The sequence below is a fragment of the Cryptomeria japonica genome, chromosome 11 (assembly GCF_030272615.1).
Source record: "Cryptomeria japonica chromosome 11, Sugi_1.0, whole genome shotgun sequence".
In the NCBI taxonomy this organism is placed as follows: Eukaryota; Viridiplantae; Streptophyta; class Pinopsida; order Cupressales; family Cupressaceae; genus Cryptomeria; species Cryptomeria japonica.
In genome coordinates, this window is record NC_081415.1 from 632,544,316 (window position 1) to 632,688,494 (window position 144,179).

Here is a 144,179-nt window from a genome sequence, read left to right on the forward strand (position 1 = left end):
CATGCATAGGGTAATAATGTCCAAATGGACATGTCAGAGCTAAGGATTTGTTATCACGATGAGTAGAATGAGAAATTGGCCATGCGACAATATTTGATTGAATGACACTAACGATTATTTTGCCAACCGAAAAAATGTTGCCTTAATAAAACCATAGGGAAAATTGAAAAACCGAGATAGGTTTTTGTAGGAACCCCTCTCATGGACCCATAGGTTCAAATGGATCATTCACAGATGCCACAAATTCTGAGTTAGGGCCTGTCAAAGTTTGACAATTTTTAGCACTTAGGGTGCTCAAGGGACGACACCGATAGGGTATGACCTCGAGCATTTGACTGAGTGAGGGGGAAAAATAGGAGCATGCATAGGGTAATAATACCTAACGAGACATGTCAGAGCCAATGGTTCATTATCATGACGAGAAGAACGAGAAATTGGCCATGTGAGAACATTCGATTGAATGAGATTGATGATTTTTTCGCCAACCAAAAAAATGCTTCCCTAATAAAACCGTAGGGAAAATTGAAAAATGGAGATAGGCTTAGACCCCTCTCCTAGACCCATAGGTTCAAACAAATCGTTCGCAGGTGCCACGAATTCTGAGATAGTTGAAAATTTTTAGCACTTAGGGTGCACGAGGGACCTTTCACAGGTGTTGGTAGGGTATGACTCCAGGCATTCAAATGAGTGGTGGGCCAAAATAGGAGCATGCTTAGGGTAATAATGAATTGTATCAATTATTTTTCATTAAATGAATTATATTGTATTGTTCATTAAATAAATTGTATTGTTCATGAATTTTATTATTCATTAAATGAATTGTATTGTTCATTATACAAACAACACTTACGATGAAATGAAATGAATTGTATTGTTCATTAAATAACCATTATTAACCATTGTTAATTATTGGAATGAAGATTAAATATTTCCATGATAACATTATGCACAAATGAGCAACAAATTATATGATCAAATATCAACTTATGTATATATGAAAATGTCAAATGATTACAAATGTATGTCCATACACAAATATGGCATAAACGCCAACTCAAAAAAAATGTATGTCTATATACGTGAATGTATGTCCATATACAAAATATGCATGCCAACTAGACATGTAAGCATCCCAAAACTATCTATAACATCCTAAGCTACTGATGGATCATCAAAATCGACCCTCTTCGCAATAGTGCTCAGCTCTGAAGGATCGTGCACAAGAAAAAAACAAACCACGATTAATATTATTTATACTATATAACTCACATTCAAAAAGTTAACATAAAAAAGAACTATAATTGAACTATTCTTGTTTACCTCATCTCCAAGTTTTCTCTTTAGCTTTGCAGGACTCTTGATGTATGTATTCAGTAGAGGAGGTATGTTTTCAATATTTTCATACACAACCTACATATGTTCACAAACATGACATTGATACAAGTTAGCATATAATTATCACTGATAATAACAAATTATATATACTAAACACAAAATAAAATAAACACACATGTACTTGAGGCATCTCTTCTTCTTCTTCATCTTCAAGTATACTGAGTGTAGTCAATAAGGATGTGAAGCCAATAATTCTCTATACATATACACAACAAGTATATGAAACTATCAATCTGTGTCTAGACATGTATAATCACTATAAGTTATTTAATCTATTCATTCAATCATATTTGAATTCAATTACCTTTCCCTTGTCTCCAACTGCACTACCAGATCCTAAATCACATTGCCCCGCACTTGTGCTGCTTGTGCCCTACAAGATTAAAATAAGATATACATGCAAGTTACCACATAATCTAATTAGTACCAATATAAATGATGAGCATGTATGTACAATAAAATACAAATGACTAGGTGCAATAATATATGTATCATCAAGCTATCAAGGCCAAAGGAAATGGCCGTCAAGGTGCCCTCCTTAATCTATGTCAACTCCTCCTCGGTCATCAACTATTAAATAGACCATGAAAATAAAAATTAGTACTTAATATTATCTAGATTATAAATATTCATTTAAATTATAGCATGAACTATGAAAATACAAATCTTACCACAACATCATCAATGTATGATGATGGTGCCTCCTCGCCTCTAGCATGCAAGGACTCCCCAAGGTATCCTCCAGTATATGTCATAGCATCTAGTGCATCGTGCATCTCATGCACCTCATAATTTGCACTGTCCGTAGGAGGATCAACAGGTTGTCCAATTGGACCCAAGCATACGTGCCCACACATGACACAACTATGAGACACACAAATGTGTGGAGCCAAGGATGATGTGTCAGCAACACCGAATGCACTACTACCATCAAAAGTAGGCTGAGCTACTAACCCATCCTGAGAAACAAAAGGGCTACTCAAAGAGTGAATAGTCGATATGGTTCGTGATGCCGACTCACAAATGATATATAGATGCTACATTGGAGGTGGGGGATCAATAGGATGAGGGGGGACATATGGGCCCTAGACTACTCTGACTGCCTCAAGTCTATTTTGGGGCATACCTAAACCCACACCCTAGAAAGGTTGGATGTCAAAGTAGTTCACATGTTTTTCTAAAACAAACTTAGCATACAATTTTTTTATGAAGTAGAAGGGGACATTAAGATTGTTGTTGGGTGGTTTGTCGAAAACCATCCACCAACGATCCCAAAAAAAGTTCACAATACCATCATTTGTGCACCATTTAATAGAAATTTTTTTGGGGGGGGGTCTACGGGTTGATCAGTGTGGGGATTCACAAACAATGAGGTGATATCAGCTTTGGATATCTCAAGATCCTTGATCTCCTTATATGACAAGCCATCCACATATTGTTCCCTCATAGAATCTCACCACAAAAGGGCGGCATTGTGCTCCTCAGTCATGGTTTCCATACTCACTATGATCGACGTGAGAGGATCAAACATTGGGTTTAGGTGAGGTATCCTACGATATACATCTGTAATCCCCCCTCAATTCATTCAAATTTTATGCAATTAAATCCTGAATTGAGGGGGGGTTTGGCAAAGGAGGGTTTGGTTGTTGCGGTTGTGGTTGATCAATGTTTTCACTGTTATCCCAAATTTTTAACCTAATTGAATGTAAACAATTGAATTTAGTTAACAAATTTAAACAATTTTTTATTTGATTTAAAAAAACCTAGTTTTCATGAAGAAAACCATATTTTCAATAAAAAACAAATAAACATTAAAAAATACAATAATTGAATGAAAATGATTGAAAACAATAAAAATCTTACCTTTCAATGTATTTTTTAGCAATTTTTGGGCGAAAAACTGGATATCGGATCCAACCGGCTCCAAGGATTAGAGTAAGGGCTTGGCTGGGGAGAATACCCCCAACAAAGAAATTAAGATAGCTGAGTGGAAGGAGGTGGGTCTGGAGGTGAACTTGGACCCTGTGGGAGATGAGGCTCAGGATGTCTCCCATTTGAACTTTGACCTTTGTATCAAAAATGAAATGGACTGCTTCAATAAGGTCTTCTTTTGGGTACAAAAGGAAATTAAAAACATAAAAGCTAAAGAGGTCCAGGAAGCTAGCAAACTTGAAGCTATGGAAACTATTGACACCGAAAAATTTAGCTCTCTACCTAACTACTTAAGTGAGTTGACTAAAGCTACCAATAATGCAGAGGAAATTATAAATGCCCAATGCAATAGCTTTAAAACCCAAGAAGATAGGGTAGGGGCAACTGAAAAGAATATTGAAGTGATTGAGAGGACCCTCAAAAATATTGGGGAGCAGAGTTACAAGATTTTAAAGACCACTTCTTATTTTATCAAGGTCCTTATTAGCAAACTCGAACAAGTCCAGAGGGATAAGGGCCTCGGGGACACTACTGAGGAGAAGGACAAAACCCCTAAAGATAAGGAAGCTGGTCCCAAAAAAAAGAACAAGAGCAAGTACCAGGAAGAAGCAAAACCAAAGAAAGGACATTGAAGATCTCAAGAGGACTACTGTGATAATGGAGCAATTGGACCTGGAAGCTGCCAAATTGCTAAGAACTTCACCTAGGCTTGGTTTTTTTCTTCTTACTCTGATGTTTGGTATTTAGTTTCTTTGTGTTCTTTCTTTTCTACTGCTGGATTTTTGTTTTCAGCCAGTTGTCCTTTCTGTGGTTGTTGTCTTTTATTTTTCTGGTGGACTCTAATGACTATCTTTTGAATCTTTGATGTAAAGGGTTTTAGGGGCCCTTCAAAACCTATTTTCCCTTAATAAAAAACATACAAGTAATGTATAACAAACATAAACACATTTAATTTCATGATCAATGTTTCCATTTACTGACATAGAAAGCCTATCACCTAAATATCACATCACTTGCATCAAGATTACCTCATAAATACATCATAGTTACATCACTTTTGCCTCATTTTCCATGTAGGCATGCCCATGCATTTTTACATCTGATAAACATAAGCACAACATGGTAACTGCACAAAATCTCCATCAAACTCACTTAGCTAACTAAATCCAAGAGTAACAATCTGGAACAAGAATGAAGCCATAACATATTAAATAACATCATAACATATCTCAAACATGAGGAATTTAATCATCAATAAGGAAGTCAAAATCACACATAAGATCCATTAGCATCTAACATAACTATCATAAGAGTGATTCATGGATTGGCGTTACAGTTTGTATTAGAAATCCTTTATCAATATATACAATCATAATGAAATATTGTGTTATTGGTAGGAGCACTCACATAAAAAATCATCGATCATGGTTTAGTGTAGGTTTGTATTAGCAATGTTTATTTATCTTTTCATCAATGTTTGCTAACCATTATAGCTAATCAACATGATATATATTATGAGTAGGATAGATTAACTTGTTTTATCTTGGTATTGTATGCTTGCATTCTATATTTATGCACTATCAAAATATGAGAAGCTTCTAATTCCCCTTATGGATATTAGAAGACTCATTTTATAGGATTCTTTTATTGAAAACTTTCTTTAAAAAATTTCAATTTTGATTTATTCATGGAAAATAAGTGTTTAGTATGATGGAAACCTTTGTGTGTGTGTGTGTGGAAATAAATAAAATTAAGATAAAATTACACTCATATTATTGAAATTTAAAATTAGAATGGTGAATTTGACTCTACAGTTAGATATGAAATATTTTGTGATTAATAATAATCCTTCATCTTTATATATTATTTTTATTATAAATCTAAGCTAGAATGAGATTATTTTTAATTAATGTTCAGAGGCATTCTACAATGATGGGAAGGACCCTTCTCAAAATGATAAGTTTTGAATAGACATATAAATTAAAAATTAAAAAATAGATGTTTAAAACAAAAATTCTACTATTTCATATTTACAATATGTAGCAAATATTTGTTTTAGAATTATAAGTATTGAATAACTAATTCAATAAAAATATATCTTTAATAAAAAATTTATTTTTTCTGATTCCTTTAATAATGATAGGAAGTTTAAAAATTAAAAACTTATATTAGGAAAAAATATAGTAGTTTTTGTTTTGTAGTGAAGATATTCTAAAGAATAATAAAATAATTTTAAGGTAAATACAATAGTTTCAATTGATAAATGTATTCAAGATATCTATACTACTTTTATAAAATGATTTGAGAATTTTTATGTAAGTTTTGATACAAAAATAATCATGAATTCCTAAACATAAATTGTAAAATTGTTTTAATATGTTTTCATAACTTTTTGGTGCATATTTCCTTTCCATTAATTTTTTGAGTAAGAGTTTATTTCATATGGTATAGATTTGTTTCTATATGTCTAAATTAAACTTTCATTTTGTTGAAGCAAGAACACCATTGAGTTTAATTTTTATTTTTCATGGGTATAGAATAGAGACCTTGATGTTTGGTGAAGAATCTATGTTCGCTAGAAAATAGAAAATAAATATAGTAGTTAAATAAAATATATTGAAAATAATACTTTTGGAGAACCTACTTGAGGTTATGATTCTACATATCATAATTTCTTGTTGATTTTATCTGCAGTTCAACCCAAGGTTTGACATAAAAGTTTCTAATTAGGAAGGTAGAGATTTTCATCAAAGGATCTTCAAATGAAACCTTCATTTGAGGTTATAAGAACCTTCATTCAAAAGGTACCTTCAAATGATAGTTCTTTTCATGTCAATTTTTTTGTTTGTAATATTAAAAAATTCAAAAGTTTTCAAATGAAGGTATATTTCTATTAGAAGGTATTTATGTAAACACCTTCAAGCAAAGTTATCTTGATTTGAAAATATGTCTTTCAATGAAAGTTTTTTTAAATTCTTTTTTCTTTAACAACACAAATTTTTAATATCCCGTAAATGAAATGCACTATTATAAATCTATTCTAATAATTTATCATTATTATATAATATTAAAAAATATGTAAAAAAAAATTAAAAACTTACATAACTTAGTCCTTAAAATATTTATATTGAAAACCCATGAAATACACTTCAATCTACAAATGATATTTTAAATCATAGTTTTAAAACTCTTTGACTCGCCTCGGACTCGCCACGGACTCGCGAGTCCTTTGGCGAGCCGAGTCGACTCGCCTAGGACTCGCGTGGCGAGTCCAGGCGAGTCCCTGTGAAAGACTCGCGAGTCTTTCGCAAAGACTCACGCGAGTCTTTCACTCGGACTCGCGAGTCTTTCACAGGGACTCGCGGGCCCAGAAAAAACGCGCCCGTGGGGCTTAAAACCAATTTTTTTTTCATTTTTTGACTTCAATTTGGGTTTTTTTTGGCTGGAGTAGGTTAGAAGGGTTTGGAGGAGTAGAGGGAAGAAGGAAAAATCAGCAAGAGAGATCTAGGTAAGGATTTTTCTCCTCCTTTTTTTTTTTCATTTGAATCATTTCATTGTTTTGAAACTGAAAAAAATCTTGAAAAACAAGGGGATATGCTGCCAAATTTTTTTCTATTTTCTTTCCTAAGTTATTTCCTCTTTTTTTTTTCTTGTTTTTGAATGCTATTTTTCCCAAATGATTCATTGTCATTTTTTTTGTTGATTTTCCATAAAACCCTGCTGATTTTTTTTTTTTCATGTTAAATCAGCAATGGCAAGTTCAACTCCAAGGGCAACCCCAAGGTCAGGAAGACAAAGAGATAAAGCTTGGAAATATGGGATTGCAGGAAGCAAAAAGGGGGAGGTCACTTGCACCGAATGCACAAGATGGATGACTGGTGGAATCAATAGATTAAAATACCACCTTGCACAAATACCTGGATATGGTGTGGAGGCATGCCCCAAATCAACTCCTGAAATTATTAGAGAGATGAAGGCCATTCTTGCTGAGAATGATATGCATAAGGAAGAAAGGCAAAAAACAAGAGAAGCCATAGCAGCTGCAATGAATCCCACATTGTCCACTTCGGGTCCCATTGGTCATAGTCGGGGTCGTCAGTCACTTTCATCTTTTGGTGACAATGAGGGTGAGGCTAGTGGCACTCCTGTTAGATCAGACCCTAATTTTTTTGTACCACGCAATGTTCCAGGTGCACAACCTTCACTTGAAGGTACAGGATGGAATAAAGAGAAGCATGAACAAGCACGGATAGCAGCTTCAAACTTTTGGTTTTACAATAATCTATCTTTCAATGCAGCAAACAATGTGTATTGGGAAAGTTTTGTTAATGCATGTACAGTGGCGGGTAAGGGGTTTAAGGCCCCAACAGGTTATGACTTCAGTGGGCCATTGCTAGAGAAAGCTGTGAAAAATACAAAAGGTGTGGTTGATGATCAGAAAAGGTATTGGAAGAGAAAAGGATGCAGCATTTTATCTGATGGATGGACAGATGGACGGAATAGGACTCTTCTCAACTTCTTGGTGGCTTCAAATGGTGCAATGGTATTCATAAAGTCTGTTGATGCCTCAAATGAAATAAAAAATGCAGAGACTTTGTGTAATCTGTTGGATGGTGTGGTTCGGGAAGTTGGAGTTGAGAATGTTGTCCAAATTATCACGGACAACGCAGCTGCATATGTATCTGCAGGTAGAATGCTTATGCAAAGGCATCCTTCGATTACATGGAGTCCTTGTGCTGCACATTGCTTGGACTTGGTGCTAGAGGACATTGGGAAGATTGGATGGGTGAAGAAGGTGGTTGAAGATGCAAAAAGTGTCACCAAATTCATCTACAACCATACTTGGGTGCTTGCTTTGATGAGAAAATACACAAATGGCAAGGACCTTGTGCGACCTGGAGTGACACGATTTGCTAGCCACTTCATCACTTTGCAGAGCATTCTTAGTGCCATTCCTCATCTTAAGCAGATGTTTGTGTCAGATGCTTGGTTGGGGTCTGCATACTCCAAAAGACCTGAAGCAGAGAAGATTGCGACCATTGTTTTTGATGATGGGTTCAATAAAAATGGAGAGGAGTTGACTGCGGTAAGTAACAAACACAAAAGTAAAGTTTATACAATCTTGTCTATTTGCTGATTTTATTTTTTAGGGGTTGATTTTGTATTAATTTAAAATTTGTTTTAATTTTTTTAGGTGACAGAACCTTTGGTGAGGGTTCTTCGTATGGTGGATGGAGAGGGCATGCCAATGGGTTTCATTTATGAGGCCATGGATAGGGCCAAAGAGGCCATTTCACATTACTATCGTGGAAATGCAAGAAAATGTGAAATCTTTTGGCGCACCATTGATCGTAGGTGGACAAACCAACTCCACCAACCGATACATGCCTTCGCCTACTTTTTGAACCCGAAATTCTACTTCTCTGATTCATTTAGGGCTGATGAGGAGGTCATGGCAGGTGTTATTACATGCATTGATAAGATGACACCTGATCCTGAGTTGAGAGACAAGGTTCTTGATGAGTTGGAGGTGAGATTTGACATTTGCAATTGCTCTATCTTTATTTATGAATTCGGAAATGTTCATTATTGAATTTGAGTTTGACACTTTGACTATCTAGTATCTATTTCTGAATTTGGAAATGTTCATTCCATTGTTCAAGATCTACAAAAGTGCAGAGGGGAGACTCTTCTCATCACAACTAGCAATTGATAGGAGAGGAAAACAACAACCAGGTAAAACATTTAGTAACTTAGTTCAACAGTGCAAGAAAAAACCTACAAACTTGATTGTTACATTTTTTTCTCAATTCTAATATTTCTAAATGTTTTTTGTAGATTTATGGTGGGAGAATTATGGTGCCGGCACGCCTAATCTTCAAAAGATAGCTATCCGTGTTTTGTCTCAGCCATGCAGTGCTTCTGGGTGTGAACGAAATTGGAGTGTCTTTGAAAGCATTCACACAAAGAAGAGAAATAGATTGTCACAAAAGCGGCTCAATGATCTAGTATTTGTTCGGTACAACCTTCGCCTTCGAGTTAGACAGGTGGAGGGTGTTTCACATGAGGCCATTGACTTGGATGAAATTGATCCATATGGTGATTGGACCATGAATGAACAAAATGATGGTGATGATGTCCTCCTTACCGAAGAAGAAATTGCAGAAATAGAGAGAGGAGCAGCACAAGATGCAGAAGGAGCAAGATTGGATGAAGATGAGGACGAAGATGAGGATGATGATGAGGACTATGACTTTGAAGAAGACTCATCTCACCATTTAGATACCACAACACCCACTGCTACTACTTCTAGCTCAAGGCCTGAAAAATTGAGCTATATTAGGAAAAATACAAAGAGGAAGATGTAGTCTTCTCTTTGGTTTGTTCATTCACATTGCTGTTTTTCACATTTGCAGTTGGACTTGGACATATCATTATATGTAATTTTGTGAACATTTATATACTTATGCTGCCATTATAGTATTATACATTTTAGAGTTGAAACTTGAAACTTGAATATGCTGCCATGAATGATGAAATTTCAAATATTGCGTGTTTGTACTTTGTAGATCATATGACATGTGTAATGTTTCAATTATGGCACTTATGTTCTCTAAATGCATTAATTTCTTTATGTTTTTTTGTAAAACTACGGTTTTTTTTTTTTGCCGAGTCTTTGCCGAGTCTTTCGCGAGTCTTTCACGAGTCCGAGTCCGAGTCCAAAATTTTGGTTTGCCGAGTCCGAGGCGAGTCCGAGATTTTCAACTATGTTTTAAATCAATAGAAAATGAAAAAATAAATATATCAATACATACATAGATGAAATCCAAAAAATAGACAATAATATAATTATTGATATAAAAAGCTAAAACAAATATCTGCAACTACAAATATTTATAATTCACACCAAAAACATATATATAAATAATTTCCACTATTCCATGCATAGGAAATGCTATGTGATGCCATGAGAAAAAACTAGTCCACATAGACTGGCCTTGTTGCACAGTCAGCCTATACATTACAGTGCCACATGGACTCGATTAATGGCAACACCTCAGTTTGTAATGGATATGTGTTATACATAATCACAAAAGAAAGAAAGAAAGAAAGAAAGGACAGCTTAAATTGCTGCTGTAAATGGTTCCTCGTAGCAACATGAAATTTGTGAGGAGGGGAAAATAGAGACCCTCCCGTTGGTGAGAACATTCGGAAGGTTAAAAGAAGATTACTGCAAGTTGCGAATCTCTTGTGCAATTTCATAATTTGAAGTCACCCTGTTGCTGAATTTGTTGAGAATCAAAACTCATACATTTCATAATTTCTTCCCATTCCCTTGATGTTGAAATTGCTGTGAAATATTATGAAGGACAACAGGAGAAGACTGATCCGGTTGTTGAAATTGTTGTGAATCACTCATGGAAAGACTATCAGCAGGTGAATCCTGCGAATTATTATCCAGATATTTCCAAAGATCGCGCCAATCCAATTCTGACTCGACAAGTTCGTCAAAGCTGGGAAAATTTGAATTATCCCCTTCTTGCTGAAATTGTTGTGAGGGATTCAAAACATTCTGAGTAGATTGGGAATTCTGATCCATTTGTTGAAATTGTCCTGCACCACGCCGAACAACACTTGGAAGACTCCTCGAAGAAGAACAATTCACCAAATTATGCTGCGAAAAACCCTTGAAGTTATCCGGAGAGGCAATAGCAGGGAAATGCAGGATATCATTATCTAATTGTTGTTCAAATTGCGGTGGATTATGATCGAAAATATATTGTGCTTGCGGCTGAAATTGTTGTGTGACAGCGCTGGAAACTAGAGGATAACATTTTGGTGCTCTGCAAAGACCCAAATTTTTCATGGCGGATCGCTGAGGCCGAGGCTGATGCGTATAAGCCCCTGGTCTTTGCCAATGGGAATGCTGAGAAGGAAAACGAAGAGGAGGTTGTAGGTTCGAAACACCATAGCCACGTCCTCCAACCTGCCTTTCATTTTGCGAGCGACTCGAAACATTCTGAGTAGATTGCGAATTCTGATCCATTTGTGGAAATTCCAACATTCTGTTCGAGTGGGATGCCATTTTCTTTCAAATTCACTCTCCTCACTTTCTGATTTGACGACAAAAAGAATTGTGATGGCGATTGACGATAAGAATGGCCGAGCAAGACTTATATAGACCTTCGATTTACTTGTACTACACTCCAATATCCCTAATTATAGTTTATTCTAATAATAGAACTAATTTTATTTTTTTATAATTGTAATAATAGAATTGATTTTAAATATTACATAAATCTTATGAAGATAATGTCCTAAGAAGAAGAGATCATCAAGGAATTACCTTCTTATTGTATGGACGGTGCTCTAAGTTACACTCCAAGAAGTAGCTCTAATTTTCATTAAACTTTAATTTTCTTTTTGCTGGTCAAATTTTATATATGAAAATAAATAAAATAATTCTTTTAAAAAATTTAGTTATATTTAATTCGATTTATAGAATTAAATCTAAATATTATATATAAATATTATTAAGATTGTTTTTTTCTAAATATTCATACGACCGTTAAAAATTATTTATTTATTTATTTTATTCTAATTTTAAATTTGATCTCATTTGAAATATTTATTTAAAATTATTAAATTGATATTTTTAATTAATTATGATCATATAAAAAATAAATCTAGTTATATTTAATTTTATTTAAAAATTAAATTTTAATATTATATAAAAATATTATTAAGATTACTTTTTTCTAAATATTCATACTACCGTTAAAAATTATTTATTTATTTATTTAATTATAATTTTAAATTTAATCTCATTTTTAAATTTTTATTTAAAATTATTAAATTGATATTTTTTAATTAATTATGACCATATAAAAATAAATCTAGTTATAAAAATTAAATTTAAATATTATATAAAAATATTATTAAGATTACTTTTTTCTAAATATTCATACTACTGTTAAAAATTATTTATTTATTTATTCTAATTTTAAATTGAATCTCATTTTAGATTTTTATTTAAATATTAAATTTATATTTTTAATTAATTATTACCATATAAAAATAAATCTAGTTGTGTTGTAAATGCAAAAATGCAAAAGGCAAACAAATTTTCTTCTGCTCTCGGAAGGGGGTTCTGTAAAACTATACTTCCCCCCTATCTTGCAAGAAGGGTAGACCATATCCCAATCACAAATCAAAATCCCTAATTAATGGGCATCAATAATGTTCATTGTCCACAATGGGTGTTTTAGAATGGCAGATGGGTAGATAAGGCGCCTATCCAAAATTCGACCCAAACCTCAAATCTGGATGGATGGTAACATGTTTTTTCAAAAAAGCATAAGCGAAGAATGAATAGGTTTCAGGAGCCATGGCAGAATGCTCGCAATGTTAAACCTCGATTCAACCCTAGATATGTCACGAAAAGGCAGGGAGGAGAAAACTCTCACTTCCATCAGCCCATACATCAAGTGCCTGCACCAAGGAATAAACAATTTATTAATAATCATAGGGCAACATCGAAATTGAAGGTCCAGCAAAATTCAGACAAAACAGATAGCAAGGGGAGTGGTAACGAAAAGAGCTTGATGGATAATCAAGCTAGAAGAAACCCTAATGCTATGACTTTCGTCATTAACAAGAAATAGAAGGAGGACCAAATCAACAAATGCCAAAGGTTTGGACTTTTGGCAAAATGGTTAGGGCACGGTCAAGTAATATCTAACATTGTATCCTGGTTTAAAGATACTTATTCGGGATAGGTAAGTATCTCTCTTCTTCCTAATAGTATCCTATTTATTTGTTGTTATGATGAGCATTTAAAAAAAGAATTACTATGTGGACATGCGGTTACATTTTAAGGGTATAACTTTGAATTTTTAGATTGGCAATTGAATTTCGATCCTTATTCTTTCAAACAAAAAGGAAACCCTAGATGGATTAATATTCCCTATTTTCCAGTAGAGCTCCTAAAATTTAAAATCATTTAAAAAATTGGCAATATTTTGGGTGACTTTATTGGTGTAGAGGAAAACTTCCTACATTAGACCAATGTTAAGATGTTAATAGATATGGACCCTACCTTGACAAAACTAGAGTCATTAGGATTAATCACAGCTCTACAAGCCTACAACATTCAAGCCAAATTTTTGGAGGGACATGTTCCTGGAAAGGTATTGACACACATAGGGGAAGAATCAGAGCCATTCTTCCCTCCATAGGAAGAGAGGAATCTAAAATTTTCATTAAATCAAACTCAAGGGGTTTATTATTTAGAATACAACAATCTACCTGAGAACACCTTGAATGAGGATAATCAACGGGAACAGATTGGTTCCCCTATTTTTTCTTCCTCTAAAGTACTTGGAGTCATGGAGATGGAGGAAGATGAGGTAATGGGAAATATGGGTGTTCAGTTCCCTCATGTAAAGGAGGAGGAATAGTTCCTAATCGGTTTTGATAAGGAAAATGACTCTAAGGAAGAGGAGAACGAGGAGAAAATGAAGCTTATCGAGATCATTTTGCAAATGGATGGTCAGGAGGCACCGGTGAGGCGAGAGGATGCAGAGTCTCCCTCCATGATTATGGAGGAGACTAAGGATCGGTTGGCGCTGGAACAAGATTGGCTCAATATAGAATCCTCAGAGTGTGGGAAAAGGGGAAGGGGCAGATGTAGGAATTCCTTGAAGGAGATGAGAGCTCAAGATGGGGATGTAGTACATCAAACAAAGATCACTCATATGATAAATGGTGGGAAGGGGAAGTGCCTTCCCACGGACAAATGAAGATCTCTTCATGGAGCATCAGGGGTCTGAATGCCCCTGACAAGCAAAGATTGCTCAAACACAATCTTGTAAGTTTGGAGTCTAAAATTATTATGCTATGTATAGGAAACTAAATTGAAGGAAGATGATTGGGAGTCTTAAAAAAAGATTGGGTGTTTGGAAGGTTGCTCCTGTATATGTCTTGGGAGCTGCTAGGGGTTTAGCAATACCATGGGATCTGAGGAAGATTAGGTATGAGGAAATATTATAGAAGGATAACTGGCAGGCGAGGTGTGTCAAGGGGCTACATAGCTCAATTAGCTTCATTTTGATTATTATCTATGGCCTAATCAGCACTATGGGTAAAAGAGAATCTTGGAAGGAAATTGAGGAATTCATTACAGGGTATGAGGAGGACTCTATTTCCTTGGAGGAGACTTCAATGTAATTAGGGTTGCCTCATAAAAGAGGGGAGGGGTTCAGATAGAGTATGTAGCTCAAAGAGAATTGAATTCATGGATATTTAGTTGCAGATTGATTGAGGTTAACATGTTGAATGGAAACTACACTTGGAGTAATATGAGGTTGGGAAGTAACAACATAGCAGAGAGATTGGACAAGTTCCTCTATAAAGGAGATTTGGCAAGTTTTGACTTTACTTTTAACTCAACTATAATATACACAACAGGATCAGACCACTACCCCATTACATTACATATTCTAGAAGATGAGAAACCTAAATGATGTCCAATAGAATTAAAACAATCTTGCCTAATATCATTGCTCAGAAACAAACAGGGTTTGTTCCTGGTAGATCTATACTAGATGGTGTCATCATAGCACAAGAGGTAGTCCACTTGGCTGAAAATAACAAAGTACCTAGTATGTTGGTTAAGCTAGATATCAGAAAGGCTTATGATAAGGTAGAATGGAGATTCCTATGTAAATGTTTGGAGTCATTTAAATTTGCTAAATTAGTCATTTACCTTATTTTTAGTTGTATATCTAGTCCAAGGATGTCAATTTTAGTTAATAGTTCCCCTAAAGGGTAGTTTGGGATGTCGAGAGGCTTAAGGAAAGGGGATCCTTTATCTCCTTTCTTATTTATAATAATGGCAGAAGCATTTGGTAGATCAGTATAGGATGCACTAAATGAAGGTTTGATCAAAGATATTAAAGTCACTAATGGACTTGAGAATGTGACTCACCAATAGTTTGCAGATGACACAATGTTATTTGGAAAAAGCTCTATAGCAGAAGAAAAACAATTCAAGGAGATTATGCTAGATTATACTAGGGTATTAGGACAAGAGGTCAATGTGCACAAATTAGAGATATACTTCATCAATACAGGTGAGGCAGAAGTAGAAAAGATATGCAAATTTAAGAAAAGGTTATTTCCCTCAAAGTATTTGAGTCCGCCGGTAGATAGAGGAGTAAGAGTTAATAGGCTTTGGGAACCGATCAAATAGAAAATTGAATGTAAGGTGAGCTCATGGAAAGAAAAATAGCTCTCAAATGCGGGTAGAGAAACTATGATCAAGGAAGTATTGAGAAGCATTCCAATTTGCCAACTTTCATGTTTACCGTTGGTTCAAGAAGAAAAAGACAAAATATAAAAGCTCTTAAAGAAATTTTATTGGCAGGGTCCAAATGATCAGAAGAAGCTAGTAACAATATGTTGGGACAAAATATGCAAACCTATAGAAATGGGTGGAGTAGGAATAAAAAATATGGAATGGCAAGGAAAGGCTTTAGGAGAAAAGATTGTACGGAGCTTATATCAAAACCCTGAGAACAAATGGGCTAGGATTATGCAACATAAGTATCTATCAAGTCAGGATTCAAGCTGTATCTTCAAGACCCCCTTCCCAACTCAGGGGTCGAGGCTCTGGAACATCATGATAAAGTGTAGACAACTCATTTTGGATAGATTAACTTGGGATGTTGCCAATGGAAACAAGGTGAGATTCTGGTGTGATTCTTGGGGAGGTTATGTAGCCTTAGACAAGTTAAATTTAATTCCTAGAATTAAGGAAGTATTGATAAACCTTTGGGGAACCCAAGTTAAAGATTATATCAATATTTCTAGTGAGGGACCAACTTGGGGATGGGAATGGAGAACACCATATGATACCCCCTTATCTACATATGAACAAAATGAGTTTTCTCAAGTAGTCTCTCATAGGAAGATCACGATTAGAGAAGGAGAAGATAGGCTAATTTGGGCAGGCTCCAACTCAGGATCATACAAGGTTAAGGAGGGTTATGCTAATATTATAGAATCACTCAATTGGTAAAAAATGCACATTCCTACTCATCTATGCTGGGGCAAAGCATGGTTGCCCAAAATTGGGATGTTTTTATGGGGAGCTTTACAGAAAAAGATTTTGTCAGTAGAATGGTTTCAGAAGATAGGGTTTAGCAGTCCATCTAGATGTTCCTTATGTGTAGCTAATGAGGAAGTTGTGGATCATTTACTACTTAGGTTTCCATATGCAGCTGAATGTTGGAAGGAATTAATAGGTAAGTTGCAATGAACTTTGGTTATAACTGATAACTTTTTCTCCCTTAATAAGGGATGGCCTACTATGTATAAGACAAGTTTGTTTAGAGATTTATGGAAGATATCCCTTTCAATCCTAGCTTGGGAACTGTGGAAGGAACACAATAGAAGAATTTTAAAAAATAAGAGGATGAATCCACATCAGTTAAACAATAAGATAGAAGCATGTATAGTGGAAGTCACAAACAATAGGTTGCGGAAGGATAATCTTAAAGGGAGAGAACTCACTATATGGGACAACAATATGAGGATTAATTGGTTTGTCTTAATTATCCTGGTCCAATTCGAAATTGGGGGTAACAATACCAAGGAATGTAGGGCTTAATGTAAATGGGAAAATCCTGAATATGGATGGTTTAAATTGAATTTTGATGGAGCATCCAGGAGAAACTTGGGTGTTGTTGGGATTGGATGTATTATTTGACATTGGAGTGGAGCAACATGCACTGAAATAGCTAAACCAATTGGAAAGACATCTAATAACATTGCAGAACTCTAAGCCCTAATAGAAGGTTTGATATTTAGCTTAGAATTAGGTATTAAGAAATTGGGCAAGTGCAAGGTAATGAGTCACAAATTTACGGAAGTCCACGCGTTGGAAAATGCACTCTTATAAACAGGGGCCCATTTTCAATAAACGGGGGCCCGTTTATGCTTCGGGCTCCCGAGCCAAAAGGTAATGGGGGTCCGAAGCAAAAAAAAAAAAAGGGGCCCCCATTTTGTTCTAAAATGGGGGCCGACTTTTAAACAAAATGGGGGCCCGTTTTTAAGAAATAGGGGCCCTTTTTTAGAAACATGGGCCCTTTTTTAAAAATGGGGGCCCGTTTCTAAAAAATGGGCCCCCGTTTCTAAATCACATTTTTCCTTTTTTTCCACAAGCCGCCCTTGTTTCAAAATGGGGGCCCGTTTTGTGGAAGTTGATTCCACAACCCGCCACTTGGCTTGGGATTAGGCCCAGGATAGGCCTGGGATGGCCACACCTGAGACATGGACTTGCAAATTCAAATCTCGATGAATGAAAGCACAAATATGAACTTCAAAAATAGTTTACACACTTCTAATCAAAGAATTTTTATACGAAATTAAAACCCATTTCAGATTATACTGTCTAGATTCTAAATATGTAAATTTATTTAAAAATTGATTATTTTAACTATTTTTCATTTAATTTATACTAAATCGGATCCATAAATTTGAAATATTAACTAATTTTGTTAATTTAATAACTTTTTTATTTTAAAGAATTTTGGAAAAAAAATTATATGTCATCAATCTACACAAAATTCTTTTGTATTTAAAAAAAAAAAAATCAAAAAATGTTAAGTTTACATCAAATTATGTTGGTCGTACACATCAAATTTTTAAAAAGATAATTACGGCCATTAAAAAATTAATTAAAAAAAATATTAGAAAAAAAAATATAGAAAAATATGCTCATCAATCTTCAGTGTGTTACAAACCATTTCCCAAAACGGTTTGAGAAAATAATTTTAATTGTGTCAAAAAGTGTGGGTCGTACACATGCATGGTATGGTCCTGAAACAGGCATTTTTAAAACATAGTTTTCAGAACTCCATTCAAAAAGTTATTTTTTATTCTGTGGGTATTAAAATAAATTACATATTTGGAAAGTAAACTCAGAGGGCTATCTTTTATATTACTGACTTTTTCCAAGATTCAATATCTAAGTGTTTCAAAATTTAAGCTCAAATGAGACAGAATCTGAAAATCAGGGAAAACACTTCCACTTTTTGACCAAAAAGTGGACTCATCTTCTTGCACTGACCCAACTCGAAACTGAAGGGGACTCACATATTATAATTAATTCCATAGAACATGGAATATAGTCAGTTGGTATCTTAAACCTCTTCTAGATAGATCACTTACACTAATAAGTAAATTTAAACATTATACGATCAATCATATTTATAGAGAGGGCAATTTTGATGTCGATTCTCTAGCTAATTTGGGTGTGGATGGTCACTGGATTGCCAAAATAGGAGATGGATAGCATGCAAATATATATTTATATTTGAATATATAAAGCTATATATATATATTTATTTATTTCTCAATTTTTAGGTGCATATTTTATATAGTGATGGTTTAGCTAAATTTAGCAGCGAATGTGATGGGTTAGTAGTGTCGAGGGAGTTCTTGTTGGCATTCTACACTCAATGAGAATGATTGATGTTGTAATTGATGGCAACCAACTGGTAACAGGTTATACAGGTTCATCGACATCATAGACATCATACATCGACACTGGCAGGGACATTCATCGGCATCAAGATTACACCAGTAATAAAGCATACCGACACTCAGACCGACATGAGATAATTTTTTGTTTATGTGAATTGTATTGTAATATAATTAATTATTTGTAAGCTGACATGACATATTGTAAAGATTCATATATGTATGACATCTAATAGGTCATTTTTGTAATAGCATAGAAGAATATTATGCAGAAGATAGCGAAAGGATTTTGTGATAAGGCAAATAGGTTATGTAAGTGAATTTCACTCACCAGCAAGGTTTTTGGTTAAGGTTTCTGACAAAGCTTAAACCAATACTAAATCAAGCATTGAATATGCTAATTTGAGCAGTACATTATCTTGGATTTAATTATCCATTTTGTATTTAGTGAAACTCTTCTAATGAGCAGTGAGCTCTAGGTTGTTGGCCTTCTTGCATGTGCATGCCCCTATTGTAAGTAATATTTATTCATATTGGCCAGTGAGTAAATATTGTGGCTCACAAATCCCACTGAGGTTTTTCCCTTTTAGGGTTTCCTCACCAAAACATCTTGTGTTATGGTGTGCATTTATGTTGTCTCTCTTATTTCTCTTTGCTGCACTATTGCTTATTTACCGGTACATTAATTTGAGTTACAAAGTTGTAAATAAGTTTAAATATTCCATTAACCGGTTAGACACTAATTCACTGCCCCCTCTCAGTGTCTTTGGGACTGTCATTACATCTAACAATTGGTATCAGAGTCTGGTCCTCTATTTGTAAAAGCCTAACAACTTGAGGAAGATTTTGAAACTGGTATAGATGGAGAGTTTGAGAAAATAGTTGGAAGGAGCTCATGAAGAATTTGATGCAGAAAAATTGAAGAATATCAAATTTGAAGATGATCTGAGGACTGCTAAGGAATTCATTAAAGTACTTTAGGAGAACCTAGTTATAGCACAAAACGAGAGGAAGGAACTTCATGAGCAAATGGAGAAACATGATGATGAAAAGAAAACTCTTACGGATATTGCAGAGAAGTTGAGACAAGAGAATAGCAATATGAGGAATGAAATGCAAGATCTGACCATGAGGCTATGTAAGGATATTGAAGACAGAAAGAAGAATGAAGAAGACTTGACTAGGAGACTTAATGATGGAGGTAACGAAAATCTGAGACTTTGTCATGAAACTAATATGCTAAAGACAAATCTAATTCACATGCAACATGATAAAGAGGAGCCTATAAGACAAGTTGGGATTCTAGAAAATGAGTTATCACTACAAATGAACACAAAGACTGATGAATACTAAGAGGGGGCGGTGAATTAGTATACCAATTAATACTGAACTTAAACACTTAAACAATTTAGCAGTAAACTAGTATAATAGTTTTACTAACAAACCAGTTAACACAAATGCAAACCAAATAGCAAATAAGGCATTCACCCATAGAAGAACAATCACCATAACACAAGAGATTTTGACATGGAAACCCAAATGGGAAAAGCCATGGTGAGATGAAACTCACAAGTAACTATCTGTAGAATAGTAACCAGACCAGTTAAGGTCATACAATGTTCTTTACCAGAACAGATCCTGTTAGGAATCTCAATATCTGTTAGGAGATAAGTTTGATTAAAGACTACCTTGTGAGAGGATTTCTGATCCATAGTTGTGAACCACCTTGTTAGAGGATTTACAAAGGCTTTGCCAGCCCTACCCGGTTAAGGGTTACAAACTTGTCGAAGATGTCAGTAATCAACAAGTGAGTGATCTAAACACTAGCACAGTATGCTTGGTTAGATCCTTGATAGCTCATTGTTAATGTATTCCAGCATTACTTCAGTCTTAAAAATCTTCACACTCTGTTTCTTCACATAGACCTAATATTCTTTTGTGGTCGCACATGCAAAAAATTCATCAACCACACAAAACCCTAACAACCTCTAAAACCCTAGACATGATGTCCTTATAAAGGAATCTAATTTCATGTCGGTCTAATAGGATTATATTGCAAGTTCCCAGGTTCAATGCATCTAGACACATTTGGTAACACGACATAGAACCACTGCCAAAGTGTTGGTGGATGATAACTCGTCACAAAAATAATATCGGTTGGTAACTCATCACAGAGTAATATCGATTCATACATTTACCTATTACCGGTTCACATAATTTACTGATTACCAGTTCACACATTTTACCAATTACTGGTTTGCCAAAATGAATACTGGGAAAAATGATAATAACCACTTTGTTTCTTTGTACTGCTTTGAGATCCTCTAACCGCTTGAGGTCTTCATACGACTTGGGTCTTCATACCACTTGGGATCAGTAAACACTTTCTGCAAAACACTGATAGTCTAAAGACTATAATACATAATACCAGTTGGAACAAATACTGGTTGGGCATAACTCATACATACAAAAAGTGATCTCAAAGCAAGTGTGTGTCCATCAATGACAATCACAAAAACATCATAAAAAATTCCAACAATCTCCCCCTTTGGTATTGATGGCAACACTAAGGAAAAAATTTGACATCTAAGTGTTTTTACAAGAAAAATATGCCATAATCAAAATTACTCTCCCTAAGCATATACACTATCCCTTTTGCAGAAAATACAATGTATACTACTCCCTTACAAAGATAAACATGAAAGTATACATAACATGCATCAAAAATTTAAATACCAAATACTACTCCCCCTTTGCCAACAATGACAAAGTACTACAGAATAACCCTAGTTTCTCATTAGCATTAAAATAATAAATGTTTATGACAATAATGAGTGAAACTTATCAAAAACCAATTTAAAATCCCGCATAAATGTCTTCATGGATATGGACCATGACTCAAGCAATGAGGTAGCAACCTCACTTTCCATTTGCATCTGGGATACCCGTTCCTCCATGGCATACAAGGTACTCATTTCTTGAGTGTCTGTTAAGGCATCCAGATTGAGATAGCACTTCTGAAGTATTTGGAGTCATGGTAGTAGAACCAGTTGAAGTTCCTGCAAATCTCTGGTCTGTTTGGTAATTTCCAACTGTATTCTGGCAATCTAGAGTTGAAACCGGTGAACGGTTTGCCCAAATGTGGTGAAGGAATCATTGGACGTCTTGAAGGTCCTTATATATGCCTGTAAGTCAGATTGGAGTTTGTCTTTCTGAGAAAGCACATCATCACATAATAGGTGGGGTTGGCTTATCTTACTAAGCAGTAATTTCCCCTCATCCATAGCATCTCTTATGTCTTTTTGTGCTTTCTGAAGTTATGAGTGGAGCTCATTTAATTTCTTCACTAAGGTAGTGTTCAGTGCCTTTTGATGCTTCTTTTGTGCATTGGCTTTAGCAACATCTTCCAGGAATTGCACTTGGTCCTCTACAACTGTACATAAAAGTTTCAGTTGGGCCAGAGAGGAATTGATACTGGGGAGGTTGGTACCAGGTATCAAACTGATAAGAGTTTCTATCACAGTTTGAATAACATCTTATTCCTTCTTCCTCCTTAGCACTTCCAGTCACTCTTGGGTAAGCTTAATGCTTTACAGCAGCTCCATTTCATTTGTAGATTGGAGGTCAATGGGACTAGTAATGTCAACCAGTTTGGCTTGACTACCAGTTGCCTTAGGGGTCTCCACTTGCGTGCTCTTTGTCGCTTCCTCCTTCTCTTTGGCTCTTTGCTTTTCCACTTCAACCTTCTTTTTCTCCTCTGCTTCTTTCTTTCTCTTTTCTTCTTCCTTCTTTCTATCTTCTTCTTTCTGCTTGTCTTCTTCTTTCTTCTTCTCCTCTTCCTGTTTCCTCTTCTCCTCCTCTTCCTTTTTCTTCTTCTCCTCTTCCTCTTTCTTCTTCTCCTCTTCCTTTTTCTTCTTCTCCTCTTCCTTTTGCTTCTTCTCCTCTTCCTTTTTCTTCTTCTTCTCTTCCTATTTATTCTTTTTCTCTTTCTCCTAATATTCTTTATAGTTCTTTGACAATGTGTCAAAGGTTTGTAAGAGGAAATGTCTATATTTACCAGTGTTGATGATGTTGGTTCATTGCTGGTTGTCTTTGTCTTCTTCCTTGTTTGCCTAGTCATTTTAGGCTCTACCTTGGGTTCTGTATCCTCTGAGTCTGGTGAGGTGTTCTTAGTTTCCCAGTTCCTTTCAAAGACCTTGGCAGGTGCAACTTCCAGTTTCTTCTTTGCCGGTGACTGCTTGGTTTCTTTAGGACTTGCTGAAGTAATCGGTGCCGATACAGATGGCACTGCCTTTCCCTTCTTTACTGAAGGTTCTTCAACTGATTTTACCATATTTTCTTCATCAGGAGAACTATTTTTAGTAAGCTTAATCAATTTCTCAGCATGCTCTCTTCTTTTTGCTAGAGAGGCTTTATATTTGACTTTGAGTTCATCAAAGGCTTTTTCAGTCTGAGTGAGATGATGAGTAAGTTCCCTCACACTGTATTCCCCCATATCTCCTTCCAAGTAGTTAGACTTATAGAAAGATTGACTCTGATACCAATTGTTGAATACTAAGAGGGGGGGTGAATTAGTATACCAATTAATACTAAACTTAAACACTTAAACAGTTTAGCAATAAACTGGTATAACAGTTTTACTAACAAACCGGTTAACACAAATGCAAAACAAACAACAAATAAGGCATTCACCCACAGAAGCACAACGATAATACAAGAGATTTTGACATGGAAACCCAAATGGGAAAAACCATGGTGAGATCAAACTCACAAGTAACTATCTACAGAATAGTAACTAGACCGGTTAAGGTCATACAATGTTCTTTACCAGAACAGATCCTGTTAGGAATCTCAATCTCTATTAGGAGATAAGTCCGATTAAAGACTACCTTGTGAGAGGATTTTAGATCCACAGTTGTGAACCACCTTGTTAGAGGATTTACAAAGGGTTTTCCAACCCTACCCAGTTAAGGGTTACAGACTTGTCAAAGATGTGAGTAATTAACAAGTGAGTGATCTAAATACTAGCACAGTATGCTTGGTTGGATCCTTGATAGCTCATTGTTAATGCATTTCAGCATTACTTCAATTTTCAAAATCTTCACACTCTATTTCTTCACATAGACCTAATCTTCTTCTGTGGTCACACATGCAAAAACTTCATCAACCACACAAAACCCTAACAACCTCTAAAACCCTAAACATGATGTCCTTATAAAGGAATCTGATTTCATGTCGGTCCAATAGGATTACATTGCAAGTCCCTAGGTTCAGTGCATCTGGACACATTTGATAACACGACACAAAATCACCACCAAAGTGTTGGTGGATGATAACTCATCACAAAAATAATACCGGTTGGTAACTCATCACAGAGTAATACCGGTTCATACATTTACCTATTACCAGTTCACGTAATTTACCGATTACCGGTTCACACATTTTACCAATTACCAGTTTGCCAAAATGAAGACTGGGAAAAATGATAACAACTGCTTTGTTTCTTCGTACTACTTTGGGATCCTCTAACCACTTGAGGTCTTCATACCGCTTGGGATCGGTAAACACTTTCTGCAAAACATCGATAGTCTAAAGACTATAATACATAATACCGGCTGGAACAAATACCGGTTGAGCATAACTCATACATACAAAAAGTGATCTCAAAGCAAGTGTGTGTCCATCAATGACAATCACAACAAAATCATCAAAAATGCCAACAAAGACAAATTCAAGAAAAGTTCAGAAAGACTTGATGGCATGCTGAAAAGACAAAAACCTGATGGAGATATAGTTGGACTTGGATTTAAACATGGAGAAAGTTTCGGGACTGCAAATAATCAAGATCATTGTAAACCGGTAAGACAACCTAATGCTTATAAATTTAATGGGAAATGTTTCAATTGCAACAAATTTGGTCATAGAGAAAATCAGTGCAGATTTAGAAACAATCAGACTACAAACTTACCCATCGGTCAGTGTTCCAAATGCAATTAAATTGGTCATAACTCAAAAAATTGTAGAATGAATGCTAAATGCTATGTTTGTGGTAGATTTGGACATTTATCTAATCAATGCAGAACACAAACCGATCAAGGATATGGAAAAGCATTTCAGAGGAATAATGTAACTTGTTATGCATGTAACAAGATTGGGCGTATTGCAAAATTTTGTAGAAGCAAGACTATACCGGTGAACAATCAAGGAACTAATGAGAAGGGAAAAGAAAAGGTAAATGAAATAAAGAAAGAATTTTCAAAACAGTGGATTAAGAAGAGAGGTCAGAGAGTTGATGAATCTCTCTTTGCAGCAGTTGAACATAGTAACCCTCCACCAGTAGGAGATTCTTCATCTAACTAAGGAATAATTCTTAGGGGATATGGCAGCAAGTTGACAATCATGCAATTTACCCTCGGTTAATGGGAAGAAGACGTATTTCTTCTTTACTGTCAGATATGTTAAGAATTCACTTAACCAGCAAGCATTTAATGCAGTTGATGAAGGATTTTTTATTATAAAGCACCGAAAAAACCACATTTCAAACCACCAAGCATCCAAGCATTCAAAGAGTGAAAAATTGAGCAAAGGCATCCTAAAGGAGAGCAACAAAGTGTTCTTCAGGCATTCAAAGATTTCAAGTAAGAGGTATTTATCTTTCGAAATGGAATCTTCATCTTTTGTACCTGAGTTTATTGCAAACCCTACTGTGGTAGAGAACATTAAGTGTCCTAGACCTGTATTTAAAATCATTCCCTAGATCGAAAAGCAAGATGATTACATTGGAGCCTTCTCTAAGATTTTGAAGGGAGTTGCTTTTGCCGAAGACCCGAGGATTTACATTCACTGCAACATAGAAAATTTAGGGTCTGACAATTTGAAGAACATATACAAGGATGTTATCACTCATGAATAAGGTCTGATTAAACCAAAGCATAAGATTGTAGGAGACTTAGCATTTGTTGAAATTTTGAACATTCCTGAATTTCTGAATGAGGTAGTACATCTTGTAATGAGAAGAGTTCATGGAGAGTTTATGTGGCTAGATTTTTTTTTTAAAATCAGCAAGGAAGCAATGAAGGAAGTTACTGGTTTACCCTCAACCAGTACTAGGCCCAAGAAAAAAAAGATGGTACCTAACAAGGGTGTTATGGATCTAACCGAAGCTACATCTGACAATAGATCTCTTAGGGTTAATGATATTGTAGACACTTAAAAATAATTATTTTAATTATTTTTAATTCCTCGCATAATTAATTAATTAATTATGTTAATTCAAATTCCTCTCAATATTAATTAAATATAATTAATATTGTCACTATAGCATGTGATTGATTTACTTAATAAATCAATCCCTTTCTTTATTCTTCTAAAAAATCAAATCCTCACAAATCTTCCTCTTAGCTAATTAATTTCAATTAATTAGTTAACCTACATGATTCTTACAAATCATCTTCTTAATTCATCTTTAACCTAATAAATTCTTCTAGAAACTCCCTAAACTCACTTAACATTATTCTTCTAATTTTTTATTCCCTCCACTCATTCTCTCTCCTAGTCAAATTCTCCTACAAATATTAATCCCACCTAACATTTCCTCTAATCCCTCTCCTAATGAGTTGTTAATGGTTAATCATCATGATTAGCCACAAAGTCAACTCTTTGTCTTTTTCATCCAGCCACTAGCTTTAAATGCTCTTTTCCTAAGTGAATGTAAGATTTTCAAAGTCACACATTCCTCTAGGAATCCCCTCTCCCAAGGAATTTTTATTTCCTTTTTATTCCTCCAATCCCCATGATATCCTTTTTTGGAGAATTTTTAATTCCTCCAATGCATCTTGTGGAGTGTGGAGATACGAAATGCCTTTAAGGCATATTTCTTGGTCTCCACACCCTCTCTTGGACCTTGTGTGAGCTCACAAGTAAATCTTATCCCTTCATCTCGAATTCATCCTAGCCATTCGTTTTCCTCTCCTCTTCCTATAGAATAGGGCCCCATCCCTTCATTCAAAACATCTTGAAATCCAGTAAGTTTATGCTGCCCTTTTGAGCCCAAGAAATCATCTTGGCAACTTGATCATCTCATCCTTATCATTTTCAAATCCATTCCATTTGTGCACAAAATTGGAGAGCCATCCACATCCAACAATCAAAGATGCACATCTAGTGGAGCATTATCAAGGGGCACCTTCACTTCATCAAGCTCAATCCGAAGGAGAAGGTAAAATAGCAAGGTGAAATGGTCTTTTAATGATATTTTAGCATTCTGCATGTTTATTTCGTTATGTTTTGATCATTTGACCTTCAAATCTATTTCGCCCTCTTCAGATATTACTGATGCAAATGTGAGATATGTGAGCATGGTACTTGGTTATAGAGTGACTCATGCAAATAGATTAAACTATGTTTCCAGCTTATGTATTCATAGTGCATATGAGATGGTTAAGAACAATGCTAGAATTGACATATGTGAGTGGCTTAAGGATGAGTTGATAGATAATCTGAATAAAATTAAGGGTGATAAGAAGGGAACATTCCATTTTGGGAATCTTCTTGTATGTTTAATTCTTTACTTCACAAAGGAGATACCTGACATTGGTCATAAGAACTTTGCATATGACATCCCGGAAGGTAGACAAATCATGGAAGCTATTACCGACATAGGTGCTAATAGTAATGACATGGTAAAAGCCTATTTAAAAAACTTCCAAACCAAGATGAAAGCCAGAGAAAGGATATCACAGAGCATTGTAGATAAGTATGACAAGCAAATATGTTTTGTAATCAAATGTGATGAAACATGGATGGAAATTGTTACTCCTAGAAGTATCTGGATAACAGAAATGGGTTATGAAGTTGATTTGAATATTCTTGAAGAATATGCTAAACCACTTCTTGATGCACCTAATGAACCATCTGAAGAAATCTTTGGAAGTGTTGAGACCATTGAGAGTACTATTTCGATGCCAAAGCAAAGAAAGAGAAGAGAAAAATTCATCAGAGATGCATCCAAGATGGCTAAGGAAGTAAAAGAAAATGTGATTAACTTAAGCAATATTTCAGCTAGTGAATTGGAAGGACTGGAACCAGTAGCCCATGTTTCACTAGTTGTCACTTCTTTGGATAAAGACAGTGGTAAGGTAGCTAAGTTCAAAAGAGTAGAAAGGAAGAAGAGGAAACCTTCACCAGTACCTTCTCCTTCTCCTAAAAAGGAAAGGACATTAAGGAAGAAGAAATAGGCTATAAGGGAGCCTAAGAAGAAGCTAACTCCTAAGAAGAACCAAAATAAGGCACTAGATACCCTTACACTGGAGAAATTAATCAATGAAATAACACAAGAAGGTAATCTCAGTAATGTAAATAAATATTATCATTCCTTCAAGAATTCCGACAAGGAGACTATAGAGGCTAGTATTATTTTGCATCTTGATATCTACAAGAAAGTTTTTATTGAGGTTATAAATGATCTACCTAACAACTTGTACATAAGATTAGAAGCAAAAAGAATGTCAATAATGGAACTAGATAAAAAGTTAAAGGTTGAGGAAATGTTGGTTGTTCATCCTGTAAATTCCAGAGAAGAAATTGATGAACTAATTGTTGAAGCCAACCAGATAGTTTTTGTGAGTGGTCACCGAAAGGTTAGTCTAATGGTTGGAAGAGTAAAAGAGATAGCTGATGAAACTGCATATAGTTGGGATATATTTTTTGTTGAAAAAGAAAAGAAAAATGAAAAGAGTAGACAAAAATTGGATAAGACTTTTACAAAGGTATATCAAAAGGACAAAGGTAAAGGTAAAATTGGTAGTATACGTGTTATAAAGGTCACAGATAACCTTCCTCAACTAGCACAGGATACTCTGCCAATAACTTCAGATACACCAATACATACAAACAATCAACTGGATAAGGAGACTGAAGAAATAACACATGATGACATTAATCTAGATTCTAAAATTCTTTTGACTATGAATGTTGTTACACAAGATTTTAATATTGATGTGGATAAGGATACCTCAGAAGTTAAGACAACCGATGCTAAGAATATTGAGATCTTTGAGTCACCAATTAACACTACTGACTCTCAAAACATTGAAACACCAGAAGAACCTAAGAAACTAGAAACTAAGGAACCGATAGATGCAGAGGTACTTACACAGACTAAAAAACTAACAGAAGCAGAAGTAATAACACAGAGTGAGAAACCAGTAGAAAATGTAAATACAGAGGAAACAATTGATTGAAACATGGATGAAATTGTTAAGGCAATTGGTCAAAAAATAGGTGAAAGGAAAGTTATTACTGAACTGAGCACATCAACTACTGATTTCCGACCTACCAATTTGACTAGTGTTCTTTTGGATTCTATCACGAGGATAACTGATTGCAATGCCTTGGCATTCAAGACTATTGATGATACACTGCCTATTTTGCAGATGATTGCACTGACCTATAAGATAGATCATATTGAGGATTCTGTAGGTAAACTGGACACATTGTCCAAATTTATTGCTTCAAATGCTCTAACTGTAGATAAGGTGAATGAGGAAACTGTTAAGGAAAGACTGAATAAATAAAAAGGAGAATTCTTTGAGAATACTATCAAAGACTGTAATGAGCACATTGATTCCTTATTACCGGTACTAAATTCAACAAGTTTGGAGTATAAGGATTCGTATAAAGAAGCTTGCAAGCCTCACCACCCAACTGAAGACATTGATGAGGAGATTAAGAAGACATAGAAGGAAATATATGACATAGCCGATAATATGATAGGTTCTTCGGAACTTACATCTATTTTTGAACAAGAAATGATAGTTTATGAGGATCAAATTGAAAATTTGGAAAAAGAAAAAGCAAGGATACGGTTGAAGGCCTAGGAGCTAAAAAATGAGCTTGTTCCTAGATTGGATAATCTTATAACTTAGCATGTTGAGCTATCAAAGGCAACAATTCAAGGAGAATGGTCACTGGAGCAATAGATGCATTATCTGACTGACATGATCCAACAGACATAAACCATTATTTTTGACAATAACAAATTCATGCAGAGCCTGAATCTAATTTTGGCGGATAGTTTTCAACTTGTACATAACCAATTACAAGCTATGAGGTAGAAATTTTGTATTCTTTAATTATTTTTGACATCCTTTGTCATTGATATCAAAGAGGGAGTAGTATGGAGAAAAATGCACATAAGAAATCACTAGCTTAGGGGGAGAACACTTTTTTTGGGGATCAGTTTTTGGACTTCATTTTTGGACAACAGTTTTTGGATTTTTCTCGTGAGTGTTTCCATCAATGCCAAAGGGGGATATTGTTGGCATTCTACACTCAATGAGAATGGTTGATATTGTCATTGATGGCAACCAATCGGTAACAGGTTGTACAGGTTCACTAACATCACAGACATCATACAGCGGTAGGCACTGACACTAGTAGGCACATTCATCGGCATCCAGATTACACCAACAATGAAGCATACCGACACTCAGGCTGACATGAGAAAAAAAAAATGTTTATGTGAATTGTATTGTAATATAATTAATTATTTAAAAGCCGACATGATGTATTGTAAAGAGTCATATATGTATGAGATCTAATAGGTCATTTTTGTAATATCATAGAATAATATTATGTAGAAGATAGCAAAAGGATTTTGTAATAAGGTAGATAGGTTATGTAAGTGAATTTCATTCACGAGAAAGGTTTTTGGTTAAGGTTTATGACAGAGCTTAAATCGGTACTGAATCAAGCATTGCAGATGCTAATTTGAGCAGTACATTATCTTGGATTTAATTATCCATTCTATAGTCAGTGAGACTCTTCTATTGTGCAGTGAGCTCTAGACTGTTGGCCTTCTTGCATGTGAAGGCCCCTATTGTAAGTAATATTTATTCATATTGGCCTGTGAGTAAATATTGCGGGTCACAAATCCCACTAAGGTTTTTCCCTTACCGGGTTTCCTCGCCAAAACTTCTTGTGTTATGGTGTGTATATATGTTGTCTCTGTTATTTCTCTTTGCTGCACTATTGCTTGTTTACCGGTACATTAATTTGAGTTACAAAGTTGTAAATAAGTTTAAATATTCCATTAAACAGTTAGACACTAATTCACCCCCTCCCCTCTTAGTGTCTTTGGGATTGTTATTGCATCTAAGAGTTCTTAGGTTTAGTGATTTTGTGCTAACTATTTAAGCCTTTTTTTTTCTGTGGTATAATGGTCACTAGGTAACTAATGGTGACAATCATGAATTTGGATAGCCTCAAATAGTATATCTTTTTATAATTAAATTTAAAGATAGTAAGTTACTCGAGGGCATAGGGTTAGGATAATCATAATGAGATATGACTGTTGCATTATGGGAAAGAATGACCTCAAGCTGGATTATAGCCCAGTTACCATGTGCCAAGGTAGATAGGAAATTATATTGTGTGGTAGGATTCAGACGTTAACATTTATTCAGGACGAGATTGTATAGATTTTTTCAAAGCCATGGAGTCTAACATTAAAGTTTTTTCTGCAAGTGATAATCATCTTATGGCCTTCAAAGGTGAGATTAAACTAGAAAGGTGGTTTAGAATTCTAAATGAGGCCGATGATTTCATGCTTAGGGAAATGTGGGAGATTATGGGGGAAGATTTCTTTAGTTATGAATTCATGTATCAGGTTAACTGTGATATCCTGACCCTATTCTTAGCAATATTGCTAAGGGTAGGAATACGAAAGAGCGAGGTGATTTTGTTTGGCCTGTCTTTATTCAAGGAAGAATTCTTGAGACTCTTTGAGATTTCAGTGGGTAGTGTGGATGAAACCCTTAAGGTTTCATATCCAGAGGATTATGGTAACAAGGGAACAAATATCTATAAGAGGCATACTCTGGTAGTTAAGGATGAAATGAAATTTGTAGAGAGAACTCCCATTATACGCAGGAATGTGGAGTTTTTGCTGGTGTGGAAACACATCAAGGAGCCTCCTCGTAGCAATTGGTGGGTGGATTATCTTAAGAAGGAAAGGTATCCGGTCCCAGATAATATGCCAGGCATACCAATGGATAGGATCTAGGTAATTGCCCTAGTGATAATTAAGGCATCATGGGTCAAAGGTAATGCAAATGCTGGAGATACATCATGTAATCAGCCTAAGAAAATGAACGCAGATAAGGAATCGCCCTCTATCGTCGACCTCACAAATATGGAAGAATAATGGGATTAGACTTATACAATACCTTTTCGATATATAGGTTTGAGTATAGTGTGTAGAATTTTGTGATATAAGGTTAGCAAATAAACCAATGGTATAGTAATCGATAGTTTGTTTATGCTTTTTAAAACTAACTTTGTATATTTTTTGATATGATAGCTTATGGGTTATTAATATAGTAGGTCTTTGTAGTATTGTGGTTTAAATCTAGTAAGTTTTATGATAAGTTGCAGATTAATTCCATTACTTTGTCTGTATTAGTAGATTGTGGCTTTGTTCTTGTTGGCTGCATGGTTGATATTTGTCATATTGTTTAATATATATAGACACATACATAATAATGGGTTTTAGTTTATTGTCTTTGAGCATAAATTAGTTTGGGAAAGAATTCTCTTTTGTGTTTGTTTTGTATCTTCGGTAAATCTTGGAGATCTATGGCTAAGAGTTGATTTCTCCTTGTCTAGAGGCGGGCAGAGGAGTCTCTGTGGCACCTGGTAAGGAATAAACATAGTCATAGTCATAGTCATAGATATCCAATATGAGGAGCTTTTGAGGCCTCTTAGATCTTAGCTTTGGGCTTGTGGATTTTGCCCCTTCAAGAAATGAATCGATCGACTTTTCTGGCCTTTATCACTGTATTATTTTGATTATGGTTTTTTTTTCTTTGCCTTTGATGGTGGAGCAACATAGTGTGTTTTTAATGTCTCAATTTATATGATGGTTGGTTAGTTTATCTATAGGAGTAATCTATTTTAGACAATTTTTTTGAGTTTGAAACAGATACTCTGAAATTTATATGGAGTTGTTATTAGTTTTGTGTAATTTTTTAGATAGATAATCAATACTAATTGCATGGTCAAGAAAGGTTGCTATGTTTGCTAACGCAGGGGCAACTAAGCAACTCAGTAGAGGAGTACCTGTTTTAAGCAAAATTGGTTCATTCAGATGGGACTACTGTATTTTAAGTCTGGGGATGTGGAAATTTTGGATGTAAGGCTTAATTGTATCAAGTCATTTGTATACTAGGGGAAATACATGTAAGGTTCAACTGGGTGATCTTCTTGTATTTACATATTTCAAGATCTTATGGTCTCGAGCTAGACCAAAGGTTTTCTTGACTCCGTTCTTTCCTACCAATGCCCACATTGAACGGAGTTGTACTTATTTTTATATTAATAAAATACTTTGGCTACGACATTTTACCTAGCAAAAAAAAAATCTAGTGAAATTTAATTCTATAATTTAAATATTCTATAAAAATATTATTAAGATTATTTTTTTCTAAATATTATTTATTTTTATTTTTTATTCTAATTTTAAATTTAATCTCATTTTATATTTTTATTGAAAATTATAAAATTGACATTTTTAATTAATTTTAATATTAATTTAATATTTAAATTTAAAAAATATTAATTAATAGTCAAGTCTCAAGAAATAGTGTCATATCTAGCTCTAACTATTTATTGAAAACTAGAGCAATAATAATATTTATGATTAAATTTACCTCTTAATTAATTTGAGGATTTCAAAATATGATTATAGCAATTTCTCATTCTCTAACATTTGAATGAATTAAAAGAACAAATTGCCATAATTCTATCTAATTTTTTTTCACAAAATATGATTTCGAAAATTAATTCACTAATTTTTACATTAATTTTCTGAAGTTTTTAGATGAATGAATACTAAAATAAGATAATAATATAACATCATTCTAGATTTAAAAGTTAATAGGCAAAAGATATCCAATTCAGTTTGGAAATTGATTTTAAATCTTATTATAAAAATGTTTATGTAACCTGCACATTCGTCCAACGTCATTCTTTCCTTAACGTTGAGTATTTAAATTTCCACCATCTTAGCTCTTCTCTTCCTATAATTATTATCTCAAAGACTAAACCAACCTATATTATAATTTTACAACTATATCATTGTATTTATGTACTAGTCTAAACTTCAAATACAATCCAAATTTATGTATACTCATCAACCCTCCCTTCAATTTATTTACATAATTTTTTAAATTAAGTATGCATCTTTGCAATCCCTAAAAGGATTGCATTGATAAGGAAATGAGTAATATATGAGATTAATTTAGTTATCTTAAAAAAATAAAAAATTATTTTAAATGAATAATTAAATATTTATCTTAATTAAAGGTTTAGACTACTTAAAATTATTATATTATATAAAAAATTTCCAATCTTTATCATGTAAGTAACAATACATTATGACATGAATTAAAAGGCTTGGACTACTGCAGTAATTTGAAATTAAGTATTCTTAATATCCATCTTCTTTATGATACATTTCAATCCAACCTCCTTAAAATGAATTTTCTCTACATCTCATTTTTATTTTTATTTTTTTAATTTTAAATATAATTATCACAAACTTTTTTTTCATCAAATTTTATATATGAAAATAAATAAAATATGTTTTATATCAGTTTAAGGTAGTATAAATAATTATATTTTAATTTAAGTAATTTAAGCAATTTAAAAGTAGTATACACAAATATTGTAAACATTATATTTTCTAAATAATCTCATACCAACATCCACAATTGTATTTAATTTTTTTGAGTTTTTTTCTAATTTTAAGTTTGTTGTCATTTTAAATTAGTTTTTCTCTATACAATATAAGTGTTGAGTGTGAAAAAAACTTCTCAATGTAAATGAAATAAAAATAATATTTTTTTTAGTTTATAAACCAAATCATATTTTAATTCCAATGATATAGTAAATATAAGTGTTATGCATAAATTTTTATAAAAATCAAGACATTTATATTTAAGTAAGGACATTGCCTATCCACAGGAATTGTCCGTAGATAGTGCCTGCGAGGGAAGCCCCACATCCCCTCCCTCCCCAACCAATCATATATATATATCAATTCTCTTTCTAAAGCCCCCCTGACATCAAATTTTTTATTTTCTTTTCTTTTTGTAGGGACAAAATTTTAGTCAACGGGAAAATAATAATTTTTAATTTTGCAAACAACCATTTTAAATTTGACAATCGTCGCAACCATAAACAAAATTTTGCAGTATTTTCAACTATGATCAAAATAGGGCGAATTTTATCTCAATCTTCATTTCTCGGCCAACCTAGATCCAATGATGAGGTTTGTTTTGTCCCATAAGGTCATTTTTTAAAAACCCCCCCAAAACCCTCATTTAAATGAACATCCAAAGGAAACCCTTTTGACCAAATATTTTTCAAACCCCAAATCTACAAACAACCCATCACAATAGCATAATAGTACAAACCCGTGTCACACTTTTATAAAGGAAAAGGTTAACACAACAATAATTATTCAATTTCAATGACATAAAAGTGGCATTTGTATTTTGAATTTGAAGATGATGTAAACTGATGAAATGTGTAAAATTTGAGGAAGTTCGAGTCTATTTAAAATAATAATAATTCTGTCAAGGATTGATATGTTTTTTATTTACTTTTTAAGTCAAATTTTTTATTGCCGAAAGATGCTAAAAATTAGGGGGGTTAGTTCCGACCAAAAAACAAAATATAAATCAACTATTTTTTTTCTGATTTGGATATCCCTAATAGATGACATAAATATACAGTACATAAGAAAAATAATTAATTTTTGATATATATTTTCTTAGTTATAACATTTTAAAGTCGAACATACATGAATTTGACAGCTTTATCTCTCACCATATTTTGTTTATTTAGTAAACCATATTTTTTCCAATTTTTTTTGAGGTGATTCAGTATTTAATTTTGTTTTTCGAACCAGCCTCTTACCGAACATTATAATACCTTCTTGTAGTATTTTTTATATAATATATATTAAATATAATCAAAATATCATAAAAAATTATATGAGTACATTCTTGACTTTGATCTCTACAAAAGAGTATTTTTTGTTTTTCGAGTAAATTGAATTTACTTGTAGAATTTCATTGCAGAAGTTAGAAGTTTCAGAAATTTGTCAAATTTGGTGATGTGGCTGCCACTTAGGACTTTTCGATCGAACCCGTTCTGACCAGAACGGTTTCAGCCGGAACGTTGGAGGCCGACGCAACCGATCATTTCAATGACCATGCCTCTTAAACCCCATATAAATAATAATTTATTTTTTTGTTTTTAAATATCAAAAAATCAAGGAGTGCGAATTAATACAATTGATTTTTTAATTAAATCAAATTTTTTTTGCAAATAAAAGCAACATTGTTGATATAAAGCAGCAAAGATTTCTGATTTTTTTGAAGATTTTGGTTGAAGGCTTCTACTTTTTTCAAGTATGTTATTTTCATTTTTTTTCAATTAAATAAAGATCCAATATTAGAAGGCATTTACAAGTATGTTATATTAAACTAAATATTTTTTGGATGCATAATTTGTTAAAGAAAAAATTGCATTGAAATGATATTTACCTTTTATTTGTGGATTCATTTATGTAATTGTTTCTTGAAAAACATTTTTTAATTGTTATGATCTATGATTTATTTCTTATATATGATATATATGTGTTTGTGTGTTTAGGTGTTCAATTGAAATTGAATCTGAATATTTTATGCAATGGGGAATAAGAGGAATAGATCAAGGTTGTATGATTGAAAAAGGGACGATAAGATGAAAGGTCATACAAAACATAGTCAATAACAATCCGTTGATGTTCAAGATCAACCTATTAATGTTTAAGAAATGACAACTTAGGTACAAGATCAAATTGGTACATTCTCAAGTTCGAAATTGTTCTCAGGTATGAAAAATTTGATGGAAATGGATGAAGATAGTATTTTCAATGAAATTCCTTCTGAAGATATGAAAGCACAAAAAAATTGCATTGTAAGAAAATGTGGGATGATTATTTTAAAAATAAGTCTATTATTGGAAGGGCACAATTATTTGCTAAGTTATTTAGTATAAGAGAAATGAACCTTCTTTTGGAGTTGTTGGGTGTTGACAATAAGAAAAGCTCACATGATTTATTAGTAAAAGATACAATAATTGAAAATTTACAAGAAGCATTGAAATGTATTGACAACACAAGTCAAGGTGTTGAATTAAGTGTTGCACATAGAGCATTGATGACTGTGATTTTTAGTAAGAAATTGTCTCTTAAAAAACAAGTTCATGCAATTTCTCAATTAATGCAGGTATCTAGCTGTTCAAAGATATATTACGAAGAGAAATATGTTAGAAGAAAACATTGAAAACAATTGGGTAAATATATGTAGATTTCCTCGAAAAGACTGAAGTTCTGAAGAAGTAAAAAAATAGGTCATTGATTATTGGACCACCCACTCTCATGTTTCTTGCAATAGAAGGGACACTATATAGATGATAGATGAAGATGGTATAAAAATTTCACATCCAAAACATTTTCTAGATACAACACAAAGTGAATTGTTTCAAGCATTCAAACAAGAATTTTCAGATGTGAAGATTTGTCAAAGGATGTTTGAGAGATTGTGTCCTTGCTTTGTATGCATAAATAAGGTACGTGAAACTTTTTGTTGTTGAAATCATGTTAAATTTTGAATCTACACTTGCAATCATATAAAAAAGTCATGGCAACAACTAATTGAAATCTAGTCATTCCTCCAAGCACAACACGATTTCTGAAATCTATTTTATGTGATAAATTAGAAGATTCAGATGAGTTCAAAATACAATGTATAAAAGGAACATGCATTGATTGTGGAAATTTGAGTAAGTTTTTATTGCAAACTGAGAATGTTGATATTACAATGCAAGTTATGTGGAAGAGATTTGAATATGAGACATACCAAACTAAGTCGGGAGCTGAATCCAAACAAATTATGTTGAAAGAGAGTGAATTGCCCTACATTGAGTTTATGACTAGATTTTCTAGTATCATATATCCACATATCCAAAATTATCATGGTGCAAGATGGCAAGCTAAACAGTTCCATGAGTCAAAGAATTATTTTCCACTAGGTTGTATTCTTTCAATTGTAGATTTCTTTCAGAACTATACATTCAATCCTCACACAAAAATTCAAAGTCAATATTTTCATTCCAAGCAAGTTGCAATATTTGTACAAGTTTTCTATAGACATGCATAATTTCAGGTGGATGGTATAGAGAGTACTGAAGATGAACACATTATCATCAAGGATGTTTATTTCTATATTAGTGATGCTACGTGTCATGATAGGAGCTATGTAGCACATTATTTTGGAACATTTTTTGAAGATATTAGACAACGTGGGATAAATTTTTCACAACATTGGATTTAGTCAGATGGATGTGCTAGTAAGTGTTCTTCTGAAATTATTTTTAAATTTTCTTACATATTTTAAATTTTGAAATTTGATTTGATTTTAACACCAAGTATATATATATATGTGTAACTATTATGTCAGGACAATTTAAGTCTGCAAAATATTTTAACAGGCTATCCTTACAACATGCTCGACACAACATAAAGTTTTTGTGGAACTTCTTTGAGAGTGGCCATGGAAAAGGAGAGAATGATAGAGTGGGTGCATGTGTGAAGCATGCACTTTGCCAACATGAACTTGCAGGTACATTCTCTTCATTTACTTTAATTTTTAATTTATCTTTATATCAAGCAATTATATGGGCAAGTCCACTTTTATAAAGTGATCTATCTTGTGTACAGGTAACACCATATGGAATTCAAATGAAATAGTTGAATGGTGCAAAAGTCATTTTGATAATCGTGATACAACAAGAAGTGTTATTTTTGGGAAGTTATAAATATTTATCCTTGTGTTTGAAAATTATTTTAAAATTCAACATGACATAAATGAAAAGTAAATTAAATTAATTTTGCTGAATTGTGAGTTTGACATGTACATTTATTTTAAAACTATCTATTGAACTAGAAATGTAAATTTGTGTTTCTAAATTCATAAATTTGTTTAACAAATATTGATTGATCAAATCCTTATAATTGTCAAACAATTAATGGTATTAGAAGTTTACATCAAGTCATGACTATGGGACATAGCAAGCCTCTTATTATTCTTGTAAGAGAAAAATCATGCTTTTGTGTTGATTGCATTAAGAACAACACAAATATTCAATGTCAGAACATTGGAGATGGATATGTTTTACAATGGGAAATGAAACAGTTAGTCGCAATGTCTCCTTATGAAGATAGTGATATTACTGATATTCGTGATCCTCTATATTCAGTTGATTATGAATGTGTTTCTAATTTAGTTGTTACAGGTGCGTGTGTGCATTTATTTAAAATATGTACAATTTTTTAAAGTTTTCTTATTTATTTTATTGTTCAAATAGTTTATGTTAATTTTGTTTGAAATATATGTGGTCTATGTAGGTGATATTTTTGCAGTGGATGTTGATCCTGACAATACTGAAGTTGTTGATTATTATCTACTAAGATGCACAATGCCAAACTACAAGGTATTAGAATCAGTCACCAATGGTGATGGACAACAATATCCCATCGATTCAGTTGTTGTTGAAGTCACTTATTATAACCAAATAAAGATAGATAAAAATGGTGTAACATTTATTGACTATATATCAGGCCAAAAAGTTCTACACTACAACCACTTAGTAATAACAACAAGACTGCATTTGGAGACATTTCTAAAAAGAGGACATGGCAACCAAAAGTGGAGGTTGTCTATTGAAGATCATGAAAAAATCTTAGAGATTATAAAAGATAGGGAGGATCCAAATTATATGTACTAGGATCTTTAAGTTAACTTGTCATGTTTGAACTTTTTATATTAGATAGGTCATACTTCAATGAACTCATATTTTTTAGGACAAGATCATATATATCTATCTAGATATAGACATGCACGTTTGTTTGGATAGTGTGGATGGTTATATATTATATATATTGCACATGGACATTTGATTTTGTGGATGCATTGAATTTGTATGTATGTATGGATTTGAATTTTTATGTGTATGTATGTGTATATTTTCATTTATATAAATAAATGTATGGATTCATTTATATGTGGTCTTAAGGGACTTGTTAAGGGGTCTTAAAGGGATTTATGCAATGGAGTCATAGTGCATGTGTTTTCTGGATGCATAAATTGTTAAAGAAAAAAATGTACATTGAATTTTTGTTTTATATTTAAATATATTTTGCGAAGGCAATGAATTTGTATGTATGTATGGATTTGAATCTTTATATCTATCTATGTGTATAGATTCATTTATATTTACATGTACAGATTCATTTATATGTGGTCTAAAGGGGTCTTAAGGGGTCTTAAGGGAATTTAAGGGGTCTTAAGGGGATTTATGCAATGGGGTCATAGTGCATGTACATAGGTACACCTAGATCATATTGCATGTGTGAATCACCTATAAATCATCTTTATGTATGTATACATGTATGGATTCATTTTTATTTACATGTATGTATGGATTTGAATTTTTATGTGTATGTATGTGTACTGATTCAAATTTATATTTACATGTATGGATTCATTTATATGTGGTCTTAAGGGGTCTTAAGAGGATTTATTCATGTGTGAATCACCTATAAATCATCTTTATGTATGTATGGATTTGAATTCTTATGTGTATGTATATGTATTGATTCAAATTTATGTATGGATTTTAAGTTTTAAGTGTATTTATGTGTATGGATTCATTTAATTATGTTGTCTTAAGGGGATTTTTGCAACGTGGTCATAGTGCATGTTCATAGTTACACTTGGATTGAATAGTGCATCTATGAATCACATATTTAAATCATCTCTACACGTATGTATACATGTATTGATTCATTTATATATATACATCGATGGATTCATTTATATATGTTATCTTAAGCAGTCTTAGGGGGATATTTGTGTTGGGGATATTTACATCTAGATGGATTTATTTTTATTTAAACATCTATGGATTAATATATTTTTTATGATCTTTTATCTATTTCAATGTAATTTTAATGTATTTAATTACACCAAGTAAGTATATTCATCATGCTTTTAATTCATGTAAAATTAATGTATTTAATTACAACTTCACTATTTAATTAATTTACAAAATTAATACATATTTAATTACACCGTAAGTATATTAATTACACCTTACTTTTGTAATTTGATAATTATAAGTTCATGATTGTTAAAAATGTTAAAAATGCTAACAACTTTAATAAGTACTAGAGCAAAAAAAATAAACATCAATTGATTTAACAATGAACAACTAACATTGTATTACTAAGCATGCCATTTATGCAATATATATATATATATATATATATATATATATATATATATATATATATATATATATATATATATATATATATATATATATATTGCATAAATGGCATGCTTAGTAATACGATGTTAGTATGAAATGTGTAGATTTCTAACACATACATACATGTACATATCATGTTCTAAAATATACATCCACAAAATGTTGAGCTAAGAAAATAAATATGTATAGATATATATAAAATATGTCTAGTACAATGTCTATAAAATGTGTGCACATGCACATATATAAACAATGGGTCAGTCGGGGCCCTGATTTGAACCATGTCTCAATCCCTACACTTGCAATAGAGTACACATGAACTCATACATTAAACATTCATACTAGTAAATTTTTAAGAGTTATATTTGTAGACACCCAAAAAATGCACCATGCTTGTGCACACTAACTTACTAACATTTCTGCCCTAATCGATTAATTGATCAAGTGTCATTCTTCTAATTCAAATTTTCTTTTTTTGTAATCATTTAAATCAGTTTATCATTAATCATTCATTTCGTAACATTTATTTGAATAATCTTTATTATTTGATTAGTTCAATCCTACTTTAATTAAATAGTCTTTATTATTTAATTAAATTCAATTTCATTTTTCTCATAATTGAATAATTTCTTTAAATTATTTAATTAGCTAATTATTTCATCATAATTAAATTAAATTTTTATTTATTTAATAAAATCTTAATTATCTTCTTCCAAAAAGCAAGAATGGAAACAAATCTTTATTTTTTTTTAATTTAATTTCTAATTATCCTCATCCAAATTTTAAAAATGGCAATAAATCAAGAAAATGATTTAAAAATTAAAATAAATCATTATCCAATTTAAATAAAGTGCTTCTCCTGTAATAAGATAGGTCATACTGCTTCAAGATGCCCTGACAATGATAGAGATAGGAAGGAAAATTTTAGAAGTTACAGGGACAAGAGCAAGAAGGAATGTTATCTTGCAAAAGGAGTCATTGATGAAGATGGCATTGCTTTTGTGGTAGTCAAAGAGGACAGCACAGAGGAAGGAGATATGGCATCGATTTCTAGCACAAACTGGTGTGGGGAATGGGTGATTGACAGTGGCTGCACTCATCATATGACCGGTGACAGAAGAAAATTCCTCAACATGGAGGATTGCAATGGAGGAACAGTGAGGTTCAGAAATGATGCCCCATGTGCAGTAAGAGGTAAGGGGTCTATAGCCTTGAATGATAAGACAAAGTGTGATGATGTCTTTTGGGTAGAAGGATTAAAGTATACCTTGTTAAGTGTTGAACAAATTAACAATAAAGGATACCAATTAGACTTCAATGAAGGGATATGGAAGATAAATGACAAATCTGGAAGTCTAATTGCCACTGGTAAACAATCAAGTGTTGCACTGCTTAACAATAAAGGATACTGGTTAGAGTTCAATGAAGGGATGTAAGATAAATGACAAATCTAGAAGTCTAATTACCATTGGTAAACAATCAAGAGGCAATTTGTTTCATCTAGACACCACCATAGGTAATTGTCTAGTGGCTAAGGTAGAAGATAGTTGGTTGTGGCACAAAAGATTGTGTCATGTTAATTTTGATAGCATAGCTAAAGTCAGTAAGGCAAAATCTATCAGAGGTATGCCTGACATTGTAAAACCTGAAAAATGCTATGTGCAAAGAGTGTCAACTAGGAAAGTTGACCGGGTCCAGTTTCAGCAGTAAAACTTTCTCATCTGAAGGTGTGCTAGACTTAGTTCACACAAACCTGTGTGGTCCCATGAGAACCAAGAGTTTCTATGGAGACCGGTATTTTATGTTATTTGTGGATGACTTCTCAAGGATGATGTGGGATATATTCTTAAAGGAAAAATCAGAAGCCTTTCACATGTTTAAGGTGTTTAAGGCTAGAGTAGAAAGAGGAACCGGTAAGAGTCTGAAGTGCCTAAGATCAGACAGAGGAGGAGAGTTTACTTCTCAAGAGTTCATGAACTACTATGAGGAACAGTGAATCATGAGACAAATGTCAGCACAAAGAACACCTCAGCAAAATGCAGTTACCAAAAGAAGAAACAAAACTCTTATTGATTGTGCCAGAACTCTAATGATATAGAAGGATATCCCACATACCTTCTGGAGAGAATCCATAAGCACTGTTGTATACACTGAACTGGATACAAGTAAAGAAGGGGACAAACAAAACTCCTTATGAGTTATGGATTGGTTATTCGCCAAATGTTTGTTATTTTAAAGTATTTGGAAGTAGGTGCTATATAAAAAGGGATGAGTACACTAGAAAATTTGATCCAAAGGGTGATGAGGGAATCTTCCTAGGTTACTCAACAAAGAGCAAGGCATATCGGTGTCTAAACAATAGAACCAGTAAGATTATGGACAATGCAAATATTAGAGTGGATGAGTACTTTGAGAAAAATGAATAGGACAATAAACGTGAACTGGAAGACTATAAAGGGTTCGAGTACAATGTACCGGTGGAACCTATAGAAGAAGATCATGTTGAAGCGGCAAATGAAGAAGCCAGTGGAATAGAACCTGCACAACCAGTAGAAGAAGCTCCAAGGGATGAACCGGTACTGGCCAAGTATGTCAAAAAGAATCATTTTGTAGTAGACATCATCGATGACAAGGATGCAGGAGTTCTAACCAGTAGAAGAGCAAGAGAGAATGAGTGTATGCTCTCCATTTTTGAGCCCAAAACAGCAAAAAAGGCTCTAAAATATGATGACTGGGTCAGAGCAATGGAAGAAGAACTGGAACAAATAGAGAAAAATGATACATGGACCCTGGTACCCCGACTGGAAAATAAAAATGTAATAGGCACCAAGTAGGTGTTCAGAAATAAGATGGATGAAACTGGAAAGGTAATAAGAAACAAGGCAAGATTGGTCTGTAAGGGCTATGCTCAAGAAGAAGGCTTGGGCTATGGAGAAATATTTGCACCGGTAGCTAGACTAGAAGGGGTCATAATTTTGCTAGCCTATGCTTCTTATTAAAGCTTTAAAATATACCAAATGGATGTCAAATCAACATTCTTAAATCGTGTGTTAGAGGAAGAGGTATACATAGAGAAATCAGAAGGGTTTGCATCTGAGAATGGGAGAAATATGGTATGCAGGTTGCAGAACACTCTGTATGGGCTAAACCAAGCACTGAGAGCTTGGTATGAGAGGTTACACTCATATCTACTAAGCATTGGGTTCAGAAGAACCAGTGATAAGAGTAACCTATATCTGAAGAGTGGAGCTGAAGGAAAACACCTAATTAAACATTAGATATTTAATTAACTTGGTTAGAGGAATAATTTATTATTAGATATTTAATTATTTTAGAGGAATATAATAGATAAATTAATTAATAGAAAGACACGAAATGAATTAAATAAATTAATGTTTTCAAATTACCTTTTTAATAGAAGAATAATTATTAAATAAATATAAAATATTTATTTAATTGCTCATAGCCATTTTTATGTGTATACATTTTTCCCCTCTTTGAAATGATATCAAGAAAACATTATTTCCAAGATTAAATCAAGTCTCGGTAGTACGCCTGGCAAAGATTAAAAATCCTTATTGTGTGCCCGCTCAGGAGATTGATTGTGAAATTGTTGAAAACTTTGGTTTGAATGATTGATCTCATGATAATTGATAAAAAGTTTCGTCAATTAAATTCATTTGTAAAAAAAAAATTAAATTGCCCCATTGAATAACATTAATAACTCTTTCAAATAGTAAATATAAAATTAACCAAGGTTAATTTTAATTTCATTTTATCCTTGTCAGCTTGTGAAGAAAATTGTCTAGGTGAGGTGGTGAAATGGTGATTCCTATGGAGAACCATCGATTTGAACATGTTTGATGATATCAGTGACCTCCTGAGTATGGGTATCCGGTATGTATCTTATCCCGAGCTTTGTTTTCAACTTGTCGTGCAACTTTTCATGTTTTTAGTCGTGGTTTTTAATTTTTAATTTTTTTGCAATTTTTGGTATTTGGTTAGCACTTTTGCATTTAGATTTAGTGCATATGCAATTAGATTTAGCTTATTTGCTCATGATAGAACTTATTCTCATTAGGATAGCGCATATGTTAAGGATGTTAATGCATATGCATCGGTTAGCACTTATGTTAAGGATGGTAGAGCTTTTGTATGTTTCGCACATTCATGTGTAGGGTTAGCGTGTTTGTTGAAAAAGTTAGCACATATGCTTTGTTTTAGCACTTTTTCTCAATAGGATAGCGCATATGCTCAAAAATTGATGTTTTTGATAGATGCAAAAGCTAAAAATCACTTTGATGATTAGATTTAATGTGTTTGATGTGCGTGTATGATGAATAGGGACTTGATTGATTGATTGATTGATGTTGTTGGATAGATTGATTTGATTTGTTTTGATAGATTAGCTCTAAGAAACCAATTTAGTTTATGATGCAAGAGCTTAGTAGAGTTTTGATTGAACTCGGTGATTGATAGGTTTTAAAATGATTTGATAGCATAAGTTTCTTCAGTTTGATTTGATAGATAGATAACATAAGTTGCTTCAGTTTGATTTGATAGATAGATAGTTTAAGTTGCTTCAGTTTGATTTGATAGATATATAGCGTAAGTTGCTTTAGTTTGATTTGATAGATAGATAATTGATGATTGATCTAATTCTCTTGGTAAATAGGAGAAACTTGATGTTCTTCAGTGTCCAGAGAAGTTCCTGGCAATATGACATTTAGTACCAAAGCTGACACAGGCAGAGGGGAGACATATAGATGCCCGTGGTTTATGCCATTTGTTGTATATGCCTAAGATTACGCATAATAGAGGATTATTGATGGCGTTAGCCAAGAGATGGCACAGTGAGCATAACACTTTCCACTTACCCAAGGGTGAGATTAGTGTGACACTCAAGGATGTCTATAGGATTCTGCACATCCCAGTGACTGGCGAGTTAGTGCAGTATGATTTTCAGGATCATGTTGGGACAAAGGCTTGCAAAGCCATTTTTGCTAATGAGAGAATCTCTAGAGGAGAGATCCGATGGGAGGATATGGTGATGTATTACGAGTCTCTCCCTGTGATTCTTGCTGGTTTTATTGGGGGATTTATTTGTCCCGATAGGCGATCATGAGGTTTTGTTGTTGGATGGGGTAACATTCTTCAGAGTATGATGCAACATCAGACTCGATATGCTTGGGGTGTTTGTATGCTGGCACATTTATATCATGATCTTCATCACGTGGTGTATGATGAGAGTGCTAGTTTGTCTACAAGATGCACACTATTGTAGATTTGGTGCTGGGGGCACATTGCTATTACTCGGCCTATCCATCACAAAGTTCATGGAGAGAGGTAGCCATATGTGTATCTTTATGTAGGTATCCTTACTCAGCATAAGCTGGGTAAGATGGAGTATTGGTGTTGGGTGCTTGATTCATTGGATAGTATTACTTGGAGACCATATGTTGATTGTGAGCCATGGATGGATGATGCATGGACATTACCATTTATTATGCAAAGTAGATATCTCATTGGTTGAACTCCTTACATTATTGAGCGATAGTTGATTAGTCACATTCTTAGATAGTTTGGTATCATCCAGCCTATGCCTACTGGTGTGATGATATATGCTCGGTAGTACAGAGATAGGAGAGATTGGGGACCTTCTTTGTCATTTGAGATTGCTCGCACAGAGTTTCTTGCTATTTTGAGAGTGGCTTATGATATGAGATTGCACATTCTTGATCCTGGGGTTACTACAAATTATGCTCAGTACATACTAGCATATCCATTTCCTCATATTATTGATCCAGCAGATCCTCTTCCCAGCTCAGGAGATGAGGATGACGATTCAAATGATCCATTTTTTAGGAGACGATAGATCAGAGCTACTTAGGAGGCGGGGGGAGATGGAGATGAGGGTGGGGATGGAGGTGGGGGTGGTAGGAGACCTTGACAGAGAGGAGGTCAATTGAGAGTCCGTGGAAGACAGTTTGGACTAGTTGGTAGGATTGGGAGACCATGTCTTATGGGTGGGAGAGATGTTGGACAGATTGGGAGGGATACTAGCAGGGCAGGGATGAGATCATCAAGAGAGTTTCCACTGATAGGAGGAGGCATGATGACTTGACTGGATGGGGGTTGTAGGAGAGGCATTGATTTTGGTCAGAGTCAGCTAGACCCTAGAGTTATTGCAGCTCATGGTGGAGATGATGAGGATCCAAAGGATCATGTTCCACTTATTAGACGATGGGTTGTGAGAGCTACTCGGACTGAGATTCCAGTAGGTGGATAGGGAGGTGGTGAGGAGGGGATTGGGGTTCATGCACCACAATAGGATTTGCCAGAGCAAGATGTACTGGAGAATGATATGCTAGAGAAAGAGACCATTGATAGTCTTAGAGCACAGGTACAGACTTTCATGGCTGAGATGGATAGAGTTGTTAGGAGACAATAGGATAATCAGGACCTTCTTGATCATATTCAGCAGGTTGGATCAGGTACTCTCTCAACTAATAGTGTTAGAGACTAGTTTTGGCCGGGAAGGAGACTTCCCATTGGTGATGACCATATGAGGAGGTAGTCGTAGAGAGCCAGAGAGTAGGTAGTTATCATACCACTGTTTTGATGGATACTAGCAGTGGTAGAGTCATGGGACCTCCTCAGAGGAGTGGTGATCATAGGAGACATGAATCTGGAGGATCTTCATGCCCACAACCATAGAGACAGACAAAGTTAGGTGGTAGTTGTACAGGACAGTCGTGACTTGATTTGGAGGCACTTGTATTGTTTATCTGATATCATTGTATACTTGGACTTTTTTATTGTTTATGATGATCTATATGCAAACATGGAATTTATATGATGATGATCTTTATTATGTTACTCTATTTTGTGATCTATATGCATTGATTATATGGATGCAAAGATTAGATGGATGATGATATGATGATGATTTATTTTTCCTTACTTTATGATAATGATCTACATAATTCAATGATAAATGTTTTGTTTTTGTTTTTGTTTTTTTATTTTTTAAGACCTTGGATGCAAATGAAAATGATTACTAACTTAAATGATGCAATGATCTATATGGAAATGCAAATGAATGATTATGCTAATATGCTAGTCGAATGTTTTTTATTTTTGATGCAATTTTGAAATTGATGTGAAAATGCAAATGCAATGATTGATTGATTAAATGATTATGAGTCCAAGTGAAAAGATGCAATTAAATGAGATGAAATGATAATGCAAATAATAATGATGATGCCCTACATGATTAATGAAATGCACTTAATTAAATGCAAACTAATGCAATTGTTGAAATGCAATTAAATGATTTGAAATGATTCTAAGGATGAATGCACCTAAAATGAGAAAATGCAATTTTTTTTGGTTTGTCCAAGTATACTCAATCATGATTTATGATTGTTGGTCTATTAATGAAATGATATGCTTATAATGCAACTGACAATAAATGCTTATAATGCAGATGAATAATGAGCTAATCTAAAATGATCTAACTAAAAATGATACTACCATTCTTCATATGTGATCTTGTAATAGTGCTTGATCTCATCATTGAGCTTTAAAATGTTGTAAGAAAATACAAGCAACTTGATATAATGATTCAAGATGACCTGAGTATTTGTTACATGGATTTTGATATAGCAAGTTAATACAAGCAACTTTATAATGGATCAAGTTGACCTAAGTATTTCTTGCAAAACAAACAAGGATTATCTCCTTTCATGCATGACTTGGAATGTCCTCCTTGATATTTTGCTGATCATATCCTAAGACAAGTACATACCATAGTAAGAGATAAACCACAGACAACAATCAAAGAAAAATAATCATGCTTCATCATAGCTTCTCTAGTCATGGACATCCTTGAGTCCCACAGAGTACATGATTAGCAATAAAATCAAGATATAAACACTGAATCTTGTATGTCATTCACATGTTCTTATGGTCATTAACTGAGATAATCATTTTAATGTATGATCTTTGATAATCCTTTATTACTTGCTGGTTGATTCTTCCGTTTCTGACTTTCATGATTCAGTTGTTGATAAAATGCCTTGATCTTCATTGCTTTGTTGCTCGTTATCTACTCCAAAAACCCTAGGTGTTTTTGGTTTTTTCTAAGTTTTTCAAATGTTTTAGATTTTCAAAGATTCAAAAGATCACCTTAGAAAAAGTAATTAGGATTTTGCCCCCAGTGGAAACAAAAATTTATTATGGATGTATGAAGTGATCAAGATCCAAACCATGGAGGGACACAAATGCAGATTGATTGCTTTTGATAAGATTTAGGATAGTGACTATGACAAGTATGTCAAAGATTGATAATTGTTGGAAAGATGCATATTTCCTGCTAATGGTTCAGAGCAATGGATGCGAAAGATGGAATGGATAAGATAGGAAGTGATAGATTGGATATGATGGAGTGGATAGGTGTGCAAAGAAATCTCATAGATGGAGGAACTTAATTTGTAGATAGCGCTTGTTTACCAGGTTTTCACCATCTAAATTTATTGCACTTTTCTCTCATTTTTTTTTAGGGATTTTTTGCTTTTCGGATGTTGACTGATTTTTTCAGGACTTATATGCTTTTTATTGAATTTTTTTTTAGAACTTTATATCTCAAGCATAGAATTTATTGAGATCGATAGAATTGATAGGTTCATCAAACCAATCACCTTTAGGGGTAGATAACTTGTATGCTCCCAATCCATATGCTACTACTATGACAAAAGGTCTTAGCCAATTTGGTTCAAATTTTCCCTTCTTGTCTTGGTCTTGCTGATTTCTTGGATTCTCTCTTAAAACTATATCTCCAATCTAAAAAATGTGTGGCTCGACCCTGTGGTTACAACTTATTGCCATTCTTTATTGATATACTTTTAAATGATTTGCTGCATTTTGGTAACGTTCCTGTATCAGTTCAAGTTCCTGGAGTCAAGAGACTCATTGTTCTTCTTCTGGTATAAGACCTTGCAAGGATACTTGTAGAGAAGGTATCTCTACTTCTATAGGTAATATGACTTCTGATCCATAGACCAAACAATATGGAGTTGCCCTTGTTGGAGTGTGGATGCTAGTTTGGTATGCCCAAAGAGCAGGATTTAGTTGAATGTGCCATTCTTTTCCAGCTTCATTGACTGTTTTCTTCAATATTTTCAATATATTTTTGTTTGATGCCTCAGCTTGACCATTTCCCTGTGGAGTAGAAAACCTATGTTAGATATGAAATTGTTCACATAGCTCCTTCACATCTTGATTTTTGAATGGTCTTCCATTATCAGTGATAATGGTCATAGGAAATCCATAGAGAGAGATTATATAATTCAAAATAAATGATGATATTTGTTTTCCTGTCACTGTTGTTAAAGGAACTGCTTCAATCCATTTAGTAAAATATTCAGTAGCAGTTAGAATAAACTTATGTCCATTAGAAGATGAGGGATTTATCTTTCCTACCAAATCAAGGCCCCATTGAGAAAATGGCCATGATCTTGTCATAAGATATAACTCTTGTGTTGGTGCATGAATGAGATTCCCATGGATCTGACATTGTTTGTATTTTCTAGCATATGTGAATGAATCTCTCTCCATAGTAGGCCAATAGTAACCCATACGAAGAAGTTTCTTAGCCAATGTTAAACCACTTGAGTGTGTGCCACAAATACCTGCATGAACATAGTTAAGAACTTTCTCAAATTCTTCTTGCTCAAGAAATCTCAACAAAGTACCATCTAGACCACGCCTATATAGGATTTTAGCAATAATAGTATAGCAAGAGGACTAATGGATAAAATTCCTTCTCTGATTGTGGGATAAGTCAAGAGGAAGGATATTTTCTTTTAAATACTGATAAGTTTGACTGTATGAGGATTGACTGGTTCCTGATATATGGAAAATTTGGTATGTGTGTTGGGATTGAATGGTAGGGGTTAAGATATCTTCCATGAGAAATTTGTAATGATGTTGATTCTCCTTATTTTGTAAGAGAGATGCTATTGTAGCCATTGCATCTACTACTTTATTCTCATTTCTTGGAATCTGGGTGAATGATATTTCTTTGAAGTGTTCTTTAAACTCTTCTACCAACTATTTGCATGGCATGAGGTTATCATCCTTAGTTTGATATTCATCATTTATTTGGTTGATGACAAGTTGTGAATCACCATAGACATGTAGTTCTTTGACGTTCCATTCAATGGCCATTTTAAGCCCAATAGCCAATGCTTCACTCTGCAGTATTATTGGTGCATGGAAACCACAGTCTATATGATTTCGGAATTGTGTGTCCCTGAGGTGTGATGAGAAATATTCTCGCGCCGGATCCATATTGTGTATAAGAACCATCAAAGTACAATTCCCAAAAGTTTGTACTTACTGTCAAGATATATACACCAAGAAATTTGATGTGCAAAGGCATGTCATTTTGAAAAGGTGCATCAACCAATTGGTCAATGATGACTTGTCCCTTGATATATTTTTAGTCAACATACTCTATATCAACTTCACTCAATATCATAACCCATTTGGCTAGTCTATCTTTGCTATTAGTTTTACAGAATGAATCAACATATAATGTCACAGCTTTTGAGTTGCAAATACAACTGCTAGACATGTCTTTTCTATTGAGGAATAATTTAATTCATGACCAAAAAGAGTTCTACTGATATAATATACTTCTCTTTCTTTTCCTTCTTCATCATGTTGAGCTAGGAGAGATCCTAATGATACATTTGTTGCTTAGATATAGAGCAACAATGGTTTCCCTTTGGTTGGTGATACTAGTACTGGAGGACTCATAAGATATTCTTTTATTTGCAAAAAAGCTTCTTCACATTTTAGATCCCATTTGAATAGAATATTTTTATGTAGAAGATGGGTGAATGGAAGACATCTATCTGCTATCTAAGAGACAACTCTCTTGATTGATTGCAATCTTCCTTGTAAAGATCGCAATTGACTTATGTTCCTAGGTGACTCCATCTCCATGATGGCTTTGACCTTTTCAGGATCTACTTCAATTCCACGAGCTGATATAATGTACCCAAGGAGTTTTCCAGAGGTTACCCCAAATGCACATTTCTTTGGATTTAATCTCAATTAATATCTTTCCAACCCGTCAAAAATCTTGCTTAAGATGTTCAAATGTTCCTGTCTTGTATGATATTTTGTAAGTATGTCATTAACATAATCTTCCATAAATGTATGCATCATATCATGGAAAATTGTTGTTATAGCCCTTTGATAAGTTGCTCCTGCATTCTTAAGCCCAAATGGCATAACATTCTAGCAATACGTTCCCCATGCACAGGTGAAAGTTGTCTTTTCTTGATCTTCAGGTGTGATTCTTATTTGATTATATCCTAAGAAGCCATCCATTAATGAAAACATCTCATTCCCTGCTAACAAGTCCACTATTATATCAATGTTTGGTAGTGGGAAATCATCTTTTGGACATGCTTTATTTAGATCTCTAAAATTTGTATAGACTCTTATGCTTTTATCTAGTTTTGATACTAGTACAATACTTGAAACCCATTCTAGATAAGCAACGGGTCTTATAAAACCCACTTCTAATAGTTTCTCTAGCTCAGTTTTTACAAGAAGAACAATGTGTGGATGCATCTTTCTTAGCTTCTGCTTAACTGGTTTTTGTTTTAAATCCACATTAAGATGATGCATGATAAGATCTAGATTAATTCCTAGCAAATCTACATAGTGTTGGTTAATGGATTGGATTTCTCAAAATTTACAAATAAATACCCCTGTTGCCCAAATAGAAAACCAATGATAACCACCAGTTGGGTAAATAATTATTGTTCTTAACCTCTACATTAAGGTAGAGCTCCCTATATAATATTCAATGAATTTTGAATAATTTTCTCTTTATGTGATTCACTTTTAACCAAAAAGTAAACAAAAGGCTTCAACATTCATTAATCAACACAATATGAATGCTTAATGATGGATAATGAAATTCATAATAAGACGTTTGATCTCAAATGGAAATTAACTCTCAGGATGATAAAAGAATGTTTGAATTTTGATTGACACTCACTCATGTCTCACAAAACAAGGAGAATCAGAAAATTCAAAAGCTTACAGCTAGTTTCATTTACCAAATTGATTCGCAGACTTCAAATGAAAAATTAGAGAAAAGAAATTGATACATGAACACATCATCATTCTAACAGAAATTTTATGCATTCAAAACACACAAGTTTCTCAAGTTGTATCATATATTTCATTCCACTCAAAGATGGATATTTCACTGAAATTACTAGTGAAATTAGTCTGGTCCTTCAAGTTTTACATCAAAAAAATATATCATGCAAAAACATCCTTACAAATATATATAACTGCTAGGCTTAGTTGTCTTTTTAAATAAAATGCAAATATGAAATTCCAAAAACAACTGCCTATAACTAAAATTTAACTAAACGGCTACAAGCCATAAATAGAGCCATAACTTAAAAGAACAAAAAATGGCCTAAATCATCTCTGAAGTGTGCATGGTGCCACATATATTTCACCACTCCATATGAGCCACGGAGAAATTATGAACTACTTGGTAATGCAGGAGACCAATGTGTAGGATGTGTTGCTTCCAGACTTCTTTATCCATACCCACCTGCGTGACTTTAGTTTTATGCACCTCCAAGTGATCTAAACAGACAACCAACATGGATTCAATGCGGGCCACTCTGGTGAAGTCATCACGGGTAAAGCATTTTGATTCTTTAATGGAATTGATTTTCCCTTTGAAATTCTACACCATATCTACTACCTATTCAATGGTCTATCCATCTTCCTTCAGAAGTTGTACATCAATGCACTTCAAGTCTTTTTGCATCACGGCAATGAGTTCTTTCAATTCTTTTAGCAACTTAATGGACTCTTCATGACCTTGTTTTATGATTGAATTTCTCCATTCAATGTTTTCCTTGGCCACATACAGTACCTTGTCATCTAAATCATTTACTACCTTTTCTGTAAGGAAGTTCATGATGCCATACTTCTGTACATCTTTCATTTGCACCAGTACTGCAACCCATTTTTTCCTTTTTTTTTCCCATGCCAACACCTCTGTTTCCAGCTCTTGAGTCACAGTCACAACATCCTCGTACGCCTTTACCAAATTAGCAATATACTCTATTCCTTCCTGAATTATGAACTCAAGCCACTCTTCAAAGGTTTCTGCTAGGACATGATTTCTCTAAACCTTATCCAACAAATTTTGGTTCATGGGAGATCTAGGATCAAAATTTTGAGGAACTTGTGATAGGGGCTGTGGGCTGGGATGATGAATGGCGTTAATATACTTTGCCATCTACTTCACGGTCTACTTCAACTCTCATTTGTCTTTCTCATCCTTCCATGTTTTGGACAACATTCATTTAGCAGAGGACTCTAAGTGTTTTGCATCAGCAGCCCTTGAAGCAATTCCTAAATCAAGCTTTTCAACAACAAAATCCTGCTCCGTTGCATTTTCTGGATCTTTTTCAGAAATAGGCCTAGCCACTTCAGCTACCCAGTGCCCTATATTCTCATCCACCTCCACCATAGCTTCTTTTTTTAGCTTTTTGAACTTAGGTGTTTTTCTGAGGCATTTTCTCACCATATCTTCCATGGGCACACTGATAGGGACTACATTGTGTTTCTTACTTATTGATGCTCCTAACAACCTTGAAACATTTGAGGATATCTTAGCTACCGGTATTTGACATTCGGATGAATCCATGGTCACCAAAGTAGTCACTTGATCGGGGCCTTCCCCAAACTGCTCCTTTTGTTTACCTGCATCTTGAGCTGCAGGAATGTCTATTTCTAGTTCACCCATACTCACATGCCCATCCTCAGTATCAAGAACTATGATGGTTTCTTTTCCTGTGATGTCTACACCATTCCTTTTACTTCTGGAATGGGTGACTCGAACCGATGAGGGGCCAAATAGTGGTTCTTTAAGTCTTCTTGTTTGAAGCTTTTCACTTCGACTACCAGTGACACCTGCAATATCAACAATAATGTTAGAAGAAGAAATTGGTACAATAGCATGAGATTGCTCAACTGATTTCTCGATTGAGCCAGCAGCAAATTTTATTCCAAGCCTACAATCTCTTAACCATTTCTCTATTCTCCTTATTACATTAAAGGTTCTTGACTGAATATTTTCTTCTTCTTTCCTATCCCAATCAATTTCAGGAATAGGTTGCACATGAACTCTTTTATTGAACTCTGGGTCCAATACATCTTCATCTTCCACTTCTTGTATTCCTGCAATGTTCATGGGCAATTTCAAAGTAATAATTTGCTGTAAAGTGAACCTTGACCATAATCTTCTCCGAACTTCAAATTCATCACAGCAATCCTCCCAATAATCTTCTAATTGGGGTATATGTAAGAAGTTCACATCGACATTCAGTTGCTTCATTAGATATTCTTTGTTGTTGAACCCCTACCGAGCAACATATGGTGGCAAATTCATCTTCTTGAGCTCCAATTCTAAGTTCAATGCATCAAAAATAGTTTGGCAACTATAATGTCCAAGTTCAACTGGGAAAATTGCTTCAGATTCACTTTTCATCCCAAATCTCTTATCCACATGAGCTAGCTATCTGCTAACTTCTAAAAGTACATAGCTGTCAAGAGCATATCTGGGTAATCTGAAAGGTTCATCTTCAAAGCCTCCAATTCTAATATAAGTGAATCTAGGAAATTGAATGAAACAACTCCCATATGTGGTGACCAACTTTAATGCCTTGGGTGACATCCTATTATTCAAATTTCCCTCCAGTTCAAAAGTTAATCTTCCCACAAAGACATCATTCCATCTCAAGAAATTTTTTGTGTATCTCTGTATTTGCAAATGTGGATAGCACTCATAGACCTTCATTCAATTAACCCAGGGTTCTTGATGTAATCCCAACCATTCTCTGATACATGCTAAAATATAGAACAAGTATGAAGTCATGTGAAAATTAGTTGTTCCAACAAAATTACTCAACCCTTCATGCAATCTCTCAACAATTACTTGCACCTAGTCCAGGTATTTCTCACCAACTAATAACACCTAAATGTAAAAATACATCCAGTCCTCCCAATTGAAGGCATGTGAATTCCCGTTAAGCCTTTTCAAAAGGACTATAATATCCCTAACTTCTGTGATGAAATGCTCTCTTGTTAAGGGTTTGGGCAACCTAGAACCTCCCTTTTGCATTTTAAGTAGCCAGTTCCTAGCTATGACGCTCTGATAAACACTTCTCTTCTTAGAGAAAAATGTGTATGAGGTTCCTATGGACCAATCTTCATATGGCTCTTTGTGAGGAATTCCAATTGCAGCCATTACAGTTTCTCTATCAATCCGCACTAGCATGTCTCCATTATTGGCTCTAATACACCTATTACTAGCATCATATTGGTTCATACATGCATATACTAATTCTGGGAAAGGAGCAGCAATTGGGAATGCAATGGCCTCAACAGGACCACTATGAACTATCTTTTCCATAATGGAATTAGCTGTCGGGTTCTTGGCCCTCTCTAAAAAGTTATCTAACTCATCCTGAATGAAGGTTGTATCATCTAACTCTGGAAGGGTACTAACCAGGCATGATGTTTCACCCAATTTGGGTAGAATCAGTCTCATTTTTGCTTTAAATTGCATCAATCAGACAGCATTCAATTCCGAAGCAAAGAATTACACTTTCCAATTTTCTGAACTAAACAGAGCAGGGGAAAATAAGCAATTAAACTCACCTGTCTTCAACATCAAACTGTGAAACCCTCAGAAGAACTGAGCTAAATTACCTTCTGCATCTCCACTCTTCACCAATGGCAACAATAATTACCTTACCTGAGATGCCCCATATTTAAAGATGGAAAAGACTGAAATGAACCAACACACACTTCGGGCTAGCTTATTCTCCATGTGAAACCACTTTTGATTTGATATAATTCTGACATGCTTATTAATTAGAAACCAACTCCACATAGTCGACATGCCTTCTCATGATTGTTTCCATAATTACAATTTGAAAACACGAAAAACCAAGGAAAATTTTGTTTTGATTGCGTCGCCTTTTTTTGCATGACACCATTGGGCTAAGTTGAAAAACACCGCTTTGAACCTTGAACTCATTTTTAAAGAAGTTCATTGGTTCAAAGTTCAATGACAACAAGTCACATTTGCGAACAAGTAGAAAGAGACAAAAGGAACGTTCAAAAACACAGGAATGAACCTTGAACCTTGAACCATTTCAAAACAAAAGTTCAATGGTTCAAGTTCAAAGCGAACATAAGACAAGCACTGAAAAGACAGCCGCAAAACACAAGACAAAAGGCTGATTGAACTTTGAACCTTGAACCGTAAAGGTTCAAAGTTCAAGTTCAATGACTATGCTAATGACAACTTGGAACTTTATGGAATGCATTTCTCTTCAACTCAAATTGTGAACTTTATTAAAGGTTCGACGAATGAGTACAAGGTTCGTTTAATGAAGACTTAAGTCCTAGAAAATAATTACCCTCTTTTTTTGATAGGCTATAAATGAAAAATAAAAAGGGGGCAACAATTGGCTCTAGCTGGGGAACAAAACTGTGAAGGACTAGGAAGGAACTTAGGATCTCTGGTTTCGCACTAAAACAACGACGAGGATATAAAATAGAAATGGCTTGACACAACAAAACCGACACAACAAAACTGAGCTATGTACAGAAAAATGTGAGGGACACTTGCTTACAATTTGTAGAGCTTGAGATCGTGTCCATTATAAGACAAGGGAAGGATAGTACCATCCATATACGCGAGCCTGAAAGAATTCGATCCCTTCACCTCATGAATTAGAAATGGACCTTTCCACAAGGACTCAAATTTTCCATGTGCTCCTCTCGGTTCCCTTCTTTTGTCCCAGAGTAGAACTTGATCTCCCTGCATAAATTTCCTCGGCCTGGCTTTATGGTCAAAAATCAATTTAACCCACTGCTGATGTTCTGTAATGTGGTCAACCAAATTTTCCCTTTCCTCTTCTATTCTAGCCATATGTATAATCCTCCTTTCTAGTGCATTTTGAAAATGTGAATCTTCAATAACTGTCTGTAACTTGGAAGCTGCCAATTCAAGAGAAAGTGAGAGCTGAGCCCCAATACCATACACAAGTTCAAAGGGTGACATACCAATTGCTCATTTTGGTGATGTCATGTTCACCCATAGGGCCTCATATAACTTCTTGTGCCAATCCTTAGCATTTTTGCTGACCAATTTCTTCATGATGTTTATCAGATTTTTGTTACTAGATTCTGCCTAACTTCATCAGGTCATCGAAAACATACCCGAACTGGCTACCCCGACCCTCAATAACACTAAAGTCAACCAAAATGGATCCGTTAGGTAATCGGCATAGCATTCAACAAACTTCTCTGTTACCCAATGGCATCTCGATCATCGAGGGTGACTTCATCGGGTCATTGGTGTAACACTAGCCAAGCTCACTCGATAGCCAATCAACCAGAAGGAGGTTCCATCAGAGATCGACATAGCTCCAAACATTTGATCCTCATACCCAAAGCACTTTCAAACACAGAGGAACGAACTCATCAGACATCGACATGACATCCAGAATGTCAACCCAATTGCCGATATGTGACCTGATCGTCGAAGGTGACCTCATTGGGTTTTGGCATAAGGAATAACATGAACTTCTGATCCCCCAATGGCTCCGAAGGCAGATCCATCAGACATTGGTATAACAAGGAAACAAATTTTCTGATACTCGATAGAGAGGAAGACATTGACCTAAATCACACCGATCAGAAAATGATCAGCAACCAAGAAGGTATCACTCTACTACTCCATCGATGTAGGCTACTCTGATCAACCCAAACATGCCAAGTGAATTTGAGGTACTATTCAAACAATTACTATTTTCTACATGAGAAACTAGTGCCTTCTCATCAGACAGTTCCTCCTTTACAACTACAAACACAATCTCTTCATTGTCATCTTCATCTTCAAATTCTTCATCAGTCACACCTTCATCCACAACAACATAACAGTGTTTTCTACCTTTCCCTTTGAATTTCTTGAGCTTATCTTTCTTATCAGTGTTAGAGCAATTAGCAGCAATATGACCAATCTTACTACAAGAGAAACACTTTAAAGGTAGCTTTCCTTTATACTTACCAATGCCTCTTGGAAATCTCTTGGCTAGCAGTGCTTCAAGTTCCATTACTTGATCTTCATTATCTTCACTTTCCCGGTTACCTCCATGACTAGATCTACACTCATGACTTTGACATACATTATTTCCTTTTCTAGTAGATGAACCGGTAACAGAAGCTTTAAAAGAAGATTCAGTAGATTTTGCCACACTATTGTCAAAACTGTTTAACTCAAAGGTTGTAAGCTTACCAATGAAAGAGTCATTACTGTAAAGGAGCCTCACTGACTACATACAAATCCATACTACAATCCAGAGAAGTGTTGATTTGCAAAATATAACATCTCCTATTCCTAAGTATAGTTATGGTTAAGCTCAATACCGGAGGACTAAATCCTCTTACACAAACCCAATTCTATCTCCAATGATCGACCAACTCCTCTACCCAAATGATATTACATTATTCACATGTTACATTCCTTGACCATGACCTCTTACAATAACCATGATGATCTACAATGAGATCTTACATCTTATTTATACCAACCCTCAACCATAAACAAGCAAGTCAGCTACCAAACAATAAACCAATTATATAATTACAAACCATGTTGGTCTTAGACCAAAAGAAATAATATCCAACACATAAGACATCCTGAAAATACAATAATAGGTCCTATCTACACATTACATCAATGCTAGTCCATAACCTAGATCAACCGGGACCAAGTATAGGTTCACACACTTTAGTAATGATCTCCAAATGCCAAGTCTAGAACATGATTACCAAAAGCATCCTGAAAATCCATCAGAAGCTACACCAACACCAATTATGAAATGCATCAAATATCTCCACCAAAAAACTCTTCCAGTGAAACCCTCGTTGGAACCAAAAACCAATCTTCTAAGTAAGAAGGATAGAATCCAATCACCAGACCAAAACCAACTGACCAAATATGAGTATAAGCATCATGAACAAGCCAATTCCATCACCAAATTATACCGGAGTCAACTGGATCATGCCGGATCCAAGTTAACCAAAAACCACTCAACCAACTAGGACTAGAAGGGTGTCGGTAAAGCATCCAAACAACTAGTTTTGACATCAATGAACACATAATCAATTCCACCAAATGACCAACACTAACTCCTCTAGCCACTCATAAAGTCCTTCATTTGTTTTGAAGGCGGTCTTCCACTCATCTCCCTCTCTTATCCTAATTTGATGGTAGCCACTCTTCAAATCCACCTTGGAGTAGTACTTGGCTCCTGCTAGACAGTCCATCAAATCTTCTATTTGAGGTATAGGGAACCTATACCTGGTTGTGATCTTGTTTATGGATCTTGAATCCATACATAATCTCCATGTACCTTCTTTCTTTGGGGCCAATACTACAAGGACAATACAAGGGCTAGTTCTCTTCCTTATGAACCCTTTCTCTAGAAACTCATGTACTTGCCTTGCAATTTATTCATTCTGACTAGGGGTCAATTTATATTCTTCTTTGTTGGGAAATGTAGATCCTGGTATGAGGTCAATACATTGACTTACATCTCTAAAAGGTGGCAGGGTCTCTGGTTCGCTTCCTACAACTATACCCTTGTATCTTTCCAACAACTCTTTTACCTCTCTAGGACCTATAGTCCTTTCTTGCACCTTGTCTTCTACTTTCTTTCTCACTTCTTCTCTTGGCTTCACCACTATGGAAAAGCATGGGGTATCCTTCTCTTTGATTTTCTATATAAACTCCTCCTTACCTACTAACATGATTGTCCTTACCATCATCTGGTAGTGGGGTCATAGTGTATTGTACACCATCTTTGATCAACTTGTACACATTTTTCTTCCCATCATGCCTTGATTCTACATCATATTTCCATGGTCTTCCAAGGAGTAAATGGCAAGCATCCATCTCTACAACATCACACAAAATCTTGTCTCTATATTCACCTATTTGAAAATCAACCCAAACTTGTTCACTTACCAAGGCTTGCTGCTCTTTGCTCAACTAGGAGACTTTGTAGGGGTAGGGGTGAGGAAGTTTCTTCAATCCAAGTTTTCTAACCATCTCTATTGAAGCAATATTGTCAGTTGACCCTGAGTCCATAATGACTATGCATACCTTTCCACTTACCTTGCAAGTAGTTCTAAATAATGCCTTTCTCTATGGTGGCTCCTTGATGGTTGGTACCTTCAAGAGGGTCCTTTTGAACATCAGACAGTCCCTTTTCTCTGGATCTACATGTCTTGAAGGTGATTTCACACTTTGGGTGTCCTCCTCTTGTGCCAAATGAACTCTTCTTTCTCCACCTTAACTGTTAGAACCTTGCTTTTTTGGACATCTGAATGATTGGTGGCCGACTTGATTACATGTGAAACACCTTCCGGTGAACACATTGGATCCTCTACCTCCAAATCTACCTTGCCCATTTGGTCTCCTTCCTCTGAAACTACCCCTGTGGCTTGGTTCTCCTTTTGGTTCCTAATTGCTTGACTCTCCTTGGGGTTTAGGAGATGTTCCTCTTCCACCAAATCCACCCCTTCCTTTGAAGTTTCCTCCTCTTCCTCTACCTTGTTGGTCTCCTTTCCTTCTGAATGTTTCTTCAATTCTTAATACCATTTGATAACATTTATGAACTGTCTTAGGGTTGAAGAGACTTAGTTCATCTTGAATGGCATACTTAAGGTCATTCATGTATCTTGCCAACTTTTTCTTCTCATTCTTTGTCACCTTTTCTCTTAAGGATAGTTTGTGAAACTCCTCTGTGTATCCATTCATCCAAATCCTTTTGTGTTAGGATATGTAACTTCTTGTGCATTGTCACTTCATAATCCTCAAGTATACATTTCTTTTTCACCTCTGCAACCATCCTCTTCCATGATGAGATTGGGTTCTTCCCTTCTACTCTCTCATTTTGCAAGAAGTTCCACCAACTAAGGGTGGATCCCTTCATCTTAGACTTAGTAGTCTTCATCTTTTGGTTCTCAGGCACATCTTCACACTCAAAGTGGTTCTCTAAGGCCTCCAACCAATCTATGACTTCCTCTAGGTTCATCTTCCCAGTGAACATAGGTAGGCTTGCTTTGTCATCTTGGCTACCTACTCTCTCAAGGGCTTCAAGGAAACTTCTTTGGCCTATAGGTATCCTCTCTCTTGCTTGCAAAAGGGAATCATCACCATTCCCTTCTTCTTCTTCATTAGACTCTCCTTGCTTCTTGTCCATCTTACCCTTCAACCTATCCAATTATTTTCTCATCTCTTTGGTTGTTGTTGCCTGCTCTCTTACCAACTTGGCCAATTCAACATTGGTCATCCTTCTCCCATCACTGGTGTCTTCTCCTTCTGAAATATTGTCAATCTTCTTCTCCCACCCTCAAGAATCTTCTTGGATCTGATACCACCTAATGCAGAGTGGGCAACTAGAAGGTAAGAAGATCCAAAATCACACCTATATGCCTTGTTTAAGGCCTATTACAACCCCACAACTAGGGTTCTACACACACCAATGCAACCAGTCACCTACTGCACTTTCTAAGGAGGGTTTGGACTATTTAATAGCTAAGATCACTCACCCTATCCTTCCAACCAAGTTTTCAAGTCTCCTTTTTTGCACCTGGGTCAAGGAACCTCTATCTAGGCCTAATCCTAGTAGCCCTACTAGACCGATATTTCCCAAATCATTCAAAATTATCCCAAAAATCCCTAAGAAAAATTTACATATTTGAGTACCATTTTGGGCTTTACATCCAATCCCAAGGGATTAAGGCTTGAATCTACTCCAACACCCCTAAGCACCTACTGAGTTTATAGACCTAATAGGCCTAATTAGGCATGTTTTCCAAAGCAACTACTTGAAGATGGGGTTGTAGAACCAAAATCACCACTTGGACATGTTCCCTTGGCCTCTAATAGACCAAATCCACCATTAGTTTAGTCACCAAATACTCCCTAGGTGACTATCTGCTTATTCCTTCTTGTAGGCTAGACTAAATACATTGTCTTGTTTAGCCTAGGTTTTGGTGGTAACCACACCAAACCTCACTCCCAGATTCCACCCTTTTTAAATCTCAGTTTAAACCCCCCTAACTTGCATTTTTCAAGAGGTCATTGAATTCCACAATGGATTTTGCAAGTTAGGGCCGTTACCTTGTGGATAATAGTTAGAGGAATGCGCCAAGGAAATACTATGATCATAACAAAACATGGATATTTTTGTAGAAGAAAAACTTGCAGCATTGTTAGTCACTATCTTCAATGGTACTCCAAAATGAACCAAAATATTTTCCTTTAAGAACTCACATATTACTTCTGAAGTTGTTCTCCTAACAGGAACTACTTCTACCCATTTAGTAAAGTAATTTGTAGCCATGAGAATATGTGTATGCCCAGCACTAGAAGAAGGCGTCAGGGGACCAATGAAATCTAGTCCCCATTGCTTAAAAGGTGCTTCCACAACTACTGGCTTGAGAGGTAAAGTAGCTAGTTGTGGTTTCCCTGAAAAGAATTTACATTTATCACACTTTGCAACCCAAACATAAGCATCTTTAAACATATCGGGCCAATAATAGCAATTTCTTAATATTTTGTATGCGGTGACTGTAGAGGAGAAATGACCTCCACAAGCATCATCATGAAATGACCTCAGCAAAGACTCACGCTGTGCTTTATCCACACATCTCAGGAAGGTTCCATCCAGACCTTTCTTATATAATATGTCACCAAAAATAACATATTTAGCCACTTTTAATTTCAGGTTTCTCTTTTCTCTGGGGGACAAATGTGTAGGACATTCTCCATATATCAAGAAAAAGGCTACATTAGTGAACCATTCATTCTGAAGGCTAACAAAAAGAGCTAAAGGCAAACTTTCTTCTTCTTCTTTATTTTCTACCATTAGACGACACAATCCTTGTCCATGAACTAACTTTGTTGGCCTGATATCCAAATCAAATTCTTGAACCTTTGAAACCCAGGTTGCTCTATTATTCAATCCCACCTCTTGCTAAGTCAAGATACTTTTAATAGCAGAATTAGGCACAAAGACAATTGAATGAGAATGCAATATGTAATATCTAAAATGTTTAACAGCTTTAACAACTGTGAAAGCCTGCTTCTCATTCAATGAATAGTTTAACTCATGCTTTTTAAGCGGAATTCTCATAAATGCAATAGGAAACTCTTCACCAAGTTCATTCTTCTGCAGGAGAATACCGGACATTATGTGTTCTGATGCATAACAATAAATAATGAAACCTTTTTTGAAATCAAGATTAATTAATGTTGGAGCATGAGCAATGGCCTTTTTAACTTCTTCAAAAGCTTTCTTTGCATCCTCTTTCCATTTAAAGATCTATTTCTCACTCATCATTCCTACAATATGCTTAGTGATTTCAGTGAATTCTGGCACAAATCTCCTAAGAAAACTCACATGCCCAAAGAATGATTTGACACCACTCCTGTCTGACGGCAAACTTAACTATTGAATTGCTTTAATACGATCAGGATCGATCTTGATACCCTCTTGAGAATATATGTCCTAAAAGCCTTCCTTCAGTAACTCAAAAAACTGATTTCTTTGGGTTAAGGGAAATACCATGATCTCGACACCTTTGCAACACAGTTTCTAAATCCTTGAAATGATCTTCCCTTTTCTTGGAGAAAATTGTCAAATCATCTAGATACACAACAATGATTTTACCAATCAGATGACTAAAAGAAAGGTTCATTGCCCTTTGAAAAGTAGCTCCAGCATTTATTAGACCAAAAGGCATGCGGTTATAGGCAAAAGTTCCCCATGGTGTTGTAAAGGTGTTTTTGTGTTGATCTTCTTTTGCCACGCTTATCTGATTATAACCAGAGAAACCATCAAGCATAGACATCATCTCAGACTCGGCGACAGTTTGGAGAATGTGATCCATTGTAGGTAAAGGATAATTATCTTTTAGGCTAGCTTAATTCAGATTTCGGAAATCAACACAAATTCTTATCTCTCCATTTTTCTTATGAACCAGAACAATGTTAGCCACCCATGTTGAATGATGAATTGGATAGATTATCCTCGCTTGAAGCATTTTATCTATTTCTCTGAAAATTGCATCTGCAACCTTTGGGTTATAATTCCTTAATTTCTGCCTGAAAGGAGTCGCTTCTGGCTTTAGGGGAATATGATGCTGAAATTGACCATCTCTGAAATCTTTAAAATATTCATAGGACCAGGTAAAAACATCAAGAAAATTTCTCAATAGTTTGATGTACAAATGTCTTTCTTTTAGAGTTCAACATTTACCCAAATTAACCATTTTTGGATTCTTTTCCTCACCAATATTAATCTTCTCATATTCACCTAATGTATAAGCATCGTGGGAATTAGTACTTCTTACAAACTTGTCGTTGTGGTCGAACAGGCACTCTAAAGTTACCAATCCTTTTGGAATTTGGTTTCCCTTAAGTTGAACTACTCCCTCTCTGAAGCTTCCCTTCTCATCTGGACAAAATTCATTACATTGGTTTTCTGAACCTTCAAAATAAGAAGAAGCAAACATAGCAGCATTTTGTAAGAACTTATCAATATGCTTATCATCTTCAAACACTTGCCAAAAATTTGAATTATCAGGGACGTTTGGGTGATAAACTACTTCAATTCTATAAACATCTGTACCAAAATCTGGATGTGGAAGTAGTAATGATGTCGATACCGCTAGGGAATCTACGTGAGAATTTTGACTTCTAGGAATAGCTTCTATTGAAAATACATCAAAATACTCAATTTCATCCCAAATTCTATTTCTATAATGCTTGAGCCTCTCATTTTTCATAGAATAACAATTGCGTACTTGATTAACAATCAATTCTACATCACCTTTAGCACACAACAGTTTAATCCCTTTCTTCTTGGCTTGCTCAATTCCTAGCAACAATGCCTCATATTCTGCGGTATTATTTGTATTTTTAAACTCCAACTTAAATGAAAAAGGAAAATTCTCACCCTGTGGAGAAATAAGTACCACTCTAGTGCCAGATCCAGCAGATGCACAACTCCCATCAAATTTCATTATCCACAACCCTGCAGTGTGATCATCTACATCTCCTTACATATTTTTAGTGTCATTAGAGAAAAGCAAGTAGTTACCGAATTCACATTCCTGATACAATATTTTTGATTTTGGATCCTCTGAAGGAAACATTGTAAATTTGGATTTTGGTTTTGGTATGAGAGTAATCTTTTGTCTTCCTATAGGAATCGTTGCCTCAGACCAATCCATTTTAATCTCACCACCTAGGTCTTTACAAAAAGTTCTACTCAACAACATTTTGTAACTCGTTGGAATATCAGCAACCAATATTATGAGCTTTACTCTTTTATTCGGATGAACTGCTAAAGCCACTTGAGCATCTTTGATCTAACCAAGTAAAGGAAATTGTTTAGAATCCATTGAGAAGAATTTACCAAAGGTTTTATTAAGTGTGAGACCTAAGGATTTGGCCACTATGGAAGGCATTATATTATCTGAAGCTCCCGAATCAATAATACAGTTATTAAGTTTATAACCATTGATAAATAGGGATACATAGAAAGGCTCAGGTTTCTGGTCAAGCACATGTGATGGTCCTACAGATTCATTAACTCGCTCTTTTGATGTAAAAGCATTGGCTTGTTCTATTAACTGAGCTTCAGTATTGAATGGTAAAGACTCAAAATTTGACAATACATCTGAGGGCTGCAACTGAAAATTTTCCCTCCACACATACTGAATCAACTTTTCTAGCTCTTTGGGATTCAACCTGAGGTATTCAACAAGACAGATTTGAATTTTTGACGTTTTACAAAACTCAACAATATCAAAAGGGATATCAAACTCAGGTCGCTTCAATAGTTAAACCTCTTGAACCTTTGAACTTACTTCTGAACTTCGGTTCATAGGTTCCTTACCCTTAGTTGAATTTTCATAGGATGCTAGAGTGCTTGTATTTTTTAATTGATGCTAGTTTCTAGTGAAAACGGCACAAGAGGGATCTTCAAGGGTTACCAATATATCTCCTCGTCTATCTGTTTCGGATTCATATTCAAGGAAGTGTATTCCAGAGTCGCCAGGTTGTCCATGAATTTCCTCTATTGAGCCAGGTTCATTTAGAACCTCTCTTGTACTAAGCATCTGTGCATGTCTCACCATTTCTGGAGAAGAATTACCATCGTGGTCATCTGTTAAATGAAAGATGCACATATTTCTCCTGGGAGGGGGTGCTTCAATGGCTAGTCTTTGCTGAGTTGGCGGCAATTGTAAAGCTTTATTTCCTATTCCGGCAGGCTGATTATTAGGCCATCTTGGAATGTCTTGATAAGGTTGAGGATAGGATGTGTTAGCCTTGGGGAGCTGTCTCTTGAGGGTGATCACATCATTAACCAATCTTTGGATTATGGGATCAGAGGGAGTTGTGGAAGTTGATGGCTGTGAGTTAGCAGCTTGAACCTCTCTTCTCCATTTGCCTGCATTAATCAAATCATCTTCTAGTTCTACTGCAATAGTTTTGGCGGTGGCTAAGTCCTGAACCCTTTATCTATGAATAAAGAAACTTATTTCTATAGGCATTGCATTAATGAAGAAACATTTCAAATTATCATCAGAAGGTCTCCGATTAACTGGAATCTTATGAAAAATCTTGTCAAACCTTGCCACAAAGTCTCTCATGGATTCAGGTATTTCCTTTTTCAGTTGAGCTAATTGGGCTAAAAGAGAATGGTCATCTTCTGCCACTTTAAACCTATCCTCGAACCTAGTTTTCAAATCCTGCTAGTTTGTTATTACACCATTCAGCAAATGGTAAAACCAGTCGGCTGCTATTCTAGTCAATGTCTAAATAAACAACCTTACTACTACATCTTCATGTTGAACCACCAACACGCCACATGCAACATTAAAAGCATTAAAATGCTCATCAACTGTAAATTTTCCATCACCATTAAAATTAGGTAAATGTTCTCTAGAACCTTTAGGTAAGGGATTCAAATTTGCTCCAAGGGCAAGTGGTCCTACTGCTAGACCCCAGGGATTATTTGCAGCCATAGGAAGGACAATATTCAGAGGGGTGGGATTAATCACATTGGGAAACACAACACCATGTAAGGTCAAGGAGTGACAAATAGAGGATTGGGAAGGAACAGAAGGAGATCTTGGGGGCCTACTTCTTGCCCTTCTTTGAGGTGTAAAGGAAGGGAAGGAATTTAGGTTTTGCAATTCTTCAAAAGTCGAATCCACTAATCCTTCTTACCTTTGGGATCTAGTATATCTTCTGGTCTCCAGTGTGGTCACACTCTATAGTCTTCAAAATGAACTACGAACCAATTCAAAGTAACTTATGGCTATAAAACTAATCTTATTATTCAACTCCCCAGTAGAGTCACCAAAAATCTGTTGGTTAACGGATTGGATTTCTCAAAATTTACAAATAAATACCCATGTTGCCCAAATAGAAAACCAATGATAACTAGCAGTTGGGTAAATAATTATTGTTCTTACACTCTGCATTAAGGTATAGCTCCCTATATAATATTCAATAAATTTTGAATAATTTTCTCTTTATGTGATTCACTTTTAACCAGAAAGTAAACAAAAGGCTTCAACATTCATTAGTCAACACAATATGAATGCTTAATGATGGATAATGAAATTCATAATAAGACGTTTGATCTCAAATGGAAATTAACTCTCAGGATGATAAAAGAATGTTTGAATTCTGATTGACACTCACTCATGTCTCACAAGACAAGCATAATGTTTGGTGTTACCACCCACGCTCTGCAAGTTAGAGTCAAAAGAGTTGTCCCTGTCCTTTGCATCATGGCAAAATCAGTTAAAAGAAGCATTGCTCGAACTAAGCTAGGGGAATCAGAAAATTCAAAAGCTTATAGCTAGTTTCATTTACCAAATTGATTCGCAAACTTCAAATGAAAAATCAGAGAAAAGAAATTGATACATGAACACATCATCATTCCAACAAAAATTTTACGCATTCAAAACACACAGGTTTCTCAATTTGTATCATATATTTCATTCCACTCAAAGATGGATATTTCACTGAAATTACTAGTGAAATTAGTCTGGTCCTTCAAGTTTTACATCAAAAAATAATATCACGCAAAAACATCCTTACAAATATATATAGCCGCCAGGCTTAGTTGTCTTTTTAAATAAAATGCAAATATGAAATTCCAGAAACAACCGCCTATAACTAAAATTTAACTAAACGACTACAAGCCATAAATAGAGCCATAACTTAAAAGAACAGAAAACGGCCTAAATTGTCTCTGAAGTGTGAGTGGTGCCACGTATATTTCATCACTCCATATGAGCCGTGGAGAAATTATGAACTACTTGGTAATGTGGGAGACCAATGTGCATGATGTGTTGCTTCTAGACTTCTTTATCCATATCCACCTCCGTGACTTTAGTTTTATGCACCTCTAAGTGATCTGAACAGACAACCAACATGGATTCAATGTGGGCCACTCTGGTGAAGTCATTGCGGGTAACAGATTTTGATTCTTTAATGGAATTGATTTTCCCTTTGAAATTCTACACCATATCTACTACCTGTTCAATGGTCTGTCTGTCTTCCTTCAGAAGTTGTACATCGATGCACTTCAAGTCTTTCTGCATCACGGCAATGAGTTCTTTCAATTCTTTTAGCAACTTAATGGACTCTTCATGACCTTGTTTTATGATTGAATTTCTCCATTCAATGTTTTCCTTGGCCACATGCAGTACCTTGTCATCTAAATCATTTACTACCTTTTCTGTAAGGAAGTTCATGATGCCATACTTCTATACATCTTTCATTTGAACTGGTACTGCAGCCCATTTTTTCCTTTCCTTTTCCCACGCCGACACCTCTGTTTCCAGCTCTTGAGTCATAGCCACAGTATCCTCGTACACCTTTACCAGATTAGCAATATACTCTATTCCTTGCTGAATTATGAACTCAAGCCACTCTTCAAAGGTTTCTGCCAGGACATGATTTCTTTGAACCTTATCCAACAAAATCTAGTTCATGGGAGCTCTAGGATCAAAATTTTGAGGAACCTGTGACAGGGGCTATGGGCTGGGATGATGAATGGTGTTAATATACTCCTCCATCTGCTTCATGGCCTGCTTCAACTCTTGTTTGTCTTTCTCATCCTTCCATGTTCTGGACAACATTCGTTTAGCAGAGGAATCTAAGTGTTTTGCATCAGCATCCCTTGAAGTAGTTCCTAAATCAAGATTTTCAACAACAAAATCCTGCTCCGTTGCGTTTTCTGGATCTTTGTCAGAAATAGGCCTAGCCACTTTAGCTACCTAGTGCCCTGTATTCTCATCCACCACCCGCATAGTTTCTACTTTTAGCTTTATGGGCTTAGGTGTTTTTTCGAGGTATTTTCTCACCATATCTTCCATGGGTACACTGATAGGGACTACATTGCGTTTCTTACTTATTGATGCTCCTAACCATCTTGAAACATTTGAGGATATCTTAGCTAGCAGAATTTGACATTCGGATGAATGCATGGTCACAAAAGTAGTCACTTGATCGGGGCCTTCCCCAGACTGCTCCTTTTCTTTACCTGCATCTTGAGCTGCAAGAATGTCTATTTCTGGTTCACCCATACTCACTTGCATGTCCTCATTATCAAGAACTATGATGGATTCTTTTCCTATGATGTCTGTACCTTTCCTTTTACTTCTAGAATGGGTGACTCGAACCGATGAGGGGCCAAACAGTGGTTCTTTAAGTCTTCTGGTTTGAACCTTTTCACTTCGAGTACTAGTGACACCTACAATATCAACAACAATGTTAGAAGAAGAAATTGGTACAGCAGCATGAGATTGCTCAACTGATTTCTCAATTGAGCCGGCAGCAAATTTTATTCTAGGCCTACAATCTCTTAACCATTTCTCCATTCTCCTTATTACATTAAAGGTTCTTGACTGAATATTTTCTTCTTCTTTCCTATCCCAATCAATTTCAGGAATAGGTTGCACATGAACTCTTTTATTGAACTCTGGGTCCAATACATCTTCATCTTCCACTTCTTGTATTCCTGCAATGTTCATGGGCAATTTCAAAGTAATAATTTGTTGTAAAGTCAACCTTGACCATAATTTTCTCCGAACTTCAAATTCATCACAGCGATCCTCCCAATAATCTTCTAAATGGGGTATATGTGAGAAGTTCACATCAACATTCAGTTGCTTCATTGCATATTCTTTGCTGTCGAACCCCTGCCGAGCAATATATGGCGACAAATTCATCTTCTTGAGCTCCAATTCTAAGTTCAATGCATCAGAAACAGTTTGGCAACTATAATTTCGGAGTTCAACTAGGAAAATTGTTTCAGATTCACTTTTCATCTCAAATCTCTTATCCACATGAGCTAGCTGTCTGCTAACTTCTAAAAGTACATAGCTATCGAGAGCATATCTGGGTAATCTGAAAGGTTCATCTTCAAAGCCTCCAATTCTAATATAAGTGAATCTAGGAAATTGAATGAAATAACTCCCATATGTGGTGACCAACTTTAATGCCTCAGGTGATATCCTATTATTCAAATTTCCCTGCAGTTCAAAAGTTAATCTTCCCACAAAGACATCATTCCATCTCAAGAAATTTTCTGTGTATCTCTGTATTTGTAAATGTGGATAGCACTCGTAGACCTTCATTCCATTAACCTAGGGTTCCTGATGTAATCCTGGCCATTCTATGATACATGCTAAAATATAGAACAAGTATGAAGTCATGTGCAAATTAGCTGTTCCAACAAAATTACTCAACCCTTCATGTAATCTCTTAGCAATTACTTGCACCCAGTCCAGGTATTTCTCACCAGCTAATAACACCTGAATGTAAAAATACATCCAGTCCTCCCAATAGAAGGCATGTGAATTCCCCTTAAGCCTGTTCAGAAGGACCACGATATCCCTAACTTCTATGATGAAATGCTCTCTTGTTAAGGGTTTGGGTAGCCTAGAACCTCCCTTTTGTATTTTAAGGAGCTAGTTCCTGGCTATGACGCTCTGATAAACACTTCTCTTCTTAGAGAAAAATGCGTATGAGGTTCCTATGGACCAATCTTCATACGGCTCTTTGTGAGGAATTCCAATTGCAACCATTACAATTTCTCTATCAATCCGCACTAGCATGTCTCCATTATTGGCTCTAATACACCTATTACCAGCATCATATTGGTTCAGACATGCATATACTAATTCTAGGCAAGGAGTAGCAATTGGGAATGCAATAGCCTCAACAAGACCACTATGAACTATCTTTTCCATCATTGAATTAGCTGTCGGGTTCTTGGCCCTCTCTAAAAAGTTATCTAACTCATCCTGAATGAAGGTTGTATCATCTAACTCTGGAAGGGTACTAACCAGGCATGATGTTTGACCCAATTTGGGCAGAATCAGTCTCATTTTTACTTTAAATTGCGTCAATCAGATAGCATTCAATTCCGAAGCAAAGAATTACACTTTCCAATTTTCAAAACTAAACAGAGCAGGGGAAAATAAGCAATTGAACTCACCTATCTTCAACATCAAACTATGAAACCCTCAGAAGAACTAAGCTAAATTACCTTCTATGTCTCCACTCTTCACCAATGGCAACAATAATTACCTTACCTGAGACACCCCATATTTAAAGACGGAAAAGACTGAAATGAACCAACACACGCTTTGGCCCAACTTATTCTCCATGTGAAACCACTTGTGATTTGATATAATTTAGACATGCTTATTAATTAGAAATCAACTCCACACAGTCGACATGCCATCTCATGATTGTTTCCATAATTACAATTTGAAAACACGAAAACCAAGGAAAATTCTATTTTGATTGCGCCACCTTTTTTTTCATGACACCATCGGGCCAAGTTGAAAAATACCACTTTGAACCTTGAACTCATTTTTAAAGTTCATTGGTTCAAAGTTCAATGACAACAAGTCACATTTGCGAACAAGTAGAAAGAGACAAAATTAATGTTCAAAAGCATGGGAATGAACCTTGAACCTTGAACCATTTCAAAACAAAATTTCAATGGTTCAAGTTCAAAGCGACACAAGACGAGCATTGAAAAGATAGCCGCAAAACACAAGACAAAAGACCGATTGAACTTTGAACCTTGAACCGTAAAGGTTCAAAGTTCAAGTTCAATGACTATGCTAATGACAACTTGGAACTTTATGTAACGCATTTCTCTTGAACTCAAATTGTGAACTTTATTAAAGGTTCGACGAATGAGTATGAGGTTCGTTTAATGAAGACTTAAGTCCTAGAAAATAATTACCCTCTTTTTTTGATAGTCTATAAACGAAAAATAAAAAGGGGGCAACACATAGGACCAAGCAAAATTTATTTGTCTTTACTTACAGAATTCCATGTATTGTTTCCTCTCTTCTTCTGATAATGAGGAAGCATAATGAAGTATTTTAGGATGCTTTGATGTACCAATGCTTATTGCTTTTGTTGGTTCTATCAGGATAGCAGATCTCTCCTAAAAATATGCAAGAAAAATGTCAAACTTTCCATCTTCTAGTGCCTCAAACAGGTTCTCACCATCATATATGTCCTTTATTTTCTCTTTTGATTGATCTAGTGTTGGCATGAAATGGTTTTCAACAATAGGTGTCTTTCCTTGTTTCATTTCGCTTTTGTGACTATAAATTTTTGCATTCTCCTGACTATGAGAAAAATTACTTGATTTTGCAATGGAAGATATCTTAGGTGTGATGGGTTCGACAGCATTAAGGTACATAGCTAAGTCATAATCATTGGAAAAGACATTCAGTTCAGGGTTGTCTAAATTATTCCAATCAATTAGTTCAGGATGAAGAAGGGGTAAATCATAATAACTATCATCATTAGGTTCTTCAACGTTCATGACATAATGATCATAATTTGGCATAGAATAGGTACTGTCATAGATTAAATGTTTTTGAGAATTGTCTTTCCCAAGCGTCTCCCAATTAGTTCTAACAAAATCAGTATTAGTATTTTGTAGTTCACACTCAAGTGGTTCTTCAACTGACATTTGTCCCTCAAATGAATGGATTATATCAACACACACATCTTTAATACTGCAAATTCCTTCTTAATTGACCTCATTTGTATTTTGGAGTTGACATACTTGTGTACATGATAAAGAGGATTCTTTTGCTAGAGTTTCTCTCCTTTCAAACTCAACTTCTTCTGGACTAATAGTCAATCCAACTTGACTATCTCTTAATTATTCTATGGTTCTGCCACATCCAGATACATCTTGTTCCTCTTTTGACAAAAATATTATATTTCCACATGCTTGATCTATCCTTGTTTGTACTTCTTGTGGCATTACTTCTTTGTCTTTTTCATCCCCTTTCCTTTTTGCATACGCCTCTTCTCTCTAAATTCTGAGTTTTTCTTGCCTTCTTTCTAACTCCATCTTTTATTTTGTAATAGACAAGTCTTCTTTCATGATAGCTGCTTGGTCTTCATTGTGTTCCTTACTTGATGTAGTAGATAAGACATCTGGACCCCATTCATACTCAATTGAATATCTCTGAATCATGATCTAGGATTATTCCACTATACCATATAGGAATGTTGTATGGTGCAAAGAGTTCCCTGATTTCTACCATCTCTATTTTTGCTGCTTCTGGGATATCTTGTTCAAATTTTGCATTTTTTTGTATTTCCAGAACTTGTTGACAAGATTTTTCTTTACCCTTGATTGTAATCTCCTTGTCTTGCTTTTCATGTTCTTCATGCTCCTTTTGTTTATTGGCTACTAAATCTGTCGTTTGATGTAGCTTTTCTTGCCAATTTTGTTCTTTAGAAATTGATTTCTTTCTCCACTTTTGTTGTTGATGATTATGTTGCTTTTGATTGGATTTTATATATCCAAGCTCAGATTTATCTTGTTTGGATTGTGAGTGTGGACAAAGAGGTTCTAAAATACCTTGATGTCACTTACCAATTGGTCATTTTCCTTCATATCCCATTTTTTGCATCAATTTCATAACCTTTGCCATATTGTTTAATGGGAATATTGACTTTTGTTGCTATTGCTATAGTTTTATCTTCATCCTTGTACAACCAACCAAGAATGTCTTTGTCTTCATTTTCTTCTTCAAGAGTTCCAGCACTAACAAATGTTCCTTTAAACATATGTTTTGATCTTTTTGATGTCTTTGATTGAATATTTGTAGGCTTTCCATATGACTTAGGGGAAAGTGGAAAATTATGCAAAGAATATTTTCCCATTACTTCATCATTTAATTTGAGCTTTTCCTCAGAAGTTTCCCATAACTTTTCTTTAATTTCTTTAGTAGGATATACTAATTCTTTGTTATGTGGAACTCTTGTATCTTGTGTTGGCTTCAAATTATTGCAATATTGACTAGAATATTCAATTACAGTGATCTCTTGTCCTTCATGATGAAATTTTACACATTGATGATATGTAGAAGAAACTGCTTGCATCTTGTGAATCCATGGTCTTCCTAGAAGAATGTTGTAAGAGAGGTTCAAATCTAGAACCTGACACATTGTATTCCTTTCCACAGGTCCTATTTTTATTGGTAGCACAACGATTCCTTTAGAAGAACGTTCTTCTTCATCATAAGCCTTGATGGTTATTTTCTTTTTCGAGTCTACTGCATTTTTTGAATATCCCAAAGCTTTTATCAAACTTAATGCACAAATGTTTAAGATAGCTCCTCCATCTATGAGTACATGTTTGACACGAGTTTTATTGCTGGTGACTTCAACATGTAAGGGAGCATTGTGAGGATGTTTCAAGGATGCATCATCATTTTCAGAAAATGATAAGCAATGAGGAGCTATAAGGTGTCCTACCATGTTTTGGAACTGATCTATATCCAAAAATTTTAAAACTTTTGTTTCCACTAAAGCTTTCTCCAAAATTTCCTTATGCATAGGTGAAACCTTTAGAAGTTTGAGAATTGATATTTGAGTGGGTATTCCTTGTAATTGCTCTACTAAATTGTATTTTTGTGAAGTGGATGTTGGTTCTTTTGTTATACCTAGAAAGGTAACCTTTGCTTTGCTTCTCGTAATAACATTGATTGGCTCCGAAGATGGATTATCTTTAACAATGATATATCAGCATATGTATAAGTGTAATTCACTTTGGCTTTTCCTTTTTCATAATTCGGAAGTGAAGTCTTGAAATCTAGGTGTGATTCGTTTGTCTTATGGCTATCCACTGGTATGGTTCCATTATCAATTAGATCTTGAATAAGGTGTTTCAATCTCTAACAATCATTTGTTTGGTGTCCTTTATTTTGATGGTAATTGCAAAAATGATTGTCATTCCACCTATTTGGATTGACTTGTGGCTCATAACTTCTTGCTTCTAGTAAAACAATCTATTTGTTGGCAAGCAAATTTTTTACAACTGATTCCAAAGGTTCTCCAATGTTTGTGAATTTCCTCCAAGGATTGGAGAAGAAGGACTTGGCTTTATTGTTTTCTGGATTGTTATTGCTTGGGATTTAACTTGATATATTAAAAATTGGTTGTTGTTTTGTAGCACTATTATCGTCATTTACTCCATTACTGACATTCCTATTCTTTGACCAGAACTTGGGTTTGTCATTGTTGTTGTTGTTGTTGTTGTTTTTGTTATAGGAATTATTGTAAAGTTTTAGCTCTCCTTTCTTTACCATCGCGTTCTCTATTTTCAAACCATTCTCAATCATTTTGGCAAAAGAAGGAGGACATTGCATTCTTAGTCAATAACTCATTTCACTAATAAGATTATCAATGAATATGTCCATTTTTTCTTGATCGGGTACATCTCGGGGATACCTATTAAACATGCATTTCCATCATTGTAAGAAGATCATAAAAGATTCACCATTCTTTTATTTAACATTGCATAGATCTAGCATTGTTATCTTAATCCTTATATTGTAGGAGTATTGTGAAATAAATCTATTCACAAGTTCTTCAAAAGATTTGATTCCGGATGGTAATATTGAAAACCACTCCAGTGATTGTCCATTTAAACTCCTAGGAAAAAGATGCATAAGGTAAGTTTCATCATGATAAAATTCCATGCTCATAGTACAAAACTCCCTAATGTGATCCTGAGGATTGGATTTTCGATCGTATTTGTCATATTTAGGAATCTCGCAATGTTGCAGAAATGGTATCATATTCAAATTCTTATCGAAAGGATATGGGCATATATCTTCTAATGAATACTTCTTGGAGCTTGTTCCATTTTGCATGTCTTGTATCTATTGTTGTAGAGTTTGTATTTGTTGATTAAGGTTTAACAATAGATTATCCACATAGTTTCTCCTTGTTTCTTCGTGAGTTCTTTTATCACTATGCTCTTTTCTTGTGTCATCCCTTTCTTTCCTTGTTTCTTCATGACTTTCTTTGTTCAAATCTTTGTTATTTGGATCATCTATGTTTTGGTTGTTACTTTCCTCCACATCTTGTTTCAATATTTCTATGTTAAACTCTTGTGGTAGTTTAGCTCCAGATTTTGCCAACATCAAGAGATATTTCTCTTTTTGCTTTGCCAACAATTTTTCCATTAGCCTATCAAATTTGAAATCTTTCTCGAGGTTTCTAATGGAACTATTGACTACTTCTTCATCAACAATAGTAAACCCAAAAGTTTGGAATGTAGGATTATCTTCTTCCTCCATTTGTTGTTTTCTTAGTTGTTCGTATTGAGCTCTAGTCCAAACTGGCATGTGATTATTTCAAAAAAATTGAAATTTCCAAAGGACAAAGTCAATAGGTGATTATTGGTTTAGGAAGATATTATTTGTTGATTTTACTGCTATTGTTTGTTCATTGTGATATAGAGTCTCTTTTTTGAAAAACACGTCCACGCAAAATTTCTCCATCAAACTCTATACCATAGCCATGTAAGTAGTGACGAAAATGGTGTAGAAATGTCCTATGTTTTAATAAGATCTTGTGATTGATATACAAGAATCTTATTCCTTTCTGAGTAGCTTTATAACTAAGTTTTCTTTTCTTAAGGTGATACTTAAAAGTCATATAAGCATCTGACAATTTACAAGTTTGTTGGATTCCAATGTTGGTGTGATTCTGATTTTGATATAACCTAGGTTCAAAATAGGAAAGATATATCCAAGATTATGAACCTAGTATAGATTGATCAAGCTTCATGATAGAGAATTTGATTATCTTGGTGAGAGACTTGACAATGATGTTGATTTTTTTGCACTTAAGATGTTTGAATCAATAGCTTGCTGAATGTTTATGTTTATAGAAACCTCTTGGGGATAACCCATTAGATTAGTGACCCAGTTGTTGAGCTAGTTTGAAAATACATGATGGTTTAGAGACAAATCTACTTCAAGAATTATTTTGATACTAATGTTTTGACACTTTAGTTTGATCTGGTGTTTCAAATGTTGGAAAAATTTTGTATTACCCTTTTGATCAAGTTTTTTTTCAGCAATTTGTTGGATTTTTTCTTATGCGTAGATGATATTTTTCTTCAATTTTTTACCATTTGGAACATGTAACAGACATAGAAGATACAATGTTTAATAAGCAAAATGCACAAGCAAGTACAAATCTTATGGTAGGCTGAGACAATAGTTGTCAAATCTCACATGGGGTTTCCCCCGAGGCTATGCTATTCAAAGTGGATATTTAGATGCTTGACCCCACTAGCTCCACCCTTGGCACTCACTTCTTCAGGGCAGCCAAGCACCAGTTTCCATGAAAACTCCCCATGGAAAAATCCCCATGGAAAACTTTATATCTTGACTAAGAATCGTATGTGTGTGAGCAGCTTCAGAGGTCCAACCTCCTGTGCCAACAACTAGAAGGATTTTGGCAACTAGTACAAGTGGTTTTTTAGTAAAGGCTTCCAATCATGTGGCCATACATGTGGAACTTTCAGCTCTGTAAATACAAAAGGTTCCCAGCCTATAGAGGTTACGTGCCATAGGATTTATGGGGAAACATAGTGTCGGTATAAACTTACCATCACATGTTGTTTGGGACTTTCATCACAAACATGATTTATTTAGAGTGGATTGGAAGGACTTGGCATTAGCCCATTTCCACTTTAGGTCATTCCCCTGTCACTGGCCCCCTTAAGGTACCTCGGGAAGGCAGGCCCTCTAAAGGATTTAATTGCTTGAAAGTAAACAAAGCATAAAAGAGTGGGTTTGGCTTTTTGATCACCCAATTAAGGGGAGAGCATATACCTACCACTTTCGAGACATGAAATATAAGTGTTATTTTTAACTTTCCATAGCAATGTGATCTATCCTCTATTTGGAGATGTTGCTCCAACAAGCATGGTGTTTATTTTAGCCTTTTTAAAAGTCTACGTGCAACTATTTTACAGAAGTTACTAAAAATGCAAGTTGCATGCTATCAATTTATCCTCTTAGTTAGACTAAATGAGCAAGACATGATATATTACTTCCCAAAATAAGGCTTTTAATTAACTAGGTGAGGAAATGCATAAAATTTGCCTTAAACACCATCCTACACATGCATGTTAGTAGTTCAAAAAATTTAATTTCTTGGACATTCAAACTTGCAAGAAAATCTTGTTAGTTGCAAACAAAAGCACTATTCTAACATATGCGCTATCTTTCACCTCAAAAGAGCTCATTTGCAGAGAAAAAGCACTAACCTACACTACAAAAGTGCTTCTTTGTGGACTCAAAATCATGATTTCTTTAATAAATGCACTAACCTAGAGGACAAAAGTGTTAACCTATAATGCAAATGCATAGATTTTTAGATAAAAGTGCTAACCTGCATGGGATATGTGTTAACCTGAGATGCAAATGTGTTAACCTAATATGAAAATGCGTTAACCTATCGAACAAAAGCATTGTCAGAATTCACGCATGCATGAATCTGCATTACAAATGCGTTAATTTTACTTTTGCGAGATTTTTAAAAGTATAAGCAAGGTCCATGAGCCCCACGGTGGGTGCCAGAATGTGTTGAATTGAATTTCATCCTCAGAATGCTACCTGCAACAAATTAGTTTCACAAAATACCAATGGAAATGCTACAGGAAATCCAAACTGAACCAATAAAACTACATGAAATACATATGAAATAAAAATACTAATATTACCTTCATGGTTTATGTCTCATTGTGTCCTAACTCCACTATTCCTAGTTGTAGATGGTTTTCTCTTAGACAATGCACTGATAGCTTCCAAGATGGCATATGAAGAATGGACTAATAACTAATAGTTCACAAATGCTATGATATGCAATACTACATGATTATGCTTAAATGATTATGCTAAAATGCTTATGCTAAATTGCTTCAACATTAAAACTCACGGATGCATAGTTTTACAATTGATTTACTTGAAAATGCACTTGAAGTCTAACTCTCTCTCAACTAAAACTCTTTATTTTATAGACCTTGAGAGGATGAGATGATGTGGCTTAGATCAATAGTTATGATTAGATTTGCAGATTTGGATGGTTGTGAGCAAAGGTGAAGGTTGAGATAAAGGGGGAAGGAGAAGACAAGTTTCACTCATCTCACCTTGACTGGGTTGCTAAGTGAGGGAATCTAGGGATGGTTGGAGAAGATTTAGGCATGAGAGAACAAGTGGACTCAAGTCCTTCCTAAGATGTAGGGATGTTGGAGAGAATATAGAAGGAGGCTATGAAATATGTGTACGTACACAATATTCATTAAGTTTGGTGGTTGAAGATAAATGATGAATTAATATTTAAGAAATATTAATTTCCTTAGCCACATGATGGATGAGTTGGCAAAGGGAAGATGAAGTGGAGATGGAAGGTGAGTGGAAAAAGAGGGATTAAATAATTTAGGAAATCATTTAATATTTGAGACTATAGGATAGGAGAATAACCATTAAATATTAGATATTTAATTGATTAGAGGAGACAATTAAACATTAGATATTTAATTAACTTGGTTAGAGGAATAATTAAATATTAGATAGTTAATTATTCTAGACGAATAGAATAGATGAATTAATTAATAAATTATTAATTAATAGAAAGATATGAAATGAATTAAATAAATTAATGTTTTCAAATTAACTATTTAATAGAAGAATAATTTATTTTTATTTTTTGATAAAAGTGGAGAATCCACTATACTTATATATTACTCATAAAAAGGTTTACATTGGGTTCAAAAAAGGCATACCGATAGGAAAGAACCCACAAGAAAACCTCTGGTTGTAGCCTTCAAAAAATAAAAACTAGGAACTACCCTTACATCATTTGTTGCTGACCAGTCAGATCACACAACCCCCTACCTCTAACAATTATACAAGGATCCCATAGGACATTAGCAAAAAACCAGATTGTCACCAAATGAAGGGCTGAACAAAAATGCCATCAGGATTACATGAAGGACCACCAAGGAGATAATCGTGATGTAGAAGTTCTTGCCAAAACCATATTGAAACACTTGAGCATAATAGTAGCCAAAGAACCTCCAAATGTGCATCAACAAAAACCATACCACCAACTCCAAAGAACAGTTAGATATCTAAAAACCAAGAGCTCATGGCGAGGAAGAAACCCACCATAATAAAAACACCCCACATCAAAATGATAAATAACCAATGCAGAAAAACCAAGTCCCAATTACATACTATCGAAAAAATGAACGTGGAAACCAAGAGGCAGACCAAATCATCATCGAGTAAAAAATCATAGCAAATTGTAACAAACTAAGACAGAAGCTTAGCATAAGAAATATGAGGGAAAATTTCCAACCATCGATGACCCAGAAGCCCACGGAATTCAAAATCCACTGCAGGAGAAAACAAAATAAAGACCTTACCAAGCTTGATAGAATTGTCCACATTCCCTTCCTCCGATATCCCAGCTTCTAGAAACATTTTGTATGTCTCAGTGGCCAAAGAAGATGACATTTGTAGGAGGAAGAGCTCCAATAAAAACCACAGAAGCATAAAATGTGAAATGTTACTTAAGTCATAACAAAACAAGATAACACATGAAAATATAAATGAGAAAACCGCCCTTAACTTCCCATAATGACGAGAACAGCAATGCAAAATATCCATTACAAAATTCCTTGATTTAATCACTTCACATAGGTTAAAAACCCTAAAACTAACAACTATAAATGAAAATCCAGAAGGAGAGGACGCCACCCCCAAACAATGATTATCGCATAAAATCAAATCTGCCATGGTCGGAAATTCACACAAGGCAGCTAGCGATGCAATACAAAAACTTTATCAAATAATAATAGCCTAGGAATGTACTAAACATTTAAGAGTTACAAGCATGCCACAACCTATGAAGGACCAAAAACAAAAAATGCTCAAAAACACACACATGCCACCACCCTTGAAAATATCATGAACAACCACATCCTCACCCTATAAATGGCATTATAAATGACTAATACTTAAAGTAGAAATATGGTTTCTACATCAAATAAAAGGCATATATAAAGTCATCCATAAAGTGAAAAAAGAGGATGAACCTAACCAATCAAGGAAGGCAGACAATGTTTAAACTAGATACAAGACATCCCATTACCTTCCACATATCCTTGAGCAATATCCCTTACCTTGACAGTATTAAATTTGTCTTTAGAATGATTTGCACATTCGGCAAAAACTGCAATGTACCTACTAACCATACCTCATGGGGTATAAACACCATCATCCAGCCTAGAAGGAAATTATAAGAACACACCATATGTAAACAAAAACATAATAGAGCCTATCATCCTCCTATCTACACATGTGGCGCAAATAAAATCTGATCAGAGTAAAGGATAACATGAATAGCTCAAGAGATAATAGAAGCTGATAAACCCAAATGAATTACCTTAAACCCTTAGATTAGATCAAAAACCCAAGAAAAATATCTTGAGGAATGTCACATGCCTCCACATTCATAAAAGGAAAAATATCCCTTACCTCGACAGTATTTAATTTGAACTTAAGAATGATTTGCAACATTCGGCAAAAACTGCAATTTACCTGCTAACCATACCTCATGGGATATACACACCATCATCTAGCCTAGAAGCAAAATTTTAAGAACACACCATATGTAAACAACACTCCTAGCTACACATGTGGTGCAAATAAAATATGATCAGAGTAAAGGATAACATGAATACCTCAAGAGATAATGGTAGCAGATAAACCCAAAACAATTACCTTAAACCCTTAAATTAGATCAAGTACTCGAGAAGAATATCTTGAGGAATGTCACTTGCCTCCACATTCTTAAGATGAGCACCGAAGCCAATTGTAATAGTAGCCAAAAAATATGCAAGCTTATTCAGTTCTCTAAAACAATGAGATAACGAGAATGTATCAAAAAATGACAACTTCTCCAAAATCCGATCCAATATGTACTTCAAATGCCAACAATTGCTCTTACTTCTCAAACACTCTGAATAATGACCATCTAGTCCCCCTGAATTAATAGGTTTGTAATCCCTAAAGAGATAGCCAAATAAATCCCAAGGGACAAAGCTTAGCATTCAGCAAAATTATTTGACTAGGAACCAAGGGGATGACACTGAGCAGCTATTAAGACTGCCTTGTGGTCAAAAATAGCCATACTAGCCACAGCCAGCCCTGGGTTGCCCCTAGAAGCTCCATAAAAATTAAGCTTGAAATGGCCCAGAGGAGGGATAGAGGAATAATTATTAATAAATATAAAATATTTATTTAATTTCTCATAGCCATTTTTATGTGTATACAACTGCAATATAAATCCCTTAACTAGGTGGACTTTAATAGGTCTCATTGTATAAATCCCTTAACTAGGTAACATCTTAACTGATGTTCTAAGTCCTTTAACCAGGCTACCTTTAATAGGGTAAAGGTACTAACTGGCCTTCATCAAAATCCCTTAACTAGGTGGTACCTAGCCAGTGTCTTTGTAATCTCCTAATAGGGATGGCTCTTCACCGGGTGTACTCCAGAAGAGTACAAATTTTGTGAGTTCCTACTCACACTGTGGTTTTCTCCCTATTGGGTTTCCATGAGGTAAATCTATGTGTCTTTGTGTATCTTTTCATGCATGCTTAATATTCTGCAGTAATTGTGTACATTGGTGAATGGTTAATTAGTTCATATTTAAAGCTAAAGTTTCAATTAGTAAAAACCTATAATGTACTGATTTATCCCTCCCCTCTCAGTACCAGTTGGATCTAACAATTGGTATCAGAGTTTAGTTCCTCTGAAGTGAAGCTTAACAACTTGAGGATAAAGATCATGGAAGAGTACCAGTATCAGAAGAAGATTGATGAAGCCAATGAGATCATTGCTCGGTTGAAAGAGAGACTATGAGAATCTCTTGCAAAAAGGAAGGAATTAGCTCAATAGCTAAATGAAAGCTAGGATATCATAGATCAACTCTTTGAACACAGTGGATCTGAAGAAGCTGAAGAAGTAGTCTCAGAACTAATGGAAAAGAACAAGAAGCTGATTGAAGAAGTCACACATCTAAAAAGAGAACATGAAGGTCAATCCTTGAGAATGACTGAGATACTAGAAGCCAATAGAAGTTTTGATGAAAGAAAATGAGAGGTAGAAGAAGAATTGTCAAAAGCTGAAAGATCCAGGAGACTCGCTGAAGATTCCCTAAGAGAAAATGATACAATCATGATTAAGAAAGATGAAATCTGAGTTCTTACTCAGGAGAATGAATACATACACAAACATCTAAATGACAATGCAGAAGAAAAGGAGAAGATGATGAAAGAGATTGAAAAACTCAAAAGTGAGTTGAAAACTAAGAATGAGAGAAATGAGAAGCTGAGAAAGTTCAATGAAATCTCTGAGAAGGTAGATAAATAGTTGAAGGCTTAGAGAAGAACAAAGGATACAACTGGTCTTGGTTACCTCAGTTCAGGTCCTATGGAAACTGGAGAATTGTCTAAATCCAAAAGAATGAAGGTTGATAAAAGAAATCAATTAGAAGCAAGAGGTATGAAGTCTTTCAAATTCTCTTGTAATCATTGTGGAAAATTGGGTCATAAGACCAATGACTATAGGAATAAACTGGTTAATCAAAAGAAGACTTTTACTTTTGATGGTTACTATCACAATTGTCATAAGTATGGTCATGGTGCTTATGAGTGTCGATCTCAATCAAGAAGCCTGTCAAGTGCAAAAAGATTTAATGATCATTTCTTCACTTGCAATAAGTTTGGACACAAATCAAAAGAATGCAGATTCATGATAAAGGTATCAAGGCCACAGTTTAAACCGCTTAGTCCTAATAAAAAGAGTAATCAGTTGAATGCCACCTATTCCATGTGTGGTAATTTTGGTCATGTTCCTGAAACATGCAGAATTAGGATGGGTTAGAAAAATAATCCAGGACCATGGAGGACAACTGGTATGGCATGTTTTCACTACCATAAGATTGGCCATCTAGCCAAATAATGCAGAAGCCGATCCTACAACCGGTTTGCAAACAAGAATCGGTTTAGCAAGAAAAAGGAGCAAAAATGACCTAAAAGGAAAGAAGACAACTGAAGAAATAAGAGATGAAATGAAAAAGACATGGGTCAAGAAGGATGAAGGGAAAGAAGGAAAAGGACATTCTAAAACCAAGTCATCGTCCATCGGTGATCATAGTTCCACTTCCAACTAGGCATATTGATGCCCAGGGGGAGTACATATGGTAAGTTTACTCTTGAATCCACTCAATAAATGTAAGGATGTGTTTATCTACATAGTTGTGATGCACAAAATTAGGTCTGAAAGTTCTTCATTGAAGTATTTCTTGTGAGTTATTTATTTTGAGTATTGGTATTGGCAATAAATAACAGGTGTACTTTAAGTTGTGATCTTCAAATCTGACCATTGGATCTTAGCACCGATAAAAATCAATGGATAAATAAGGAAATGACTTGTGAATTTTCTTGAGCTCCCAAGTGTTCCAAGGTATTTGAAAAATGCTAAGCTTTCTTTGTGCAAAAAAAAAAAGGAAATTCAAGCAGAGCGATAGTGGTGTTTGGCATTCCCTAAGAAAGGGTTTTCAACTACATATGAGAAAATCTTGATTGAAAGTCATCATGGCAGTGTAGTTATCAACTCCTATGTTTGTTGAAGTTATCGAGGAACCCCAACCCAAGTTCAAGATGCACCCGATGAAAGCCGGTGAAATCAATAAAATAGGTGCTTTATCATCTGTGCCCTCTGGTGTATTGTTGGTAGAAGATATCCGCTCCTACATTCATTGTAAGCTCGAAGAACTTGAAGATAAGTTCATTCAAAATGAGTTTAATGGGTTCTATGACAATGATCAATTCAAGCCAGAATTTCTATCTCTAAGGACAAAGGGTCTGGAAAATGTGATTAATTTTCCTATTCAGTTTCATGACGACTGGGTTAGATATGTACTAAGAAGGGTTCGTGATCAATTTTTGTGGCTAGAGGCTAATGCACCAATCAAAATTTTAGAGGAGGTGATTCAAAGAGTGAATGGGTTCAGTGCTACCAGTGAAGCATTACCCCTACGAACGATTTCATCAAATGAAGTCATCCGGTTAACCAAATCCCAATGTGATGGTTGAGAAATGACTATCACTCATATTGAGGATGTTGAAGTAATATATGCCTCTACAGTGTTGGGTTATAGGGTATATCAATCAAGCCGGATGAATAGTGTGTTGAGTGGTGCCATCCATGTTGGATACTAGATTATCAAAGAGGTTTGGAACATATGAGGAGGCAAGTTCTAAAATAAAACAAGAACTTCAAGCGCCTATCATTAAAAAAAAAGTAAAGAAAATGAGAGATACCCTTGACAAGAAAAATGGAGGTGAAGCATCCAGTGCCACTACCTCCACCAGTGAGAGTGAACAAGAAGGGGTCACACCTGCCAATGATGAAGAATAGACTAGTGAAAATAAGAAAGTGACAAAAACAAAACCAAAGGGCACTGCAACAACTAAACTGACAACATACACAAAGGAAAAGAATCCAGGTACTCCGATATCTTCACCAAGAAAAGATAGTCCAGTCAGAGTAACATACACCAGAAAGAGGAAGAGTGATCCAAAACATAAAGAGGATAAAAAGGAAGGTGACATTGGGTCAGATGTGGAAGTAACAAAGGTTAGAAGAAATCAAAGGAGTAAAACTCCAACAATTGATGAGATGGTGCATGGCATCAAAGAATTTGGAAGTTTGTCTGGTGTTGGAAGGAGATATTCTCTTAGTAATGATGAAGACAAGAGGAAGCTTGAGGAAGCTTTGATCTGGAACTTATACACCTTTTGTAGAACTCCCAGTGAATTGTATGGCATTATTTAATCAGATTTGCTAGATAAAATTGAAGGAAGATGGAAGTCTTCTCTAGCTATTGAAAAAGAGCTCAGAATAAAAGATCTCATGGAAGTGCAACATGAATTAGATTTTGATCAAGCTTCACTGGTGGCTGAAGCATGCATTTAGAATTTCAAGATAAGGAACAGAACTAGAAGAGTGGCAATAGGTGAAATTAGAGAAGTGCACACAGAAGGTGTTTCCCTATGGAAGGAAATTATGGACTAGCAAAAGAAGGTTGAAGAAGAAATTGAACAAGAAACTAAACAAGAAAAGGGGCAGTTGTCCTTGATAAAGGGAAAGCTAAAGACTCCACTAAAGGATTTGATATGTTCTCTATTGAGTGCATCATAGGAGATGTTGTATCACACATTCCCAATCTGAGAACAGGTATTGAACAACTGGTTCATACTTCACCGGTAGAGGAAGCCGATAAAACTAAATGGTTAGGTCAATATGAAGTGTTAGTTGAAGACATTCCTTATGAGGATACACCTCATAGAAACTTGCCAACACTAAATCCTAATCTCTCTCAAGAAGGAAAAGAGGAAGAAAAGAAGACAAAGGAAGAGAAGAGAACAAAGGAAGGAAATGAGGTAGAGAAGAGAACAGAGAAAGAAAAAGAGGAAGAAAAGAAAATAGAAGAAGGTAAAGAGGAGGTAAAGAGGAAGTAAAGAAGACAGAGGAAGAGAACTGAGAAGAGAATAGAAGAAGGAAATAAGGAAGAAAAGAAAACAAAGGAAGGCAAAGAGGAAGAAAATAAATCAGAGGAAAGAAAAGAGGAAGAGAAGAAAAGAGGAAGGAAAAGAGGAAGAGAAGATAAAAGATAACATAGTGGTGTTGGACACCCCTCCGATAAAAAGAAAATTAGACTTAGACAAGGAAAATGTAAAGAAAAAGGTAAGAATTGTCACAACAACTAGCTCAAAAGTTGAACCCTCAAAAATTGAAGAAGGAACAAAGGAAGAAAAAGAAGGTGATTCAGTTATAGATATAAAGAAGATGACCCCAAAATAGTTGATGAAAGTCTCAAAAAACTGAGAATCCAAGATGAAAAGGTAAAACTAAGAGAAAAGAAAAAGAAGGCAAGAATCCTCACCATTGCCAAAACAATTCTCTTTGATCTCATACCAGACATTGTAGTTGATGATACTACACCCATTATTGATCAGTTGAATACTCTGGTCAAAGCAATAAGTTTAGAGGCAACTGGTTTGGAGAAGGTTGCAATAAGGCAATATGAATCTAAACAAAGAGATAATCTAATGGAGCAGATATCAATTGGCAAAGTTGCTCTATCAACCAGAATAGAAGAAGTTAAGACCACACTACAACAAGTTGGTCAACTCCTATTGAAATCTTGAAACTTTCTTGTCTTAATCAAAGATTTGGATGATAACAGACATCAGATTCTAAAGGAGATTTAGGATCTGGTAAGCTCATTTGATCCTCTTAGTAGCTCAACATCAACTCTCACTGGAAAAATCAAAATGCTCAATCATCAACTTAGAAAGTTGAAAGATGAAGACAAAAGAAGTCTTAGCATGTTAGAGCTCTAGTGCTATTTAGCACCAATTATAGACTTCATGCAATTGAACATTAAAGAGGTAGACCACCTAATTAATACACTGGACTACAAGACAGTTGACGATATGGAGGTCTTCATTGCAATATAACATGGCTACTTTACTACCATGAAACAAATTCAATCTTCATTGGAATCTTCCTTAAAAGTGGCTCAAGAAACCTTCAAAGATATTTTTTCTTTATTTTGATAAATCATCTTGGATAGTCTTTTCCATTGATGGAAAAAGGGGTAATTTGGCTTTTATGGAGTCTTGTCAGGAACAGGGGCCATGGGTTCGGCACAGTAGATGGGACCAGCTCAGTAGTTTGTAGAATTTGCCACCAATGCCAAAGGGGGAGTTTCTTGGCATTCTGATGCAATTTTGTATGATCGGTAAATAATATGGTTGTCATTGTTGGCAACATCACTCTTTACTCTTCCCAATCCTTAGGGAGTAAGCAAACCATGAAGTGAGTAAACAGGCACATAGTAAGACTGAGTAGTGAGTAAACCAACAGACAATAAGTATATCGGCAAGCAGTAGACCGACAATTAGTAGAGTGGCAAGCAACAAGGTGATTGGGTAATGATGAGTAGATCAGTAAGGAAGATGTCCACTAGCTAAATAAAGACTAAACTGGTACACTAGAAGAAATCGGCTAGTCAAGGTATTGATTAGTTCACCAGGAAAGTTGGTAACTGACAGACTGGTAACGTTTAGTTACTATAGACACCTAAAATTGTCATGTCTAATTAAATAAATATTTTATTTATTTAATTGTCTAAGCCTAATTCTTCTATTAATTAAATAAATTTTTATTTATTTAATTAATTCATTTATTCTCTTCTAGCCTTATTTCTCATTTAAATAAATACATTTATTTATTTAAATTATCCCTTTCCTAAATTAAATAAATATTTTATTTATTTAATTGTCCTACTTCTTCTATTAATTAAATAAATCTTTATTTATTTAATTAATTCATTATCTTTTTCTACACATGACACATGTCATTCATCTCTTAATTCATACACTACCTACCTCTTTCATTATTTTGGTATTTCTTTTACCTACCCTCTAATCCTAGCCGACCTCTCTTTTTACACCTCTCAATCCTAACCCTCCATTTCCTATTGTGTCTTCTATTTAAGGAGATGCTTTCTTCATTGTCAAACCCTAATGAGACATGCCTAACTACTTGATCAATTGACTACACTACAATTCCACTTGCAACCACATTCTGTTCTTTGTTGAGCTCTTGTGCATACAAAAAATCTGAGAGCAAGTATATCAAGCAAGATCAATGGAGATAGGAAGAATGGAGATCAAAACCCTATTGGACATGTGATGGTATAATCTTTATGATTTTGAGTTATTTTGCATTGTCTTAGGTTATCTTCATATGTTATGGTGGATCTTTGTTGTTGTTAGGCTAGGGTTTAGTGGTTGAATCCATTTTAGTCTTTTTGTTTACTCTTTAGAGGGCCTGTCTTCCCGTGTGGTCATTAGGACTACTAGTGAGAAGAGAACGACCCAAGTGGTAGCGAGGAAAACCCACCTCATCCAAACCACTATAATCAAATGTATTCATGGTGAAAACTATGAATAACGTGTGCTGATTAGTTCATACCGACACTATGTCTCCCCATAAACCCGTTTGATCAAATTTATTTGATCATTTGTAGGGCGTAACCCCTACCGGCTGGGAGCCTTCTGTATTTACAGAGCTGAAAGTGCCGCATGTATGGCCACACGAGCGGATGCCCTTACTAGCACCATTTTGTTTTAGAGGCCCAAATCCTTCTAGTTGTTGGGGCAGGAGGTCGGACCTCTGGTAGCGGCCCACACACATACGGTTCTTAGTAGAGATACAAAGTTCGCCATGGGGAGTTTTCATGGGGACTGATGCTTGGCTGACCCGAGAAGTGAGTGCCGAGGGTGGAGCCAGTGAGGTCAAGCATCTAAGTATCCGCTCTGAATAGTGTAGCCTCGGGGGTAAAACCCCATGTGGGATCAACAACTATTGTCTTGGCCAGCCATAAGAATTGTGCTTGACTTATGATAAACATTCAAACAATCAAGACCAAACAGCAAAACATTGTGTCTTTTGTGTCTTCAAGTGTGTGCAAAAACTTTTTACATCAAACAACACACTTTCTTGGAGTCATTTTGGAGTCTAAACACTAGCCAATATTGAGTCATCAACACTGTGTCCTTTTGTACGAAAAACAGTCGAACAATCAGATTTGGTCACAACAAAACAACTTCACAGATAGGAAAGATTGCACGAAGGTTACAAAAACGCGTCTGTGTCTGTTCAAACCACGTCTGTGTCGGATAAACGCGTCTGTGAAGTACAGAATAGCGTCTGTGTTTTTATCAGCGTCTGTGTCCAACAGAGACACGTCTGTGTCGGGGAATCGCGTCTGTGAAGTATACAGGCGCGTTTGTGTCTACAATTGTAAAAATTGTTACAGTCCCAGCAAACATCAATAGGAAAATCTCAGAATCACGTCTGAGTTAAACAGAGTAGCGTCTGTGTCTTAAAACCGCGTCTATGAAGTATACAGAGGCGTCTGTGTCAGGATTTGAAAATTTTAACAGTCAAACAAACAAAGAAAATCAGTTTCGGCATACTTGAGCTTCCTAGGTTGTCTCTTCAGATTTCATCTAGCATTCAGCCTGTTCTAAGGTCTCACATAGTCCATCATTGCTTCACATCTCATTTTACATTCATACTTGTCTAAACTTGAGTCAAAAGGTCACTTGCTTGTCCTCATCATACTTTGTCAACACACTACATACTACTACACTTTGCTAAGTGGTCCCTCATCAAGGTTTCTTACCTTTGGGTCTCATTTGGTCTTACTTAGAGTCAAGGTCAGCTTACCTCATCAAGAGAAACTATCCTCTCTTTGGAAGTCACACCTACTCTACTACTTACATACTTGGTCTTACACTTTGGACATTGCAAGTACACCTCAGATTCATTTACACTCCATACAACTCTTGGTCTTCCATACTCTTGTCATTCTTCGTCTAGTCTCTCACATATTGCCAAACACCTAGTTCATGGTTGAAACATGCCTTCAAAAATCTAGGAAAATAGCTAAAGAAGCTCAAGAATCCGCAAACATGAGTTCTTATGAGTATGACAATGATGTCTTCTACAATCCTGAGCACACTACATTACCAGACATGAATGTTTATAGACACAATCCAAATGTGGAAAGCGCAAACACTATACACAACGCTACACACAATGACACAGTTGACAATTCTTCAATACTATCAGCAGACATACAAGAATCTATAATGGATCCTCAATTCAATAGATTGGTTGAAGAGATAATGAGGAGAGATCGTCAATATTTCCTAAACATGATGGCACAAAGTGGCACCAAAATACCACATGATTTTGACTTATCTCAACTTATGGAAAGTAGACCTTCACAACAAACTCAACCTAATAGTGGAGGACCAAATAATATGATGCCGGAGTCACCATCAGTTTTGCTTCAAAAACCAGCAATCCCACATACACAAGCTCAAATGTATGATACTTACACTCAAAGACCATCATGGAGGCCCTATGCTCAAACACATGCTCAAGATATGGGTCAACCAAGACAAATGGATACTCAAGGACTTCCTCAAAATTTTGACACAAGGAGACCTCATGCCAAAATTGGGGGCAACACAATGGAAAATGAAAGGCCTATTGAATATGGTTTATATACACCAAACAGATATGGGGTCCCTCAACAAGAAGTTATGCCAAGTGCTCCATACATGTCGCAACAATATAGACCTCCATATGGACATGTTTACGATCAGTATCATCCATACATGCAACAAGCTCCTCCTCAAATGGGTGTTTCAAACATGGGATATGCTACAAGAAATCCATCTCCTCCCAAAAATAATTTGGAGCAACAAATTAGAGATCTACAAAAGAAAGTGGAAGACATGGGCACATCAAAACCCACATATACTATGAGAGATATATGCCCTTATCCATTTGATAAGAGCATTTCAATGCCTCCGTTTCCTCCGCACTTTGTAACACCAAAATTCGACAAATATAGAGGGAGAGGAGACCCCAAGGCACACATAAGACAATTCTTCATAGCTTGCATTGAGGTAGCGGCAGAAGAAACATACTTAATGAGGTTGTTCCCACAGAGCTTAGGAGATCAAGCTATGGAATGGTTTTCTCAATTACCTCCTGGTATTAAGTCATGGGGCGACTTAGCAGAGGCATTCATTCAGCATTTCTCTTACAACATTGAAACAGATGTCTCAGTTACTACCTTGTGCAATACGAAACAAAAGGAAGGAGAATCTTTCGCAACATTTTTACAAAGATGGAGAAACTTAGCTAGCAGATGCTCTTGTGAGATCCCGCAAAAACAAATGGTGGAGATGTTCACACAAAACGTTAATAAGGCTATTGGCTATGATCTCAGGAAAGCTTGTTTGTCTACATTCAAGGATGTTATTGAAAAGGGCCTAGCAACAGAAAAGGTCTTAATTGAACAAGGAGTTATCAAGCTATTCAAAGAAAACAAAGAGGACTTCAAAGGAAAGGACAAACCAAAATTTTGGAACAAGAACAAGAACACGGTTAATGATGGTGTTGTTGATGCCAACACAGTAAGACCAAAGTTCATCTTTTCTGGATCAAGTTCTACCAACAATCAAGTGAACAATCAAACGGCTGCTAAACCACGAAGGAAGTACACTCCATTGGGAGAACCACTTGAATCAGTATTCAAAAAGCTTGTAGCAAACAAAGTGATCACGGTCCCAGATTTTCCTCCATATGAACCAAAGGTCAAACCGAATTGGTGGAATGATGATGAATTTTGCGAATTTCATAAGAGCAAGGGTCACAAGACAAGTAATTGCCATCGATTGAAAAACATTGTACAAGATCTCATTGACAGAGGAGATATTGAGATTGAGGGACATTCATCTAACCAAGAGCATGAGGTGTTTAAGGAACCATTCCCAAAACATGACAAGGGAAAAGGAAAAGTCACAGATGATCAAGCCAATTACACTAGAGCATCTTACAATTATGATTCCACTATTAATCACATCTCAATGGACAATCATATCTCTACCATTACTATCAAAAATAAAAATCCTGAGAATTCTTCTCAAAGACCCAAAATTGTCCTAAAAGGTGTGGGATCTTCGTCCGCATCTACCTCTGAATGTCATGTTACAACCCGTCGAGGTAAGATCACATTGCCAGGTACCTCTACTAAGAATACCAATCTTCCGTCAACTAAGCCTGAGTACGACCTTGTAGAGCAATTAGGGAAAACACCCGCACTCATCTCTATTCTTGAGCTCTTGCGTATATCTCCTGCACATAAAGCTGTCCTTGACAAAACCTTGAGAGATACTGCTGTCCCTACTGATCTAAACGTGGACCAATTTCAAGCCATGGTGGGATACCTATCCATTCCACACTCCCTCACATTCATAGAAGCCGATGACGCCTCCATAAGTCAGCCTCATAATGCACCTCTACATATTGAAGCCTTCATACATAAACACCGAATAAAGCGAGTCCTGATAGATGGAGGAGCAGGTCTTAATATTTGTACATTGAGCACCATCAGACAATTGGGATATTCTGACAAAGCTGTAAATTCTACAAACCAAATCACTATTAAGGCTTATGATGATGAAGAGCGTTCGTCCAAGGGCACAGTCATCTTACCACTAAGAATAGGGCCAGTCACAAAGGATGTGGTTTGTCAAGTCCTGGATCTAGACCTCACGTATAACATATTGCTAGGACATCCGTGGATTCATGAAATGAGGGCAGTTCCATCAACATACCACCAATGCATTAAGTTTCCTCATAATGGAGTCGAGGTAACGGTCAATGGTGATCCAAATCCATTCATATATTGCAATAACTTGAGATCACATACTGAGACTATCATTCCCAGCAATCGTGAGGCTACTCCTTCTTCAACGTATATTGATCCTGAGTCATTAAAGCCCTCGACATCCAAACAAGGTGAACTTAGAGCCAAGTTTCAAGACAAAGGCATGGGAGAATACACTCTGAATCAAACAATGTTCTTACGACAAGTCATGACCTCTCCCAAGGAATATGGGAGGCCACATCCTAATAAGCAAATCTCCATCATGCTACTCAAATGGGATCCTACCGTCTTTCAAAAATGGGGTGAACTAGAGGAAGAAAATTTATATAAAATGCTATATAAGGACGCTGAAGAGGACACACATGATCAAATTATAATACCCTGTGAGAACTATGGCAAAGGTTTCAAAATTTTGCAAAGATTCGGGTATGATGGAAAGAGTCCTCTTGGACTATGCAAAGAAGGTGTCATGGAGCCTTTACAACCTGAGCTAACTACAAGAAGGGAACGCTCCAAGGGGCTTGGTTTTCTAAATCCCAAGATTCACAATAAAAGAACAAAACAGATATGGCGAGTCAAAGTGGCTGAAGTTCAACAAGAAGATGACTATTCTACAGATTCCAACAAATGGGAATGGGGTTCAGACAAATCCTCCAGCGACTATGAGCTCAACGAGACATTTAGAGAGCCCGAGGAACCTACAGAGGAGGAGGAGTTTTACAAGAAATTCAGAGTTGGTCAAGAACCGACCCATAAGGATCCCGCACAAGCTTCGTTTCAAGGCCCTAGGTCAAGATCACATAGGATGAGGACACCTGTCCCTGAGGGTGCTACTAGTGATGATAATTTGGACTCACTCACGATCAAAACTGATGAGGAGAGTGCCATTGACGACCTCGATGACTATCTTGACATACCTGAATACAACCACATCTTCACTATTGGCCTTGCGAACTCTGAAAACACTAAAGATCTTCCCCTCGTTCACCCCCAACTCATTGACTGGGATCAGGATGGACCAGCACAGCTTGATACATTTCAAAATGACGAAGCTATTGTCGATTATCTTGGCATTCACGATGATTTTCCTCTTGGAGACCATAAAGCAGGATACGCCATAGAGCTGAATAACATGGCATACTTTGGTGAGGGTGTCGGGCCTTCTAGTCGCAAAAATGTGAAAATAAAAACAAAACAAGGGTCTTATGGCGAAAACCACACTGTGGCGCTATCTGACTCTAAAAAAGTAAAAAGAAAGGACGTATCTGAGGGTGAAAACCTCTTTGAGGCGCCCGAAGATGGAAGGCTTGACATTCTCCCAGCATCATACGAGGAAAAATCATCCATGTTGGTAGAGGAGACTATAAAGACAAACATTGGTACAACAGAGGTTCCACATAACATATTTTTGGCTCAATCATTGACAAAGGCCGAGAAAGCAAGGTTCATAAGCTTCTTTAAGGAATGACAAGTCAACTTCGCATGGTCTTATGCTGATATGCCTGGACTAGACCCTGATTTAGCAATGCATCATTTAACAGTCAAACCGGGGGCAAAACCAGTAAAACAGAAATTGAGAAAAATGCATCCACAAGTGGCATTATTAGTCAAGGCAGAGTTGGAGAAATTACTGGATGTTGGATTCATACGCCCAATTGATTATCCTGAATGGATTTCCAACTTAGTACCTGTTAGCAAACCAGATCGCACCATCCGAATATGTACAGACTTCAGGGATATCAACAAGGCTTGTCCAAAGGACGATTTCCCATTACCAAACATTGATTTAATTGTTGATCTCACAGCAGGCCATGAGATGTTATCTTTAATGGACGGATTCTCTGGATATAATCAGATCAGGATTGCACCTGAAGATCAACATAAAACATCATTTACTTGTCCATGGGGAACCTTCTGCTGGAATGTCATGCCCTTTGGGCTGAAAAATGCAGGTGCCACGTATCAACGAGCTATGACTACTATCTTCCATGATCTCATGCACATAACCATGGAAGATTATGTTGATGATATTTTGGTTAAATCAATAGACAGAAATACACACTTGGACATACTTTCAGTCGCTTTTGATCGGTTGGAAAAGTACAAGGTAAGATTAAATCCTAAGAAATGTGTCTTTGGAGTAACCTCCGGGAAGCTCCTAGGATTCATTGTGTCTAAAAGAGGAATAGAAGCTCATCCAGCAAAAGTCAAGGCTATCTTGGACATGCCGCCACCCAAGAATATCAGTCAACTTTGGTCTTTACAAGGGAGACTCCAATCCATACGAAGATTCATAGCACAACTTGCAGATAAGTGTAACCCTTTCCAGCACCTGCTACACAAAAACATCAAGTTCGAATGGGATGAGAACTGTCAACAGGCTTTTCAGGCGCTCAAGGACTATCTTTTGAACCCACCAGTTTTGATGCCACCAATTCTAGATCAACCATTGCTACTTTACATATCAGCTACTCCAACAGCACTGGGGGCACTCCTAGCACAACAAATACCTGACGGCAAGGAAAAAGCAGTTTACTATATCAGTCGCACATTGGTGGGATATGAGCTGAACTACACACCTATTGAGCGTGCATGTCTCGCTGTGGTCTTTGCTTCACAGAAATTACGACATTACATGCTCACTCACAAGACTAAGTTGATTGCCAGAATTGATCCACTAGCTACACTTACTGGGCGACTGGCCAAGTGGGTAATGATTTTGAGTGAATTCGACATTGAATACGTGGACAGAAAAGCCATAAAAGGACAAGCCATCGCAGATCAACTGGCAGATGCTCTCATGATAGATGATGTTCCTCTACAGTCAGAATTTCCAGATGAGTCCATTCTAATGATATCACCTGCAAAGCCATGGCAACTATACTTTGATGGCTCATACACACAGCATGGAGCAGGAGCAGGTATACTCTTTATAACTCCTCAAGGCGATTCTATACCAAAGTCATACCGCTTATCATTTCCTTGCACCAACGATATAGCGGAATATGAGGCATTAACAACGGGGCTAAGAATTGCAGTTCAGTGGAAGATCCAAGAACTTCGTGTTTTTGGGGATTCTCAACTTGTCATCCGTCAAGCAACTGATGATTATCAAACAAAAGATGAAAAGCTAATGCCTTACAAACAACTGGTAGATGATCTGAAACAGCACTTTGCAAAGATAGAGTTTGAGCAGATACCAAGAGAACAGAATCGCGTTGCTGATGCCATGGCTACAATTGCTTCGCTCATTGATCTACCGCAAAATGAGACCTGCTATGAGTTCCTAGTTGACAACCTGCTGATTCCATCATATGAGATCACTCCTACGGAAATGATATGTGTTGTTGGTCCTGAATCCCAGTTATATGGTTCCATATTCACATACCTTCACGACAATATCTTACCTCCCGATCTATCGAACAACCAACGCCGCACTTTCATTCGCCAATCCTCCCGATACGTTATCCTAGCTGATATTCTATACCGACGAGGTCTAGATGGCACCCTCCTTAGATTTTTAGAGAGTGACGAAGCTCAGATTGCGTTACGAGAAGTGCACGAAGGGATATGTGGCCCGCATACTAGTGGTCCTACCTTGGCCAAGAAACTCATCAGAACTGGATATTACTGGCCTACTATGGAAAAAGATGCATATCAGTTTGTCAAGAAGTGTAAGCAGTGTCAAGTTCATGGAGACCTTATACATGCACCAGCACAAGAACTACAGCCACTTGCATCTCCTTGGCCCTTTTGTCAGTGGGGACTCGATCTCATAGGCAAGATTCACCCTCCTTCCAATGGACATAAATTCATTATCACAGCCACAGAGTATTTCACAAAGTGGATTGAAGCTGTGCCTCTCACACAAGTTACTGGGAAACAAATCGCTACTTTCATCCTAAACTACATCATCTGCCGATACGGGATTCCTACTTCCATTATCACCGATAACGGGCGTCCTTTCAAGAACCAAGATGTTCGTGAACTCTGTGAGCACTTCCATATCTCTCACCGTTTCTCCACACCATACTACCCCCAAGGTAATGGCCAAGCTGAGGCGTCTAACAAAACAATTCTCAAAATCCTTAAAAAGACAGTCGACGACGCTGGCCGTAACTGGCATGTCCAACTCAATCCCGCACTTTGGGCCTATCGTACCAGTGTCCGCACACCTATAGGAGCTACACCCTACTCACTTGTCTACGGCGCTGAAGCCATCTTGCCTATTGAGGTCGAGCTACCTTCTTTACGGGTCTCCTTGAGAAACATAATCAACGAGGAAGACTACAGGGTCTCTCGCTTACAAGAACTAGAACTGCTGGAGGAACGATGACACACTACTTTTAATCATCTCAGGGCTTACCAACAACGAATGAGTCGCAGTTACAATCACAAGGTCAAGCCTCGCACATTTGAGGTAGGTGACTTAGTCCTCAGAGAGAACCCCAAAAATCAGCAAGACAGAGATAAGAAGGGCAAGTTCGAACCAAACTGGCTTGGTCCTTACATCATCACAGCAGCATATGGATCTGGGGCATATCAGCTCTCTACTACAGAAGGTGAACCCTTGGAGGATCCTATCAACAACATGCATCTTCGCAGGTTCTACACATAAGCTCTTTGGAATATCCTAATTCAAAAATACAAAAAAATCAAAAAATTGCAAAAATACAAAAAAATCAAAAAAATTGCAAAAATACAAAAAAATAATAAAACAAAAAAATCGTTACATGGTGAAAACCTGGCAAACAGGTGCCTTGTGACAACAAAAAAATTGAAAAATCCAAAAAAGTAAACAGAAATAATTTTGTCCAACGGTGAAAACCACTTCGGTGGCGCCCTGGGCAAGTACCATGGTGAAAACTAGGTCACCAGCGCCATGCGTAGAGACTTTGCTCCTCCCTCTTTCAGGATTTTCTTTCATCCTTTCACTTTGCACACACTCACAACCCATTCACTCACAATAAACTTACCCATTCCCACCATGGCTTGTTATTGATCTACCTAAGATTGGTTAGCCATCCATAACCCTCCCTTTTCACTCCCTTTTCCATCCATACTAAATCAGATCCTATCTGTGACTACGGCCAATTCCTACATCTAGTAATGGGTGTGGAACTGAGAACATCACATGTTTCGAGGAGTACAGTTTCTTCCAGCTTCCTTCAAGTCTATCCACGCACAATCCACAATAAAGCAGCATTTGCATCACAGATCTGCAATGAAGTTCCATCTTCTCCGCAATAAAGTATCAGTTTCATGGATTCAGTCAGTTTCAAATGAGACATAGCAACAACAATGAGCTTCAACAAAATCAAATCTTTCAACAGACTCAGACAACATATGGTTCAGTGTTAATCTATCCTTTTTGTGAAAGTAAACATTGTGACCACAATCAAAATTCGACTTATACAAGTGACAAGAGACACTAAACTTGAGGACTACAGTGGATGTTGGTGTCGAGTCTTGGTTTTCTTTTGATTTTATCTTTTTCGTGACATGTCTTTTAGCTTTTCCAGGATGTCTTTGACTAGAGATTCTATCTCCAGGATGTCTTTGACTAGAAAGGCGAGGATGGGGTATCGTCACCTATTTGCATTTGCTGTCTGTGGATTGTCTTTTAGTAATGCTATGACTTGTCCAAGGATATGAGGACACTGTGAGTCTAGTATGAACTGGGGCATTCCTTGTTTGTGACTGTCTTATCTCCATGCAAACAGGTACAATGACTTTCTGGGCCGAACAAATGCCTCGATTGTCATAACCTATTTTGCCATAATAAAGCTCAATGATGATAACGCACAAGAAGCTCTTTCATGTTCATATCTTCTGTCTTCCATCCCCCTTTCTTGATTGACTTCCATTGTCCTTCTCGAGTCCGCATAGCCCGCTATCACATGACTGAGTATAATGACACACCAAAAACATTTGCATTTCATATAGTTACACCTACATCACCACATATAAGCATTTCATACGTACATATAGATATCACAATTGCATCACATCCTGCATACAACACATGTTAGCACATCTCACATTTTCATTATGTAAATAATCATTTGCATTATCATATTCATTTGCATTACATACATTCACATTTGCATCATGCATCACATATACAACATAAAAGAACAAAAATATATTGCATTGCATCATATAAGCATCCATATTATAAAACATGTATCACATACGAACATTTCATCACATAAGGTACACATGCATATAGCTGCCGCAAAAAATGGATCATCTCTCATATATAATCAAAAAAGTGTCATGATACAATGATGTCAAAAGAATCATATGGCTACAAAAGAATCACCCGTAGGTGTCTACAATACAACAATGATACATATACTGATACAATGGGAGCCCACTATAGCTATGAGGAACTCCCTCCCTCGGTGCCGCTTGGCCTCGACGGAGTTTGAGCTATAGAAGGACCCGCCCCTGGATCCCCCTGTCTCTCTGGTGGTGGTGGAGGCCCCATGACCCCACCGCTGGATGCCTGTCTCCTGCAACTCCCTCCTGTAGCCGTCGTTGTGCGCGACGATCTATGGAAGCTCCTAGCCCGCTGATCTGCTAGCACGGCTGCATAGTATAGATCCCTCCAGTAGGCGATCTCCTCTCCGGCTCGCAAAACATATGCATAGCCTGCCCCTGCATCCTCTGCTGCCCGCCTACCTGCCCTCAGAGCTGTCTCAGCCTCTGTGTATCTCTGGATGGCCTGATCCCTCTCCCGCTCTGTGTCTCAGACCCTGATCCTGAGGTGGTTCCTCTCCCGCACCAAATCCTCAATCTCATCTGCCTGGCCCTGGCAGATCTCCCACAGCCTCAACACCTCATCCTCCTCAGAGTCTCCGCTCTCCGCCTCCGCCTGTGGCTCCTCCCCTACAGGTGCCTATCCCTCAACCTCTGCCTGCACCTGTCCCTACGCCTATATAGGTACCTGTGGCTACACCTGTCTCTGTCCCTCTGCCTGCACCTGTCTCGGTCCCTGTCTAGGACCCTGTGCTGCTGGCACCTATAGGGGCAGTCCACCCCGTCCTCTCACCACTGGAGCTACTCTCTCCTGTCCTCCCTCCCTCCGAGGTGCTACCCGCCTCTCTCCCACCACTCCCCTCCGCCTCCGCCATCCCCTACCTCCATCCCCTCCTCCATCATCATCATCTCCTCCACCCTCTCCCTCCAGTGGCTCTGCTGGATCTGTCAATCTGGGAAATGGATGCTCTGCCCAATACGCAGAGTACTCTGCGTCCATCCCTGCATCATCTACCTCTGGCCACATGTCCCATGGCATCGGCATCATCTCAGCTAACTGTGTCACTGCCTGATCATATGATAACAGTGGGCCAAACTGCACCTGATCTCTGACCGTACGGGCATACATGCCCGAGCCTCGTGGCATCCACTGAATCCGCCCAAACTGCCTGCACACCCTATCAATAAGCTGCCTCTCCAGAATATAGGGCATCCGCCCAATCAGATACCTGCTCCTCAACACATAGGGTAGCTCCAGCGCGTCATCCTCCCACTCCTCGCACCCCAGGTACAGCCTCCAGATGACCATGTCTATATCATCAATGACTCGCCTCCAATGCTCCAATCTCCCAATCCGAGGCTGGGATGTGATCATGTCATACATGTGCACGAAACTCTGTCCCTGTCCTCTGCCTCTGAAATGAATGGGCCGTGTGATGGGAAGGTGCTCATAGGCCCACACCTGCAAGAGAGTCACGCCGCAGCCCAAGCCCACTGATCCGTGGTACACAAACTGATGCAGCTCATAATACAAATGTGCCAAGACACATGGCCCCCATGCATACCTAGTGTGCTCTGCCATCAGCGTCTCCAATGCCCCTCCCCAGCCCACTGCCAATCCTCGTGTGGTCCTGTCTGGACACAAATACCCACTGATGACTCCCCCAACAACTGTCGGCAATGCTAATCTTGTGGCAGTCATGGTATCCCAGGCTACATGACCTGCTTGCATCTCCAAATCAGGATCTTGAAAAACCCGTCTCAATGCCTCCCTGTCACCGTCACGGTCATAGGGAATCAACTCTCCATCAATAGGAACATGTAGTATCCTGTACACATCCTCTAATGTCACTGTCATCTCACCCATTGGTAGGTGAAACGTGCATGTCTCCGAGTGCCATCTCTCGGCCAACGTAGTCAGCAACCCCATGTTGGCCCGAAACTCGGGCACATAGAGCATATGTGTGAGACCCATCTCCTCAATGGAAATCATGTCCTGTATCGACAACTCTGGTCGCAGTCTCTGAGTCGACGGGAATCTCTCTCGTGACTCTAACATCGGCAAATACTCCTGCAGTCAAGCAACTCAATCATGTCAGTTATCGTGGCATTCACTATTTTTCACAAAATGCTACTTGCTACCTAAATGCATCTGGTTATCTATCCTAGTGACACTCACTGTTCATCACAAAGTGTTGCTATTTATCCTAGTAGTGCTTTTATGGAGTCTTGTCAGGAACAGGGGCCATGGGTTCAGCACAGTAGATGGGACCAGCTCAGTAGTTTGTAGAATTTGCCACCAATGCCAAAGGGGGAGTTTCTTGGCATTCTGATGCAATTTTGTATGATTGGTAAATAATATGGTTGTCATTGTTGGCAACATCACTCTTTACTCTTCCCAATCCTTAGGGAGTAAGCAAACCATGAAGTGAGTAAACAGGCACATAGTAAGACTGAGCAGTGAGTAAACCAACAGACAATAAGTATATCGGCAAGCAGTAGACCGACAATTAGTAGAGTGGCAAGCAACAAGGTGATTGGGTAATGATGAGTAGATCAGTAAGGAAGATGTCCACTGGCTAAATAAAGACTAAACTGGTACACTAGAAGAAATCGGCTAGTCAAGGTATTGATCAGTTCACCAGGAAAGTTGGTAACTGACAGATTGGTAACGTTCAGTTACAATCAGCTAAATTAGAACTCTTCTCTTAGTCAACCAATGGAGATGTCAGCATGTTCGATAGAATTGACAGAGATTCCTCCATGATTCCAAAAGCACATTTTAAGGCTTGACAATGAAATTTTGAAAGGTATGTTTTGGAGGGAAAAGTTGGCGAAAGACTTAAGGATCTATAAATACACAAATCTCATTATTGAGAAGGTTGTTGTTAAGGTGATTAAAGTTAAAAGTGAAAAAGAACATAGGGGGATTTTCAGAGCATACAGAGTCAAATCAGAGAAGATCGATAGAGTGGGGTTTCACAGAGCAGTGACTTAGGTGACAGAGGGTTGGCAGTGCAAGATTCAAGTATTAGAAAACTGGCAGAAGGTAGAGTTATGAAGGACAGACATAATCGATACAGACCAAGACTGATGACTAATTGTGATCTGATCAAGCTAATGTGTAGCTTCATGTATCTTATCATTTTATTTGTTGATTTGGAATGATTGCAATATAAATCCCTTAACTAAGTGGAATTTAATAGGTCCTATTGTATAAATCCCTTAACCGAGTAACATCTTAACTAATGTTCTAATTCCTTTAACTGGGCTACCTTTAACAAGGTAAAGGCACTAACTGACCTTTATCAAAATCCCTTAACCAGGTGGCTCCTAACCAGTGTCTTTATAATCTCCTAACAAGGATGGTTCTTCATCAGGCGTACTCCAGAAGAGTACAAATTTTGTGAGTTCCTACTCACACCGTGGTTTTCTCTCTATTGGGTTTCCACAAGATAAATCTATGTGTGTTTGTGTATCTTTTCATGCATGGTTAATCTTCTGCAGTAATTGTGTACATTGGTGAATAGTCAATTAGTTTATATTTAAAGATAAAGTATCAATTAGTAAAAACTAGTAATGTACTAGTTCACCACTCCCTTCTCAGTGCCAGTTGGATCTAACAGACTACAAGGAGCCGGTCTACCAAGTACACGTCTAACATATTCTGAGGCCTCCTTTAGAGAGATCCCATTCTCCATAGAAATAACTTGATATGCATCAAAGAGATCAATGCACAAAGATCTGCTCATCTATCGTAAAGGATATATCTCATGTATGCGTACAACATCCATCAATGATGGTATGTCTACTCTAACATAGGGATCATAACTCTTTGATGCATCCTCAACTACAGGAATCCTATTCTATGAGCATAGAAAATATCTACCCACATGATCTGATGCCATCTCGTCGACCTATGTGGCTATGGTAGCTATACTGGAAAATAAAGACCATCGAGTGTCATCTAGTGCACTATCTGTTGCACGTGCCAGTCCCAAATGTTTTGGAAGAACCAAAAGGTTTGGACCAATCAATGCCTTCTTATTAGTGGGTTGTGGTGCATCAAGTCTTCTAAACTTATTTCAAAATTTGCCTCTCCCTTGCCTAGCATGTGCAAGAAAATCTGTGTAGTCAACATTGTACCGCAAATGGAACTCTGCAAGTAATTGTTTCTAGAAATAAAAGGGAAACTCATCCTTTTGGGGCCACATATGATGAGTGGCCAACCATCTAGGCTATATAAATGGTGCCACTAGTACATCTATGCACCTGGTAGGCATATAACCCTTCACCCTACCTATGGACTAATAATGAGGGAGCATGGTCTTCACATCAGTGGTAGAAACCTTATCATTGATTGCTTCCAATTTTGCGGTACCACAAATACTATGTGAAAGGGAAATATAGAATAAAGTATTGTTAATCTCATCATATGAATTATAAGTTTAACTACATCAATCATATTCAATGTAGCTCATCTATAATGATCTCTCTCCTTTCCTTATTTATATGGTTAGTGGTGTTTTCCAATGTGTTGTTCAAGTGATCTAGAGCACGCTATAATGCCTATGTTTCCTAATGATAAATATGTTTCTTATCCTCAAGAGTTCTTGCATACCTACATGATGTCTGATCACTCCCTTCTGGATTAACACTGGGCTTAGATCTAGTGTTATGTGAACTAGGCTAATCAGACATGATGATAATATAAGAAATGTATACATATATCTATATGTGCATGTATGTACATATGTATTACAATTTATATTAAAAAAATTGTACTTAAAAGTATAAACAACAATAAAATATAATTATAATTTTTAATCAAAAAATTGTAGAACAAAATAAAGTACAATTTTTCAAAAAATACACATTTCTAATTTACATATATTTTCATCATTTTAAACATATATTTAAACATATAAAAATATATATAAAAACAAATTAACACATAAACATACAATTTCATCATTTTAAGTTATTATGAACATATAAAGATATAAAAAGAAATTTAAATACATATACACGTATTTTCAATATTTTAAACATATTTAAGTTCATAAAAAAAGATATAAAAAGATATTTAAAATAAAAAAAAGAAATACTTAAGCATGTGTGACCCCTTATGACCACATATGACCTCTTATGCATCCTATGGGGTAAAATTGGGTCTTAAGGGGTACATTATACACACCAAGATGCTATAAAGGGTCATATGTGGTCCTAGGGGGTCACACATGTGTTAAAACACGTGTGACCCCTTAGGATCACACATGACCCCTAAGGACACTATTGGGTCCTATGAGGTCAAATTGGGTACTAAAGGGTACATTATACACACTAGGTTTCTATAAGGGGTCATATGTGGTCCTAAGGGGTTACACATGTGACCCCTTAGGACCACATATGACCCCTTGGGACATAATTGTGGTCTATGGGGTAAAATTGTGTCCTAAGTGGTACATTATATATAGTAGGATGCTATAAGGGGTCATATGTGATGCTAAGAGGTCACATGTATGCTAGAACACATGTGTTTTTCCTTAGGACCACATATGACCCCTTATAGCATTCTAGTGTGTACATTATACATACTATTAGGTCCTATGAGGTCAAATTGGTTCCTAAGGGGTACATTATAGACACTAGGAAGCTATAAGGGGTGATATGTGGTCCTAAGGCGTCAAACATGTGTTAGAATACATGCATGACCCCTTACAAGCACATATGATAGCTTAGGACCCTATTGGGTCCTACGGGGTCAAATTGGGTCCTATGGGGTCAATTTGGGTCTTAATGGGTACATTATACACACTAGGATCCTATAAGGAATGATATGTGGTCCTAAGGGGTCATGCATCTGTTAGAACACATTTGTGACCCCTTAGGACACTATTGAGTCTTATGGTTTAAAATTGGGTCCTATGGGGTCAAATTGGTTCTTAAGGGGTACATTATACACACTAGGATGCTATAAGTGGTCACATGTGGTCCTAAGAGGTCATGCATGTGTTAAAACACATGTCTGACCCATTAGGTGCACACATGACCCCTTAGGACACTATTGGGTCCTATGGGCTCAAATTGGGTCCAAAAGGGTACATTATACAAACTAGGATGCTATAAGGGGTCATAAATGGTCCTAAGGGGTCACAAGTGTGACCCCTTAAGATTTCATATGACCCCTTAGGACACTATTGGATCCTATGGGTTGAAATTGGGTCCTAAGGTGTACATTATACACACTAGGATGCTATAAGGGGTCATATGTGGTGCTAAAGGCTCAAGCATATGTTAGAAGACATGTGTGACCCCTTAGGACCACATATGACCCCTTATAGCATCCTAGTGTGTACATTTTTCATACTATTAGGTACTATGGGGTCAAATTGGGTCCTAAGAGATACATTATACACACTAGGATGCTATAAGGGGTGATATGAGGTACTAAGGGGTCACACATGTGGTAGAACACATGTGTGACCCCTTAGGACTAGATATGACCCCTTAGGACCCTATTGGGTCCTATGGGGTCAAATTGGGTCCTAAAGGGTACATGGTACACATTGGGATGCTATAAGGGGTCATATGTGGTCCTAAGGGGTCACACATGCGTGATACCTTAGGACCACATATGACCCCTTAGGACACTATTGTCTCCTATGGGGTAAAATTGGGTTGTAATGGGTACATTATATAGACTAGGATTCTATAAGGGGTCATAGATGGTCCTAAGGGGTCACGCATGTGTTAGAACACATGTGTGACCCCTTAGGACCACACATGACCCCTTAGGACACTATTGGGTCCTAAGGGGTACATTATACACACTAGGATGCTATATGGGGTCATATGTGGTCCTAAGGGGACACACATGTTTTAGAACACATGAGTGACCCCTTAGGACCACATATGACCCCTTAGGACACTATTGGGTCCTATGGGGTCAAATTGGGTCCTAAGGGTTATATTATACACACTAGGATCCTATAAGGGGTCATATGTGGTCCTAAGGGGTCACACATGTGTTAGAGCATGTGTTCTAACACATGCATGATCCCATAGGACCACATATGACCCCTTATAGCATCCTATTGTGTACATTATGGATATTAATGGCTCCTATCGAGTCAAATGGGGTCCTAAGGGGTACATTATAGACATACAAGGGATTCTATAAGGGGTCATATGCACTCCTAAGGGGTCACACATGTGCTCTAACACATGTGTGACCCCTTAGGACCACATCCGATGGGGTTAAATTGAGTCTTAGAACACATGTGTGACCTCGTAGCACCACATATGACTCCTTATTGCATGCTAGTGTGTATGTTGTGCATTTTATTAGGTTCATAAGGGGTATGTTATATAAACTAGGATGTTATTGTTATAAGCAATCAAAAAGGAAGACTCAAAGGGGGGTTGAATCAGTCATCACTAGATCTAAGAAAATTAAACTTCAAAATATAAACTTATAGACTGTAGAAATAACATGTGTAGGGGAAAAAGTGAGATTGCATATGGAAACCCTAATCCCACTCTCATACACACTCATGGAATACGAGAGAGCCTAGGGAGGTGACACACTTCAGTTTACTTCTTGTTTGGAAGAGAGAGTCGAGGATCACCTCTTAGGTTTTATATTTCTTTGCTGTAAATGAGAGAGAGGAATGATTCAAAAATGCAATCTAACCTAGAATGCAAGTAAGCAAGAAAACCCTAATCTTTAAATGCAATTCAAAGGAAAACTGATATACTACTGAAAAGTACAAATTAGGAGGCAAAATAAGAGGTGTAGCTGTGTCTGAAATCTAAGCAGAAATATCCAGCACCAGGGTGCCATGCCACTATCCTAATTCTGCAAGTCTGGAGCCTACATGACACTATTCTACCAAATCTTGCTGACATAGGACAAGACAATTCCACTCCCCTATCCTAGGTAGGATTAAGATGCCATGCCCCTGTCTGTTAGGTTTCTGATGAAATTTGCACCCAAAAATTGTCTCTAGTGTGCGCTCCTCTGATCATGAAACTTCCAACAATGCTCGAATCCGAACCTATACGTAAAACTGCAAAATAGGGTTTCGGGTGGCTATATAGGGTTTTTCCTTAGTAAGACCCCTATTTTGGTGATTTCCAACTCCACAAATAGCTGATAATATACTAAAAATGTGTGTGCAAGATCCTAAAATGAAAGCGAACAATCTAGAGCAACTGTAAAGAGTAAACCCTAATTGCTTATAATTGACAAAGTAAATGCCCTAAATCCATGATGCAAAGTGATCTAAAGCATGAATATGAATCAAAATGAAGCTTATGAAAAGACATCAAAACCACATGAAACCATACCCAACCCCAAGGGTGAGGTACAAGCCAATCATCAGTCGATACTCTCCTATTGTTCTTTTATATCTTCAAAAGCCCCCAATTGATAAAATGATAATCAATGAATGCTTGATGGATGAATATTGAATTTTGTTGAAGACTTCAAAGATCTATTATTTCACTACAAAGAAGGCTCTTTATGCTCCAAAAACCTGTTCTTAAATTCTTAGAAGAAGACCCCTTCAAATGAAGAAAGAGAGCTCTTAAGTAATTAATTGAAGAGAGTTAGATCAGAGGCTCTTAGATCAAAATTTATTGGATAGAACCTCTCTAATTCTAAATCATACTTGCAATAGAGTCTCCTTTGCATCTATCAAATGCTGATAAAAAACCAATTTTACATTATATTTTGGGGGTTCAAATGGATTCATTTAGAATTGTTTTTTTTAAAAGTATTTAGCTCTTATTTTAAGCTTTCCAAATAGTATAATTTTTAATATATTTAATTTCATTAATATATTTTTATTTTATTTCTTATGAATGTAGCATTTTCAAAAAATATGAACTTCTTTGTTCAATGTTGATGGAAAAATAGTAAATGTCACCCAAAAAATTCTTAAAAATATTTACGTACTAGGTGTTGAAGTCCTCTTTCAACCAAAAAAATTATAATTAATTTTCGTGACATATACAAGAAGTTATGTAATATCAAATGGGCATATGTTAAAATTATAGTTAACTCAACTTCAAATCTTAATAAAATATGAAATATTGAAGATAATATTACAAAACAAATTTAAAACACTAGATATGGATGTTAAAAAAACAAATTTAAAAGAATCATGTTCATATCTATTATAAAAAAAAAGTTGTGCTATACAAAGTGAGTGTCACTCTTCAAAAATGTAGTTTTTTGAAACAAAACTAGTTTTCGAGGGAGATAGAAAAATGAAAGCAAATTGATTCCAAAAACTATCAAAAAAATTACACAAACCACTAGTTCACATCATCTACAAATTCCTTACGGTTTAGAAGTAATAGGTGTTTGAATCTAAAGTTTTTTTTTTTTCAGAAAATGAATATTGCAGTGTCAAAGTTGGCAAAAAAGTGTAACCCACTATTGTGGGTCCACCCTTAGATATAATGATATTAGAGCACATCCGAAACTTACAGCTAATTTCGAGATGTTTTGATATGCAAAATCGGGCCTTAAAGGTCGAAATAAGACATAATTAGGGTTTATGATTAAATGATTTATTGATGGAATAAAATGGAAAGGGGCACGCTTAGGGTAAAGGGCCCAACTTTATAACATGTAAAGTGATGAAAAATGGCCTTAGATTTAATTAAATTAATTAATTAAATGCTTAAGGGGAAATTAGAAATGCAAGATGCAAGACACACTAAGGCGGGTGCTAACCTAAGTGTGAAATTGTACCACCCTAGCAAAGGTGTACAATTTAGGCCACTACATTTAGCCCCCACTTTAGCGGACATATGAAGCTACATAAATATGCAACCTAAAGTATAGAAAAGTAAACATCGTTTGAAAAAGGATATATCTGTAAGTTGTCAGACAAAGCCCCCAGTGGTATCTGCAGTACACAATTAGGAATCCCACCCTAGAAAACCACATGTTAGATCACAAAATATCCTAATGCTTACTAGAGGAAGGTGATGAAATTTAAGGGTAGCTATATGCCTCCCTTGTTTCAGCTTGCTAATTAGTGAAATGAAATAGGGTATCATGTTTACCACAATAAATTGTGATTAATATTTTGATGAAGCAAGTTCACAACAAGAGATGATTGCTCATCCAAGAACATTATGGAACTAATATGGAGAGAGAGGGCGAACTCATGATTCCAACACCACTGACAGTGTGAGAATTGGAGCTCCCTAGCTCAAGATGCGATAGATTGAAGGAAAAGTGCAGAAATTAGGGTTTTTAACTTAAAATCATAAAATGAAAAAAGTGCATAACTCATAAATATGAAAGTGACACCTTCATTTGTCACTTTTTTAACTTTTTGGTACTATTCACTACAAAGGAGCCCACCTATTAGTCAAAATGCCTTGACGCTGACTTGACCAACCTACGCGGATGGAGATCATGTATCAGTCTATACTCATCGAATGACCACTTCATGAGGTGAGTTGACCTTCCATTGATTGCCTTTTCACTTTTCGTGCTTTTAGTGATTTTGATGTCATTTCCGAAATCGAGTTTGTGCCCCTTGTTTCGGCACCTTGGGGTCATAGGGTGCCCTGGTCCTAGTGGGGCACCCTGGTCCACTCAGGGTGCCCTGGTCCCTATTTGGAATGACCAGTGGCGACACAAGATTAGGTAATTGAATGTCAGAAAAGATAGAATGAATGGTTTGATTAGATGATGATGATCGATTATAGATGATAGAATGTTTCTCTTTTGCAGACACTATCGTACATCTGTGAGCATACTATCGGGGTCACCTTCTAAAGCCTTCAGAAGCAGATCCCAAGGCTGACATAGAGGGAGAGGGAGTTGTTGCGCATAGTGGGATTGTTGTACGTGAAGATTATTGTTAGGAAAAATGGTGTCTCAACCTTGCATTTATGCGAGGTTACTATTTATAGTAAGTTTTCATTTGAGCACAAAATGGTCTGAAACTCTCCCTGAAGCTTCTGGTTGGCTAGATAAGCATTCCGGTAAAGTTGCGTTGCAAGGTCACAGCTAGTTTTGAAGATATTAAAGTTTTCATCTTGGAGGGGTGCGATAAAATGTTTAAACTTAATTTTGGGGGCTTTAGAGGCTCTAAAACAACCTAAAAAGTGGTCATAACCAACGTAGCAGGTTACGAGGTGATAGAGCACTTCGCGAGCTTTTCGACGCTTCAAACGGTTCGTCAATCGGACACCCGGTTCTCAAATTATGGCCTCCGAAAGTTTGTACTCCTGAAATAGGAAAAATAATTTGTATCAGATACATAAATGAGCTATAAAAAGGAGCGACACATGTTGATGTGTGCTTTAACATGTCATAGGGCATCTAGAAGGGAGATAAGGTTGGCTACACCTTATTGGGTGGTTTTAGCCCATGGTTTTGTAATACCGTTTGATGGTTTCTTGTATTGTATCTCCTATTTATGAGGTGTGTGAGATAGAAGTTGGGTGTAAGAGTCTTATGGCTATCGAGTTGCCTCTGAATCTCTGATTAGTGGTACTCCTGTGAAGAGCTTGCTCTGCAAGTATGTTGTAATCTATTTTTGATTGCTGAATAAAATATTGAGCTGCTTTTGGAGTGTGGGGTTTTTCTCCCGAAAGGGTTTTCCCCACGTAAATCACTGTGTTGTGGTATGAATGCTATTATATCTATTTCTATTTTCTATAACTGTTGTAACGATCTGAAAAAGTTTTGCATTACCCTCCTCTCAAGGTTAGTATAGGAAGTTGTTTCCACTACTTAACTTCCTTACAAGTGGTATCAGAGCCTGATCAACTTTGGTTTCAATTGTGGGCAGTTGGGTTTTTTGAACTAATCCAGATTTGAGTGGGAGCTTGTGCAGAAGACACTTTTTAATCTTTTTGCAGGAATATTCAGATGGCGAGTTCGTCAGGGAGAATAGAGGTGGAGAAATTTAATGGAAGTAATTTTGAGATGTGGAAGGTGAAGATGGAAGATCTACTAATAGATCGAGATCTTTGGGATGTTGTTGATGCGAATGTCCAAAGACCCTCAGATCCTATTGCGGCAGCTCAGTATGATATTATAGACCGAAAAGCTAAGGGTCTAGTCAGACTGTGCCTGACAGACTCTTTTTAAATCAATGTCCATGAAGAAAACTCTGTAAAGAAGCTATGGACTAAGCTTGGTGAGATGTATCAAGTGAAATCTTTATTAAATCAAATTTTATTAAGAAAGAAATTGTATTCCTTGAAGATGAAAGAGGGTGGATGAATTGTAGACCACCTGGAAGCATTCAATATGTTGGTGGCTCAATTAGTATCCATAGGTGTTAAGATAGACAAGGAGGAGAAATGTCAGATCTTGCTTTATTCTTTGCTTGATTCGTGGGATTCTCTTGTTATGGCTATCAATAGTACTTCTATTGTTTTGAAATCTGAGGACGTGGTGGGTGCCCTACTCAGTGAAGAGATGCGAAGGAAGGTATCCATCAGTTCAAAGGAATCCCTAATCGCTCATGGAAGACCTAAGGAGAAAGGCAAGAAGAATGAGAAGTGCGACAAGTCCAAATTTAAAGGGAGATCAAAATCTCCTGGAAAGTCCAAAGTCATTTGCTGGAATTGCGGTAAACAGGGTCACATCCGTAAGGACTGCAAAGAAGAAAAGAAGAAGAAGAAAAAGAAAAAGTTTGATTCTGATTCTGAGTCCGATAAGGAAGATGGTGATGCATTTATTGTGGCATTGGCGACTCATGGAGGTAATGATGCCTCGCTAATTGACTCAAGTGCATATTTTCATATGACTTCCAATAGAGATTGGTTTTCTAAATATGAAGGATTTAATGGAGGTAAGGTGTACTTGGGTGATGATTCACCTCTAAACATTGTTGGTCGAGGTAAAGTTAGAATTAGGTTTTCTGATAGTAGAATAAAAATGATTAATGGTGTGCTGCATATCCCTAGATTAAAATGAAACCTGTTATCTGTGAGCAAACTGATAGATGCCGGTGTGTAGGTAGTCTTTTCTGAAGCAGGATGTAAGATGATTAAGGGTGCTATGGTAGTTGCTAGAGGTGTTAGGTTTGGCACTTTGTATAAGCTTGAAGCATACACTGTTGAGTGTAATAGCACTTCTGTAAAAAGTAAATCTGCGGATACTTCATTGGAAGATTTGAAGGTTCCACCTTCAGCAGATGGAAATGGTTTTTGGGTACCTAAGGGTGCTCTTTCATCTGAAGCAAAGTTACCTGCAAAGAAGACTATGTTATGGCACCAGAGACTTGGTCACATTGAAGAAAATGGTCTAAGGACCTTGAAAAATAAAAACCTTGTTGAAGGTTTGAATGATTGTAATCTTGACTTTGATTTCTGTGAGCATTGCATTTATGGAAAACAAAACCGCATTCAGTTTTACTCGAGTTCTCATAAAACTTGTGGTGTTTTGGATCTTATCCATTTTGATGTGTTTGGTCCAGTAGATGTCTCTTCGATTAGAAAATCCACATATTATGTTTCATTTATTGATGATTTTAGTAGAAGGACATGGATATATTTTCTAAAGAGTAAATCTGAAATTTTTAGTCATTTTAAAGAATTTAAAGCAATGGTTGAGTTGCAGACTAGAAAGAAAATAAAATGTTTGAGAACTGATAATGGCGGTGAGTTTTTCTCTAATGATTTTGATAGATTCTGTAAAGACTGTGGAATTAACAGACAGAAGACAACTCCGTATTCTCCACAGCAGAATGGAGTTGCAGAAAGAATGAACAGGACACTAATGGAGAAGGCTAGGAGTATGTTGAGTGGTGCTGGTCTCGAACAAAATTTTTGGGCTGAAGCTGTTGCCACTACTTGCTACCTGATTAACAGGTCTCCTATATCAGTTCTTGTTGATAACACGCCTTTCGAAGCATGGTCAGGTCACAAGCCTTCATTGAGACATCTTAGAGTTTTTGGTTGCGAGGCATATGCACATGTACCAAAGGAGAAGTGAACAAAGTTGGAGAACAAGGCTGTGAAATGTATCTTCATCGGGTATAGTTATGGTGTGAAAGGATACAAGCTTTGGGACCCTGTTGCAGAAAAGGTAATTCACAGTAGAAGTGTTATTTTTAGAGAAATTAAGTCTCCTTCTGTTACATTGCAGCCAGAACAGACTAAAAAAAAAGATGTGATTCAACTTCCTTCTACACCTGAAAGAGTTGAATCAAGACCCATAGATAGGCAAGAAGTTGAGGAGAGCTCATCTAGCTTTGAATCTTCAGAAGAGGAGGAAGAACCTCCAACTCAGCTTGTTCGAAGGTCTACAAGACATAGACAACCACCTGAAAGGTATTCACCTAATGATTGGAGATGTATTTTTGCTCTGAATACTAGTGTGGATGAACCGAAATCTGTAGAAGAGGCATTAGGTATGAATGATGTAGAATCCTGGAAGATTGCTATGGAGGAAGAAATGGCAGCTTTGAAAAAGAATGATACATGGGATCTTGTTCCATTGCTTGAAGGACGAAAACCTGTTTGTTTTAAATGGGTGTTCAAGAAAAAGATTGGTTCAGATGGAAGCATTGAGAGGTATAAAGCAAGGTTTGTTGCAAAAGGCTACTCTCAGGTTGAGGGTGTTGATTACGGTGAGATATTTTCTCCTGTTGCAAAAATGACATCCATTAGATTTTTGCTTTCTATTGCTACTGCTTATGATTTAGAGGTTGAGCAAATGGATGTGAAAACTGCTTTCCTTCATGGTGATTTGGAGGAAGATATTTATATAACACAGTCGGAGCACTATGTGGTGAAAGGCAAAAGTAATTTGGTCTATAAATTGAAGAAATCTTTGTATGGCCTCAAACAAAGTCCTAGGATGTGGTACCAGAAATTTGATACATATATGTTGAGTTTGGGATTTGAACGTTCTAAATCAGATCACTGTGTTTATTATAAATCTGATGGTGATCATTTCTTATTCATTGCATTGTATGTTGATGATATGTTATTCATTGGTAAAGGGAAAGGTATGATTTCAGAACTGAAGTCTCAGTTCGCTGCTAAATTTGAAATGAAAGATCTTGGTGCAGCAAAGCACACTCTTGGGATGAAAATTAGAAGAGATAGGGTCAACAGAAAGCTATGGCTAGGCCAGAGTAAGTATGTGAATTCAGTGTTACAAAGGTTCAACATGCAGAATTGTAGACCATTGAGTGTTCCTTTTACAGTTGGAATGAAATTATCTATTTCAAATTGTCCTACATCCCCATTGGAGATGGAAGACATGAGCAGAGTGCCTTACCAGAGTGTGGTTGGAAGCTTGATGTATGCTATGGTCTGTACTAGACCATACATTGCTCAAACAGTGGGAGTACTTTCTAGATATATGTCTAATCCTGGTAGAGTTCATTCGGATGCAGTCAAAAGAGTCTTCAGATATTTGAAAGGTACTTCAGAGTATTCTTTGTGTTATCATGGTAATTCAGTCAGAGACATGACTTCCCTTGATAACCATGGTTATGTGGATTCAGATTGGGCAGGTGATATTGATAGTAGAAGATCCACAAGTGCTTATGTGTTTACTTTGTTTGGTGGTGCAATTAGTTGGATGAGTAAGCGACAGGCTATGGTTGCTTTATCCACTACTGAAGCAGAGTATATGGTAGCTACTCATGCTTGTAAAGAGGCCATTTGGCTTAAAAGACTGTGTTCGGATATTGGAATAAAACAAGGTACAGTGACAGTTTATTGTGACAGTCAGAGTACAATTAGCCTAGCTAAGAACCCAACATTTCATGCCTGGACCAAACATATTGATGTTCAATATCATTTTGTTAGAGATATGGTCGAAGATGGTAGGGTGAAGTTGGTTAAGGTGGAAACTTTGATGAATGTTGCAGATGCTTTAACTAAGGCTGTGAGCACAGAGAAGTTCAGATGGTGTTCAGAGTCTATGGGCCTTATGGCCCCTAGCAATTGATTCATTGTGTTGACATTCCCTTCCGCTCCTGCAAGGTGTTGGACAAGTGGGAGATTTGTTGGGAAAAATGGTGTCTCAACCTTGCATTTATGCGAGGTTACTATTTATAGTAAGTTTTCATTTGAGCATGAAATGGTGCGAAAATGTCCCTGAAGCTTCTGGTTGGCTAGATAAGCATTTCGGTAAAGTTGCGTCGCAAGGTCACAGCTACTTTTGAAGATATTAAAGTTTTCATCTTGGAGGGGTGCGATAAAATGTTTAAACTTAATTTTGGGGCCTTGAGAGGCTCCGAAACACCCTGAAAATTGGTCATAACTAGCGTAACTACTTATGAGGTGATAGAGCACTTCGCGATCTTTCCGGCACTTCAAACGGTTCGTCAATCGGACACCCGGTTCTCAAGTTATGGCCTCTGGAAGTTTGTACTCCTGAAATAGGAAAAATAATTTGTATCGGACACATAAATGAGCTGTAAAAGAGGGTGACACATGTTGATGTGTGCTTTAACATGTCATAGGGCATCTAGAAGGGAGATAAGGTCGGCTACACCTTATTGGGTGGTTTTAGCCCATGGTTTTGTAATACCGTTTGACAGTTTCTTGTATTGTATCTCCTATTTATGAGGTGTGTGAGATAGAGGTTGGGTGTAAGAGTCTTATGGCTATCGAGTTCCTCTAAATCTCTGATTAGTGGTACTCCTGCAAAGAGCTTGCTCTGCAAGTATGTTGTAATCTATTTTTGATTGCTGAATAAAATATTGAGCTGCTTTTCGAGTGTGGGATTTTTCTCCCGAAAGGGTTTTCTCCACGTAAATCACTATGTTGTGGTATGAATGCTATTATATCTATTTCTATTTTTTGTAACTGTTGTAACGATCTAAAAAAGTTTGCATTACCCTCCTCTCAAGGTTAGTATAGGAATTTGTTTCCGCTACTTAACTTCCTTACAAGTGGTATCAGAGCCTGATCAGCTTTGGTTTCAATTGTGGGCAGTTGGGTTTTTTGAACTAATCTAGATTTGAGTAGGAGCTTGTGCAGAAGACACTTTTTTATCTTGTTGCAGGAATATTTAGATGGCAAGTTCATCAGGGAGAATAGAGGTGGAGAAATTTAATGGAAATAATTTTGAGATGTGGAAGCTAAAGATGGAAGATCTGCTAATAGATCAAGATCTTTGCGATGCTGTTGATGCAAATGTCCAAATGCCTTCAGATCCTACTGCGGCAGCTCAGTATGATGTTATGGACCGAAAAACAAAGGGTCTAATCAGACTGCGCTTGGCAGACTCTGTTCTAATCAATGTCCATGAAGAAAACTCTGCAAAGAAGCTATGGACTAAGCTTGGTGAGATGTATCAAGTGAAATTTTTATTAAATCAAATTTTCTTAAGAAAGAAATTGTATTCCTTGAAGATGGAAGAGGGTGGATGAATTGCAGACCACCTGGAAGCATTCAATATGTTGGTGGCTCAATTAGTATCCGTCAATGTTAAGATGGACGAGGAGGAGAAATGTCAGATCTTGCTTTGTTCTTTGCTTGATTCGTGGGATTCTCTTGTTATGGCTATCGGTAGTACTTTTGTTGTTTTGAAATCTGAAGATGCGGTGGGTGCCCTACTCGGTGAAGAGATGCGAAGGAAGGTATCCATCAGTTCAAAGGAAGCCCTAACCGTTCGTGGAAAGCTAAGGAGAAAGGCAAGAAGAATGAGAAGCGCGACAAGTCCAAATCCAAAGGGAGATCGAAATCTCCTGGAAAGTCCAAAGTCATTTGCTGGAATTGCGGTAAACCAGGTCACATCTGTAAGGACTGCAAAGAAGAAAAGAAGAAGAAGAAAAAGAAAAAGTCCGATTGTGATTCTGAGTCTGACAAAGAAGATGGCGATGCATTTATTGCGGCTTTGGCGACTCATGCAGGTAATGATGCCTGGCTAATTGACTCAGGTGCATCTTTTCATATGACTTCCAATAGAGATTGGTTTTCTGAATATGAAAGATTTAATGGAGGTAAGGTGTACTTGGGTGATGATTCACCTCTAGACATTGTCGGTCGAGGTAAAGTTAGAATTAGGTTTTCTGATGGTAGAATAAAAAGGATTAATGGTGTGTTGCATATCCCTGGATTAAAATGAAACCTGTTATCTATGAGCAAATTGATGGATGCGGGTGTGCAGGTAGTCTTTTCTGAAGCAGGATGTAAGATGATTAAGGGTGCTATGGTAGTTGCTAGGGGTGTCAAGTTTGACACTTTGTATAAGCTTGAAGCATACACTATTGAGTGTAATAGCACTTCTATAAAAAGTAAATCTGTGGATAATTCACTGGAAGATTTGAAGGTTTCACTTTCAGCAGATGGAAATGGTTTTTGGGTACCTAAGGGTGCTCTTTCATCTGAAGCAAAGTTATCTACAGAGAAGACTATGTTATGGCACCAGAGACTGGGCCACATTGGAGAAAAGGGTCTAAGGACCTTCAAAAATAAAAACCTTGTTGAAGGTTTGAATGATTGTAATCTTGACTTTGATTTCTGTGAGCATTGCATTTATGGAAAACAAAACCACGTTTAGCTTTACTCGAGTTCTCATAAAATTTGTGGTGTTTTGGATCTTATCCATTCTGATGTGTTTGGTCCAGTAGATGTCTCTTTGACTAGAAAATCCACATATTATGTTTCATTTATTGATGATTTTAGTAGAAAAACATGGGTATATTTTCTAAAAAGTAAATCTAAATTTTTTTGTCGTTTTAAAGAATTCAAAGAAATGGTTGAGTTGCAGACTAGAAAGAAAATAAAATGTTTGAGAACTGATAATGGCGGTGAGTTTTGCTCTAATGATTTTGATAGATTTTGTAAAGACTTTGGATTAACAGCCAGAAGACAACTCCGTATTCTCCACAGCAGAATGGAGTTGCAGAAAGAATGAACAGGACACTGATGGAGAAGGCTAGGAGTATGTTAAGTGGTGCTGGCCTCAAACAAAAGTTTTGGGCTGAAGCTGTTGCCACTGCTTGCTACCTGATTAACAGGTTTCCTACATCAACTCTTGTTGATAAAATGCCTATGGAAGCATGGTTAGGTCCCAAGCCTTCATTGAGACACCTTAGAGTTTTTGGTTGCGAGGCATATGCACATGTGTCAAAGGAGAAGCGAACAAAGTTGGAGAACAAGGCTGTGAAATTTATCTTCATCAGGTATAGTTATGGTGTGAAAGGATACAAGCTTTGGGACCCTGTTGCAGAAAAGGTAATTCATAGTAGAAGTGTTATTTTTAGAGAAATTAAGTCTCCTTCTGTTACATTGCAGCCAGAACAGACTAAAAAAGAAGATGTGATTCAACTTCCTTCTACACCTGAAAGAGTTGAATTGATACCCCTAGACAGGCAAGAAGTTGAGGAGAGCTCATCTAGCTCTAAATCTTCAGAAAAGGAGGAAGAACCTCCAACTCAGCTTGTTCGAAGGTCTACAAGACATAGACAACCACCTAAGAGGTATTCACCTGATGATTGGAAATGTATTTTTGCTCTGAATACTAGTGTGGATGAACTGAAATCTGTAGAAGAGGCATTAGGTATGAATGATGTAGAATCCTGGAAGATTGCTATGGAGGAAGAAATTGAAGCATTGAAAAAGAATGATACATGGGATCTTGTACCATTGCCTGAAGGACGAAAACCTGTTGGTTGTAAATGGGTGTTCAAGAAAAAGTTTGGTTCAGATGGAAGCATTGAGAAGTATAAAGCAAGGTTGGTTGCAAAAGGCTACTCTCAAGTTGCGGGTGTTGATTACGGTGAGATATTTTCTCCTATTGCAAAAATGACGTTCATTAGATTTTTGCTTTCTATTGCTACTGCTTATGATTTAGAGGTTGAGCAAATGGATGAGAAAACTGCTTTCTTTCATGGTGATTTGGAAGAAGATATTTATATGACACAGTTGGAGCACTATGTGGTGAAAGGCAAAAGTAATTTGGTCTGTAAATTGAAGAAATCTTTGTATGGCCTCAAACAAAGTCCTAGGATGTGGTACCAGAAATTTGATATATATGTGTTGACTTTGGGATTTGAACGTTCTAAATCAGATCACTGTGTTTATTATAAATCTGATGGTGATCATTTCTTATTCATTGCATTATATGTTCATGATATGTTATTCATTAGTAAAGGGAAAGGTATGATTTTAGAACTGAAGTCTCATCTCGCTGCTAAATTTTAAATGAAAGATCTTGGTGCAGCAAAGCACATTCTTCGGATGGAAATTAGAAGAGATAGGGTGAATAGAAAGCTATGGCTAGGCCAGAATAAATATGTGAATTCAGTGTTAGAGAGATTCAACATGCAAAATTGTAGACCATTGAGTGTTTCTTTTACAGTTGGAATGAAATTATCTGTTTTAGATTGTCCTACATCCCCATTGGAGATGGAAGACATGAGCAGAGTGCCTTACCAGAGTGCGGTTGGAAGCTTGATGTATGCTATGGTCTGTACTAGACCAGACATTGCCCAAGCAGTGGGAGTACTTTCTAGATATATGTCTAATCCTGGTAGAGTTCATTGGGATGAAGTCAAAAGAGTCTTCAGATATTTGAAGGGTACTTCAGAGTATTCTTTGTGTTATCATGGTAATTCAGTTAGAAACATGACTTCCCTTGATATCCATGGTTATGTGGATTCAGATTGGGCAAGTGATATTGATAGCAGAAGATCCACCAGTGCTTATGTGTTTACTTTGTTTGGTGGTGCAATTAGTTGGATAAGTAAGCGACAGGTTGTGGTTGCTTTATCCACTACTGAAGCAGAGTATATGGCAGCTACTCATGCTTGTAAAGAGGCCATTTGGCTTAAAAGAATGTGTTCGGATATTGGAATAAACAAGGTACAGTGACAGTCAGAGTGCAATTAGCCTAACTAAGAACCCGACATTTCATGCCCGGACCAAACATATTGATGTTCAGTATCATTTTGTCAGAGATATGGTCAAAGATGGTAGGGTGAAGCTGGTTAAGGTGGAAACTTTGATGAATGTTGCAGATGCTTTAACTAAGGCTGTGAGCATAGAGAATTTTAGATGGTGTTTAGAGTCTATGGGCCTTATGGCCCCTAGCAATTGATTCATTGTGTTGACATTCCCTTCTGCTCCTACAAGGTGTTGGACAAGTGGGAGATTTGTTGGGAAAAATGGTGTCTCAACCTTGCATTTATGCGAGGTTACTATTTATAGTAAGTTTTTATTTGAGCACGAAATGGTGCAAAACTCTCCCTGAAGCTTCTGGTTGGCTAGATAAGCATTTTGGTAAAGTTGCGTTGCAAGGTCACAGCTAGTTTTGAAGATATTAAAGTTTTCATCTTGGAGGGGTGCGATAAAATGTTTAAACTTAATTTTGGGGGCTTTAGAGGCTCTGAAATGCCCTAAAAATTGGTCGTAACTAGCGTAGCGGGTTACGAGGTGATAGAGCACTTTGCGAGCTTTCTAGCACTTCAAACGGTTCATCAATCGGACACCCGGTTCTCAAGTTATGGCCTCCGAAAGTTTGTACTCCTGAAATAGGAAAAAAAATTTATATTCGATACATAAATGAGCTATAAAAGGGAGCGACATGTGTTGATGTGTGCTTTAACATGTCATAGGGCATCTAGAAGGGAGATAAGGTCGGCTACACCTTATTGGATGGTTTTAGCTCATGGTTTTGTAATACCGTTTGACGGTTTCTTGTATTGTATCTCCTATTTATGAGGTGTGTGAGATAGGGGTTGGGTGTAAGAGTCTTATGGCTATCGAGTTGCCTCTGAATCTCTGATTAGTGGTACTTCTGTGAAGAGCTTGCTTTGCAAGTAAGTTGTAATCTATTTTTGATTGCTGAATAAAATATTGAGCTGCTTTTGGAATGTGGGGTTTTTCTCCCGAAAGGGTTTCCCCCACGTAAATCACTGTGTTGTGGTATGAATGCTATTATATCTATTTCTATTTTCTGTAAGTGTTGTAACGATCTGAAAAAGTTTTGCATTACCCTCCTCTCAAGGTTAGTATAGGAAGTTTCTGCTACTTAACTTCCTTACAAGTGGTATTAGAGCCTGATCAGCTTTGGTTTCAATTGTGGGCAGTTAGGTTTTTTTAACTAATCTAGATTTGAGTGGGAGCTTGTGCAGAAGCCACTTTTTGATCTTGTTGCAGGAATATTCAGATGGCAAGTTCGTCAGGGAGAATAGAGGTGGAGATATTTAATGGAAGCTGAAGATGGAAGATCTGCTAATAGATCGAGATCTTTGGGATGCTGTTGATGCGAATGTCCAAAGGCCCTTAGATCCTACTGCGACAGCTCAATATGATGTTATGAACTAAAAAGCCAAGGGTCTAATCAGACTGTGTCTGGCAAACTCTGTTCTAATCAATGTCCATGAAGAAAACTCTGTAAAGAAGCTATGGACTAAGCTTGGTGAGATGTATCAAGTGAAATCTTTATTAAATCAATTTTTCTTAAGAAAGAAATTGTATTCCTTGAAGATGGAAGAGGGTGGATAAATTGCAGACCACTCGGAAGCATTCAATATGTTGGTGGCTCAATTAGTATCCATCAGTGTTAAGATGGACGAGAAGGAAAAATGTCAGATCTTGCTTTGTTCTTTGCCTGATTCGTGGGATTCTCTTGTTATGGCTATCGGTAGTACTTCTGTTGTTTTGAAATCTGAAGACGTGGTGGGTGCCCTACTCAGTGAAGAGATGCGGAGGAAGGTATCCATCAGTTCAAAGGAAGCCCTAACCGTTCATGGAAGACCTAAGGAGAAAGGTAAGAAGAATGAGAAGCGCGACAAGTCCAAATCCAAAGGGAGATCGAAATCTCTTGGAAAGTCCAAAGTCATTTGCTGGAATTGCGGTAAACCGGGTCACATCCGTAAGGACTGCAAAGAAGAAAAAAAGAAGAAGAAAAAGAAAAAGTTCGATTCTGATTCTGAGTCCGACAAGGAAGATGGTGATGCATTTATTGCGGCTTTGGTGACTCATGCAGGTAATGATGCCTGGCTAATTGACTCAGGTGCATCTTTTCATATGACTTGCAATAGAGATTGGTTTTCTGAATATGAAGGATTTAATGGAGGTAAGGTGTACTTGGGTGATGATTCACCTCTAGACATTGTTGGTCAAGGTAAGGTTAGAATCAGGTTTTCTGATGGTAGAATAAAAAGGATTAATGGTGTGCTGCATATCCCTAGATTAAAATGAAACCTATTATCTGTGAGCAAACTGATAGATGCAGGTGTGCAGGTAGTCTTTTCTGAAGTAGGATTTAAGATGATTAAGGGTGCTATGGTAGTTGCTAGAGGTATCAGGTTTGGCACTTTGTATAAGCTTGAAGCATACACTGTTGAGTGTAATAGCACTTCTGTAAAAAGTAAATCTACGAATACTTCACTGGAAGATTTGAAGGTTTCACCTTCAGCAGATGGAAATGGTTTTTGGGTACCTAAGGGTGCTCTTTCATCTAAAGCAAAGTTACCTACAAAGAAGACTATATTATGGCACCAGAGACTTGGCCACATTGGAGAAAAGGGTCTAAGGACCTTGAAAAATAAAAACCTTGTTGAAGGTTTGAATGATTGTAATCTTGACTTTAATTTCTGTGAGCATTGCATTTATGGAAAACAAAACCGCGTTCAGTTTTACTCGAGTTCTCATAAAACTTGTGGTGTTTTGGATCTTATCTATTCTGATGTGTTTGGTCCAGTAGATGTCTCTTCGATTGAAAAATCCACATATTATGTTTCATTTATTGATGATTTTAGTAGAAGGACATGGGTATATTTTCTAAAGAGTAAATCTGAAGTTTTTAGTTGTTTTAAAGAATTTCAAGCAATGGTTGAGTTGCAGACTGGAAAGAAAATAAAATGTTTGAGAACTGATAATGGCGGTGAGTTTTTCTCTAATGATTTTGATAGATTCTGTAAAGACTGTGAAATTAACAGGCAGAAGACAACTCCGTATTCTCCACAGTAGAATGGAGTTGCAGAAAGAATGAATAGGACACTGATGGAGAAGGCTAGCACTATGTTGAGTGGTGCTGGTCTCGAACAAAAGTTTTGGGCTGAAGCTATTGCCACTGCTTGCTACCTGATTAACAGGTCTCCTATATCAGCCTTCGTTGATAAAATGCCTATGGAAGCATAGTCAGGTCACAAGCCTTCATTGAAACATCTTAGAGTTTTTGGTTGTGAGGCATATGTACATGTGCCAAAGGAGAAGTGAACAAAGTTGGAGAACAAGGCTGTGAAATGTATCTTCATCAGGTATAGTTATGATGTGAAAGGATACAAGCTTTGGGACCCTGTTGCAGAAAAGGTAATTCACAGTAGAAGTGTTATTTTTAGAGAAATTAAGTCTCCTTCTGTTACATTGCAGCCAGAACAAACTAAAAAAGAAGATGTGATTCAACTTCCTTCTACACCTGAAAGAGTTGAATCGAGACCCCTAGATAGGCAAGAAGTTGAGGAGAGTTCATCTAGCTCTGAATCTTCAGAAGAGGAGGAAGAACCTCCAACTCAGCTTGTTCGAAGGTCTACAAGACATAGACAACCACCTGAAAGGTATTCACTTGATGATTGGAGATGTATTTTTGCTCTGAATACTAGTGTGGATGAACCGAAATCTGTAGAAGAGGCATTAGGTATGAATGATGCAGAATCTTAGAAGATTGCTATGGAGGAAAAAATGGCAGCTTTGAAAAAGAATGATACATGAGATCTTGTACCATTGCCTGAAGGATGAAAACCTGTTGGTTGTAAATGGGTGTTCAAAAAAAAGATTGGTTCAGATCGAAGCTTTGAGAAGTATAAAGAAAGGTTGGTTGTAAAAGGCTACTCTCATGTTGAGGGTGTTGATTACAGTGAGATATTTTCTCCTGTTGCAAAAATTACATTCATTTGATTTTTGCTTTCTATTGCTACTGCTTATGATTTAGAGGTTGAGCAAATGGATGTGAAAACTGCTTTCCTTCATGGTGATTTGGAGGAAGCTATTTATATGACACAGCCGGAGCACTATGTGGTGAAAGGAAAAAGTAATTTGGTCTGTAAATTGAAGAAATCTTTGTATGGCCTCAAACAAAGTCCTAGGATGTGGTACCAGAAATTTGATACATATGTGTTGAGTTTGAGATTTGAACATTCTAAATCAGATCACTGTGTTTTTTATAAATCTGATGGTGATCATTTCTTATTCATTGCATTGTATGTTGATGATATGTTATTCATTGGTAAAGGGAAAGGTATGATTTCAGAACTGAAGTCTCAGCTCGCTGCTAAATTTGAAATGAAAGATCTTGGTGCAGCAAAGCACATTCTTGGGATGGAAATTAGAAGAGATAGGGTGAATAGAAATCTATGGCTAGGCCAGAGTAAGTCTGTGAATTCAGTGTTACAGAGGTTCAACATGCAGAATTGTAGACCATTGAGTGTTCCTTTTACAGGTGGAATGAAATTATCTATTTCAGATTGTCCTACATCCCCATTGAAGATGGAAAACATGAGCAGAGTGTCTTACCAGAGTGCGGTTGGAAGCTTGATGTATGCTATGGTCTGTACTATACCAGACATTGCCCAAGCAGTGGGAGTACTTTCTAGATTTATGTCTAATCTTGGTAGAGTTCATTGGGATGCAGTCAAAAGAGTCTTCAGATATTTGAAGGGTACTTCAGAGTATTCTTTGTGTTATCATGGTAATTCAGTCAAAGACATGACTTCCCTTGATATCCATGGTTATGTGGATTCAGATTGGGTAGGTGATATTGATAGCTGAAGATCCACCAGTGCTTATGTGTTTACATTGTTTGGTGGTGCAATTAGTTGGATGAGTAAGTGACAGGCTGTGGTTGCTTTATCCACTACTAAAGTAGAGTATATGGTAGCTACTCATGCTTGTAAAGAGGCCATTTGGCTTAAAAGACTGTGTTCGGATATTGAAATAAAACAAGGTACAGTGACAGTTTACTGTGATAGTCAGAGTGCAATTAGCCTAGCTAAGAACCCGACATTTCATGTCCGGACCAAACATATTGATGTTCAGTATCATTTTGTTATAGATATGGTCGAAGATGGTAGGGTGAAGCTGGTTAAGGTGGAAACTTTGATGAATATTGTAGATGCTTTAACTAAAGCTGTGAGCACAGAGAAGTTCAGATGGTGTTCAGAGTCTATGGGCCTTATGGCCCCTAGCAATTGATTCATTGTGTTGACATTCCCTTCCGCTCCTGCAAGGTGTTGGACAAGTGGGAGATTTGTTGGGAAAAATGGTGTCTCAACCTTGCATTTATGCGAGGTTACTATTTATAGTAAGTTTTCATTTGAGCATGAAATGGTATAAAACTCTCCCTGAAACTTCTGGTTGGCTAGATAAGCATTCCGGTAAAGTTGTGTCGCAAGGTCACAGCTAGTTTTGAAGATATTAAAGTTTTCATCTTGGAGGGGTGCGATAAAATGTTTAAACTTAATTTTGGGTGCTTTAGAGGCTCCAAAATTCCCTAAAAAGTGGTTGTAACCAGCGTAGCTGGATATGAAGTGATAGAGCACTTCGCTAGCTTTCCAGTGCTTCAAACGGTTCATCAATCGGACACCCGGTTCTCAAGTTATGGCCTCCAGAAGTTTGTACTCCTGAAATAGGAAAAATAATTTGTATCGGATACATAAATGAGCTATAAAAGGGAGCGACACGTGTTGATGTGTGCTTTAACATGTCACAGGGCATCTAGAAAGGAGATAAGGTCGGCTACACCTTATTGGGTGGTTTTAGCCCATGGTTTTGTAATACCGTTTGACAGTTTCTTGTATTGTATCTCCTATTTATGAGGTGTGTGAGATAAAGGTTGGGTGTAAGAGTCTTATGGCTATCGAGTTGCCTCTAAATCTCTAATTAGTGGTACTCCTGCGAAGAGCTTGCTTTGCAAGTATGTTGTAATCTGTTTTTGATTGCTGAATAAAATATTGAGCTGCTTTTGGAGTGTGAGGTTTTTCTCCCGAAGGGGTTTTCCCCACGTAAATCACTGTGTTGTGGTATGAATGCTATTATATCTATTTCTATTTTCTGTAACTGTTATAACGATCTAAAAAAATTTTGCATTACCCTCCTCTTAAGGTTAGTATAGGAAGTTGTTTCCGCTACTTAACTTCCTTACAAGTGGTATCAGAGCCTAACCACCTTTGGTTTCAATTGTGGGCAGTTGGGTTTTTTGAACTAATCTAGATTTGAGTGGGAGCTTGTGCAGAAGACACTTTTTGATCTTGTTGCAAGAATATTCAGATGGCGAGTTCGTCAGGGAGAATAGAGGTGGAGAAATTTAATGGAAGTAATTTTGAGATGTGGAAGCTGAAGATGGAAGATCTGCTAATAGATCGAGATCTTTAAAATGCTGTTGATGCGAATGTCCAAAGGCCCTTAGATCCTACTGTGGCAGCTCAGTACGATATTATGGATTGAAAAGCCGAGGGTCTAATCAGACTGTACCTGGCAGACTCTATTCTAATCAGTGTCCATGAAGAAAACTCTGCAAAGAAGCTATGGACTAAGCTTGGTGAGATGTATCAAGTGAAATCTTTATTAAATCAAATTTTCTTAAGAAAGAAATTGTATTCCTTGAAGATTGAAGAGGGTGGACGAATTGCAGACCACCTGGAAGCATTCAATATGTGGGTGGCTCAATTAGTATCTATCGGTGTCAAGATAGACGAGGAGGAGAAATGTCAGATCTTGCTTTGTTCTTTGCCTGATTCGTGGGATTCTCTTGTTATGGCTATCGGTAGTACTTCTGTTGTTTTGAAATTTGAAGACGTGGTGGGTGCCCTACTCGGTGACGAGATGCGAAGGAAGGTATCCATTAGTTCAAAGGAAGCCCTAACCATTCGTGGAAGACCTAAGGAGAAAAGCAAGTAGAATGAGAAGCGCGACAAGTCCAAATCCAAAGGGAGATCGAAATCTCCTGGAAAGTCCAAAGTCATTTGCTGGAATTGCGGTAAACCGGGTCACATCCGTAAGGACTGCAAAGAAGAAAAGAAGAAGAAGAAAAAGAAAATGTTTGATTCTGATTCTGAGTCCAACAAGGAAGATGGCGATGCATTTATTGTGGCTTTGGCGACTCATGCAGGTAATGATGCCTGGCTAATTGACTCAGGTGCATCTTTTCATATGACTTCTAATAGAGATTGGTTTTCTGAATATGAAGGATTTAATGGAGGTAAGGTGTACTTGGGTGATGATTCACCTCTAGACATTGTTGGTCGAGGTAAAGTTAGAATCAGGTTTTCTGATGGTAGAATAAAAAGGATTAATGGTGTGCTGCATATCCCTGGATTAAAACGAAACCTGTTATCTGTGAGCAAATTGATAAATGCGGGTGTGCAGGTAGTCTTTTCTAAAGCAGGATGTAAGATGATTAAGGGTGCTATGGTAGTTGCTAGAGGTGTCAGGTTTGGCACTTTGTATAAGCTTGAAGCATACATTGTTGAGTGTAATAACACTTCTGTAAAAAGTAAATCTGTGGATACTTCACTGGAAGATTTGAAGGTTTCACCTTCAGTAGATGGAAATGGTTTTTGGGTACCTAAGGGTGCTCTTTCATTTGAAGCAAAGTTACCTACAGAGAAGACTATGTTATGGCACTAGAGACTTGGCCACATTGGAGAAAAGGGTCTAAAGACCTTGAAAAATAAAAACCTTGTTCAAGGTTTGAATGATTGTAATCTTGACTTTGATTTCTTTGAGCATTGCATTTATGGAAAACAAAACCGCGTTCAGTTTTACTCAAGTTCTCATAAAACTTGTGGTGTTTTGGATCTTATCCATTCTGATTTGTTTGGTCCAGTAGATGTCTCTTCGATTGGAAAATCCACATATTATGTTTCATTTATTGATAGAGCACTTCACGAGCTTTCCGGCACTTTAAAAGGTTCGTCAATCGGACACCTGGTTCTCAAGTTATGGCCTCCGGAAGTTTGTACTCCTGAAATAGGAAAAATAATTTGTATCGGATACATAAATGAGCTGTAAAAGGGAGCGACATGTGTTGATGTGTGCTTTAACATGTCATAGGGCATCTAGAAGGGAGATAAGGTCGGCTACACCTTATTGGGTGGTTTTAGCCCATGGTTTTGTAATACCATTTGACGGTTTCTTGTATTGTATCTCCTATTTATGAGGTGTGTGAGATAGAGGTTGGGTGTAAGAGTCTTATGGCTATTGAGTTGCCTCTGAATCTTTGATTAGTGGTACTCCTGCGAAGAGCTTGCTCTGCAAGTATGTTGTAATCTATTTTTGATTGTTGAATAAAATATTGAGCTGCTTTTGGAGTGTGGGGTTTTTCTCCCAAAAGGGTTTTCCCCACATAAATCACTATATTGTGGTATGAATGCTATTATATCTATTTCTATTTTCTGTAACTGTTGTAACGATCTGAAAAATTTTTGCATTACCCTCCTCTCAAGGTTAGTATAGGAAGTTGTTTCCGCTACTTAACTTCCTTACAATTATGTCAGTCATCAGACTCCACTTTGCGATACTTATGACATTAATGGAGAGGTGGAATTTAAACACCTCAACTTTCTTGTTTCCTGTGGGGGAGATGATGGGCACCCTTGAGGATGTATATTGCATCTTGCGCCTTTCCATCAGGGGGGAGACCGTGAGATATCAATCTGACCTCACTGAGGAGGATTATAGGAGAGAGCAAGTATAAGTTGTGGGGAGAGTTATTGTCAGTGACACGAGGGGTTGTATCATGGTCAACTGGCTCCTACACCCAACCAACGCGGTTCCATTATTGAGGCGACTCATGATAGCTACCATCGCATTGGTCATGTGCCCTAATGGGCGCAACACACACATGCATAGAGGCCTCATGTACACTATCAGAGTGATGGAGAAACATAGGAGGGTATACTCTTGGGGTCAAAGCATGCTTGCACATCTCTATCACAACCTTTGGGAGTATGAATTTAGATAGGGATGCAACCTGATGACATGCACACTACTACAGGTGTGGATTTTTTAACACATTACATGTACTAGGCTTGTTGGAGTCCCTATAGACTTAGTCTCAAAGCAGCCTATGGTATTTGCTTATCCACTTATCCATGAGTGGTAATTTGGCAATCTCCTGCATTGGAGATTGAGCTTAGACAGATTGACAATAGGCAGAGTCATATGGAGACACTTCCTTAGGATGTACATGTGGGTAGGGATACATAGGAAGATGTTTTGCATGCAGAAGAACTATCTACTTGAGGGATGGTACAACCACATAATCATCCCCTTCTAGTTTGATTGAGTTCAGTGGTAGTTTGGGTTTAAGCAATGTGTTCCTACTGATGTTCTTATGTACATCCATCATTCTCCCATGATGTTGAGGCAAGGAGCCATTCTTAGGCCCAGTAGTGATTAGATCAACATGATAGATTAAGATAGGTCAAATCGAGACACCATGAACTATTATCAAGATGATGTGGGCTCACACTGATAGTTCATCACATGGTGGGGGAGGACATATCCTAGATCCATCTTCCCAGTAGATTTCCCTGGAGGGAACCTCAAACCATGGAGACAAACAGGTAATAGAGGAGGACCTAATACATCCAAGGAAGGCTCAGATGATCAAGTTGATGATGCAAGATAGTGGGAAGCAGGTGGAGATGGACATGATCTTGATACTAGAGAGGGAGATCAGGATGGAGATGATGATGATGATGATGAGGAGGAGGAGGAGGACAAGGATGAGGAGGACAATGAATCAGATACAATTCCTCATCAATCTAGGGATGACACCATAGTGCTAGATCCTGGTGCAGGAGAACCCCTTCAAGATGATAAATTAGGCTTAGAGGAGGAAGGATAAGGCATCAAACATGTCTTCAAGATGTTTTACATTTGTTTCAATCATGCATTGTGTGTTTGTAATAAAAGACCCCATCTTGTGAGCCAAACTCCTATTTTGGTATCTTAATAAGCCAATTAGGAATTTTGGACAAAAGGGGAACAAGAGTGTGTAGGAAATAGTTATCCTAGTATTTTTAGTGCTTCTAGGGTGTTATAGGAGGGGTTAGTCTTGACCCAAGGCATTAGGAGGCGAGAGATGACATTTTGACAACTTTGGCAAAAGTTGTCAAAAGTTGTCATAAGCAACTTTTATGCACTTTTTGCATTTTTGTTTTGTTTCAACTCCTCCAATGGCTCTAACCTCTTGTTTTTTATTGAGAGTAGTTGTGGATTGGTATATATATCTTTTGGATCCAATTCCCAAGGTTAGGCTGTACAGAGGAAAGATTTGATGATTGCAAACTAATGAAATTTTGAGTTTTTCCTGCAATTTTGGAGTTTTGGTACAGAGTATGGCATTGCACGGATTGGGATAAATTCCCAATAATGTGAGTTGGCAAGATTAGAGAGTTACCTTTGATTTAGTTTTTTCTTGAGGTTCAGATCATGTGATTTTCTCCTGTTATTCCAATTTTATTGTAGGTGCCTAGAAAACCAGGGTTTACCTAGGGTTTTACTCCTCCATGGCCATAACTTGCAATTTATCAATTTGAGATTCATGGGATTGGGTGAAATGCAAGTATGGACAATTTAATCTAATATTTTAAAAGAATTTTGCAGGTGGAGCAAGGGAGGTGTGTGTTTGAACCGACCCTAGGTAGACATCTTTATGTGGCTACCTAGTCCTTAAACAACAAAGTTACCCTTGAATGTAAATGGCAATGATTCTAGATGTGTAACCCTCAAATCCATGATCGTTTATGGTTCCCCGCATGCTCATGGGGTTGTGATTGTATGGTTTTCTCATTTGGACATAGATGCTTCACAAAGGGAGACCTAATTAGCCCTTTAGGAAAGTTAACCTTCTACCGGTTCAGACCTTTGTTTATCAGACCTTGCACCTTCCTTTTAGGGAATTATGTAGGCCCAAAAGGGTATTTGAATCTATGATTTTTTTGCCAGGGTGTTTGGAAAAGTCTGGACTTAAGGTCCCTTTACCCGTTTCAAAGGGCTACTAGCAAATAGGCATAATTGTGAAGGGGCTATAGGGAATGGGTTTGAATCATTACAACCAATGTTTGATCTGGTCTAGGTGAGTCATGTTTGACCCAAAATAGTTGTGCTAATGGATAGTAACCCTTGGAGGTTTCAAAGTGTATGTTGGAGTAAATTATCCAAGTTGAGTAAGTATGAGTCTTGGAGATTGTGAGATGTTGAACTAAGGTTGTAGAGCCCTGCCTTGATAGGATCCTATTGTTACTTTGAGGAGTCAATTTCATATACCTTGGAGTGTTTGGCAGGATACAAGGAAGGCTCTGCATTAGATCCACCAAGCATCCCATTGCAAGCAGAGAAGGACCCTATAGGGGCTCCTGATTCTAGTCCCCATTGGGCCATGCCCACTGTACAGAGACAGTACAAGCGCGGATAGCTTAGCGGGTCCCAGTCTTAGGTGGTCTCTTTCCACATTCCCTACTAGCAAGAGGGAGACCCAGGTAAGGTGTTTAATTTATTTATCTTATTATTTGAGATTTGATGATATTTAATGTTATTGATGAAAATCTCTCCCCTTTCCTTATAGCTACTATCCAGGAGTGGTGCTCTCTCATTCAAAACGTAGTGACATACCTCATCATGAATGTACACATTCCTAGTTCCTCGAAGATAGCACATAGATCACAAAGGAGTGTAGGACACCATGAGGATCTATTCACCCCTCCTCGGATGGAGATGGAGGTTCTGTGAGAGAGATTATAGTGGATAGAGAACAATCTAGCTATGTCATAGATAGAGGTAGCCACATATCACAGGATTATGATGGAGAGGGATCACAAGAGCTCCTCATGGTCCTTATTGCGATACACATCCATGGGCCCACCTCCACAGCTAGATCAGGAGGGGACATCTATCCACCATCCTCCAACCACTAGTCCCAGGGATAGGAGATGACCTTACTATGTCATGAGACATTTTTGTTGATGTATATGTTATGAAACTCATGGATATGTTATTTTAATACTTAAACAATCTATGCATTGCTTAGATTAAAAGTAACACATTTGGTGATGAACATATATGTCTAATTTAATTTCTATGTGATTGATTTCTCAATGCTTCATGATTAAATTGATACATGTGTGATTTAATTAAATAACTAAGTATTTAATTAAATTCTACTTTGTTGATATAGAAGATAAATGTGTTAATCTTAAGATCTATATGACTAATTCCATTTAATTAACTCTAATTAAATAAAATAAGATATAATCCTACTTAACACATAAGAAAATTTATAATATGCTAGCACATATAAAATCTAAATCTATTACAAATTACATATATGAATCTCAGACAAACAATAAAGTAAAGAAACATTCTTGTCAAGAATGAAGTAATGTAGACTAAACAATATAACATCATTTAATCCTACCTACTTTAATGAAGACATGCTAACATTGTTAGACAATTCAAATAAATGGAAGACAACTGAAAGTGGGGGAAGTGAACTAGTTGTCATAGATTACTAGAACATTTAGCATTTAAATATTTAATACCGAAACCAAAAACATTAATACTAGAATGCTTAAACCAAATATTGGAATAACACATAAAACAATTAAGCATAAACAATAATCAAAGAATAAATACCATCCACATGACACCAAGATTTATATGTGGAAAACCTGGTAAACGGAAAAACCACGATCAAAAGCCTACACACCATTAGATAATACTTATGCAGTAAGTATGTGAATTATAATTGAGGGGCCTGCACTTGTAGGATGGCCAATAGCCTAGAGCGCACTACTCATCACAAAATGAGTATCACTGACTACATAGAAATCCAGACTACAATCTGGAAGAATGAATGAACTACAAAGATAACATCTCGTATGCCTGAGTACAGTTCTGGTTAATCTCAATATCGAAGGACTAAATCATCTTACATAAACCCAACTCAATCTCCAATGATCGACCAAATCCTCTGCCTGAATGATATTACATTATTTGCACATTACATATCCATATCCCATACCTATGACCATGATGATCTACAATGAGATCTTACATCATATATATACAAACTCTTGAACATAAAGAATCAGGTCAGCCACTAGACAATAAACCAATTACATAATTACAAAAAATGTTGGCCTTAGACAAAAAAAATAATATCCAACTCATAAGACATCCTAGAAACACATCAAGAGGTCTAATCCACATGTTACATTAAGTCAGTCCATAACCTAGATCAATCGGGACCTAATAAAGGTCCACACGCTAAAGCAATGATCTCAATCCACCAAGTCTCGAACATGATCACCATTACCATCCTGAATTTCCATAAGAAGTTGCACCAACACCACTTATGCATATCATCAAAGCTCTGCCGATGAAACCCTCACTAGAACCACAAACCAAGCTTCCAAGCAAACATAATAGCATCTGATCACCATATCAAAACCAACTAATTGAATATAAACATGAGTAGCATGAATAAGACAATTCCATAACCAAAACATACCAGAGCATACCGGATCATGCCAGATCCAAACCAACCAAAAACCACACAACCTACCAGGACCAGAAGAGTGTCGGTAAAGCATCCAAAGCAACTAGTGTTGACATAAATGACAAAACATCAATGCAACACACAATCAATTCCTCTAAACAGACAACAATATCCTCCTTTGGCATTTATGACAACAATAGATGTGAAAAACATCTAAGTACCAAGAAATGCCAAACAAGTCTCCCCCAATGGAAGACAACCAACAATCTCCCACTCAAAGATATAGCAATGAAGTTTTGAAACAAAGACCAAACTCCCCCTTTGAATAATACCTTTGTAAAGCTCCGAATTACACATATATCTCCCCCCCTAATGTATACAACTCCTTAAGTTTTTCACATCAATATCTCTCCCCCTTTGACATCAATGCCATAAATCTGACAAAAATATCAAAGCAAAAACATAAACCATTGATTCACAAACCTAACTACTCCCTCTGAGCAGTAGCATCCCCACATCAATGTCGGAATGAATAATATCTCTGATAATACATATGGGACTGATGCCAAAAAGCATTAATCAACTCTTTGTCGGAGGGGCAGAAACCCTTAACATGCCTCTCAGGTACTCAAATGGTTCTTTAGGCAAAGGTTTAGTGAAAATATTTGCAATCTTCTCTTTAGTGTTCACATAAACTAGTCTAACTTTATTTTCTTCCACCTTCTCCTTCAAAAAGTTATACTTGATAGATATGTGCTTTGTCTTAGAGCGAAATACTAGATTCTTTGATAGGTCAATAGCAGCAGAGTTATCACAGTGAGTAACTACTAGTCCAATGCAATGCACTTTGATATCCTTCAACATTTGCTTCAATCATATAACCTGTGTATAGTTAGTAGAAGTAGAAACATACTCAGCTTCAATAGTAGATAAAGAAGTACATGATTGTTTCTTGCTGATCCATGAAACCAACTTCTTTCAAAGAAAGAAAGCTCCACCAGAAGTACTTTTCTGGTCATCAACATCTGCATTTGTATATGCACATAAAGTAAAGTAATCATCCTTAGGGTACCACAAATCATATTCAGATATACCTTGCAAATATCTATATATTCTTTTCACTGTACTCTCATAATTTTCTCTAGGATCACTCTGAAATCTAGATGTAATACAAACAAAATTCATTAAGTCAAGCCTAGTCTGAGTCAAATAAAGAAGACCTCCAATCATAGATCTGTATCTTTTAGGATTTACTTGTGTAGAAACATCTTTCCTTGTCAATTTCTCACTTTTAACCATAGGAGTACTTACCAATTTAGAATCTCCCATACCAAATTTCTTCAACAATTCCCTAGCATACTTAGTTTGACAGATGAAAATACCTTTGCAGTTTGAGTAATCTGCAACCCTAAGAAAAATGTAATTTCCCCAATCATAGACATTTCAAATTCTTTCTCCATATTTTTAGAAAATTCCATGCACAACTTATCTTCACCTCCAAAAATGATGTTATCAATAAATACTTCAATAATTAGTTTATCATCATAAGTGACCTTGTAATATAAATTATTGTCAGCATTACCCTTAGTAAAACCAATCTTCAAAAGATATTTATCCAACCTTGCATACCAAGCTCTAGGTGCCTATTTCAATCCATATAAAGCTTTCCTTATCCTGCAAATCATGTTTGTATCATCTAAAAGTGAAAAACCATTAGGTTGCTCAATATAAACTTCCTCATCAAGATCCCCATTCAAAAATGCACACTTAACATCCATCTGATAAACCTTGTATTTTTTATGGGCAACATAGGCAAGAAATAATCTTACAACTTCAATCCTAGCTACAAGTGCAAAAGTCTCACCATAATCAATTCCTTCCTTCAGAGAATATCCTTAATAAACCAATCTAGCCTGATTCCTTACAACTTGACCATCCTCATTCAATTTATTCCTATAAACCCATTTAGTTCCAATAACATTCTTATTTTTAGGCCGAGGAAATAAAGTCCATGTGTTATTCTACTCAATCTGATCTAATTCTTCTTCTATAGCTTTCAACCAACATTCATCTTTACATGCTTCAATTACTGATACCGGTTCAACTTGCTAAATTAAACATACCCCATTAGTTACCAATCTTCTTCTTGTCATCACTCCATTATTCTTATCCCCAATGATCTGATCTTCTGAATGATTCAATCTCACATACCTAGGAGTCTTCTGACTCTCTGTTCCTCTTCTTGGTTCTTTAGTTACTATTGAATTTTTTGATACTACTAGAGTAACTAGTTCAAAACTCTATTCCAGTAAAGGTGCTACCGATTCATATATAATCATTTCCACCATTAGTTCTTGCTCATCAACTACTATTTGACTTATATTCAGCTCAGCCACCTTGACATTAGCACTCTCCATAATTCTTTGCAATCTCTTGTTATAACATCTATATGCCTTTCTTTCATTAGAATAACCAAGAAATATGCCTGATCACATCTAGGATAAAATTTGTCAATGATATCATCTCTCCTAATATAACATTTACAACCAAAGATTCTGAAATACTTAACTATAAGTGTATTGCCGAACCATAATTTATAAGGTGTCTTACCGGTTTCTCCTTTGATATGTACTTTGTTGAATGTATAAACCGTTGTGCTCACTACTTCTCTCCAGTAGATATAAGGTAGACTAGCTTCCATCATCATTGTTCTAGCAACATCCAAGATAGTTTTGTTCTTCCTTTCCACAACTCCATTCCGCTGAGGTGTTTGGGGAGCAGAAAATTGTCTTCTTATACCATTCTTCTCAGAAAATTTATTAAACTCACCAGATGTGAATTCTCCACCATGATCTAACCTCAAACATTTAATCTTCAATCCTATCTCTGTCTCATCTTTAGCTTTAAAGATTTTAAACTTTTCAAAAGCTTCAGATTTATCCCTTAGAAATGTAACCCACATCATTCTAGAATAATCATCAATGATTAGCATGAAATATCTATCACCTTGAAAGCAAGGCCACACAAATCAGTATGAATAAGATCAAGAACATTATTAGATTTATCTTGTATACTCCTAAAAGAGGTTCTGACCTGTTTACCCATTTGACATTCTTTACATATCAGATTATAGGGCTTCACAATCTTAGGTATATCTCTAATTGCCTTAGTTGAACTGATCTTCACAATGCAATCAAAATTCACATGACATATCCTCTTATACCATAGCCAACTCTCATCAATTTGTGCAATCAAACATGTCTTCTCACCAAAATTCAAATGAAATATATTACCTTTTGTCTGTGTACCAGTTTTAATCTCCCAACCAAATTTTTTAATGATATTGCATTTTCCATCCTTGAACTGTAATTGAAATCTATTATCCACCAATTGTCCTACACTCAAAATATTATGCCTTAAACCCTCAACATAATAAACATTATCAATTTTGTGCTTACCATCCAATGATATAGTTCCTTTTCCTTTGATCATACACTCTTTGTCATCTCCAAATCTAACTAGACTGCCATCAAATTCTTGCAAAGATAGAAACTTCCCTTTATCTCCAATCATATGATGTGAAAAACCACTGTCAATTACCTATTAATCCTTGAATTCAATTTTAGCAGCAAGTGCCTTCTCTTCAAGTACATTTTCTTCCTATGCCAGAACATCTTCCATGATAACCAAGAACACCCATTCCTTCCCATTGGTGGAAGCACAAGTAGAGTCTTATGTCGATTCATCATTAGAATCAGTAACACCTTCCTCATCCACTATGTAGCATGATTTGTCTTTGTTTTTCCTGTACCTATACTTGTTCTAATATCCAGGGTTAGGCTTAAATAATCTTCTCTCTTTCTTCAAATCTTGAATTCCTTTTAGGACATCTAGATGCAAAATGACCAATCTTATTACATGCAAAACATTTAAAATGTGCTTTTCCTTCATACTTACTTCCTACCAGTCCTTTAGGTAGTCTTCTAGAAAATAGTGCCTCAAGTTGGTCAAAATCATCATCTTCTCTCTTCATATCATCCAATATCTTTGCATATAAAGCTTTCCAATATTTCTTACCAATCGTTGATGCAGATGCATGAAAAGGAGGTTTAGACTTCACAACTCCAGAAGGTCCAAATTCTTCAAGCTCAAAAGTAGATAATTTCCCAACCAAGGTATCTATGTTGACAGAAGTATTAGCTTTTATTCTCAATTCATTGATTTTAGTAGCCTTCATCTTGTAAGCCGGTGGTAGGGCTCTCAAAACTTTAGAAACAATTTCATCTTCACTCAGAGTTCCACCACAACATTGAATTCCCATAACAATCTCATTTATCTTTTTCATGAATGCAGTAATCCTTTCATCTTCTTTCATCTTCAGGTTTTCATATCTCACCTGGTAAGCATCAAGTTTAGTAATATTCATAGTAGGGTCACCTTCATTGAGAGTCTCCAACTTATCCCATATAGCCTTTCCAGATGATTTGTTGATTAATCCCATTATTTGATGATAAAAAAATGCACACAAGAGGGCTTCTCTTGCTCTACAATCATTCTCAAGTTCCTTATCCAAGTGTGCCAAAGGAGGGTTGCAAGATGTTGGATTATGAGGTGTAACACCATTCTATGTGATTTCCCAAACCTCCTTACCGTGACATCTCAGATGAGTCTCCATCTGAATCTTCCATACTGTGTAATTTGTTCCATCAAACCTAGGAATATCTCTCCAAAAGATAGCTCTAGATGAACTAGATGAACTTGAACTGTTAGTCACAATAGGATCTTCCTCAAGTGGTTAATATTTTTGCACAGAGGACCAGAGCTCTGATACCAACTGTTAGACAATTCAAATAACTAGAAGACAACTGAGAGGGGTGGTGAATTAGTTGTCACGGATTACCAAAACATTTAGCATTTAAAACTTTAATGCCAGAATGCTTAAACCAAATACTAAAATAATAGCTAAACCAATTAAGCATAAAAAATAATCAGAGAATAAATACCATCCACATGACACCAAGATTTATAAGTGGAAAACCTAGCAAAGGGAAAAACCACAGTGGGAAGCCTACCCACAACCAGATAATACTTTTGCAGCAAGTATGCGAATTACAATTCAGGGGCTTGCACTTGCAGGAAGGCCAACAACCTAGAGTGCACTGCTCATCACAAAATGAGTCTCATTGACTACATAGAAATCCAGACTACAATTTGGAAGAATGAATGAACTGCAAAGATATTATCTCCTATGCCTGGGTACAATTCCGGTTAAGCTCAATGTTGGAGGACTAAATCCTCTTACATAAACCCAACTCGATCTCCAATAATCGACCAAATCCTCTGCCTTAATGATATTACATTATTCGCACATGACATATCCATATCCCATACATATGACCATGATGATCTACAATGAGATCTTACATCATATATATACAAACCCTTGACCATAAACAATCAGGTCGGCCACCAGATAGTAAACCAATTACATAGTTACAAAACATGTCGGTCTTAGGCCAAACAAATAATATCCAACTCATAAGACATCTCGAAAACACATCGAGAGATCCAATCCACACGTTACATTAAGTCGGTCCATAACCTAGATCAACTGGGACCCAATATAGGTCCACACGCTAAAGCAATGATCTCAATCCACCAAGTCTCGAACATGATTACCATCAACATCCTGAATCTCCACCAGAAGATGTGCCAACATCACTTATGCATATCATCAAAGATCTTCATCAAAGCTCTGCTGGTGAAAGTCTCACCAAAACCACAAACCAAGCTTCCAAGAAAATAGGATAGCATCCAATCACTAGATCAAAATCAACTTATTGAATATGAACATGAGTAGCATGAATAAGCCAATTCCATAACCAAAACATACCAGAGCATACCGAATCATGTCAAATCCAAACCAACCAGAAACCACACAACCTATCGGGACCAGAAGAGTGTTGGTAAAGCATCCATAATAACTAGTGTTGACATCAATGACAAAACATCAATGCAACACATAATCAATCCCTCCAAATGACCAAGAAACATATTATCCAATTTTGAAGAAAGAAAATGTACAAAGAGAGAGAAGATAAAGTAGAAAGAGAGAAAGAAGGAGAGAAAGAAAGAGATAGACGCTAGGAATAGTATCTACAAAGGTGCACAACATTGATAGGTTCCTTGAGAGGTGACCTTCCACATTTTCTATCCTATAAGCACCTGATCCATAGACCTCAATGACGATGTATGGCCCAAGCCAATTAGGGCTGAATTTTCCTTTCTCCTTAGGTAAAGCATTAACATTATGTTGATTTTCATAAAGCACTAGATCACCTACAAAGAAGAAATGTTGAATAAATTTATAATTATAGCTCCTTTGCAAAGTTTTATGATATACTTGAATATGCTCAAGATCATTTATACGTCATTCATGAATCATTTCAAACTGTTGAAGCCTTTGTTCTCTATAAGAATCATCATCCATTATACCCCTGAGAGAGACTCTCAAAGAAGGAATTTTTAACTCCAAAGGCATAATGACATCAACACCATAAACAATATTCTAAGGAGTACAACCCATAGTAACATGTACACTTATCTGATAGGCCCAAAGAGCATAGGTTAATTGAGTATGCCAATCCTTACCATGCTTGTTCATTGTCTTTCGAAGAATCTATTCAATTATCCTATTCAAAGACTTAGCTTGACCATTTGATTGAGGATAATAAGGTGAAGAAAATTTATGTTGAATATGATATTTCTTGAGAAACTTCTTCACATCCTTATTTTTAAATGGCGTTCCATTATCCAAAACTAAGGTAGAAGGTATTCCAAATTGGGACATAATGTTTTCCAAAATGAATTGATAAATTACTCCAATGGTAGTGGATCGAAGAGGAACAATCTTCCACCCACTTTGTAAAGTAATCGATTGCAGTTATGATGAAGGTATTTTTTTGAGATGAAGCAGGAGATATTTTATCAATAAGATCCAAACCCCATGTAGAAAAGGACCAAGATGCTACTTGAGATCAAAGTTCTTAGGTAGGGGCATGGATCAAATTGCTATGTTGCTGACATTGATGATATTTCTTAACAAATGCAAAGGAATTGTTTACCATGGTTTGCCAATAATATATCATTTAGAGTAACCTCTAAACTAAGGATCTACCCCCAAAATTCCCCCCACAAGCACTTGAATGTGCTTCCTCAATGGAAATAGGGATTCTGGCTTTGTTGAGACAATGGAGGAGAAGACCATTATAACCCCTCTTATAAAGAACATTAGAAAGGATAATATATCTAACAGCCAACTTTTGAATCCTAGCCCTAGTATTCTTGTTTGAAGAGTTGGGAAAGGTACCATCACTCAAACATCTCACGATATGCGAGTACCATTCATTAGAATCTAAAATGCAACAATATACCACATCACTAGGATTATCAATAGTAGCTGGGGTAGTGAGGTTGTGACTAGTGAATTTAAGATCTACTAAGGGATCCTCTAAAGATACAAGAGAGGCTACACATGCCATTGCATCAGCATGTCGATTATCTTTTCGAGGAACATGCTCCATGGTATAAGAATCAAATTTCTATAACAATGATATAGCTAAATCTCTATATTGTGATAACTTGTCTTACTTAGCTTGATAAACTCCTATCACTTATCTTATGATTAGTTGAGAATCTCCATAGATATGTAGATTATTTATATTTAATGCTAAGGCTTCTTTAATTCCAACTATAAGAGCCTCATATTCAGGAATATTGTTGGTACACAAGAAATTGAGATGATATGATAAAGGGATAGGCTTCTTTTTATGAGAAATTAAGACCACCCCTTCCAATGATCCGTACGACATCTAGAGCCATCAAAGTACGATTCCCAAGTCTCATCAATCTCAATAGAGAAAATGTATTCATCACGAAAGGACTCTGGATTAGGTAGGGAGAAGAGTGAAGGATCTTGAACTAAGTGGTCAGTCAATGCTTGACCCTTTATTGCGTTATGCGAGACAAACTTAAGGTCAAACTCGGTCAACATCATAACCCACTTAGCTAAGCATCTGGAGAGGTCAGTTTTAGCGAAAAGATGCTCGAGGGGATCAAATTTAATGATAA

General features: G+C 36.4%; 1 protein-coding gene across 1 annotated transcript; it reads left to right on the plus strand.

Moving 5' to 3' along the window:
- Window positions 1-6,777: 6,777 nt before the first annotated feature.
- LOC131860427 (uncharacterized) lies at window positions 6,778-10,084 on the plus strand. The gene is made up of 5 exons (XM_059214849.1): window positions 6,778-6,835; window positions 7,077-8,413; window positions 8,522-8,857; window positions 8,991-9,063; window positions 9,166-10,084. Exons 2-5 carry the CDS (start codon window positions 7,079-7,081, stop codon window positions 9,693-9,695), a joined length of 2,274 nt encoding a protein of 757 aa, XP_059070832.1. The 5' UTR covers window positions 6,778-6,835; window positions 7,077-7,078; the 3' UTR covers window positions 9,696-10,084.
- Window positions 10,085-144,179: the final 134,095 nt, after the last annotated feature.

Coding starts and splice junctions, on each gene's coding strand:
- LOC131860427 (XM_059214849.1), top strand. CDS start 7,079: ATGGCAAGTTCAACTCCAAGGGCAACCCCAAGGTCAGGAAGACAAAGA. Junction 8,414..8,521: donor ATGGAGAGGAGTTGACTGCG/GTAAGTAACAAA, acceptor TAATTTTTTTAG/GTGACAGAACCTTTGGTGAG. Junction 8,858..8,990: donor AGGTTCTTGATGAGTTGGAG/GTGAGATTTGAC, acceptor CCATTGTTCAAG/ATCTACAAAAGTGCAGAGGG.